Source organism: Nelumbo lutea, chromosome 3 (assembly GCF_056320005.1).
Source record: "Nelumbo lutea isolate HS-2025 chromosome 3, American lotus-T2T, whole genome shotgun sequence".
In the NCBI taxonomy this organism is placed as follows: Eukaryota; Viridiplantae; Streptophyta; class Magnoliopsida; order Proteales; family Nelumbonaceae; genus Nelumbo; species Nelumbo lutea.
The window spans coordinates 33144818-33288996 of NC_142686.1; the positions used below are offsets into that span (position 1 = coordinate 33144818).

Consider the following 144179-nt stretch of genomic DNA (forward strand, 5'->3'; position numbering starts at 1 on the left):
CAATTTCCAAATTTCATTCTTCTTTCTCTCTGACTCTTCTTTTCTTGGTCTGCCTCCCTAAGGCTCAATTCAAGCACTTTCATTATCTTAACTCTCAAGAATCAAGATTTTCAAATTTCAAGTTCATTGTTCAACATCACTCGAATCTCAACTTGGCTCTCCCATCTTCTCAAATCTTAACTCTCATTCTCTCAACTCATGAATGTTGAAACTTGGGGTCGGTTGAAACCGATCCAAACCGACCAGATCGGATCGATTGGAAAAAACACTAATAAACCAACCCAACCCGTGAAAAACCCTACTTTCCATATCATATCTTTTATGCATCATAGATTTTCTCAAACAATAAACCCTCATTCCTTTCTTTGTATTTTCCAATTTCCCTTTAAAAAGTGACCCAATGGGTAGCCCTCAACCCAACCCCATCATGATCTTTCTCCCCTGACCTTAATGAGTCATTCGACCTATATTGACCCGCCACTAGAATGGGTGGATACAGGTGGTTTCTAAGATGGGTGAATCACATAGATTGGGGTCAATATTGCCCGCCCCTATAGTTAGGTTTGAGTATTTCTCCCAAGAGCTTTGAACATCACGTTAGATGTCCTATTCAAGATTGGGGTCTTGGTAGAAATTAGGAAGGATCTACTAATAATAAATAATATACCGAGTGGATCTTATCATTATGTGGGGAATCCCCATTGGTGATGGCTCGCCCTGGGCCTGGGTGTGAAATAGGGGTGTCTTATTGTCTTTCTCTCCCTAAAAAGCTACTCACTACTGTGTTCGCTAACGAACACTATAGTTGGCTATCCGGTGAAGAAGACAAATACTATGGGTTGGTTTATTTACAACCCGATCCAAATTTGACCCATTACTTATTTCATGTTAATTGTAGTTTATTAAAGTTAATGACTTTTTTATTGTTATACAACAAATTGCTAATTACAATTATTAGTTAGATTTAATTAATTGCTTATTTTACAGTTAGTTAATAATATAGTAATTAATTACATTTAACTATGCATTAATAGTAATTAATTACAAGTACTTTAATAGCAATTTAATAGTAATTATGGATTTATTTAGTTTACTGATAACTAATATAAATTAATTTTCTATTGTTTAATAGTAATTAATTAATAATAAATGTTAACTATCTAATTTATAGTAATTAATTTAATTAAATTTATTAGATTTCTTAATAAAACTTAAATTGGTTTAAACTTACTTAAATTGATTAACAGTAATATTCTTGATTTTGTTAATTACCAATAACTCACTTTATTTAATTAATTAACAATAAAATAGCTAATTTACTTATCTAATTTAAAGGTAAAATAATTCTAACCAATAGTGAGAATTACAAGTGAAAATAATGTCAAATATTGTAAACCAAGTTGATTTTAATTATAAAAAAGATTTAAAAAAACAAGTGTTTTGAGCTCTCAATTGTTTGTCACCCTCTATTTCAAAATGATTTTGTTGTTTTATGATGTCAAGAAACTCTATATATCATGCTTTATTGGTTAATATAAATTGTATAGGTTAAGGTTGGGGGTTTACCATGATACTGATTTCAATATATTGGTAAGACAAATTAAGTTGAATGGTGAAGAAAATTAGACTATTTCTATTTTTCTATCCACTTTGCAGAGGTTGGCCACTCTTGTAAGAGGAAATTGCAGAAGGCTGTTTCTGTGCATTTTATTTGTTAATCAATTGGAACTAGGTAACTTTTGCAATTCTTCATTGATCTAGCAAATGTGTATTGCTTTATTTGGCCATTGTTTCTAATCGTTTAAGTGGAATATTGGTTTAGAATTGTTTGGTGTTTTCTTAGATTGGAAAGTAGGCTTTGATGTAGTTTTGCTTTTGATTGTTGCGATTTGTTTCTTGGAACTTATTTTTCCTCTTTATTTTTATTTTTTTTATTTTCCAGGTTTTGTCACTGTTACATGTAGGCTGCAAGTATCAATGGTTATATTCATCTTAAATTTTGTTACCTAAGAGTCTATTTGGTTTGTGATTGAAATCAAAATCAAAATCCCTTTGAATTGGAATTGGATTACTTATTCCATATTGGGTTTATATAGGAATCAAAATCGGAATTGGAATAAACTATAATGGGATTTCATTCCCAAGGGAGGAAACTCAAATGGGAGAATGCCATTCCAGCATAAATAAAAAATGGGATTTCGATTCCAAACCCCTATTCCTATAAATCAAATGGGCCCTAAGCCTTCTATCTCATTTCCCGTGCATCACACGGACCCTGTTAATAATATTTACAAATAGAGTAATATTCTTAATATAATAAGAGGGCATTTCATACATCTTTCCTGTGGCTTTTTGGGCTTCAACATTCTAAAGATTGCTTTTAAGGTATACAATATAAATATTGTTATCAACAGATTGGATTTGGATCAGGTTAGAATCGGAACCAGTCCAACAAGAAAGGAATCGGAATTGAACTATACCCTATAGGGTTTGTAATCTACACTCAAAGCTGAACCAATCGGTTCTCAGAACAATTGGGTCTGATCTGATGAACCTGATTATAATAAACATACTAAAATATTATATATTTAATATATATTATACATTTTAATATATAATTTAGTTAGTATGTTGTATATTTAATATATATAGTTCGGATTAGGTCCGAACAAATTTGAGACTAGGTAGAACTGGTTCTAGACCAATAATATTCAGGATAATAGATTAGAAATCATAACTGACCCATCGGTACATACCTTAGAACCAGAACAGATCCATTCAGTTTGGGTGCATCGGGTCAGAACCGACCCATTGACAGCACTAGGTGTAAATATATACAAAATAATATAAAATATAAATTTGTACATAATTTTAATTGATCTTTATAATGTATCCAAACATATACTAAAATGTCATTAAATTTCATAAAAAAAAGCTGTTATCGAGGTTTGAACAGTTAAAGTAATCAAGCAGTATGAAAAGCGTTTTTGACTGTGACAGTCCAGCTAACCATCATTGAGCTTAACAATTTACCTCTTTCCTCCTTTTCTTATTGCTAGATTGGATAATAACCCTAATGCGTTAGTTGTTCTAATAAAATCTATTGTCTAATCTAATTGTCTTTCGTGGGTTCTGGATTTGGAGTATTTCAACGCTTATGGTTTTATTATTCCAAACAAGTACTACTTCCAGATCAATAGAATCATATGATTTTATTGTATTTTATAGTAAACACGCATTGGCAAACACCCATTAGTTGAACCCCATGCCTCATTTCTAAAATTCTGGTGGGTCCAAATTTGCGAGGCTGAGTCTCTTGTTCACGTTTACTCACATAACATTGCAGCCACGCATGGAAAATATCTAATGAATTCAAATCTATCCCCCACAAAATGCGCTTCAAAATTGTTTCACATTACATCCTAAACCATGTATAGAGAACATGTCCCAATGACAAGTATGGGAGATGTTTTAAATGCATGATACAAAGTGCATGGGGGGCATTTTTGGAGTGCATTGGGCATATGTCAACTCACATCTCATTCCCTACATAGTATTATGTACAGGGAGATAATCCCGATGCACGGAGATAGTGTGTTGTGGGTAGACATGGATAGAATTCTTGTGGGTAAGAGATCTAGAGTCCAAATTTGCTGCCAATAAAGGCATGCTAACACCTTGATTATCATAGGAGATGTTTTGAATGAGCATCTGGATTATCATGTTGTTGGCATGTTAACATGCTTTTTTGTTGGTAGTAAATCCCCTCGACCTGAAGCATCTTAGTAGAAATTAAATATAGTACTCACAAACCGTTTTCACAGCCTCTTGCATCCATGCATTGGGAATATCTCTCCATGAATTAAAGCAAGTAGTTATAGAAATATTCACAATGGCTGCAAAAAGGTTACAAGGACAATGTGAGGAAGGTTCTGTGAGTACCAAATCCAAAATCATCCTAATAAGGTCTTGGAGTGGGATTTGCTCCTCACACAGAGGCGCCTCACAAGCACATCCACCGTGCATTGGGAACATCTCTCGTGAATAATAATTTATAAGCCTGAGAGATGTGCCAAATGCATGGGAGGGTATGCGTGTGAGGTCAGTGTGAGGAGCAGATCCAGTCTCTAAGGTCTTTCGTAGGGTTGGGGGGCATTTGGATCTCCTACCCAAAAGAACTCTACCCACAAGACATTTCAAATGTACATTAGGAACATCTCCCATGAATGTTCCCATTGCATGCTGAAATGTGTTGTGGGGCACATTTTGTCATTCATGGGGAAATCCTCCCAATGCACATTTGAGGGGGCATTCATTTTTTAGATTTTGAGAGGAGAGAAAGTTGGTCAATGAAATTCACAATCCCATTGACCAAGAAATCCATGTTCTTTTTTCATATTTATGTGGGAGCCAGGGAAAGTTTATTTTTCTAGGTATGGATAAATTACTTTTTCACCTGGGAGAAAGTTGCCAATACTTGCATGGGACAAAAATGCCCCTTATAATAATGAATTTCTATGGCTAAAACGATAATTTTCTTTTACATGAGAAATAGAATAACATGGGTAACATTTCTTATTTTAATGACTTATCTCCTTTTTGGGCATTTTAATTGCAAAAGGGATACAAGTCCTTAAAATAAGGAATGCCAAATGTAACCTAAATGTCTTTGTGGGTAGGATATATACTGGCAAGGGTTATGGTTAGGGGGTAGGATACACCCATAATATAAAATTGAGATTTGCTCCTCATGGAGCACACTTGATACCAACCTCATAGCACCTAACCATGTATGGGGAACATCCCCCATGAATAGTAACATATAAGTATAGGAGATGTTCCAGATGTGTGGCTAGAATGAATTGTGATTTGGTGTGAGGAATTGATTGGACTCCATGGAATAGTCATATGAAAAAAATAAAATAAAACAAATCTCTCAAATCATGTAATGCACATCATCAAATCAATCAACTTCATTAGATAGAAACCCCTCATCTCAAGGGGGTGTTTTACAAGGTGAATTGTTTTTTTTTTTTTTGTCTTCACTTGTTTCTTAAATGTTAAAATGTTGTTTTTTGTCTTCACTTGTCTTTGAATTTTTTTGTCTCAAGTTGTTAAAATGTTGCATCATGAAAAACAAATCAAACAAAACAAAAACATGCCCTTGTATTTATTTTTGTTTGTCTTGAGAAGCAAAAAACAAGTTGATTTTATTCAGAAAACAATTCATGTTTATGAAACCATCAAAATGATGGTTTCGAAAACAAAAAAAAAAAAATGATGTACATAATACATATATTATATGAATTATGAAAGATGATGAGATATAGTTGGTGTTCTACATTATGAATGTTTTTTGTTTTCACTTGTAATATTTGCATCAACAAAAAAAAAAAAAAAGCTTTTGAACTTTGTTTTTGTTTTGAAAGGTAATGATAAATTTGTTTTGTTTAAAAAAATAATAATACATATCTCTGAAACAATCAAAATAATGGTGTTTAAAAAAAAATTCTATAATGAAGAAATTATGGAATTGAATAACCAGATAAAAACATGCTTTTAAATACCTAACATTTAAGAACATGTTTTTGGTTTCATTGTTTGAGGAAAAAAAAACACAATACAAAGAACTTTTTTAATCTATGAGAACAAAGAGAAGTCACATTATAGGTCGTTAGAAATAAAGCTTTTGAAACCATAGTTATTTTTTGGTAAACTTTAATTCAGACTACAAATTCAACATCATGTATTTGGTTTTTCACTTGAAAGAAAAAAAAAAACGGAGTATAAATATAAATTTGTGGAGTAGAAAATCTTTTTGTATATATTTAAATTTGTACTTCTTTCAAACTGAGCTAAGAAACAAAAGGTTTTTTTAGAACTCACGACAAAAATAAATAAATTGAATAACACCCCCTTAATTAACTTAAAAACTCGTTTAATATTGCTAATGTGACCCCACAACTTGTCACCTAGAATCAAGATTATCCACTGAATGGGACAGGTGTCAATTTATGTTGACTCCAAATTCCAATCTTAAAACTATATTTAAAAACTCCACATCTACGAAAGCAGTTATCCTCAAATTTTCCCTTAATATTTTTAGGATTTTTAGACACCAATATCTTGGAGTTAAGAGTTAAAAAGCCCCCGGTCACTATTGGCCAATTGCATGTTGCCAGGTGTCAACCAAAAAAACCTATACAAGACGAATCACGCCGTCCATGCATCACCTGTCGCACACGTATGCAAAACGATATGTGCACGTGGATAGCGATCAAACGATGATGTAACCACCATCCGTGAAACGTGGAAAGCAAGGGTTCTCAATGAGACGCGTGACTTTATTGCTTCAAGTTTGACGGAGGACGGTTCTATTGACGCCACGTGTAGAGAAAGATAAGCATCCAAATTAGGTGGGCCCATCTACCTACCTGTCGTAGATTGTACATGTTGTTTTGTTGTATGGGAAATGGGAATGGAGAGGATTGCTGGTTCTGGCGTTCTGCAAGACTGCGAGCTACAAGTCTATGGCACGATCTCTTAGGTGGGACCGTCTGATAATGGGTCTCGTATCATGGGCTGGCTACATTTTTGGGCTTCAATAGACCTAAAGTGACTGTGGTGGGCTTGTTCTTCCATAGAGTTGCCGTGGCCCGTTAGTTTCATTAGTTCTCCAATCTCCAAACACACATACACACTCTCTCTCACACACACACACAATTCGTTATCTACTTCATGGGAAACCAAAGGCAGCCCAAGCTTCCACCGTGTTAACAGTGGTCATTCCTATTGGTTTAGCCATAGCTTTCAGGATTAAACCATAATCACTTCAAACAATACATCTAGAATAAATATCCATTTGATCTTCTCAATGCATCAAAGCTAATTTTAACAACATTACCAGTTTCAACACACAATTTCCTAATCGAGGCCAAAATCCAATTAACTGAAACATTGGGCGTAATTAAAAGCAATATCATTCTAAGCAGTCCAAACAAAATAAAAAAAACGAAAGCCGGACAACTTAGCACAGCTTTCACCTGGACATTTTGAATGAAGAGCACTCAAAATGTGTATTAAGAATTCGGAAAATAACTAAATTGATTCCCCAAAATTCTAATACCCCAGGTGAAACAAACAAAACAAATTCCAAGAACGGGAAAAAGGCAAATAAATGCATCACAAAAACTGGCTTTTTCTAAGCAGTCGCAGAAGCTAATCCAATACTACCGTTCTTCGATTGAATATACAGTAATATATATGGGACCCAGAGGGGCAAAATCAAACCTTCAAGGGGGCTCAGAAAAGAAGACCCCCTCTCCCCTTACATGTTTATCCTGGCGGCTCAAAATGCCTTCTCTTATGAGCAGTGCAAATTTGAACAGCAAATTGTGCCTTTTCATATGAAAAGAGAGTCCGCCGCTCTCTCATCTTTTTATGCGGATGACTGCTTGCTTTTTTGTCAGAGCAAACATTTAAAATGCAATTGAAGTTTCTAATGTGCTTTAGGCTTTTGTAATATATCAAGACAACTGATTAATTTTTTGAAATCATATGTGGTTTTCATCTCTAGTACCCCTTCAAGGTTCAAACGACTGTAGTGTGGAATTCTCAAGATGAAGGAGATCAATGGTAACGTCAAATATCTGGGGATTCCTATTTTTATTGGCCGGAATAAGCAAAGAACTTTTCAACAGGTCCAGGAAAACCAGTAAAAAAAGTTCAAGGTTGGAAGAAAAAATGTCTAACACAAGCGGGTCGAGAGATTTTGATAAAATTAGTAGCAATTAGGGGTGTCAATTGGACTGGATTTGGACCAATCCGGTCCAGTCTAATGTGAGTCCATTACAAATGGACTTGGTCCAATCCAGTCCAATGAATATTTTGGACCGGTCCAGAGACTATTCAATCTGTTCAAATTCCTATTAATTTAGATTGGTTTTAACTCAAACCTGGTCCATTGACACCTATGTTCTAACCTTCTTTCAATGGACCAGATATTGGCTCAATCCAATATAAATTCATTATTCATTATGGACGGACCAAGCCCAATCCAATATGTCACATTAGTCCGTTCAATCCGTCCAAACTCGATATATCTTATTGGTCCATCCAATCCGTCCAAATGAATTTTGATTTGGACGGAATTCAACCCAAAACCGGTCCATTGACACCAATAGTAGCAACTGCTATTCCCTCATTCTACATCAATCATTTTAAACTCCTGGCAAGCCTCTGTAGTCAACTTAATGCAGCCTTCTCTAGATTCTTTGGGGGGATAGAAGTGGGATGAGAACATGATGAAATGGATCAATTGGACAAAAATGTGTACTACTAAAGGCCGAGGAGGGCTTGGTTTCAAAGATAAAGCCTTTAACTGGGATCTATTAGGTAACTAAGCTCGTGTGGCGACTTTTGCAAAATTCAAATAGTTTATGGGTAAAAGTACAACAAGACTTTTATTTTCCTAACTCAAGTTTGCTTGATGGTAATATTGGCTCTAAGCCCTCATGTGACTGAAGGATCATCCATTATGATATCTCTCTAATTCCGAAAGGGCGTCTTATGGAGAGTTGGGGATGGAGCTTCCATTGACATTTGGAAAGACCCCTGGGTCCCTAACCTACAGGGCATAAAACCCAAACCCAGAAGCCGGTCATTTGCTCTTCTAGCTAAAGTGTATGAATTAATTCTTTTAAACCTGAAAAGGTGGGATGTGGCTAAGTTGATATCGGTTTTCTCTCCTGAGGAATGTATAGCTATTAAAGGCATTCCCTTTAGTATATTTCACCAAGAGGACAATATCATTTGGGGGCTGTCGAATTCATGGGAGTTTACAGTAAAGTTGGCTTATCACTTGGCTTTTTCTATTCTAAATGGAGAGTCTGCTAGACAGAGGATGATGCATCATCCGAATTCCAATCAAGAAAAGATTTGGATGCTAAAATCCCCCAACAAATAAAGTTTTTTTATGTGGCAGATATGTTCTAAAGTGGTCCTAGTTAATTAACTTATAGAGGCTTGGGGTATAACATGTTGTAATGACTGTCCAAGGTGTGAAAATTGCCCCGACAATGTATTGTCACTTCACTTGAGCTGTGTGGCTATGCAGCCTCATAGCATGGAGGTCAGGAGAAGCACTGAAGACTGGATCCTTCCATGGGGGTTTCGTTCCCCTCCAATGGTGGTGGTGAGGAAGAGTATTAAGCGTTGGCAGGAGTTGAAGGAGACTAATGCTCAAGTGTTGCAGGGTTGGTTTGTGCGGCTGGACCCAGTTTTGGTGCAGTTCTATCAGCAAATGGGGACAAAGCAGTATGCACTTCAAGTTTAAATGCAGAGCTTCGAGCCATCTGCCTAGCGTGTTTAGAAGCTCCTTAGACTCTCCAGCCTGAGGTTGTGATTGAGTCAGACTCAAAGCGAGCGATTGACTTGATCAATCAGTTGAAGGCCTCCGGTTTCTCTCATCACTTTAATACAATCTCAAACATTAAAATGTCTTGTGAGGAGAAAAAGCGCAGTCTCTTTCTCTTTTGTTCACCCTGATGCAAACCGGCCAGCTGGGACATGTGTCTATTATGTGTTTACTCATTGTTCTTATCCAACGTTCCTATCACATCCGAATCCTATTATTTCTAACAATTGTCATCATCATTAATAAAATGTCAAATTTGACCTTTATTTTGATTCAAATTTTTAAAATTGCCCTTTATTTTTCATGTATACGATACCTTTCTGCAACTGCCATTGATGCACTACAACCCAGGTGATGGACGATCTGTTCACCGGATCCTTGTCAGAGTCGCAGCAAATGTGCTAGTGCATGCTGTCTCAGAATGGGTTCAAGAAGTTAGATATATAAAGGAAAATTTTTCTTGTTTTTTCTCTCCACCATCGTTTATGCAAAAGAGGCTAAGTTCACTATTTATCTTGATTAGGGATAGACGATGGGTATCAGCACAAATATTTTTAACTCTGTAGCACCATTTCTTCATGACCAGATAACAGAGGTAATGAACTAATGAAGTCTATACCCATGAAAAACCATTGTTCCTTGGAACACAACGGTGGGATAATTGTAGGATGGGGTTGCAATTCGTACATGATTTTGGTCACTGGAACACAGCGGTGGGAACCCCATTGCCAGTCCGCATGAAACTGGTTTCAACGGTTGAAGCATATCCAGATGGCGAGTTTGATATAGAAGACATAGTAGATCGGCGACGGTAGCCAAGGCCAACGAGTATGACTTAATTAATCGGTACATTAAATGCACATTTCAACCGGACCCTAGACGAACATGCAGGCTATAAGGATTTCATGGTTTGTTGCGGCAACACCAAATTCGCCACAGAGATGGCCGCCGCTTTTGTTGCTGAGACCCATGATCTATTTGCCGCGACTCTGGCAAGGCTTCGGTGTTGCTGAGACCCATCGTCTGTTTGCTGCGACTGTTCAATGTTCTTCTAGAGTTTAAGTTGGTTGGTGTTATCGTATCCCTCGACGTCTTGCAGACCGACCTCTAAGATCTAACATAGTTTACTGCATAAGAACCCACCACGTAAGGATCCTCTCCTAGCGTCTCCGTGATTCTTTCTCAATTGGGTTTTCCTACTCTTTGTTTTGTTTTTTGTTTTTTTTTTCAATTTTCATAGCTAAGAGTATTTTGTGAAAGTGAGGTGGCCTTTGATTGTAGTTTTCCAAGATCATAAATTTATATTCACAAATAACTTTTGCTTATTTTATTTAGTAAATTCTTATGGCAAAAGTTGAAGAAGGTGTGAAGAGCTCGGTTTGGCACAATTGAAAGGAAGAAGAAGAAGAATAAGGGTAAAAATGGGTTTTAAAAAAAGTATACATTGGTGTTTGCTTATTTTATTTAATTCTTTTTATTTAGTATATTCTTATGGCAAAAGTTGAAGAATAAGGTGTGAAGAGCTCGGTTTGCCACTACTAAAAGGAATAAGAAGAAGAAGGAGGAGGAGGGGGATGGGTTTCAAAAAATTATACGCCACGTGGTGTCACATGTGTATGAGTTTTGACGAAACATCAAGGGAGCTAACGAAAGAGGTAGAGTTAGTCAATTGTTAAAAGCAATAGGGGTAGTTTAAGATAATAGTTAAACAGTAATGGTATAATTTGTTAATTAGCTAAATAATAGGGGTGGTTTAAAAAAAATTACTCAAAAAAAAAACATTAAGGCCATGTTTGGAAGTGCTTAAGTTATAAGTGCTAAAAAACATGTATTTATTTGAATAAACACTTATTTGCATTTAGCATCCAACTTTTTCAAGTGCTTATTTAAAATAAGCACTTATTTCATATTAAGTGTTTGGTAGCATTTTTTTTTCCAATGAGCACTTAAAATAAGCATTTGTGACTATTTTGTCCTTCATTTTCTTTCAAAATTTTAAAATATACCCTTATGGAAGTATTTTTATTAGATTACTTTTATAAAAACACTTTTATGAAAGTACTTTATGAAAACATTTTTCTAAAAGTACTTTTACAAAAACACTTTTACGAAAGTACTTATATAAATTTCAACTTGGTAATTTTATAAGTGGTATTTTAAAATTCAATTAGGGATAATTCTAGAAAAAAATTGAATAAGTGCTTATTGTATAAGCACTTAAAAAAGCCAGAAATTTGGTTTAAAAATAAGGCTTATTATTTTTAAAATAAACACTTATTTTGCGCTTATTTCCCAAATACCAATAAGAGCTTAATGACCCAAATAAACACTTGTTTTTAAGCACTCCCAAACATGGCATAAGCAATAAGCAAAGCAATACTTTTCCATAAACAATAGGAATTTTAGGATGCATCCTATTTGTCTATAGGGAGGTGGTTTTGTTTTTCCTTCTTTGCCATGTTTGGGAGTTTGCTTAATTAGGACTTTTATGGCTTTACAAAAGGGGGTTTGGGATATTTTGTATATGCTTGGCATAGATGATGTGGTGTTGTATATGTGTAGGTTGGAGGCATTATTTTCTTAGAAAGCAGTGTTATTTTTTTTTTTTTTGAAATATTGTTGCCAGGTAGGGCATTTCATAGGGTAACAACAACACATTCTATTTGGTACCAATGCTCCATATATGTTTTCATCACCAATACTCATTATAAGAAATCCATGTCACTGCCACATCATATCCTCGTTGGAAGCAACAAACTCCAATTTGAGAAAATGTTGAATTCGATGTTTCCCTAGATCATGCCTTCTCAATTTTCAAGGCGTGATTTGGAACATTGCTTTTTATAGAAAAATGGTTGTAAGCATGTTACCTTTTTCTTGAAGCACCGATATTTCCAATGTGGCATTTTGGGGGGGGGGCGGGGGAAATCAAGACAGTGAATTAGACAGGCCTTTATGTGAAATTTGAAAGAATTAAGGGATGTTTGGAACCTTGATCGTTTTTTTAAAAAATTGGTGCCACGTCGAACCCACATAGGCGTTTCAACAAACGCCCATATATTCATTATTTGGTTAAGGTGTTTTTTGAAAAAGCCCTTGAAAATCAGGTTTGTCTCATAAATCGGGACATGCATGAAACGTCAAATTTGACATTTCATGCATCGATGAACTGTTGCTCCCAACGGTTAACTGAGCTGGTGAATAGTGTTATCATACATAATATGAATTGGCATTAGTGGGAATGTTCCAGTGCTTCCGGCCCACGAGAACATTAAAGTTAGAATGAAAATCGGTCCTCTTCCTTCTTACCGCCGAACATTATCTTCTCTCACAGAGCCTCTATAATCTCTGCTCGCCGAAAGTTATCTTCGTCACTGCCGTCGTCGGAAGAGGTTGGTCGTCGCCCGAAGAGGTTTGTTTCTAGAATTATTTTTCTTTTTCTGTCTAAACTCGTTTTTTCTTTGAAACTCGTCTTTTTTTTTTTTTTCCTTTCACTTGCACTGGCATTGCTTGGATAGTATTTGGGTTTCGGATAGTTCTTTCCGGTGAGCAATCCGGTAACGCCTTCCTAAAAACCCGACCCTGCTCTTCATCATTTTTATCAAAGGGCTTATCAGGCCTAGCCGTCTGACTGAGTTTCTTCTTTGGTCGTTTTGTTAATGACTCTGAAGGCATCCTCTTCTGGGTTTACCCTTAGCCATTCACCAAAAAAACTCCCTTCTTTTCTTGGATCCATTGAACGGTTCATCATTCTCTCAGTTAGTTGGTCAACAAAACAAATTGTGCATCTGAGATCCTTGTACAGTTGAATTCACGATGGCCCAGATAACCACACCGATGATAGAAGACTAGTAGCTCATATTGGAATAAATACCAAACTTCCGTGCCATCTTCTTCACTGTCAAATGCCCAAGACTAAAGGGTTTATGACATCGAATAATACTCTGATTCTATAAGCTCTTTCCCAAATCGGTTCTTCTTCCTCCTCCTCTTTTGTATCGGCCGATACATATCGTTTTGGGACCCTTCTGATATGCCCATGCAGTGGATGTATCGGGGTCTGACCGATTCAGGGCATATCAATATTTTGAACTTTGGATATTCCTACCCCACTTACCATTTTAGCTCCCCACGCCCAGAATCTTTTCTCCATTGGGGCATCAAGTATTCTTACAAAAATCCTAAGATCCGTGAATTCGATGTTTCTCGTGATTGAGTTAGACTAAAGAATAACAAATAATCCTGAATCAGCCATGCTTACTGATTTAGGAACTACTCCACATACGCCCTTTTTACAGACTTCCTCTAGCTTCTGTTCATCTTCTTGTTGTTTGCTTTGCAGGTCCTCCATTGCGCCTTCGACTAATCTTCTGAGAACGGGATTGATTTACACTTGCAGAGAATAGGCTCTACCGAGCACTTCGCTTTGACGCACTATAAGTATTAAGTAGAGCGTGCATCACTCTCTTGACCTGACGAATTTTGGCCCAAATAATATCATGTGATGTGGCTAGTTTATCAAGACCGGGATCGACACATTACACTGAGTTGGGCTGGGCTGGGCTGGGTTGAGGAAAAAAAAAGGCCCAACAGCCCATCCAAAGCATCGTATTCGTATATACGATTAGCTTCTTGAATTTGCCACGTCATCCTTCAAGTGCCAAATGATAGTGCTATACGGTCTGTCTACTTGTTTAGAACTCTCTCCCTCTCTCTCTCTCAAAAAGAGCGGTCCTTTCCCCCCTCATATTATAAGTTTGAGGACTGGGCTGCCAAATAATAGTGTTATACCATTGGATTTAAATTTGTAGGCCAGATATTATAAAATAATCATCTAATTAATCTAGATATAATTTAGTATGATATTAGTGTGTATCATCTTATATGTGTATATACATGAAAAACTGTGATAAAAATCACTCTATCCAACAGTCAAACAGCTTAGTATTATTCACTGCTTATGTGGTAGAAATATTCCTAAACAAAAATAAAGCGAGTCTTAGGAACATGAGTTTTTTTATTAAAAAATCAGTCCCAAAAAATGCTCACGCCCAGAAAACACGTAGAGTTCGGTTGGTAACGGTAAATAAATGGTGCTCCGCATTAGTTGTTCTCACATCTCTACTCAAATGTAATGGGACCTTTCACAGGGAGATGCTTCTACATGGCGGTAATGTTCCGTGGGTATAGATGTGGGAATAAATAGTGGGTATGAGATCGGAGTGAAGTAAATGACCCTTGCTGTTAATGGTAACCTAAAAGGAAATAGGGCGGAAACTTGATGGCAAAACGGTCACATAATACATAATTTCTAAAAAGGAAAGAGGCGCGCTAAGAAGTGTTTCACCTGATAATTTGAGCGGAAGTAGAAAAATTCATGCTTAACATGATAAACTCGAAACCTTAATTGGTTCCTCATTCCTTCGATTTCTCGCTACCGCGCACGACCCAGGGAGCTCAAGGTGAACATTGGATCGACGACGAACGACGGTGAACACAGCAACCTCAGACGTCTATTTTTCCGACCACTGTCATTTACACAGGTATGGTTTCTTTTTCCCAACTTCCTTACTAGAAACCATACTCTGTTAATTCCATACTCTGTTTTGCGCCTATTTCTCCCGACCTGGGTTGCGAGAAATGAAACCAGTTTGGTTTTTGTTCCTCTGTTCTGCGTATCTGATTAGTTGGTGTGTAGTAAAAAACCAGGCTGTTTTTTTTGCGCCTCTGTTGTTTTGCGCATCCTCCATGACGGGTGATCGAAGTATACATTTAGGATTCCTTTTAGAACTACATGAGACTTGATTAATGAGTTTGTTTTGTATAAACTTCATGCATCGAAATTCCTTTCTAGCCCGGTATATGCACCGGACGACTCTGTAGCCCATACGTACTCTAGTCTCCTAAGAGTTGATTTCCTTGATCAGTTGTTGCCAGACCTCTTCTTTATCTGTTTCGTATCTGTTGCGGTATTTTTTCTCACTATTTCTTCTTTTATGCAGTACTTTTTTTAAGACCTTGAACCCATTCGACCTGAGCAATTATTTTATTTGGGAATAGGGGATGGTTTGCCGCGTCCACTTATCATGGCTAGTTCTTTCTTAGATGTTATGTTAGAGTTCCATAAGCATCCATGGATTATATTCGTGCATCTAATGCTGGTCTTTCAGATTTTAACTCTGTTATTTTGTTTTATTCATGCCTAATCATAAATGTAAATGCATGGCTGCTGGCATAAATTCTGGGGCCTACTTGGTCAGGTCAATGTTTCCTTGAGTCAGTAGGCATTATTCTAGTTCTTACACCAAGTAATCACAATTCAGATGGAATGAGTAGCCGATGACCTGATGTAAATTAAAGCATGCAAAGAGAAACAATGTCTTGAAAGTTCTGGACAGCAAAGCCAATTAGGGTGGGATTTTACTTAGTGATTCTTGTCTTGGTGGAAAGTTCTGGACAACAGATCCAATTACGGCGGGACCTTACTTAGTGATTATTGTCTTGGTGGAAAGTTCTGGGAATCTATATGCCTGTCCTAGTGCAACAGTTGATGCTAAGCACAGCCATAGGTTAAAACATGATCTTTGGGAGAGGTTCACTATTAGTTTGGTTGCACTACAAAGGATTCTCTCTTACCAACAAACATGATAAACAGTTATCATTGTTTAAAAATAAGTATAAGTGCTAATCATTTAGATTGTTTTGGGCTAAAATGTATGAGTTGTGGGATTGAATACTGGCTTTATTTTGATGTTTTCTTGGGTGTGGGTGATCTACCCACAGAAATGTAACCTGTAGTTTTAATAACTATTTAATAAATTCTACTCTTGCTGAACAAAAAAACCCTATAATCAATGTGTTGCTTTATTTGGTGCTGATGGAGTTTTGGATACTCAACGAAGGTTGAGACAAATACAGTGCTTCAGGGTTTAGGTATGATTCTGATTGATTGAAATAAACACAGAACTTCAGGGTTGAGAGAATCTCTGTATACTCCATGTATTGCTTTATTTTATATTTTCCTTTTATATTCTCCATTGGCAATTGACTTTATGTCTTGGATTTGTTATTCCTCAACAGAAACAAATAAAGTGTACGGAGTAGATAAGGTGTTTCACTGATATCTATCAACAGGAAACTAACATGTTAGTTTCTTGCGCATCCTCCATCACCTGCTGTTTTCTCACTTTTTTCATTCTTTGTTTTCTGCTTTTGAGAGTCAATTTTATCATCATTCAGGAGAGATTTCATATGCTTTTCATGTTCTTTAGTTTCCTTCAAAACTTCCTTACTTGTATGCACCCTTCTTTTATTGAAGAAAAAAACTTTGCTTCTTTTGCAGCTGGGCAGCTTCACTTTGCTTTTCAGACATTTCTCTTTGTAGGGCCTTCCTACTTTTACTTTTGTACTATCAACTATTCTTGCTGTTTTGATATTTCAAAATCTACTGGATTGACAATTATACTATTTGTGTTTTCCAGCTTGCTACTCTATTATTACTGCAGAACATGGAAGAGAAAATATGTGATGAAGGCATTAAAGATACCTTGGATTCCAAGTGTCAAAAAATTCCTGCTGTAGGGGAAAAATTAAGTGATTTATCTGTTGTTCACATGCAAAACAAACAACGTGTCGAGAACCACGATTCAGTAGATGATATTGGATCTTGGACACCAGTGAAGAGCACCCAGCCTTTGAAGAGAGAATTACTGAAAGATGAAGCATTTGAACTCTCAGATGAGTAGGTGCTTCAGAGGCTTCTGTCTTGCATTGTGTATCATTGGAGTTCATTCTAACCACTGGTTGTCTTCTGTCTTCAGATACAAGACCATGACAGGGTTCTTTGATTGTATGAACAGCTCCTTGAGGTTGCTCCATCTACGTAAAAAGTTGCCTACCTTTCAAAAAATTAGCAGTCAGGTGGAAGTACTGACAAAAAGGTACTTGGAAGGATGCAACTGAATTTATTCACATGTGATTTACTAATATTATCATCTCATTTTTATTGATTCCAATGAGCACCACACAATACAATATTATTTTCAGGAGAAATATTCAGTACTGCTTTTATAACTGTTGTATTATCTGGTTTATTTCAGACAGCTGGTGGAAAATCATTTTAAGCTGAACACCTGATGGTCCTGATCATAAAAAACTTTTGACATTGTGTAGGACAACGAAGCAGATTGATTGGATATGTTGAACCATCAAACAGATGGATATTTTCCAGGAATAGAATCCCAAAATCTCAGCAAACCTTACAACTTCCTTTTCTAAATTCTGGAATCTAGATTCAGCAATGCAGCTCTTACCCAAATTTACTTTCAAATCACTTGTGGTTGGGGTGCCTTGTGTGAAGAGAAAGAGGAGAATAAGAAGAGGAAAAGAAGTATTGTCATGAATGGGTTGAGAATCTATCTTGGATCTTATGTCCTTGTCATTGACTTAAATATAAGAATGATACCATTACAATGATGCCACTTAATAAGCTTCACGTAATCAGCCCAGCAACAAAGAGTAAAATACCCCTAGTATCACTCAATCATCTCATAACTCCCCTTCAAGCTGAGTGTAAATATGAAGAATTATGGGGCGTCAATCAGTTTGAAGATAATTGGTTGGGTTTTAATTATTCCAGAATTTGAAGGCCTCAGGAAAGAAGATTTTGGAGAAGATTTTTTTGCATACTCTGTTTTTTGTATCTTTGGATCAGTGATTTTTTTTTTATGTCATTTTTGTGGTGATGCTGTCACTAAGATGATGTATCTTACTCTTCTTTTCAATTAATTGTCTTCTTTATTTATCTTCAAAAAAAGCTGAGCATAAATATTAAACATGTCCACCTTTTCAAGCTTTTAAATATGCCTAGTATCTTATATTACTTTGGGATATATGCTGATCCTTCTGGTGATGAGAATGGACCTGAAGAGGTTGCTGCTGAGGATGAGAAGTAGGAATAGACAAGGGTAACTGAATCTACCTCTCATCACTGCAACATTTCTCCCCCTGAGAAGAGGCAGAGACTTAAAAAAGATTCTTCCAGGAAACATATAACATCCGAGACACAAGATCTAACACTTAATCCCTTTTTGAGTAGAAGAATAACCAAGGAAGATACATGGAATAGACTTAGCATCAAGTTACTTGTGAAGGAGAGGGGTCATAAACATTGCACTCAATCCCAAAGGTATGATGAGGAATAGAAAATAGAGGGGATTTATATGCCTCCAGACTAGCACCATCATCCACGACAGAGATATGTCCCCTACCAATTGTTTTCCTTGAAACCAAATCCTGAAAAACACAAGTAGGAAGAAAGGTTATATAACAATTTTGAGATTTAGTGATACTACTAATCTCAACAAAACTCTTGTAGGGGATCCATAAACAGGCCATAGAACCAGGCTGAGGGAGTTTGAGATCAAGAAAGCATCAATCAATAGAGGGAGAACTTCTCCAAATCCTTATACCTCTCCTCAGTGAAAGACACTGAAAACTATGAACCTTTTGGTACTATGACCAAAAGGAAAAAGAAAAAATAGGAGGGACTACCTTACCCAATCAACTCTAGTCCAGATGTAGTAAGTTCCACCCTTCTCAAAGGAAAACAGATTAAAGGAGGGAGAAGGAAAAGTCACACGAACTTCAAATCCTTGTCAAAACCTGCTCTGATACCATCTAATTTGAATAAGAATGAAAAGAAGAATACAGCAGTCAGCAGAGAAAAAACAAAAATTGGAGCAAAAAGATATCAGTGGTGGTGTCCACTCTAACTTCTATATTAGGGTGTCGTAAGGGGAGGTGAAAGTACAAGTATACCCCATTACATAACATAATAAAATAATACACATGTAAACACTCGTAACAACAGTCCCCTTGCTTACAAGATGAAGACTCCACCTGTAACTGATATTACCCTGGCATGATGTCTTTGTTCAGTATGCAGCCTTTGTTTGGTCCCTAATCTCCTTTGTCTTTTCAGTCCACATGAAGTTCTTTCTCAGAGAAGGCTGTATTGAGGTCAATAACCAGGGTATGATTATGTAATTTTCTTGTTCCCACTACCTGTCATGAAGAGGACCACTTTCTTGGGGTTCTACAATTGTTCCATTGAGGTACCTGAGTTTTCTTCTCTCTCTCTCTCTCTCTCTCTCTCTCAAACAACTTTATACCTTTAGACCACACCAGATAACTGAGACCATCTAGGGGTGTAATGTAGATAGGAACAAGCATGTTATCTGTACCTTGACTCCAATATGTTGTGTACCCGAAATGATAGACGTGGCTGAATCTTCAGTTGCCATATTTATCACTGCTACAAGGTCTTAGAGTAACCTAGATTAACCAATCACAACTCTGTTAAGTTACAGATCTGTTAACACAGATCGATCACCACATACAACTACTGAGAAACAAGTCATTTGAATAATCACAGAAGCCTATACACTCTTGTTGTTGAAATCAGTTAGTTGTTCTCAGTTTTTTATTTATATTCCTGTCATTTAGTGCCGCAGGGGGCACTCTTGTAATTCTACTTTTTTTTTTTATTATTAGTTGGGTCGCCCTAATATAAAAGCTAATAACTGGCGCTGCCAGCTATGTGATTTTGAATCCAAAAATTCTCTCTTCTCCCTTCCTCTTCTCTTCTTCTCCTTTGATATCTTTAACCTGGAAAAATGGTATCAGAGCGGGTTTTCTGAGGTTAGAAAGAGTGCGATAAGTCTTCTCAATCCTTCATTTTTTGACTTCACCTTGCTGTGGATCAAATCTGATCAAGAAGTAGATCAGACTGATCTGAAGGGGGTTCTACTAGTCCTCTTCTCTTCTTCCTTGGTTGTGTGCCAAGAAACCCTTAAAGGGAGGGAACTCTGATGCTGTGAAGACGGATCTTTCTTCTTCTGTGGGTTGTGTGATCCTCTCTTCTACCCAGGTAAGTGGGTTTTGGAGGTGTTGAAGATTAATTAGTTTTATGATGTTTTTCTGAGTAGATGTTTTATGTTAGTTGTTAGATAGGAGGTGGAGACTACAGTAGTTATGTGAGTCCAAATTTTATTATGTTTTTGTGTGTTATATATGCTATTTTATGTTTTGCCGCCCTATAACGGCATAGTTGTCTTTGTACTGGTCTATTATTTTAGTATAAATAATAAGTGAAGGGGGCAGCCAGATTATTGCTCTCTCTTCTTCCAAACTTCTCTTCTTCTCTTCTTCTCCTTCTCTCTTCCTTCTCTCTTCAAGAAACTACTTTCTTTCATATTTTTTAATTCAGCAGATTCCTACTTGGTATCATAGCATCGATTAGGGTTTCTTGAAACATTCTCATGCAGTCTTAGATCAGCCGACTGCATGAAGTAGTAAAGGACTGATCGATCTGCTATAGATTGCCCAGTTCTTGGAGTTTTTGGTGGGATCTAGACATCAGGAAGGTGATCTACTGTTCGACATCAAAATCAGGAAGAACTGGAGTCCCAGAAAAGTTGGACTCTTTGTTTTTGATCTGATCTTGGGCGCCTAGGTATTGTTAGTTTTCTTTTGATTTTCTGAAGAGGGTGGTTTGGTTTCTAGAATTTTCTAGGCCTCTCGGAGTGATCGATTCACTTTTCTCTCTACTGGGAGGAGAGAGATTTTCCTCCAGCTAGGGTTTTCTTCTTCTGGAAGGGTTGGTTTCTGTGTGTGATATTAAATTATTTTTTGAAGGTCTCCAATCTAATTTTTTCTTACTGTTGAACTGTTTGAAGTAAAATGGAGAGTTGGAATACGGAGATGAAATCTACCGGTACTGTGGGACTGGGTGTGGGAGGTAGTAGTGATATTTTTGGGTCTGGGATCATTACTACAGTAAAACTTGATGGTATAAATTATTTGGAGTGGGCACAATCAGCTAAGATGGCTATTGGTGCCTGTGGAAAATTAGGGTATCTCACTGGGGAGGAGAAGAAACCTGATACAGATTCTTCCCGATGGGTGCAAGAGAATTACATGGTAATGTCCTGGCTGTGTAATTCTATTTCAAAAAATTTCCTATGGGCTAATACTGCTAAGGAGATTTGGGATGGAGTGACTGGAACCTACTCTCAGAAGCAAAATGAAGCCAGAGCCTATCAGTTAAGAAATCAGGTGATAAGTATGAAACAGGGAGAAAAACCTCTTGTTGTGTATTTCTCCATGCTAAAAACCCTATGGCAGGAAATAGATCACTTAGAAACTGTGGTATGGGAAAGTGTAAATGATGCAACAACTTATCACAAACTGGTAGAGAAGAATAGGGTTTTTGAGTTCTTGTCAGGGCTGAACCTTGAATTTGACATTGCTAGGCAGCATATTCTTTCTAGGGAGGGTGTGACACTCTCTCAGGCCTATGTTTTTGTCTATGGAGAGGAGAGTAGGAGGAATGTAATGCTGAGACAGCCCGGGATTGACCGGTCGGCTATGGTTGGTACAACAAAACCTAAGCCGAATGGAGACAGGGGGAGTAGTGAGACTAGAAGGGAAGATAAGGACTTGGTGTGTGATTATTGCAAGAAGCCTAAGCATACCAGGGACACTTGTTGGAAGCTTCATCCAAATCTTATGCCTGCTCGGATAAGAAACAAGGAGGGGAATGCAAATGTAACCACTACAGGAGACTCTCCAGCCCCTCTCTCCCAAACTGATTGGGAATCCATTGTAGTAGCAGTAGTGAGAACAAAATTGGAGAGGTTTGGATAGCTTATGAGTAAGAAAGATTCACCCAGCTCTAGCCCTTTAGATGGACAGCAGAATGCAGGAGCCAACTACACCACTTCCTTTGCACATACAAGTAGTTCATATGTGTTTCTACTGTTGTTACAGTAGTCCGAACCAGTAAAGAGAAGAAGAAAGAGAAGGAGAAGAAGAAGAAGAAGAGAAGAAGAAGAAGAGAAGAAGAAGAAGATGAAAGAACTGCCGGACCTGATAGCTAAACCCTATCAATCGACCTCTTAATAGTGATTTGGCTTCTAATTAAATGTACAAGGACTAAACTGCCCCTACTTAAGTATGGGGCAGAGAACCTCTAATAAGACTGCCACATAAGCTCATAACTTAACCAAGTTTGTTGACTAATATACCCTTATTTGGCTAACTCTAACACTCCCCCTCAAGCTGGAGAATATATGTCATATAATATCAGCTTGTTACATATATAGTTCACTCTCCCTGAGCTTAAGGCTTTTGTAAACAAATCTGCCCATTGATCACCTGAGCTTACATGTTCTGTGCTTATCTCTCCAGTAAGAATCTTCTCCCTCACAAAGTGGCAATCAATCTCTATGTGCTTTGTTCTCTTATGAAAAACAGGGTTGGATGAGATATGGAGCGCAACTTTATTGTCACAGTACAACTTCATAGGTTTATCCATGTGGAACCCGATTTCTTGTAGGAGATTCCTCAACCACACTAATTTACATGTAGTGTGTGCCATGGTTCTGTACTCGGCTTCAGCACTGCTTCTGGCCACAACCGTCTGCTTTTTACTCTTCCACGTCACAAGATTTCCTCCAAGAAATGTGCAGTAATCTGTGGTAGATCTTCTATCAGACATAGAGCCCGCCCAATTTGCATCAGTGTACCCAACTATTTCAAGTTTTCCTCTTGGTTTATACAATAGTCCACGGCCTGGAGCTCCCTTCAAATATATTACAATTCTAAGAACTTCATCCCAGTGAAATATATGAGGGTTCTGCATAAATTGGCTCACCACACTGACTGCAAAGGAGATGTTTGGTCTCGTGATAGTCAAATAGTTCAGCTTCCCCACTAGTTGTCTATACCTCCGGGATCATCAAATATTTCCCCTGTATCACTGCTCAACTTAACATTTGGATCCATAGGAGTCTCAGCCGGTTTTGCACCTAACAGTCCTGTTTCGTCCAATAGATCGAGAACATATTTTCTTTGGCACATGTTTATACCTTGTCTTGATCTAGCAACTTCTATACCCAAGAAATACTTCAATGTCCCAAGGTCTTTTGTTTGAAAATGATTTTGCAGAAAGACCTTGAGTTTGTCGATCCCCAATTTGTCACTGCCAGTTATGACAATATCATCCACATAGACCACTAATAAAATCTTTCCAGCTTCTAAGTCATAGCTGAACACTAAGTGATCAACTTGGCATTGTTTTATTCCAAAATTCTTCACCACTTCACTAAACTTCCCGAACCAAGCACGGGGCGATTGTTTCAACCCATAAATTGCCTTTTTCAGTCTGCACACCTTACCATCCTCCCCCTGAGCAACAAACCCAGGTGAGGTCTCCATATATACCTCCTCTATAAGGTCACCATGAAGGAAGGCATTTTTTATGTCAAGTTGAAATAAGGGCCAATCATACATAACTGCCAGGGAAATTAACACACGGACAGAGCTAATCTTAGCCACTAGAGAGAAGGTCTCCATATAGTCCACTCCATACAACTGTGAATACCCTTTAGCAACAAATCTGGCTTTCAGATGCTCCACACTACCATCTGGCAAGTATTTAACAGTATACACCCATTTACAACCCACAACATGCTTATCAGGAGGAAGCGTAGTGAGCTCCCATGTGTGAGTATGCTGAAGAGCAGAGAGTTCCTCCTCCATTGCCTGCCTCCACCCAAGTGAACTAAGAGCTTCTTAGACATTGTTAGGTATGGAAATAGATGTCAATAGTGAAACAAACTGGCGATGTGAGGCGGAAAGGCGAGATACTGAAACAAAATTGGAAATGGGATGGAGAGTAGAACTACGTTTACCTTTCTGTAAGGCAATGGGTAGGTCAAGTCCTGAGGGTTCAGCAATAGGAGCAACGATAGGATCCGCGGACAAGGTAGAAGCTGGAGGAGGGGTCGGTGTCGTTTAATGTGTATACACTTGCCGAATTAGTGGTCGTTCAGTAGGGATCTGCACTGGATGAGGTGACGAGTCAACTCCAACAGGAACACCCGGAACGGGATCACTGACCGGAAGAGGAAGAGGAAGTAAAGGTGGAGACGAAGATGCTTCAGTTCTTGAGAAGAAGGGAACAAACTAAAAAAAGGTGACATCAGGACAGACATAGCACTTTCGAATAATGAGATTGTAACTCTTGTACCCTTTTTGAGTCCGAGTGTAGCCAAGAAAGACACACTTAATGGAGCGTGCATCCAACTTGTCTATTCCAGGACTCAGATTGTGAACAAAGCACACACAACCAAAGATACGAGGTGTTAATGGAAAGGGAGACAAGGTGGGGAACAAGATAGAGAAGGGAGACCGGCCATGAAGAATAAAGGAGGGCATCCGATTAATGAGGAAACACGCAATAAGTACAACATCACTCCAAAACCGTTTAGGAACACTCATATGATGAAGAATAGACCGAGCTGTTTCAAGGAGATGATGGTTCTTCCATTCAGCCACCCCATTTTGTTGAGGAGTGGATGCACAAGAAGTTTGATGAATGATGCCATGCTGTTTTAAATACTGTTGAAAGGAAGCTAGAAAATATTCACGATCATTATCTGAATGAACTTTGATTGGAACACCAAATTGTGTACGTATTTCAGCATGGAATTTTTGAAAAATGGAAAATAATTCACTCATTTCTTTCATTAAATAAATCTATGTCATTCTTGAACAATCATCAATAAAAGTGACAAAATACTTGTAACCATTATAAGACTCTATTTTGATTGGGCCCTAAACATCTGAATGAACCAAAGAAAAATGACTCAACATACGACTTTCAACTCTAGGACTGAAGGAAACATGACGATGTTTCCCAAACTGACACGACTCACACTGTAACACTGACAAATGACTCAAAGACGGAACTAGTATCTTGAGTGCCTTGAGGGAAGGATGTCCCAGTCGACAATGCCACTATAGATGAGTGAGTGAAGTCTGAAGTGCAACTGGCGATCCACCACCGTCAAGATAACACAATCCACCAGCTTCATGCCCCCCACCAATCTTCTTCCCTGTCCTGAAATCCTGAAAAACACAAGAGGAAGGGAAAAAAGTAACAGAACAATTAAGAGTCTTGGTTAATTTACTAACAGACATAAGATTGAATGGAAACTTAGGGACATATAGAACAGATGATAAAGAAAGAGAAGCCATGTCAACATTGCCAACACCACAGATGGGAGAGGAGGAACCATTGGCAAGGGTAACAGTTTGGGATGTGGAAGTTTCAAAGAGAGAAGAGAACACACCTGGAGTCCCGATCATGTGATTAGAGTCTCCAGAGTCAATAATCCAAGGAGAGGTTTTAGATGACAGGCAAGCTATACCTGAGTGGGAAAGAGTAGCAGTAGTGTGCTGTGAAGTGGACTGAAGGAACCGCTCATACTCATCACGCGGTACACTCATCATCTCCCTTCTGGAAACAGATGTAGATGTGGAAGGAGTTAGGTCTGCCTGTTGATTATCACTGACATCAACCCCACCAACAACAACATGATTGGCCCATTTAGAGGGAGGGCGGCCATGAAGATCATAACAGAAATTTATGGAATGTCCTTCCCTGCCATAGGGGGTACACTTCCTTGTAGAGCTGCCTTTTTCTTTGCCACGGCCTCCCCCTGAGTCACGACCACCACAACGGCCAAATATGGAACCACCACGACCTCCTCGGGAGGCATGTCCTCCCCCTTTTGTACCATGTCCACCTCCTCTGGCTGTCACAAAAGTTGATCTATCAAACTGTGTGGGATTCTCTGTCTGTCCCAAAGAAATCCTTCGAAGCCGAGCAAACACTTCCTCAAGTGTAGGAAGGGTAGAGCCCCCCAATATTTGGGCCCTAATTGAGCATCCTCCTGTTCCCAATCATCAAACCCTGGAGAGTCAGCCGGTGGTTTATCTTCTTTCACATGCTTCACTTTTCTCTTTGCCTTGAGAAAAACTTCCACTGACTTGGCCCATGGAACATAGTTCTCACCATTCAGTTTAATTGAGGTCATCTGTACACCTAGATAGTCAGAGGAAACCACCACACTAGGTTTCTGATCACTATAGCCATCTCCCATTGCTGCCATGATACTCTTTCAATGCTGCCTCTAATCTGAATTCCCAATCACCAACTAAGTGCTGCTGTCAAGAGTTTGATGTCCAGAACCTACAGTAGTCCCTAAACACAATGATAGATACACACGCCTTTGTTCTTATCCACACCACTACTGATTTCACAGAAAAACACAGACTACACCGACGTTAATTCAGCACTTACTAACCACATGCAAGCTCTCTTACAACTACTCAACAAAGTTTGTGCATCACAAGCACCACCACACAGCCATAGCTGTCACACACAATACAGACCTGCTTTAACGCTTTTAAGAGGGCACCACAAGACCAACAAAAACTCAACTAGTACCATTGCATTACACCTTGCACCATTCGGCCACCTATAGTAGCAACCCTTACACCATTTGGTCACTGTAAACACAACCTGTTCTTGGAATTTTTCCAAGAACCAGGGCAACAACCAACCTAGTTCTCTAGGTTCTGATCAGTCCTCTCAAGTTCTTGAAGATTTTCAACCCAGAAATACCAACAACACACAAATGAAAGATAACCAACCTTCATTTGAGAGCTTCAGCCAACCATTCACTACTAAAGTTGTTTTCTCAGGAAAGGAGGTTCTATGCACCAGAAAAAAGAAGAGCTGTGATGTTTCAGGCCTGGGACGAACCACTTTTCTCCAGTGACAGCCCAGAGAAGAAAAGGAGAGAACTGAAGCACGAACTGAAGTTGTCACGAACTGAAGTTGTCACGCTTTGATACCATGTTTCTACTGTTGCTACAGTAGTCCGAACCAGTAAGGAGAAGAAGAAAGAGAAGGAGAAGAAGAAGAAGAAGAAGAGAAGAAGAAGAAGATGAAAGAATTGTCGAACCTGATAGCTAAACTCTATCAGTCGACCTCTTAATAGTGATTAGGCTTCTAATTAAATGTACAAGGACTAAATTGCCCCTACTTAAGTATGGGATAGAGAACCTCTGTTAAGACTGCCACATAAGCTCATAACTTAACCAAGGTGAGTTGACTAATCTACCTTTATTCGGCTAACTCTAACAATATGCAGTTGCAAATCTTGCATCCAGTTCAGGTAAGGAGGGACCTCCCTGGATTATAGACTCAGGACCATCTGAGCATATGACTAATGCCCTTACCTTTTTTAGTTCTTATTAGTTGTGCTCTGGTAGAGACGAAGTCTCTACAGCAGATGGTTCAAATGTGCCAATTGCTGGGAAGGGGACAGTTAGAGTGGCCAATGATATAACTTTGTTTTCTGTTTTACATGTCCCTAGACTTCATACCAACCTATTGTCTGTTAGTTCTTTGACAAAAAAATTGAATTGTTCAGTGACCTTTCTTCCTGGTAATTGTGTTTTGCAGGATCTGGAGTCAAAGAAGATGATTGGGAGTGGTCGTGAGGTGAATGGAGTCTATCTTTTGGATGAGATTCTGAGACATCAGGGCCATCATGTTTGCAACAACAGTAGTAGTGGGTCAGAGTCAGTGAACCAAATTATGCTGTGGCACAAGCGCTTGAGACATCTTTCTTTTAGTTATTTGAAATGTTTTTTCCCAAAGTTGTTTGAGTCTGTTCAATTATCTACTTTGGAGTGTGAGAGTTGTCAGTTAGGAAAGCATTGTAGGCAGTCTTTTAAACCAAGTAATAAAAGAAGTACTTCTGCTTTTAATATAGTTAACACTGATGTATGGGGCCATATCAAATCCCTTCCATGGGAGGATTCTGTTACTTTCTCTTGTTTGTGGATGATTATACACGATATTCTTGGATATATTTGATGAAATCACGTGATGAGGTTCCTAACTTAGTATGACAATTCCACCAGATGGTTCTCACACAATTTGGAGTGAGAACTAAGGCTTTTAGATCAGATAATGCCAGAGAGTACTTTGAGAAGGACCTGACCACGTATCTATTAGAACATGATGTAGTTCATTAGAGCAGTTGTGCATATACACCGCAACAGAATGGAGTTGCTGAGAGGAAAAACAAACACATTGTGGGGGTGGCAAGGAGTCTTAGGGTGTGTGCTTCAGTTCTTGTGTAGTTCTGGGGAGATGCAATTCTTACAGTTGTGCATTTGATTAACTGTGTTCCTTCACGGTTTTTGGGGTTTAAGGTGCCATTTAGCCTTCTTTTTTCAGATGGAGAGATATTTTATATACCTCTGAGGGTTTTTGGTTGTGCTTCTTTTGTTTACATTCTTGGCCCTCATCGCAAGAAATTGGATCCTAAGGCCAAATAATGTATTTTTCTTGGGTATGCTCAGAACCAAAAGGGGTATTGCTGTTATGACCCAGTGTTGAGGAGAAGATTTGTCACTATGGATGTTACTTTTTTTGAATCCACATTCTTCTCGAGTGGTTCTCCTCAGGGGGAGAGTTTTGGGGAGAAGAACTCACAATCTGTTCCTCTTCTTGTTTCTGTGGTGCCTCCATCAGTTCAACCACCACCTACACCATTAGTTCAACTAGCATATGCACCTCTAGTTTTATTACCTGAGCCACTACGGGCAGCCTCACAGCAATATCAGTGCCGACAGATGCTGGTCGACTCAACACATCCTCAACCCACACCACTCTCAGTCAGTGCTTCTGAAACTCCAGATTCGGCATATATAGTTCCAGGTATTCCTCTTGAGCCTGAGCTTGTTATGTTTTCTGATGATAATGTTTCTGTCCCTAACACCATTGTTGCAGTTGATCCCACTGACCTTGATCTTCCCATTGCACTTTGTAAGGGGAAGAGAAAGTGTACAACCCATTGCATTTCACACCATCTTTCCTACAGTGCTTTATCACCCTCCTACCGTGCTTTTTTTCTTCCCTTGATTCTATGTCTATACCCAAGAATGTTACTGAGGCTCACTCCAAAGCTGAGTGGAAAACAGCCATGCAAGATGAGATGGATGCTTTGGTCAAAAACTAAACTTGGGAAATAGTTGATCTCCCCTAGAAAAGGAGACAGTTGGATGTCGATGGGTATTCACAGCGAAGTATAAGCCGATGGCAAGATAGAGAGGTACAAGGCAAGGTTGGTAGCAAAAGGGTATACTCAGACCTATGGTGTTGATTATCTGGAAACCTTTGCACCAGTAGCTAAGATGACTTCAATTCGTATCCTTTTATCTCTAGCAGCCACCTATTCATGGCCCTTGTTCCAGCTTGATGTCAAAAATGCTTTCCTCAATGGTGACTTACAGGAGGAGGTATATATGGACATTCCAACATGCTTTTATGAAAATGTTGGTAAAGAAAAGGTGTGCAGACTCAGAAAATCTCTGTATGGACTGAAACAGTCACGTAGGGCTTGATTTGACAAGTTCAGAGGGGCATTCATCCGTTTTGGATACACATAGACACAATCTGATCACACCCTCTTTGTGAAAAGGAGAGATGCTCTGGTGTTAATTCTGATTGTGTATGTGGATGATATAGTGGTAACAGGAAATGATATAGAGGAGATTGATGATCTCAAAAAATCATTGCAACAAGAATTTGAGATCAAAGATCTTGGTGAGCTCAAATACTTCTTAGGGATTGAAGTTGCAAGATCCAAGCATGGGATCTTCATTTCATAGAGAAAGTATGTACTTGACCTAGTGTGAGAGACCGGGAAGCTAGGGACCAAACCAACAGACACTCTTATTGATCCAAATCACAGAATTAATGGTGTGGATGGTGAATTGGTAAAAGATGTGGGGAGATATCCAAGAATGGTGGGCTTATTGTATTTTCTATATGACACAACTGGATATTTCTTATACTGTCAGTGTTGTGAATCAGTACATGCATGCACCTCGAGTTCAGCACTGGGAAACTATTGGGAGAGTACTTGCATATCTGAAAAAGCACTCTGGCAGAGGCATTCTCTTCTCAAATCATGAGAATCTGAAGCTGGAATCCTATACAAATGCAAACTAGGTAGGTTGCTTAGATGACATGAGGTCTACATTAGGAGTGTGTGCCTTTGTAGGTGGAAACTTGATCTCCTGAATGAGTAAGAAGCAAGCGGTTGTAGCAAGGTCAAGTGTAGAGGTTGAGTATAGATCCATGGCTCATGGTGTCTTGGAACTTCTTTGGGTTAGATCTCTTTTGGGTGAGATTGGGGTGAAAGCAGAGGAACCTATGATGTTATACTGTGACAATTAGACTGCAATCAATATTGCCCACAATCCAATTCAACATGATAGGACAAAATACATTGAAGTTGATAGACACTTTATAAGAGAAAGGGTAACAATCAGAGAAGTTTGTTTGCCTCTTGTCTCTTCAGAGTTATAGTCGGTTGATGTTCTCACTAAAGGGGTGGCAAAGAACAAGTTTGAACATGATCTATGCATGTTGGGAATGTGTGACATTTAGTTTCAACTTGAGGGGGAGTGTTGAAGATTAATTAGTTTTATGATGTTTTTCTGAGTAGACGTTTTATGTTAGTTGTTAGATAGGAGGTGGGGACCGCAGTAGTTATGTGAGTCCAAATTTTATTATGTTTTTGTGTGTTATATATGTTGTTTTATGTTTTGCCGCCCTATAAGGGCATAGTTGTCTTTGTACTGTTCTATTATTTTAGTATAAATAATAAGTGAAGGGGGTGGCCAGATTATTGCTCTCTTTTCTTTCAAACTTCTCTTCTTCTCTTATTCTCCTTGATAGTGTATGTTGATGACGTAGTGATCAGAGGCAACTGGAAGGTGGAAATTTATAGACTAAAGGGGTTTCTAGCCACTCAATTTAAGGTGAAGGATCTAGGTCCCTAGTATTTTCTTGGAATTGAAGTGGCTCGTTCGAAAAAGGGGATCTTCATTTCTCAAAGAAATTACATCCTAGATTTATTATAGGATAGAGGAAAAATTTAAGCCTGTTGACTCCCCCATTGATCAAAATCATAGATTAGGTGATTGTCAAGGTGAGCCTATCAAGGATGTAAATCAATTCCAAAGACTTGTGGGCAGACTTTTATGTTTGTCTATGACACGATCAGACATTGCTTATGCTGTGGGTGTTCATAGCCAATTCATGCATGCTCCTAAGACTACAAACATAGAGGTAGTTGATAGAATCCTCAGGTACCTAAAGAAGTTCCCAAGGGCTGGTTTACTTTTTCAGAAGACTGGTAACTTGAAGGTTGAGGTGTATACAGATGCTGATTGGGCCGGATTAGTTGATGATAGAAAGTCCATTAGTGGGTATTGTACCTTTGTGGGAGGGAACCTAGTCACGTGGAGAAGCAAGAAACAAAATGTTGTGGCGAGGTCTAATGCTGAAGCTATAGAGCAATGTCCTTTGGAGTGGTTGAAGTTATGTGGGTGAAGAACTTGTTGAACGAGTTGTGATTAACTATTGATGGCCCCATATCCTTGTACTGTGATAACAAAGCTGCTATCAACATTGCTGGCAACCTAGTGTTTCATGATAGAACTAAACTTATTGTGGTTGGCAGGCATTTTATTAGGGAAAAAATTATAAATGGCGAAGTGTGCATTCCATATATTAGTTCCACAGATCAACTTGCAAGCATCTTTACCAAGGGATTACATCATTTGCGACACAATGATTTATGTGACAAGTAGGGCATGATTGATATTTATGTCCCAACTTGAGGGGGAGTGTTGAAATCTGTTAGTTGTTCTCAGTTTTTTATTTATATTTCTGTCCTTTAGTGCTGTAGGGGGCACTTTTGTAATTCTACTTTTTTTATTATTAGTTGGGTCACCCTAATATAAAAGCTAATAGCTGGCGCCTCCAGCTTTGTGATTTTGAATCCAAAATTTCTCTCCTCTCTTCCTCTTCTCCCTTCTTCTTTTCCCTTCCTCTTCTCTTCTTCTCCTTTGATATTTTTAACCTGGAAAACACTTGTATATCTTCCTCAGTAAACATTACTACCAGTGCAAGAAAGGCAAACTGTAGGCCAACTGAACCATACTACCTCTACTTTTCAGATCTGTCAACATGTTTCGACACCAATAGGTTTGGAACACTATATGATAATCGATTCTTCAATGAAAGCTGGTTTGGTGAGATATTAACTAGCCTTTCAAAAATTTTTCTATGTTGCTGATCAACTGGAGTTTAGAAAAGAACTTGTCTTGAGTTTGTACACACAAAGCCACAACAATCACCAACAAGTGAAAACTACACTGCTGATCCACTATCAACCTTGTAGGTAATATCCATAAACCCAGATGATCTGGGTATACACCCTCGGCTGAGAATACAATTAATAAACTTCCAAAAACAGACTTCCTTAATTTCCGAGATCTATGTTCCCATCTGAAATGAATCCCCTTGGTATACAACCAAGGAAAAGGAAAGAATCTTCAATCAGTCTAGGTAGGATTCCAATTCAGTCTTCTACCAGTCACACAAACAAGAGAGAAAAAGGAACGAATAGAACTAAGAGGATAATTTGATCAGATCAGCTGCTCTGGTTGTTAGACAGTTTTTGTATGCCCTTAGCTTCAATCAGAATGATGTACACTATGGGTTTATTGTAAATGAATAAAAATATATATTTGATTCATGTTTTTGTGGTATGTTTCTGTGTAATACCCTTAAACTGGACACTTAATGAGACTCGTGTTAGTTTAGAATGTTCACAGCCAGTGGGTTAGTCTGGGGAGACCTATCTTGATAAGGCTGACACTGATGTGCCACCAAGTTAGTTGGGGTGGCCTGTCTCAGCCGCCAGGGTGAGATCCAAGGCACATGCAGTGTAGGATTAATTAAATCTCTGAATCGGATCAGATTTTCCAGTATTGCCCTGGACCTTGGAGATTAATGGGCAAAACTGGAAAGTTACACCCGACCCCTAGACTCGATTATGATACTGCACTAGGTGTCGGATTGGGTTGTCTTTGATGAACCAATCAGTGAGATCCTTAGCGGGGGTCAAAACCTGGGTATGTTGGGACAGTCTGAGAATTCATCTGAATGGGTGATCAAAGTGACAGGATCAGCCCTTTGTTGGACAAAGGTAATGATCGGAGGTTCATTCTCTCTGATGAAAACCAAGATTGCCGGCAACCGACTTCAATCGTTGAAATTTGTTTTGCAAAATATATTTTATATGAGATATAAAAGTATATACATATTATGGTTTCCGAATTGTTTGCAAAATGTTTTAATTCTCGGGATCCATATAAGCAGAGAGTGCAGCACTGTTCTTTACAGCCGAGGGAGAGGTCCTCTTTTGTCGGGCAGTGTTTGATTATTATGGGTTGAGAGGTTAAGTGTAAAACCATAGAAGGGAATACCTGATGGGCTAATCTTGCATATGCCCACAGTTCCTGGGTGTTACAAGGTGGCTTGGCCCAGGGACCACTTAGGGTAAGTGTCGGACCCATAGAGCCCATGTGATGGGTTTCAGGGGGTGCACTGTCCATAACAGTGTATTCGACCAGACCTTGTAACAAAGGCTGGGCTGAACCCATGTGGCTGATGTGTAGATCAATGTTTGGGTCCCACGCCATACAAGGAAGCCCAACTGGGCAGCAGTTAGGAAGGCTAAGTGAGCACATAACCTTAATGGGCCTAAAGGCCATTTCGAATTGGGCTAATTTAAGCAGTTAAATTAAAGGGGCGAATTCTAAAATTGGATTAGCAGATAGGATTGGGTCTTAACCCTATCCACTCAGAGAGTCTAGATCTGAATGTGATTCAGATCTGGAAACCTCCTAATGAGGTTAGGAGAAGGATGATCCAATCTATAGATAAGATAAGGGTTTACCCTTATCACTTAAAGGGAAGTCTAATCCAAATATGATTTGGATCAGCAACTCCTAATGGGATTAGGATGATCCCTTTAAGCTTATAAAAGGAGGAGGGGGCGACAACTTTTAGACATGACAGCAACATCACTACAAGTCTTCAGAGCTGAAATCACAGAAGAGAGAATTCAGCATACCTGCGAAGTAGATCCCAAAACTAAACTTTTGCAAGAGTTGCAGTTTACAAGACTCAAGGTGAGAAGCAAAGGGATCCATTCCATTCCTCACACTTTCCAGGTGTTAGACAATGACATTTAGTTCTTTGTGGTGGTCAAGGTGGAAAAAATGATCAAGTCTGTTGAGTCAACTTGCTACAACGATTTTTAGGCACATGGCATAATGTCACGGGGGTAATCTTTGGGGCCCCGTGCGGCACTCGAAATGGGCGAGTAAGCCTACGAAACAAAGCAAACACACACAGAAAGGCAACAAGAAGGCACACTAATTAGCAAAAGGCTACTTGTATTGCATTAATCAGTGTTAAGCACAAGCACACAGTACAGTGTCGAGGGGATCTCGTGCTTAACCTTTACACGCTTATGAGCTCACTCGACTACCTACCTCCCCTCAAAGAGTACGTTAAGCTTTTGGGGGAGTGACAATATGAAACATGAAAATAATGGAAAAGCATACTAAGTAATTACAATTACACCATCGGCAGTCCCCCTTACAAAATACAAGCAAAGCCCACCCATGACACACATGTTGGCTCCTTGAAAGCACGTGGCTGGCACTCGGATGGCTCACTGTAGGTGCTTGATGGCGCGATGAAGGAGTCACCCATGACATTCTCCCCCACTCAATTCGATCTACGTCCTCGGAGATCGGCTTCGGCTGGTCGCTTATAGTCATTGTTGCGGAAGGAGGGTTCTTCTGCTGCTCCCCAAACCTGCTGTCGTCCAAGGCCGAGGTGTAGATTTTGGTGGCATGGTCGGGTTGGCTCATTCTGTTGGGGTTTCTTATGGCTAAGTCCTTTCCTGGCAGCCTCAAGGTATGTTAGCGGTTGGTCCTGTTTGGCTAAGGGGTAGGTTTGGGCCAGGTAAGGATCAAAATGGTGTTTTGGATTATTAAGGTGTGGATTCCCATATATTTTTCCCCAAGGGTATCTCACAGGGCTGCTACGGGAACTAGCCTTAGGGATGATGTGAATGTGGTCCCTAGATGGCTTGAGTGGCACTCGCTCTCCCCGGTGGTTGTGGTAGTAGACGTGGGCAAGGTTTGACACGGCCTTGGGTCTTCTTCTGTTGGGCCCACCGATTGCGGGCACTTGCGGCTTCTGCTGTGAAGTCGACTTCTGCTGATGTGGTTGGCGTTGAAGCTGATGTCGCTGTTGGTGTTGACTTGGGCGCTGACACCAGTGTTGGCGCTGAAAATGGATTTGTCTTGGGGGTGCCTTCTTCTTGGTGACGACTTCCCAACCGGTTCCAGTGTCGATGTGAGGTACTTGACAGGGGTTCTTCCTTGTTGACGCCGATCTGTCTTCATGGTTGATAGTTTCTTGGTACAACTGCAAAGCTGAAAGCTGCTTCCCAAGTATCTGCAAGGCTGATGAGACAGGAACCATGCAAGGGGAGTGTTCATCCAGAATAAGCAAACTGTTGATGTGTGGCATAAGTGCTGCTTCCGCCTGCTTGAGGAACTCCACTCCAAGAACCACCTGAAAATCATCCAAGGGAACCACAGATAGATTGATGGGTCCTTTCCATGGTCCCACTCGGAGTTCTACTCCACGGGCAGTGCCCTCTACTGCCTTGGCCCCGGAGTTGACAGCCTTGACCCACCCAGTTTGTTTGGTGGTGGTCAAGCCGAGTCGCTTTGCCTCCGCAAGCGAAATGAAGTTGTGGGTGGCCCCAGTGTCCACCAAGGCTTGTGTCGGCCTCCCGCCGAGGGTGATGTCTACATAACTCAATCCTTTGTGGGCTTTGGTGGACCGCTTTGATGTGGTCTCTTTCTTGACCATGGCATTGATGAGTTGGAGGGCACCTACTCTGGTCGCCGGTGTGGGTTTCTCCTCATCGCTCTCTTCACTATCACTGAGTTTGGCGATGAGGGCAGTTATTTTCTTTCGGGTTGGACAGTCACTCGTCCAATGCTTCCCGTTGCAAAGGTAACACGGCGCAGGAGGAGGTCTCCTAGAGGATTGGTGGCCCTGGTAGCTTGGGCCTCCTTGTGGTTTCTTCCCTTGCTGGTAATTGTAGGGCTTGTCCACGGGCACTGGCTTCTCCTTTGTAGGGGTTGATTGTGGATCACCCTCACTCAAACTCCTGGTACCTGGGCTGGATGGTCTTTGCCCATCTTCCTTAGGTTTTCTCAGATCAACAAGCTGTTCAGCTATGGCCATGGCGGTGGCAAGGTCCTCAACCCCACGTCGCTGGAGTTCGAGCTCAGCCCATGGTCTGAGACCGTCCATAAAATTGAACAGAAGATCCTTGTCTGACATGTCAGTGATCTCCAGCGTCAAGGCCGAAAACTCCTTGACATAGTCATGTAGTGAATCTTGATGTCTGAGATTCTTCATTCTTCGGCGTGCCAAGTACTCCACATTTTCTGGGTAGAACTGCCGCTTGATCTCACGCTTGAATCCAGCCCAAGTGTCAATGGTGCGGATTCCACGTTCATTGTCTTGGCAACACCTACGCCACCATAACATCGCGATATCAGTCAAATACATAGCAGCTGTACGTACCTGAGTTTGGTTGTCAATGATGCCAATGGCAGAGAAATATTGCTCCAATTGCCACAAGAAGTTGTCAAGCTCCCTAGCATCCCGAGCACCCGAGTAAGGTGTTGGCTCTCGGATCTTGATGTTCATGGAAGCTAGGGTGGAGGGAGTGCTTGGTGTGTTGGCCACTGCCCTCTTTAGGAGAGTCATCTCATCTCTCATCTCATCCAATTGCGCTTGGAATCTGTCTAGCACGCCCTGTAGGCTGCTTTGGGAAGGCCCAGCTCCCGAATTCTGTATGGTGGTGTGCATGTCCCTGAAGGCGCCATTGAAGCGTCCTTCTAGTTCCACCACTGCATTCTCAACCGTCTCTAGGTTGAGGTGGAGTTCATCAACCCGATCTCGGGTTTCTCCCACTGTCACCTCGCAACGTAGGAGGCGCATGTCCACGGTAGCTAGTTGGTCGATTGATTTGTCGCGCTTGCTAGCTTTGGTTGTACGCCCCTTTGGGGCTTGTGTCTTGGTAGGTTCGTCAAGTGGCGCTTCGTCAGTGTCGTGGCCTTGAATCCGTCCATGTGGTGTGTCATCGGAAACGCCCCGATTGCTCTTCATTGGGTTATTGTAGGGACGCAGACGGTCCAGAGTATTTGTAGGAGCACCTGCTCTGATACCAACTGTCACGGGGGTAATCTTTGGGGCCCCGTGCGGCACTCGAAATGGGCGAGTAAGCCTACGAAACAAAGCAAACACACACAGAAAGGCAACAAGAAGGCACACTAATTAGCAAAAGGCTACTTGTATTGCATTAATCAGTGTTAAGCACAAGCACACAGTACAGTGTCGAGGGGATCTCGTGCTTAACCTTTACACGCTTATGAGCTCACTCGACTACCTACCTCCCCTCAAAGAGTACGTTAAGCTTTTGGGGGAGTGACAATATGAAACATGAAAATAATGGAAAAGCATACTAAGTAATTACAATTACACCATCGGCAGTCCCCCTTACAAAATACAAGCAAAGCCCACCCATGACACACATGTTGGCTCCTTGAAAGCACGTGGCTGGCACTCGGATGGCTCACTGTAGGTGCTTGATGGCGCGATGAAGGAGTCACCCGTGACAATAAGGCGAGAACTGTCAATTTTCCATTTGCTAACCAATGAATATTGTGTGAGAAGCAAGTTTCTGAATCGAAGATGCAAAAAGTTTCTTCAAAGATGTCCCTTAATAGCAAGTTGGAGAAAATGCACGCGGTTCAAAGCTCTTCTAAAGGGCCTCCTTTCAATAGACACTAACTGTGGTCTATCTTCTTCCTCAAGCCTTACAAATCAGGTTTCAGCCTCAACCCAGAATAGGAGCTCTTTACAGTGGATCTCGTCCAAGAAGCTACAAAATCTCTCATCTGACCGTTGCAATCCCCAAAGTGTCAGACGCAGTCAATTAGAAATGGAGGAAGACAACTCCAAGGAGGAGGATTTTTCTTCAGAGTCTAGCACAGACGACACAGTCAACCTTGGTAGTGTGGATTTGTAGCTGTCAAGGTCGATCTTAGAGAATGAAAGCTTTCACACAGACTTTCTTTTCTTAGAAAGTCTCAGGTCACCAAATTTGGTGGTAAATCCAGCATAACCTACAAAGGAAACAGAGGGGGCACTTAGCCCAGAGCCTATTCCCTTTTCAACAGAGCAACACACTCTCTTCATCGAATAAGAGGAACATGAATCTTTTTGTTCACAGAACATAGATCTAGCGGTTGGGGGACAAAATGCTAAGGTGGATATGGATGTTACAATTAACACAACTTTAATAGAACCAAATACACTTCAACTTTTTCGTCAGACACAAGGTTTGGCGGCAGCCCCCGATTACCTTTCTGGGACTTTAGAACCTTCATCCTCGCTCCATAGTGGTATAGGTATGTCTGTTCATTTGGCTTTTGGTACTGATCTGGGTTCTGTGCTTGAAACAAGTGTCTCAACTTTTCAACCGGAAAGAACAACTTTTAGAGGGGAAGGTTTGGGCATAGTTAATGGTTGTGTTGAAAAGGAGAGAGAGCTTCAGTTAAGAAAAAAACAAGAGGGGTTAGAGAGAATCTGGAATCTAATATGTGCTCTTCTTGAGGAATACACGCAAAGGGAGGGGTTGGGTGTGGTTTCTGAGAATGTTGACAAAAATTGTGAAAAGGAGGGGGGAGAGCTACTCTTGAAAAAATTGCAGGAGGAAGATTAGAGAGGATTTGGGGGCAAACCTATGAATTATTGGAGGAGTATAAGATCACATAGGATTATTTGGAGGAAAAGACATATGAGAATGGGAACCCAAAAAATGTCCAAGCACCTGGGGAGTGGGAAATAACAGAAAGAAAAAGAAAAGAACTGAGGTAGATAGGCTGATTTCAGATATAGAAGGGGACATTGAGTTTTGTGGCAGAAGGGGAAGAAGAAAGACTCCCAAGTAGGAACCTTTAACCTTAGTTGGGCTCTAAAATTTTGTTTCCCATGAAAATCATTAGTTGGAATGTGAGGGGCTTAGGGAGCGCAAGGAAAAGGAGGTTAATTAAAGACCTTCTCAGAAGGAATATGCTTGATATAGTGATGCTACAAGAGACCAAATTAGTCGAATTTGACAAAAGATGGGCTAGAAGTGTGTGGAAGTCAAGAGGAATAAGTTGGGCCTTTGCACCCTCTTGGGGGGCTTCTGGGGGTATTGTCACATTGTGGAGAGAGGATGTTGTAGAGGCAGAGCAGGAATTAATAGGAAACTTTTCGGTGTTTGTAAAGTTCAAGTCGGTGAATGATGGTTTCGTTTGGGTGTTGACCAATGTGTATGGCCTTATTATCCATAGAGGAATGATTTTTGGGAAGAGTCGAGGGATGAGGAATCGATTTCTGCCTCTGAGCTCTTACTTTTACTTGATTATGTTTGTTTGGACCCTCCTAAACTAGATAGAAGAATTTGGTCTTTGACCTCGAGTGGCTCGTTCTCTTTTTCTTCCTTCTTTAAGTCCCTTTGCTCTACTCCTTCCCCTTTGTTGTTCCCAGTTAAAGAAGTCTGGTCAAGGCCAATTCCACCTAAAATTGCTAGCTTTTGTTGGGAAGTGTATTATGGTAAAATTAATACTGTGGACAATGTACAAAAAAAGAGATCTTATTCATGCTTGTCTCCCAAGTGGTGCATTTTATGTAAAGTGCAGAATGAGGACTGTTATCACCTACTGATTTCTTGCTCTTTTATAGTAAATATTTGGAATTGGGTTTTTATGCTGTTTGGGTACAGGTGGAACCTGCCTCCTGAAGTAAATCTGCTTTTTGGTCCGTCTTTTTTTGGTTGGCCAACAAAGAGAGGGAAAGTAATGTGGAAATGTATTAGGGCAGCCCTCTTATGGACCATTTGGGAGGAAAGAAATGCTAGAATTTTTCCAGGAGAAGGAGAGAAGCATTGCTGAAATAAAGGATTGCATGCTGACAAGGGCAATCCTTTGGCTAAAAACTACTGATCACTTTGCGGATTACTCTAATGATGACCTTCGAAGGAGTTGAGCAGCAGCGGCCTCCACATCATCCAAGAAAAATAGAACACAAGCAAGTTGGTTACTCACTCCGGAAGGAGTTGTGAAGTTGAACTGTGATGGGAGCAGTCAAGGCAATCCAGGACCTTCGAGTATAGGAGGGATCTTGAGGAATAAGGATGGCAACATTCTGTCCTTATTGTCAGGTCCAGTGGGTTATGGAGCCTCTACAAGGGCTGAGATATTAGCTGTGGTACAAGGACTACAGATTTCCAACCAACTTGGAGTGACTAATATCATTGTTGAAGGAGACTCTAAGGTGATGGTGGGATGGATGTCGGACCCAGAAATTGTTGTTTGGGGATATAGGGGCATCATCAAAAAAGTCAAATGGCTTACAAGCACCATGTAGTTAGCTTTCAATGGGTTAGTATATCGGCAAATGCTTTGGCAGGAGAGGATTTGGTGCTCTTCTAAAGAAGAAAAAGGAAATTGGCTTCAAATTTAAAAAGTTCACACATGTAAGGAAAAGGCCCAAAATGTTTCAGGTTTTGTAAAGGGTCAAACCTCTAAGGCACTGGTGCTGGGAATCTCTAATACAAGTTTCCCACACAGGAGAGGATTTGGTGCTCTCACATTCCTCCTAGCCTAGAGTTTCCTTTTTTGTGTGGGAAGCTTGTTTGAAAAAAATCAACAATTGTGACTTGGTCCAGAAGAAGAACAAAGGCAGACTGTATATCTCTCCCCATGTTTGCTCTCTGTCTTGTGGATGGTGAATCTGCTGAACATCTCCTTCTTCACTGCTCAGAAACATGGAAGATTTGGTCCTACTTTCTCAACCTTATTGGGTACAGCTAGGTTGTTCCTGAACACATTATTGGTTTCATTTGGCAATGGTGTGGTACTGGTCTTGGTAGTAGGGGGAAAACTACCGGTGTATGATATCCCAAGCAGTGATGTGGTGTGTATGGGAAGAAAGAAACAATCACCTGTTGAAAACAGATCTAGATCTTTTGAAGATTTGCCTTCTCATATCTCTTTCTTGGGCAATCTGTGGAGTTCAAGGGATTTTGTTTGAACGATTTGCAAAGGAACTTGGTGGAAATCCTTTATTCTTCACCTGGATCTTTATCAGATCTAGTGCTTCCTTTACAAGTTTGGAGTTAGATTAAATTTTGATGGCAATGCCCCAGGTAACCCTAGAGCTGCGGGTATAGGTGGAGTGTTTAGTAGAAGGGACAGAAGCATTGAGTGGGCTTTCAGTTACCCAATTGGGGTTGCTGGTTCTACAAAAAAAACAGAAATCTTGGCTGCACTCACAGGTCTTCGAATAGCAAAAGATAAAGGCTGGTCTGCTCTAACCGTTGAAGGTGATTCTGCAAATACTGTAAAATGGTTAGGGGAGAAGGATGGAGGCCCTTATTTAGGCCTTGGAGGCCAGAGATATTTTGGACACCTCGGTTGTAAATCTAGCATGGGTTCCCAGAGAGTTAAACTCAACAGCTGATGGTTTGGATAAATCAGGCTTTAGGCTAAAATCAGTATAGTGAAAGGTTTCTGCCTATGTAATTTCTGAGTGTTGGTCCTTCCCTGCAGATTTTGCATCTTCTCATGTACTCTTTGTTTTTATAATATAATCAGTTACCTTTTTCTCAAAAAAATGATGATCCTCATATTGGCCTGTTGTTGTCATGTAGTTCAGAAGTTAAAAGATCTCTTTAGTGCAATTTTTTGGTTACCCATTCAAGATTTTTCATGTGTATGTAGTTCTATTTATCAGTTGAGGTGGATTTTGTGCAGCTGAGTAACAATCTTGTTTAATTTATTTACTTTTTTCCTGAGTTATTACTTTATTATTTATAGTGACTTCAGATGAGATGACTTTTATGTTTTATTTTTTTTCAGAAAGTTCTCATACAGTCATCTTGCTCAAATAAAATACATTCTTCCGGAAGCTGTTCAGGTTGAGAAGATTCTTGTACATGATGAGAAGACCCTTTGCATGAAGCTAGATATGAAAGTCAGACTACTACTGGATATTGTAGAAGCTCATCCAGACCAATCTCCATTCGTGGCACTGCGCCAACTCTTCCGTGCTAGGCTCTTAGATTTCTTTTACACCCATCCCAAGGTACTGCTTTTTGTTTATCCTATGTATCTACTTGGTACTGTGAAGTGTTTGGGACCATTTTGAAGTCACAAGGAGCGGATTCTTCAAGTTAACATTAGGTGAAGAGGGTGGGGGAGCAAATAATGTTTTTTTTTTTTAAATTTATTTTAAATATTTGAATTGTATAATGGGGCAGTCCTAATGGGCAGAAGCTCATAGCATAGATGGTGCAATATGAAAGGTAGCGCTTGGACCAGATATTGGTACATTCAAATGCTCCTTGACATGCTTGTGAACATTCCTTGTTATGTTATTTGTTATACTTGCTTGGGCCTTGATGCGGATATTTTCATTTTTGACTGAAAAATCAGTTCTATCTTGGCCAAAGCAAATTCTTTGACTAGTGATTAGATCTACAAATGGAATATTAGGATGCTTATTATGCATGATTCTATTGGATGAGAAAATGAGAGCTTCGACTCGGAGGGCACCATCTAGAGGATCTCCCCTAGGAATGGCAATTTCTACCCTATACGGTGGGTACCCGCCCCTACCCTCCCCAACGGGGCGGTTTTTTTTTTTTTTTCTTAAATGGCGGGTACAAGTTTTCAGATTCTACAACCTGTACGGGTACGGGTAGGGTACGGTATTAGGCTAAACCCAACCCACATATCGTTGGAAAGCATATAAAGTTTATGTACTAGGTGTTGAATTTAATAATATTTTGAATTTTATGTTAACAATAATTGATAATTTATGTGTTTTTTACATGTCTTAATCAAATGATTAGAAATCTTGATTTTTATTTGTGTTATGTTACTTATTTATTGCTTATATATGACAAGAAATAATAGGAAATTAGATGTGGGTTTTAAACCCAACCTGCCCCTACCCTTGAATGTGGGGAGGGTTTTGCACTTTCATGTGCAGGTAGGATTTGGATTCTCGAAATCCAACCCACTGCGGGTTTTGGGGCGTGTGCAGGTTGGGAGGTTTAGGGAGGTGGGTAGGGTCTAGAATTTACAAAACCCTCTCCGAACCCACCCCGTTGCCATTGGATTGTGTGACTCATTGGATTAATATTTGCAAAGTTGGTTAAGGAATGGGCTGTCATCTAAACAACTGGTTGTTGATAATTATGATCATTCAATCAGAAATTGACTTCTAGAATCCCCTAGGCGTGATCAGTTAAAAATGATTGGTCCCTGTTCCTTTCATCTGTTTCATGTTAACTTAAGCTATGTCAAATTTTTAACTAGAGGATCTCATAGGCATGACTGCATGAGCAGTCATTTGATTGGTTTTAAACCCCTGCATCAGTGCCATACTTCTTCTTTTTATAATTCTAGTTTATATTGTTTACCGTAATTGTATTTGTGTTTGTTCCTTTTTGGAATAAAATTATGATTGAATTGCTCCATGACTTTTTGATTTGGAGTGCAGGGTTATGACATCCCAAAAGCCATGCTACCAGAACCATTTATCCAAGGAAACCACACTGTTATTCCACAAAAGTTGCCTATGGAATCACCCAAAAAATGTCATTCTCTTTCTGAGCTGGAGTTGCCATCAAGCTCAGCCCATTTGTCTTCCTCGTTCAGCAAGCACTTCTCTCAGAAGAATATTGCTCCAGAAGAAGAAACGGCTCAATTGCTAGCATCCATATTTCCTCTATCATCTCTAATCTCTCATAATGAAAACAATCGATGTTTTGAACAAGATAAAGGAACTATTCCTTTAGCTTCCAAATCCTGTGGCATCAAGTCCAATGCCATGCTGATCTCAAGTCCTCAGTGTTCCTTAAATTCCAGTGCATGTGAAAGTCCTCTTGCAAATCTCATCTCAGCTGTAGATTATTGGATGGTAGAAACACCTGGTCAAAAAACACCAAAGAGATTAATTCCTGATTCTGACAGCAAGATAGATGCTGATGGCAGAGAGACTCAGTCTTCAACTCATTCAGCTGCAAAGAGGTCCCTGAACTTCTCACCTCTAAAAGGTGATGGAAGTACTGGCTCTCAAACGGCAACAACAAATAGGGTTTTGTTTGAAGATGTCACAAGATCTTGCCATTCTGTTGCTCAAAAGGTACATCTTTTCTATTCAATTATGTTTGTTCTTGGTTTTATTTTAAAAATGTGATGGTGGATTTGTCTTTTCACATTTTATTTTGTTATATAGTGTTCCTTGAGTGTCTCTATGCACAAAGTTATTATTCATTTATCTTTAATAACGCAAAATTCTAGTGGCACTAAGATTCAAAATAGCAAAAATAATGAGATGATAGTTATGGATATTCTGTTATGTACTGTTGTGGCAGTTCTAAGTTTCAAGATCATTTTATGTTGTTTATAAATATTAAATAAGAATGTTATTTTGTATCTTTTATTTCAGATTCTAAATAATTACACATGTTTTTATGTCGTGTTGCATCCAGCATTCGTTTTTGTTAATGTCGACTGTGTAGGGGTATTTTGGTCTTTATATTTATGTTTAAAGCTGCTGATGTGTAATGTTTTATTAGTGGTTGTGTCCCATACTTAAGTAGGGGCAAAGGAGTCCTTTTGTTTTTTAATAGAAACATATAAATTAAACCTGGTCAACTAGAGAGTAATTCTTCTCTCTTGTTTGAACCAGAATTCTTCTTATCTATTCTCTTCTCTTCTTCTACTTCTTCTAGTCTTTCTATTACTTCTTCAATCCTTATTCTAACATAATTCAAGTGCAGATTAGATTATAATATGGTATCAGAGCAATTGTGGCAAAATCAAATCTGCCCAGAATTCTGAATTTCACACATCCAGCCTAGGGTTTTTTAATTTCTTCTTCGTCATTAGTTGGAGATAAGGAAAGGGGCTGAAAAGGAGTGATCGCCCTCTTCCCTTGGAGGTTTCTATGTCTCTGGTCAGCATGTTCGTGGGTGTTTGCAGTGGTTTGTAGGAAGCCCCCCTAATCGATGGAGAGAAGAGGGCTGATTCGAGTGATGCAGTGGAGTGTCGAGTGCAGCTTATTTTTTGGTGATTAGGTAAGTGATTTTGCGATTTTGCGCATGTTTTTTTTTTTTTTTTTTTTTTTTTTTTTCAGTGTGAATCAAATGGTTGATGTGTTTCAAGTCGTGTGGTGAAAATTCAGGTTGTCGTGTGTTAGGGTTTGTGCAGATTTTAGTGTGGTTCTAAGGGTGTGTGAGTTTTGAGTAGTGTGGTGAGTTTTCAGGTAGTCGTGTAGTAGGGTTGTGGTGTGGAGAGTGAAGAATTCAGCAACAAGTGGCATTGAGTGCAGTGTGGTATAGTGTGCAGTGTGGTGAGAGGTGAAATAAGATTTTTTTTTTCTTTTTAACACCCATGGGAGACAACAATGAAAGTAAAACTAGTGTGATAGTTACCGCCGACTTCCTGAATGTTCAGATGACTTCTATCAAGTTGAATGGAGAAAACTATGTGCCTTGGGCAAAATCTGTAGAAGTCTTTCTTAAAGCAAAGAAGAAAGTGAAGCATATAAGGGAAGAAAAACCCTCTACTGAGTCTCATGAGTATGATGATTGGGAACAAGAGGATGCACAATTTATAACTTGGTTATGAAATAATATGGAACCCATGATTAGTATGAATTTCATGTTTCTTGATACATGCAAGGAAGTTTGAGACCATGCTAAGAAACTATATTTGGGACAAGACAACACAACTAGAGTATATCAGTTTTATCAGGAATACTTTAATCTGCAATAGGGTAATCTGAGTCTTGAGGAGTACTATGCTAGCATGAGAAACCTTCGCAATGAGTTGAATGTGTACCACCCCTTCACCTCTGGTGTTAAAATTTAGAAACTACAGAGGGAACAACTAGATGTGAGCAAATTTTTGGTAGGGCTGAAATCTGAATATGAACCAGTACAGGCACATATATTAGGAGGATTAGCTCTTGCTTCCTTAGAAGAGGTGTTTGCTCGGCTCGGAGGATTTCTATTGGATCTACCGAGAATTCTAGTATCTCTGATAGGTCAGTCTTTGCAGTCTCAAGAGGTTGTGGTGTTAGAGGTGGAGCTTGGGGAGCTCAATCTGGCCGTAGTAGTAGCAGTGGACCAGTGTATGGTTGTAGTGGTGGTGGTGGACCTATGTATAGTCCTGGTGGTGGATGTACTGGAGGTCGAGATTCAGGGGGAGTTCGTGGTAGAGGACGCAGTTCTGGTCCAAGAAGATGTACACACTGTGGTATGGATGGACATATCATCAATTATTGTTATGATTTGCATGGTCCATCTTCAACTTGGGCAAATCATGCGGTGGCCAGTGATAGTAGTTCTAGACAAGAGAGCTTTTCAGCTGATCAGATGCCCTCTATTTCCATAGATGTTCTCGGGAAGGAGATGATGAGTGTTCCGCATGATGAGTATGAGAGGTTTGTTCAGGCTATATCTCAATAGAACACAACCACTCTTGCACACTCAGGTATGACTTGTCTGGCATTTAAACCCAATCCCAGGATTATTGACTCTGGAGCCTCCGATGACATGACTGGAACTCCAGTTGTGTTTTCCTCCCTCTCTTAGTGTCTAACATCACACTTTGTTACCCTTGCTAATGGTTCCACATCTTCCATTTGTGGTGTTGGTATTATTAACATAAACCCTTTATCTTTATCCTCAGTTTTGTATGTCCCCAAGTTTCCTTTTAACCTTATGTCTGTTAGTAAGTTGACCAAGTCTCTTAATTTCTCTATCACTTTTTACCATTCTTCGTGTGTTTTTCAGGATCTTAAGACGGGGATGAAGATTGGTGGAGGGCATGAAGTTGGTGGACTGTATTACCTTAATGGTGGTGGAAGTGTGTCAACAGCTCTTCAAACATCTCTTTCTCTTCTCTAGTGGCACTGTTGGTTTGGTCATCCATCACTTAGAGTTTTGAGGTCTCTTTTTCTGTCATTGAGTTATCTTTCTGTTTTGGATTGTGAGTCATGTCAGTTGGGGAAACATCATCGTGTTCCCTTTAGTCCTAGGGTTGATAATCGTATGTCGAGTCCTTTTTCTTTAGTTCGTTCAGATGTTTGGGGTCCAAATAAAGTATTGTCATACAATGGTTATAGATACTTTGTTATTTTTGTTGATGATTATTCAAGGATGACGTGACTTTACTTAATGAAAAAAAGGAGTGAATTGTTTACTATTTTCCAAAAAATTTTATGCTGAAATTCACAACCAATTTGGTGTACAGATTAAAATTCTCTATTTCGATAATGGCCATGAATACTCTTATACACCATTTCAGGAGTATTTGGAACATGGCATTATCCATCAAACTTCATGTACCTAGACCCCACAACAAAATGGGGTAGTTGAGAGAAAGAACTATCACCTTTTAGAAACTGCTCGGTCTCTTATGCATCATATGAATGTACCCAATCCCTTTTGGAGTGATGCTGTGTTTACATCTTGTTTTCTGATTAATTGGATGCCACATCCATCCTTGAAGGTCACTCTCCTTTCACCACTTTGTTTCCTACATTGTCTTCGTTTCCCCTTTCACCTCAGGTTTTTGGGTGTGTCTGTTTTGTTCATAATATAGGACTGGGAAGGGACAAGTTAGATGCACGATCCATTAAGTGTATTTTCCTAACTCTCGACGGTGATGTTGCTTTCTTTGAGTCCACTCCGTTTTTCTTGTGGTCAGGTGATGTTTCTTCTTCCTCACCACCTCTTCCTCTTCCAGTTCCAGTTGTTGATCCCATTCCACTTGTTCCAGCTATGACCAAGTCTTTGCCTTTGGTGCCACCTCTTGTTGAACGATCACCTATTCATCAAGTGTATACACATTGCCAACATGTATCGACTCCTCCTCCAGCTCCATCATCGTCGACAAATTCGACAGTTGTTCCCACACTAGCTCTAACCTCGTTTCTGAACTTGATCTTCCCATTGCCTTGCAGAAAGGTAAATGCAGTTGCACTCTTCATCCTATTTCTAATTATGTTTCTCTCACTCACCTTTTTGCTTCCCATCGCCAGTTTATCTCCTTGTTATTCTCTATTGTTGTACCCACGGATGTCCAGGAAGCCCTTGCCTCTCCAGGGTGGTGCCATGCAATGGAAGAAGAACTCTCTGCCTTAACTTATAATCATACGTGGGACCTCACCACACTTCCTCCTAGTAAGCAAACTGTTGGTTGTAAGAGGGTATACACTGTTAAGTATTTACCTGATGGTAGTGTAGAGCGGTTAAAAGCTAGATTGGTTGCCAAAGGGTATTCCCAAACATATGGTATTGACTACACAGAGACCTCTCCTTTTGTTAAGATTGGTTTAGTTCGTGTTGTGATATCTCTAGATGCTATGTATGATTGGTCTCTCTTTCAACTTGACATCGAGAATGCTTTCTTACATGGTGATCTATTTGAGCAAGTCTATATGGAGCAACCACCGGGGTTTGTTGCTCAAGGGGAGGATCGTAAGGTGTGCAGACTAAAGAAGGCCATTTATGGACTTAAATGGTCTCCCCCTACGTGGTTTGGTAGGTTCAGTGAGGTGGTAAATAAGTTTGGCATAAATAGTGTTAGGTTGACCACTCAGTCTTCAATCATGACTCTCAGGCTGGAAAGATCTTATTGGTGGTATATGTAGATGATATTGTCATTGCTGGGAGTGATAGATTGGGAATTGATAGGTCGAAGATCTTTCTGCAGAAATACTTTCAGACAAAGGACCTTGGTAAACTAAAGTACTTATTGTGGATAGAAGTAGCAATGTTTAAGCATGGTGTTAATTTGTGCCAGAGGAAATGTGTTCTTGATTTGTTGGAAGAAATCGGGTTATTAAGTGCCAAACTAGCTGAAACACCTATGGAATCAAATACTAAGCTGAGCAGTGATATGGGTGAAGAGTTTGAAGATCCTGAAAGGTACAAGCGGTTGGTGGGTAAACTAAACTACCTAACCATTACTCGGCTAGATATTTCATTTGCAGTTAGTGTGGTGAGTCAGTTCATGCAAAAACCTTGGGTTCCACATTGGGATGTAGTTCTAAGGATTATAAGGTATTTAAAGGGGGCTCCTGGTCGTGACTTGATATATAGAAATGGAGGAAAACTTGAAATAGAGGGATATATTGGTGTTGATTGGGCTGGCTCTATATTTCACAGGAGATCCACTATAGGCTATTGTACTTTCCTTGGGGTAATCTAGTGACATGGAAAAGTAAGAAACAAACAGTTGTGGCAAGTAGTGTAGAGGTAGAATATAGAGCTATGACACATACTACTTGTGAATTAGTGTGGTTGAGAAACCCTCTACAGGAGATGGGATATTCCATTGACACTCCAATGAAGCTCTATTGTGACAATCAGGCTGCGGTCCACATCTCTTCTAATCTGGTGTTTCATGAGAGAACCAAGCATATAGAAGTTGACTGTCACTTTATGAGAGAGAAGGTGTTGAGTGGAGGATAGATACTGCACATGTTAACATAGGAAACCAATGGGCGGGCCTGTTCACCAAAGGGTTGAGTTGGTGATGAGGCAAGAAAAAACAGAAAAAAAAGAAAAAAAAGAAATGTGTATGTATTCTGTTTTGCATGATTTTCTTGTAGTAGGATCCAAATTGTTGTTTTTGGGTAGCTTTGTTGATAGTTTGGGACCAGGGGTATTTTCGTCACTATATAAGTCAGATTTTTTGGTCGGGGGCAGTTGGGTGCATTTCTGTTGGGTTTTGGTCTCTAGGGTCTTTTTGTAACAAAAGTAATCTTTTAGGGGTTCATATGAAGTTAGTTTTGTTCTTAAGGAATTGTTGGTGAGAGGGAAAGATTCTAGGGGCTTATGTGTAAATATATTGACTAGCTTGTCCAGTAAGCCAGTGGGTCTTATAAAAGAGAAAGGGGTTGTTTCTGTAGGGGTCTTTTTGGTTCTTTCTCTCTTGTTTGAGCTATAGCTCAGCACCAACTAGGGTTTCCAAGCATCAGGAGCTTGAGTTTTGAGGAGTCGACCCATTCTGGCACCTTCCAATCCCTCCATTGCTGCGTGTCCGTGCGGGGGGCCAGCTTGTTGCCATTTGTTACTGTAGCGGAACTGTTCCAGGAAGAGTTTTACTTCAGGTTTAGGTTCGAAACCCATAAAAATCCAACTTATTTTGTTGTTTTCAGCTTGTTATTTCTTGTGCTTATTGCTGCATACTTGAGGTACTGCAATAAGCACAAGATGATGCTTATTGCTGTAAACTTGAGGATGTGTCTTAGAACTTGAGGTTCAGCTAGCACCTGCACCTCCGGTTTCATTACTTGAGCCACTACGGGTAGCCTCACAGCAATATTAGTGCCGACAGATGCTGGTCGACTCCACACATCCTCAACCCACACCACTCTCTGTCAGTCTTTCTGAAACTCCAGATTCGGTAGATATAGTTCCAGGTATTCCTCTTGAGCCTGAGCCTGTTATGTTTTCTGATGATAATGTTTCTATCCCTAACATCATTGTTGCAGCTGATCCCACTGACCTTGATCTTCCCATTGCACTTCGTAAGGGGAAGAGAAAGTGTACAACCCATTGCATTTCACACCATCTTTCCTACAGTGCTTTATCACCCTCCTACCGTGCTTTTCTTTCTTCCCTGGATTCTATGTCTATACCCAGGAATGTTACTGAGACTCTCTCCAAACCTGAGTGGAAAACGGCCGTGCAAGATGAGATGGATGCTTTGGTCAGAAACCAATTTTGGGAAATAGTTGATCTCCCCCCAGACAAGGAGACAGTCGGATGTCGATGGGTATTCACAGTGAAGTATAAGGCCGACGGCAAGATAGAGAGGTACAAGGCAAGGTTGGTAGCAAAAGGGTATACTCAGACCTATGGTGTTGATTATCTGGAAACCTTTGCACCAGTAGCTAAGATGAATTCAGTTTGTATCCTTTTATCTCTAGCAGCCACCTATTCATGGCCCTTGTTCCAGCTTGATGTCAAAAATGCTTTCCTCAATGGTGACTTACAGGAGGAGGTATATATGGACATTCCAACATGCTTTTATGAAAATGTTGGTAAAGGAAAGGTGTGCAGACTCAGAAAATCTCTATATGGACTGAAACAGTCACGTAGGGTTTGGTTTGATAGGTTCAGAGGGGCATTCATCCGTTTTGGATACACATAGACTCAATCTGATCACACCCTCTTTGTGAAGAGAAGAGATGCTTTGGTGTTAATTCTGATTGTGTATGTGGTTAATATAGTGGTGACAGGAAATGATCTGGAGGAGATTGATGATCTCAAAAAATCATTGCAACAAGAATTTGAGATCAAAGATCTTGGTGAGATCAAATACTTCTTAGGGATTGAAGTTGCAAGATCCAAGCATGGGATCTTCATTTCATAGAGAAAGTATGTACTTGACCTAGTGTGAGAGACCGGGAAGCTGGGGACCAAACCAACAGACACTCTTATTGATCCAAATCACAGAATTAATGGTGTGGATTGTGAATTGGTAAAGGATGTGGGGAGATATCAAAGAATGTTGGGCCGACTGTTGTATTTTTGTATGACAAGACTAGATATTTCTTATGCTGTCAGTGTTGTGAGTCAGTACATGCATGCACCTCGAGTTCAGCACTGGGGAACTATTGGGAGAGTACTTGCATATCTGAAAAAGCACCCTGGCAGAGGCATTCTCTTCTCAAATCATGAGAATCTGAAGCTGGAATCCTATACAAATGCAAACTAGGTAGGTTGCTTAGATGACATGAGGTCTACATTAGGAGTGTGTGCCTTTGTAGGTGGAAACTTGATCTCCTGAAAGAGTAAGAAGCAAGCTGTTGTGGCAAGGTCAAGTGTAGAGGCTGAGTATAGATCCATGGCTCATGGTGTCTTGGAACTTCTTTGGGTTAGATCTCTTTTGGGTGAGATTGGGGTGAAAGCAGAGGAACCTATGATGTTATACTGTGACAATCAGGCTGCAATCAATATTGCCCACAATCCAATTCAGCATGATAGGACAAAACACATTGAAGTTGATAGATACTTTATAAGAGAAAGGGTAACAATCAGAGAAGTTTGTTTGCCTTATGTCTCTTCAGAGTTGTAGTTGGCTGATGTTCTTACTAAAGGGGTGGCAAAGAACAAGTTTGAACATGATCTATGCATGTTGGGAATGTGTGACATTTAGTCCCACAGTAGTTATGTGAGTCCAAATTTTATTATGTTTTTATGTGTTATATATGCTGTTTTATGTTTTGCCGCCCTATAAGGGCATAGTTGTCTTTGTACTGTTCTATTATTTTAGTATAAATAATAAGTAAAGGGGGCGGCCAGATGATTGCTCTCTTTTCTTTTAAATTTCTCTTCTTCTCTTCTTCTCCTTCTCTGTTCCTTCTCTCTTCAAGAAACTACTTTCTTTCATATTTCTTAATTCAGCAGATTCTTATTGACATGTTAGACATATTGGCTGGATCATAAGTCTTTTCAAAGATAGATCTGAAGAGTGGATACCATCAAATTCGTATCCGAGAGGGGGATGAGTGGAAGACTGCATTCAAGACTAAGGAAGGTCTTTATGAATGGCTGGTTATGCCATTTGGGTTGTCTAATGCTCCTAGCACCTTTATGAGGTTCATGAGCCATGTTTTAAGGCCGTTCATGGGGAAGTTTGTGGTAGTTTATTTTGATGACATACTCATCCACAACAAAGATCATGACAGCCACTTAGAACACTTGAGAGCAATCCTAGAAGTCTTGATACAAAATCAACTATATATAAATTTGAAGAAGTGTAATTTTATGATAGATCAATTGGTGTTTTTGGGGTATTTTGTTTTAGCCAAGGAGATTGAAGTGGATAAAGAAAAAGTACAAGCGTTTCAAGAGTGTTCAACACCAAAGACTTTAACTAAAATTTGTAGTTTCCATGGGCTAGCAACATTTTGTCGTTGGTTTATAAAGAATTTCAGTACTATTGTGGCACCTATTACTGAATATTTGAAAGGAGGTGAGTTTATTTGGACTCCCGCAGCTGAGAAAAGCTTTCAAGAGCTAAAGATGAGGATGACGAAGGCTCCGATATTGGCTTTACCTGATTTTAACAAGCTCTTTAAAGTTGAATGTGATGCATCCCTTGTTGGGATTGGAGCTGTCCTTAGCCAAGAAGGCCGCCCAGTTGCTTACTTTAGTGAGAAACTCAATGATGCTAGGAAGTTTTCCACTTATGATGTTGAGTTTTATGCCATTGTGCAAGCGTTGAAGTTTTGGAGGCATTATCTTATCAAATGGGAGTTTGTGTTGTACTCAGACCAAGAAGCATTGAAACACCTTAACTCCCAACAGAAGATAAGGGGAAGACATGCTAAATGGGTTGACTTTTTACAAAAATATAATTTTGTTTTGAAGCATAAGGCTGGACAGCAAAACTGGGTAGCTGATGCTCTTAGTAGGAGAGTTGACTTGGTGTCAACAATGTTTACAAATGTTGTGGGATTCAACTCCATCGAAGACCAATACCAAGATGACCATTATTTTGGTCTATTTGTAGAAGCTATACAACAGGTGACAAGGATATTCCAGCCAAGTTTGTGTGGAATGATGGTTACTTATTCATGGGCAATAGGTTATGTATTCCATTAGTATCCTTGAGGGCATTACTCATTGTTGATTTGCATTGTGTTAAAGTTTGACCTGCCCTAGAATTCTGTCTTGTTCGTTGACTGTAAAGTAAAGTAAAGTAAAGTAGGAGAAGAAAGAAGAAGAGAGAAAGATGAGGAAAGAGAGAAAGGCTGGTTCGAATTAGAGAAAGATCATACTCTCTAGATTCGGCCAGACCTGTTATTATATTATTAACTAAATGGAAAAGACTTAAGTGCCCTTCCTTAAGTAAGAAGCACTCGAACTAACATAACAGTACACATCAACCTTCTCAACAAGTACAAAGACCGAAATACCCCCTTCACTAACACCACTAACACTCCCCCTCAAGCTGGTGAGTATATATCATATAATCCTAGCTTGTTACATATGTAGTCCACTCTCCCCCGACTCAAACCTTTTGTAAACAAGTCTGCCCACTGGTTTCCCGTACTAACATATGCAGTTTCTATCACCCCATTCAACACCTTCTCTCTCACAAAATGACAGTCAACTTCGATGTGCTTGGTTCTTTCATGAAACACTGGATTGGAAGAGATATGAACTGCTGCCTAATTGTCACAATAGAGCTTCATTGGGGTATTGATGTCATATCCTATCTCCTGTAGAAGGTTCCTCAGCCACACTAATTCACAATCAGCATCGGTGTATCCTTCTACTACCAGTTTTCCACCACTCCTGTACAGCAAACCACGACCAGGAGCTCCTTTCAGATACCTCACAATCCTTAGCACTGCATTCCAATGTGGGACCAAATGTTTCTGCATGAACTGACTCACCACACTAACCACGAATGAAATATCTGGCCGAGTAATGGTTAGATAGTTTAGTTTGCCTACAAGCTGTCGATATCTGCCAGGGTCTTCAAATACTTCACCTATATCACTGCTCAGCCTCGTATTTGTTTCCATAGGTGTCTCAGCCGGTTTTGTACCCAACAACCCCGTTTCTTCCAATAAATCAAGCACATATTTCCTTTGACACAAATTAATGCCATGCTTAGATCTTGCTACCTCTATGCCCAAAAAGTATTTCAACTTGCCAAGGTCCTTTGTCTGAAAGTGTTCCTGTAGGAATGCCTTCAATCTGTCAATGCCCATTTTGTCATTCCCAGTCACAACGATATCATCCACATACACCACCAATATTATTTTGCCTACTCAAGAGTCAAAACTGAAGACAAAGTGATCGACTTGGCACTGTTTCATACCAAACTTCTTGACCACCTCACTGAACCTACAAAACCATGCTCGAGGGGACTGTTTAAGTCCATAAATAGCCTTCTTAAGTCTGCATATCTTACCATCCTCTCCCTGAGCAACAAACCCTGGTGGTTGCTCCATGTAGACCTCCTCGAGCAAATCACCATGCAAAAAGGCATTTTTGATATCTAGCTGATGGAGAGGCCAATCATACATAGCTGCAAGAGAGATGACGACACGAACTGATCCTATCTTAGCAACCGGGGAGAATGTCTCTGTGTAGTCAATGCCATAGGTTTGGGAGTACCCTTTGGCAACCAGTCGCGCCTTCAGGCGCTCAACACGACCATCTAGCAAGTACTTAACACTACACCCACTTACAACTGACAGCCTACTTCCCATGAGGAAGAGTGGTGAGATCCCAAGTGTGATTATGATGCAGAGCAGAGAGCTCTTCTTCCATAGCACGACACCACTCTGGAGAGGTAAGGGCTTCCTGGACATCCTTAGGAACAACCACAGAGGATAACAAAGAGATGAACTGGCGATGGGAGGCGGAGAGGTGGGTAAGTGAAAAAAATTGGAAATAGGGTGAAGGGTGCAAGTACGTTTACCTTTTCGGAAGGCAATAGGGAGATCTAGGTCGGAGGCTGGTGTCGGAGCCGGAGCTGGATCTGTCGACGGTGATGAAGCTGGAGGAGCTGCAGCCGGTACATGCGGGCGATGTGTATACATGTGACGGATGGGTGGACGGTCAACCGACGGTGGCACCGGAGGCAAGGACGTAGGCATGATTGGAACCAGAGGAGGTGGATCAGCCACGGGAAGAGGAAGAGGAGGTGGTGATGAAGAGGAAGCAGCAGCACCGGACCCGACGAAGAACGGAGTAGACTCGAAGAATGTAACATCAGCACATACCAAGGAACGACGAGAATTGGGATGATAACACTTTTACCCTTTCTGAGTTCGGGAATAGCCAAGGAAGATACATTTCAGGGAACGTGCATCTAACTTGTCAGTCCCGGGACCCAGATTATGAACGAAGCAGACACACCCAAATACCCGAGGAGGAAGCGGAAACGGAGACATGTTGGGGAATAAGTCACTAAAAGGAGAACGACCATCAAGGATAGACGTGGGCATCCGATTAATTAAGAAACAAGAGGTGAGCATTGCATCGCTTCAAAAGGTTTTGGGAACATTCATGTGGTGCATGAGGGAGCGTGCCGTTTCTACAAGATGACGGTTCTTTCTCTCAGCCACCCCATTTTGTTGCGGAGTGTTGTAAGTACATGAAGTTTGGTGTATAATGCCATGGTGGTCCAAGTATTCTTGAAAAGATGAAGACAAGTATTCACATCAATGAAGGGACTAAGGACTGCAATACTTTCAACGAAGGGTGACCAAATCTACAATGCCACTGGAGAGGAGAAATGGATGATTGAAGGGCCATCGACGTTCGTCCACCACCATCAAGATAATACAGTCCACCGGCTTCATGCCCTCCACCAATCTTCATCCCCGTTTTGAGATCCTGAAAAACACACATAGAAGGGTAAAATGTGATGGAGCACTTAAGGGACTTAGTCAGCTTACTAACAGACATAAGATTAAATGGAAACTTAGGTACATATAAAACAGATGATAAGGATACAGGGTCTAGGTCAACATTACCAACACCATAGATAGATGATGTGCAAAGGAAGCTGTGTTCTACTGCGACTTGGATTGAACAAACCTCTCATACTCATCCCGAGGAACACTCACCATCTCTTTGCCTGGGCCATCTGAGGGAGTAGAAGGCAACGGGTCAGCTGACCGGTTCTCCTGTCTAGAGCTGAAACTGGTGTCACTAGTCATGGCATGGTTGGCCCACGTCGAGGGAGGACCATGTAAGTCGTAGCAGTAGTTAATGGTATGTCCATCCAATCCACAATGAGTACACTTCCGTGGACCCAAGCCACGTTCTCTACCACGAGCTCCCCCTGAATCTCTGCCTCCAGTACGACCACCACCATGGGTATGTGTAGATCCACCACTACCACTTCTGCCAGGCTGGGCTCCTCGAGCCCCACTTCTGCCACCTCAACCTCTCGACACTGCAAATGCTGATTTGTCGGAGACATTAGAACCCATAGATCCAATGGAAGCCCTCCGAAGACGGTCAAACACCTCCTCTAAAGATGGAAGAGCAGATCCCCCTAGTATCTGAGCTCGTACTGGTTCATACTCTGACTTCAGCCCCACCAGAAACCGTGTCACATCAAGCTGCTCTCGCTGTTGCTGTTGAACTTTGACATCAGAAGTGAGAGGATGATAGACATTTAACTCATTACGGATATTCCTCACACTGGCATAGTACTCCTCAAGGCTCTGGCTTCCCTGTTGCAGATTGAAGTATTCCTGATATAGTTGATATACCCTAGTGGTATTATCCTGACCTGAATATAGTTTCTTAGCATGATCCCACACCTCTTTGGCTGTGTCAAGAAACATGAAGTTCACACTGATTTTTGGTTCCATACTGTTCCACAACCATGTAATGATCTGTGCATCTTTCTATTCCCACTCTTCATGCTCTTGAGAATTAGCAGGGGGTTTTTCCTCTCTTATATGCTTTACTTTCTTCTTTGCCTTCAGAAAAACCTCTATAGACTTGGCCCAAGGAACATAATTCTCTCCATTCAGTTTAATGAAGGTCATTTGGACATTCAGGTAGTCAATAGAGATCATGACACTAGGTTTACTATCACTGTTATCTGCCATTGCCGAACTCCTTATCACTGAATTCTGAGCACTGATTTCAACAGTAATAAATGATGAGAACTGCAACACCACAAACCGTACTCACCGAAATCTGCACACTGATTTTAGCAGTATTAAGTGCTGAAAACTGCAACACCACAACCCTTACTCACCGAAGTCTACACACTGATTTCAGCGATATCAAATGCTGAAAACCACACTTGTAACACCACAAACCCTAATCCACAGTTATAGGGAGTTTCACCATTAAGTAGACACTATTGCCCTTCGATTCACACACAAACCAGCATAAACCCTAGCATAAACCCTAGCATACTGCAATCTGAAAACTCATCATGCGAACTGTACTACACCTCTCATGTATTCCATAACAGATAATAAAAAACTTTACCTCATTGCCTGAAGGCCAACCACACGAAGGGCTGAGACACCATTGCACCACACGTACCAGCCCTAACTAGGGCTTAGAAACCACAGCAACCAATCACCAATGACACAATTGGAGGCATAGGAACCTCCTAGGGAAGAGGGCGATCACTCCTTTTCAGCCCTTTTCCCAGTCTCCAACTCACAGCTGAGAAACCCTAATTCGAATGCGCAAAAGACAGAATTTTAGCAAGTCTGATTTGTTGAACCTCACTCTGATACCATGTTAAAGTTTGACCTGCCCTAGAATTTTGTCTTGTTCGTTGATTGTAAAGTAAAGTAAAGTAGGAGAAGAAAGAAGAAGAGAGAAAGATGAGGAAAGAGAGAAAGGCTGGTTCGAATTAGAGAAAGATCATACTCTCTAGATTCGGCCAGACCTGTTATTATATTATTAACTAAATGGAAAAGACTTAAGTGCCCTTCTTTAAGTAAGAAGCACTTGAATTAACATAACGGTACACATCAACCTTCTCAACAAGTACAAAGACTGAAATACCCCTTCACTAACACCACTAACACATTGCAAGGGACATTTTGGTCGCAAGAAGACACTTGAAATGGTCTTAAAAGGTACTTTTGGCCAAGGTTACAAAAGGATGTGTTCTATTATGTTGATAGATGTCACAAGTGCCAAACATCTAAGGGGCAACATCAAAATACAGGTTTGTATCTTCCCTTACCCATACCAGAAGAACCGTGCACTGATATTACTGTGGATTTTGTGTTGGGGTTGCCAAGAACAACTAGGGGTAATGACTCTATTTTTGTTGTGGTTGATCGTTTCTCTAAAATGACCCACTTTATTAGTTGCCAAAAGACTTCTGATGCTTCTCATGTAGCTAACTTGTTTTTCAAAGAAGTTGTTCGGTTGCATGGATTGCCAAGATCTATCACATCAGATCGTGACACAAGATTCCTTAGCCACTTCTGGAGATCTTCATGGAAGCATATGGGTACTGCCCTATAGTATAGTAGTACATTTCACCCACAAACTGAAGTGGTTAATCGAAGCCTAGGCAACTTGTCGAGGTGCCTAGTTGGAGACTACTTAAAGCAATGGGATCTCATCCTACCCCAAGCTGAATTTGCCTTAAATGATTCAGTTAATAGATCTATAGGGAAGACTCCTATTGAGGTGGTGTACGGTCGGTCACCTAAAAGTGTTGTTGATCTAGCTCTTATAATAGGGTTGCGGCGAGTGAGCGATGATGCCAAAACTTTAGCTAAATCCATTCGAGAGATTCAAGAGAATGTATGACAGAAGCTGAAAGAAAGCAACCAAAGAGTTTCATGAGGGCAGTCTAGTCATGGTTTATTTTCAGCCTGAGAGGCTTCCTATTGGGACCTACCATAAGTTGAAGTAGAAAAAGATTGGTCCATGTCATGTGCTAAGACAGTTTGGTGACAATGCATATGAAATTGAGCTACCAACTGATTTGTCCATTTTACCCATTTTTAATATAGCAGATTGCTTTGATTACCATGGGGACCTAGAACCAGCAACAAAGGATGGGCGAGGACAAGCACAAAGGGCCAGAAGTTCTAATGAGTTTGAACAAGTAGAGGGTGTAGATGATGTCCGGGTCACCAACACTCGAAATGGGACCTATTTTAGGTTCTTGGTCAAGTGGAAAGGGAAACCATCAATTGAGAACTCTTGGATTAGTGAATAGGAGTTTGTGAAGCTAGATGGAAACGTGTGCAAGGCTGCTAAAATTGCTGCTCGCACGGGGTCAAACTCTTTTAAACCCAACAGGAATGATGAGGCAAGAAATAAAAAGAAAAAAAAGTGTGAATGTATTCTGTTTTGCATGTTTTTTGTAGTGGGATGCCAAATTATTGTCTTTGGGTAGCTTTGTTGACAGTTTGGTACCAGGGGTATTTTCGTCATTTATGTCAGATTTTTGGTCAGGGGCTGTTGGGTGCATTTCTGTTGGGTTTTGGTCTCTTGGGTCTTTTTGTAACAAAAGTTATCTTTTAGGGGTTCATTTGAAGTTAGTTTTGTTTCTAAGGGCTTATGTGTAAATATTTTAAGTAGCTTGTCCGGCAAGCCAGTGAGTCTTATAAAAGAGAAGGGGGTTGTTTCTGTAGGGGTCTTTTTGGTTCTTTCTCTCTTGTTTGAGCTGTAGCTCGACCCCAGCTAGAGTTTTCAAGTATTGGGGTCTTGGGTTTTGAGGAGTCGACCCATTTTGGCACCTTCCAATCCCTCCATCGCTGTGTGTCCATGCGGGAGGCCAGCTTGCTGCCATTGTTACTGTAGCGGAACTGTTCCAGGAGGAGTTTTACTTCAGGTTTAGGTCTGAAGCCGATAAAAATCCAACTTATTTTGCTATATACTTGAGGTACTACATGTAACTTGTCTTATTGTCCACATAAGTTGGGGGAGAGTGGGCTACATATGTAACAAGCTGGGACTTAATGATATATACTCACCAGCTTGAGGGGGAGTGTTAATGTCGACTATGTAGGGGTATTTTGGTCTTTATATTTATGTTTAAAGCTGCTGATGTGTAATGTTTTACTAGTGGTTGTGTCCCATACTTAAGTAGGGGCAAAGGAGTTGTTTTGTTTTTGAATAGAAACATATAAATTAAACCTGGCTGACTAGAGAGTAATTCTTCTGTCTTGTTCGAACCAGTATTCTTCTCTATTCTCTTCTCTTCTTCTACTTTTTCTAGTCTTTCTATTACTTCTCTAATCCTTATTCTAACAGAATTCAAGTGCAGATTAGATTATAATAGATTTTTACAAAAAAAAAATGATAATTGTTTTGATTTGTAAAAACAAAGATGCAGTGCCTTGTATTACAAAAAGTACATGGTATGTTTATGATGCATGTACAATCATGTAACTGTAATTTATATATAGAGTGGACAGTACATGGTATGTCTATGATGCATGTACAATCATGTAATGTACAATCTATGAGCCTGTAGACACCTTCGCTTTAGAAGGGCTCTTAGAGACTCTGAATTGGGCTCCATTTCTAATTTGCTCAAGATTCTGGATGAGGTAGTTATTGACCCCTCTAGAGTGGACAGTAGGATTTGGGCTCCTATTCCCTCGGCCCTTGATTTTCTTGCTCTTCTTTTTTCAAAGAATTAACCCATTCCCACTCGGCCCTTGATTTTCCTTTCCCAGTATTGGAAGTTTGGGGTAGACCAATTTCTCCCAGAGTAGGTGCTTTTTGCTGGGAAGCTATCCTAGGAAGGTGTAACACTTGTGATTTATTTCAAAAGAAAAGGCCAAATTGGTGTTTATCCTCGCACTGGTGCATCTTATGCAAGAAGAATGGTGAGAGCTGTTATCACTTATTACTTTCCTGTCCTTTTGTATCAGAAATCTGGTGTTGGTTTTTCTCTCTTTTTGGTTGCATGTGGCCCACCCCCTAAGTGTGCACAGCTTGTTTAATTCTACTTCAGTGAGGGGTTTGAAAAAGAGAGGTAAAATTTTGTGGAGATGTGTGAGAGCAGCTGTATTTTGGACAGTATGGGAGGAAAGGAATCAACAAACTTTCCATGAAAAAGAAAAGAGCAAGGAAACCATCATTGATTTAATCTGTGTTAGGGTGGTTCATTGGGTGAAGACTATGAAGCTCTTTGAAGGCAATTCAGTAGGAGATATCATCAGAAAGTGGAAAGAAGTAGCCTAGTCTTTTCGGTTGATTAATTCCCCTGTTCCAACTTGGACTCCTCCAACTTTGGGGTTCACTAAATTGAATTTTGACGGCAGTACCAAAGGAAACCAGGCCCTTCAGGTATAGGTGGAGTGTTCAGGGATGAATGTTGAATTATGGCCAAGTTTTCAGGCTTTATAGGTTGGGGGATTCTCTGAGAGCTGAAATTTTGGCAGTTTTGGAAGGGACAAAAAGAGCTCAACAGCTGAATATTAGAAAGTTGCTGGTGGAGGGCGACTCTAGGTAGGCTATTAACTGGCTGCAGAAGAAAGATGTTAGTTTGTCGAAGTTCTCGAATGAAAAAAAGAAAATTAACCAGCTCACTCAAAACATGCAATTTCAGTTTCAGTGGTCCCAAGAGGAGTGCCAATTCTTTGGCAGACTATTTGGCCGAGTGCGAAGAGCTAGTTTCTTTTGGGCTTTGCTGTAATTTGATGTTTGCTTTTAGGGGGGGTTAAGAAGAGATTTTACACCCCCCTCCTGTTGTATCTTCTTCCATCTCTTTTTCTTATTAAAATTTTCTGTTATTGATAAAAAAATATATATATAAGTCTCATAATGTTTTGCAGACAATACTATCAGAGAACCAATTTTGGTTTTATGTCAGGGAGATTAACCATGGAAAGTATCTTTGAAGATTGATAGAAAAATTTAGAGAGAAAAAGAGTGATCTCCATATGGTGTTCATTGCTCTAGAGAAAGCATACAATAGAGTTTCTAGAGGGATAATATGGTGGGTCTTGGAAAAAAGGTGTTCAAAATAGGTATATAAACCTAAATAAGGAATGTATGATGGTGCAACAACCAATGTTAGAACACCTGTGTGAGAAGCGTCAGATTTTACAGTAATCATGGACCTTCACCAAGGTTCAGCATTTAGCCCTTATTTATTTGCATTGGTCATGGATGAATTGACTAAACATATTCAGGAGGTCCCATGGTGCATGTTGTTTGCTGATGCCATTTCTTTAACCGATGAAACTAACGAAGAATTAAATCTAAAATTAAGCTTATGGACAAATGCCTTAGAAACAAGAGCTTTTAAAGTAGGCCTAAAACATATTCAGGAGGTTTGTATTCAATGGGTAAAAAGGGATGCTAATTCCTTTGCTGATACGTTGGCTAAACAAGGGGTGGGAAGAAGCCATCTGTTCTGAGCAGTTTTGTAAGTTTTTTCTTTCTTTCTTTCGGGAGAGATGAGAGTGTTTATCTCTCCCTGTTGTAAGTCTGATGCTTAATTTTCTTCCATATCATTGAATATGTTTCAGTTATTGATAAAAAAAGTAGGCCTAAAACATAATATCATCACCATCATCTAAGTCTTGTCCCAACTATGTGGCACGCAAATTTAATATCAATGGGAGTGCAAATCAGGGTGCACTTAGGTTGGACCAAGAGATGACTCAATGTGACATTTTTTGGTACCTTGGTTTAATAATTCATAACAAGGGAGAGATTGAGGAGGATGTCGCCCATAGAATTAGAACAGGATGGGCAAAATGGAGGGGTGCATAGAAGACCGTTCTAAGAAACAACATTTCCAGAAAACGAGTGTGGCAGAAAAGATAGGGTTAGAAAAAAAACCCTTCGTAGGAACTCAGGAGTAAGATGGTTTGGTTATAAAATGAGAGAAAGTGGACTAAGATGGTTTGATCATGTGCATAGAAGACCATCAATAGCACCCATAAGAGGAAGTGATTTGTTAAAAGTTGAAGGGGCTAGAAGGGTAAGGGGTAGATCAAAAAGGATATGGATAGAAGTAGTAAGAAATGATTTAAGCACCAATAATTTAACAGTGGATATGGCATTAAATGGAATGGAAGGATTCATGTAGCCAATCCCATATTGTTGGGATAAGGCTTGGATGATGATGACGACTTTGCTGATACTTATACTTAACATCAATATAATACTATGCCACATTGTCCATATTTATCTATTACAGTAAAATACAGTGACATTACAAAAAATGCTGAACTTCCATGATACAGGTTTCCCTACTTTCTCTTTCAAACCAAACACAGCCTTAAGTTTTGTAGAAAAGAATGATGTTTATTGCTGTTTACTCTTTTTTCGTTTGTTTGTTTATCAGTCATGGAATTTCCTTTATAGGCAGGTCTATTTTCTTATATGTTTATCATAGTTATAACTTCTGCCACCTTAGGAAGGGCAGTCTTGAAATTCTGCCTGTTAAATCTATATATGTATATATAAAGAAGAGGTTGGTTTTCCCCAGCCGACATGGGGAATGGGGGACCTGGGGGAGGACTTTGCATGTGCGGTTCCTCGGGTACATGTAGTGACCTCAAATGTGTGACTATTGGTCTGTCTGGTAAGCTCACATGTGCTTTGGAACTATTGGTGTCCATCCCATTTTCTTATGTTATAGTTATCACTGCTGCTGCCTTATAATTCTACCTATTCTTTCTTAAAGTATAAAAGAAATTGGGGACTCTATTGAGTTCAAATGTCTTTTCTCTTCAATCCCTCTTCCTCTCCTCTTCTTCACACTTTCTTCTCTTCTTTCTTCTACTGCAACCCTTCCCTCAGATAAGATTACTGAATTTGAGCATATTTTCGGATTCATGCAGTCTTAGTCCAGCCAACTACATGAGATAATCAAGTGCTGGAGTTCTTGAAGTTTTCTAGCCTGGTTTAGTGACTTTTGGAAAGATTACTTCTTATGCCCAAACATATCATTCAAGCAGTTCAGTCTTTTGTTATCTTTTTTGACAATCATAAAACTATATCTGGTGGTCTTATGAAAAAGTGGATTAGATGCTTAGACTGTCAAAATTGGTTTTTAATTCCTTTAGTAGAAAAGTGTAGAAGATCTGTTTTGATATAAAATCTGTGTAAGAAAGGGAAAAAGAAAGAGAAGGTCTGGCCGTCCCTTTCATTAGCTTATATACTCACAAATAAAAACTGAATACAAAGACAAGTTTGCCCTTAGTAAGTCGGCTACTTGTAAAATCTAAATAAACACTCTTAACTTAACATAAAGTAATGGGCCTTGGGCCCAATAACTCCTTAACTATGCTATGTAAATAAAAAACAAGTGATGTACTGAAGTCAGCCCAAAACTCAACACCTTTTAATGTTAGATATATATTTGAAGAAATCTGTATAAATGGTACATTTTGGCTTTTATTTGCACCACTTGCTTCCCTCATCTACTTGTATATTTGCTCTTTGTCTTGTTTGTCATAATAACTATTACAATTATTGCTTTGCAGGACAAGGAAAATAACAGCTTCATTATGAAGGATCAGAATATGAGTCAAAAAAGTTGTGATACACAGAATATTTCACTGCGTGATTTATTTGATCTGATACACAGAATATTTCACTCTGCCAGCAGTTGTTCAATCACAAAAGAGGAGCTTGTGCACAAAATAATCTTGAATAATTTTGATATTGTTGAAAGAAGTATGTACAGGTTTGATTGCGATTAAATAGGTGTTTTATTTATACTATAATATGGGTAATGGATGAACTTTGCTGGTTCTACTTTATAGGTGAAGTTGAAGAACAACTTGAGCTGTTGGAAAAGTTGGCTCCAGATTGGATTTGCAAGAAGTTGGTTCCTAGTGGGGATCTTCTCTACAGGTAAGTGATTCATTCTTTTATTTATGAAAAATTGTTTCTATAACCTAGCCATATGGATTACAAGTACAACAATTTTGTGGTTCCTTGTCAACTTGGACTATGCCAGCCTAAACCCAACCTGTCCTGGTTCAAAGTAGGGGCCCATACAGCCTGAGGTTTCACTGGACCAAATAGTCATGGCTCAACTTTAGCAGTAGAGTTAAAGCCTCATTTGGACTGTGGGGTTGGATGAATATTCCTGCATGTGAAAATTATGTACATACATAATTAGCAATATGTTCCACATACATGAATTGTCTTTGCATGGGTAAACAGAAGGAGCATAGTAACTTTTAAACGTTCAGAAGATTTTAGGCGTAGGAGATCGAGCAAAGTTTGTTTGGATAAGGATCGAAGGGGAATAGAAATGAGTTGGGAATGGGCGATCTTCAGATTTGATAGAGGCAAGGAGGTCTTTGTGAAGTCTGCAGAGGGACGTACTAATCGTGATGTTGTTCGAACCCTTGGTAATAGCAATGATGCTGCTGTTTGCTGTGTTTGAAATAGGGTTGAATCTGTGGAGGAATTTGAAGCTGTGACAGTAGAGGAGAACAGTGGTATGTCGTCTACAGTCTCTACTTCTATTGTGAAAGAAGTTTTGTTTAATGTTACTAGTGAGATCCACAAAGAAGATGAGACTGGGTTGAAGGAGAGGAGGACTCGAGAGGGGCTGTTGTTGCTGAAATAGGAGGAGATCGTAGTGTTGGTGATGTAGGAAGTGGAAACTTTGTTTTGAACCATTGTGTCCTGCCCGAAACCAAGGGCGCTGTTGTTGATCACTGGTTATTTGAGGAGGTGGTGATTGGAAGGATAGGTGTGGATTTGGGCAGGAGGGGGAGGCTAAGAAAGATTTAGATGTGGCTGAAATGGTGACATCCAAAAAATCTCATAGAGTTACTGGAATAAGATAGTCACATATTGTTCACGTCACCAGTTTAAATCTCACCTGCAATAATATGAATTAAAAGAAAAGAAATAGAAGAAAAGAAGGAGATTGAAGAGAGAGAAGTGATGGCGGAAGAAGATGGAAGAAAAGGAAGAATAAGAAAGTAGTGGGAAGGGTCTAGAGTAAGGTTCAATGTAGGGGAAGGGATGGGAGCCAAGGGAGGGCTGGAAGGTATAATGAGGTTTAACCAGGACTTAAGAATTTGATAAGATTCAATGTAGGTGAAGGGTCTGGAGTAAGGTTCTGGGAAGATGATTGGTGTGGAGTGGGGAAATTATGTGACAGCTGTCCATGACTTTACAAGTTGGCTGATCAATAGGTTTTGATTGTGTTGAAGATTAATTAGTTTTATGGTGTTTTTCTGAGTAGATGTTTTATGTTAGTTGTTAGATAGGAGGTGGAGACCACAATAGTTATGTGAGTCCAAATTTTATTATGTTTTTGTGTGTTATATATGCTATTTTATGTTTTGTTGCCCTATAACGGCATAGTTGTCTTTGTACTGGTCTATTATTTTAGTATAAATAATAAGTGAAGGGGGCGGCCAGATTATTTTTCTCTCTTCCAAACTTCTCTTCTTCTCCTTCTCTCTTCCTTCTCTCTTCAAGAAACTACTTTCTTTCATATTTTATAAATCAACAGATTCCTACTTGGTATCAGAGCATCGACTAGGGTTTCTTGAAGCATTCTCATGCAGTCTTAGATCAACCGACTGCATGAAGTAGTAAAGGGCTGATCGATCTGTTATAGATTGCCCAGTTCTTGGAGTTTTTGGGGGGATCTAGACATCAGGAAGGTGATCTACTGTTCGACATCAAAATCAGGAAGAACTGGAGTCCCAAAAAAGTTGGACTCTTTGTTTTTGATCTGATCTTGGGTGCCCAGGTATTGTTAGTTTTCTTTTGATTTTTTGAAGAAGGCGGTTTGGTTTCTAGAATTTTCTAGGCCTCCCGGAGTGATCGATTCACTTTTCTCTCTGTTGGGAGGCGTGGGGAGGAGAGAGATTTTCCTCCAGCTAGGGTTTTCTTCTTCTAGAAGGGTTGGTTTTTGTGTGTGATATTAAATTATTTTTTGAAGGTCTCCAATCTATTTTTTTTTTTACTGTTGAACTGTTTAAAGTAAAATGGAGAGTTGGAACATTGAGATGAAATCTATCGGTACTGTGGGACTGGGTGTGGGAGGTAGTAGTGATATTTTTGGGTCTGGGATCATTACTACAGTAAAACTTGATGGTACAAATTATTTGGAGTAGGCACAATCAGCTAAGATGACTATTGGTGCCTGTGGAAAATTAGGGTATCTCACTGGGGAGGAGAAGATACCTGATACAGATTCTTCCCAATGGGTGCAAGAGAATTACATGGTAATGTCCTGGCTGTGTAATTCTATTGTAAAAAATTTCCTATGGGCTAATACTGCTAAGGAGATTTGGGATGGAGTGACTGGAACCTACTCTCAGAAGCAAAATGAAGCCAGAGCCTATCAATTAAGAAATCAGGTGATAAGTATGAAACAGGGAGAAAAACTTCTTGTTGTGTATTTCTCCATGCTAAAAACCCTATGGCAGGAAATAGATCACTTAGAAACTGTGGTATGGGAAAGTGTAAATGATGCAGCAACTTATCACAGACTGGTAGAGAGGAATAGGGTTTTTGAGTTCTTGGCAGGGCTGAACCCTGAATTTGACATTGCTAGGCAGCATATTCTTTCTAGGGAGGGTGTGACACTCTCTCAAGCCTATGTTTTTGCCTATGGAGAGGAGAGTAGGAGGAATGTAATGCTGAGATAGCCTGGAATTGACCAGTCGGCTATGGTTGGTACAACAAAACCTAAGTCGAATGGAGACAGGGGGAGTAGTGAGAATAGAAGGGAAGATAAGAAGGACTTGGTGTGTGATTATTGCAAGAAGCCTAAGCATACCAGTGACACTTGTTGGAAGCTTCATCCAAATCTCATGCCTGCTCGGATAAGAAACAAGAAGGGGAATGCAAATGCAGCCACTACAGGAGACTCTCCAGCCCCTCTCTCCCAAACTGATTGGGAATCCATTGTAGTAGCAGTAGTGAGAACAGAATTGGAGAGGTTTGGACAGCTTATGAGTAAGAAAGATTCACCCAGCTCTAGCCTTCCAGATGGACAACAGAATGCAAGAGCCAACTACACCACTTTGCACATACAAGTAGTTCATATGCAACTACAAATCTTGCATCCACTTCAGGTATGGAGGGACCTCCCTGGATTATAGACTCAGGACCATCTGAGCTTATGACTAATGCCCCTACCTTTTTCAATTCCTATTAGTTGTGCTCTGGTAGAGACGAAGTCTCTACAGCAGATGGTTCACATGTGCCCATTGTTGGGAAGGGGATAGTTAGAGTGGCCAATGATATAACTTTGTCTTCTGCTTTACATGTCCCTAGACTTCATACCAACCTACAGTCTGTTAGTTCTTTGACAAAAAATTTGAATTGTTCAGTGACCTTTCTTCCTGGTAATTGTGTTTTGTAGGATCTGGAGTCAAAGAAGATGATTGGGAGTGGTCGTGAGGTGAATGGAGTCTACCTTCTGTGTTTTGTAGGATCTGTCAGTGTTGTGAGTCAGTACATGCATGCACCTCGGGTTCAGCACTGAGAAGCTATTGAGAGAGTACTTGCATATCTGAAAAAGCACCCTGGCAGAGGCATTCTCTTCTCAAATCATGAGAATTTGAAGCTGCAATCCTATACAAATGCAGACTGGTAGGATGCTTAGATGACATGAGGTCTACATCAGGAGTGTGTACCTTTGTAGGTGGAAACTTGATCTCCTGGAAGAGTAAGAAGCAAGCGGTTGTGGCAAGGTCAAGTGCAAAGGCTGAATATAGATCTCCTGGAAGAGTAAGAAGCAAGCGGTTGGGGTGAAAGCAGAGGAACCTATGATGTTATACTGTGACAATCAGGCTGCAATCAATATTGCCCACAATCCAATTCAGCATGATAGGACAAAACACATTGAAGTTGATAGATACTTTATAAGAGAAAGGGTAACAATCAGAGAAGTTTGTTTGCCTTATGTCTCTTCAGAGTTGCAGCTGGCTGATGTTCTCACTAAAGGGGTGGCAAAGAACAAGCTTGAACATGATCTATGCAAGTTGGGAATGTGTGACATTAAGTCCCAACTTGAGGGGGAGTGTTGAAGATTAATTAGTTTTATGATGTTTTTCTGAGTAGATGTTTTATGTTAGTTGTTAGATAGGAGGTGGGGACCACAGTAGTTATGTGAGTCCAAATTTTATTATGTTTTTGTGTGTTATATATGCTGTTTTATGTTTTGCCACCCTATAAGGGCATAGTTGTCTTTGTACTGTTCTATTATTTTAGTATAAATAATAAGTGAAGGGGGTGGCCAGATTATTGCTCTCTTTTCTTTTAAACTTCTCTTCTTCTCTTCTTCTCCTTCTCTCTTCCTTCTCTCTTCAAGAAACTACTTTCTTTCATATTTTTTAATTCAGCAGATTCCTACTAATTGGCCACTGCTATGAATTCAGAGGTCAACAGGTAGTTTGGAGCCCCCAAGTTTAGAAGGTCTCTGCTTGATCGAGAGGTGGAGTTTATACTGCTGTTGGACAAGTTAGAGAAAACAAAAATCTGTTCGACGAATGAGGATGGTCTGTGGTGGAAAGAATGCAGGAATAGAAAGTTTTCAGTGAACCTTTCTACTTGGCTCTCATCAAAGAAGACATGGCGAGTGATCAAGTAAGAGGGGTGTGGGGGAATCCAGTCCCTCCGAGAGTTTAAGCTTTTGCTTGGATGATTGCTTTGGATAGTATTCTCACATCAGAATACTTGAAGAGCAGAGGTTTCAGCATGTCTTGCTACTGTTACATGTGTAAGTTGGAGGAAGAATCTGCTTTCCACTTGTTCTTCTCTTGCAAATGGGCAAACCTTATGTGGAGATACTACTCTTTTCCTTTTGGAGTTCCCACATTCCATTCTTCCTCAGCAGCATAGATTTTCTCTTTTTGGCCAAGGTTTAGTGGTAGCAAGAAAGCCAAAATTGTATGGAGCTGCATTCCATTTGCAGTGTGCTGGACTCTGAGGTGTGAGAGGAACAGGAGACTCTTTGACGTTAAAGAAAAGAATCTTGAAGCTGTGGTAGCCTTAGTTGGAAAACTTGTCACAGGCTGGGTCCACTCTATTAAAGAATTTGAGTAAACAAGAAATTCAGACTTCACGGAGAATTTCTGGGATCTTCTTGAGATCCAAGCTTGTATTGCAAATCTTTTTAATTTGGACTGATGTACTAGTGTGTCGCCTTGACACCTGATCTGATTGTACTTTTTTTCTTTTTAACCAAATCTTTTTATCCTTACTCTTTAAAAAAAAAGTCTGTATTATGAAGTCAATATGACTTTTGATTGCCTTTTCCAAAAGAGAATTCTACAGCTTAATGCCCAAATGTTGAGCAAAATGAAAAATCCTTAGTAGTTGAGTTCGTTGGATTTCGTGAGTGTATGACTAGTTTAGTGCTTGAAGATTGCTGTACTTCTAGGAAATGAGATTTCATCTGGAACCATTTTAGTAATTTTTGTGAGGTCCTTTGATCTCTGACCATAGTTGTCAAGGTGCAAGGCAAAGCTAGGCTGCAATGCAGCATTTTGTTGCCTATGCAAATAGGCACCTGCCTAGGCGATCATTTGTTTATAAAATGTACTTATTGTGTTAGCTTGTTTTCCTATTATTTTTATGAGTTTGCTTCTTCTTGGTTAAAATAGCTACTAACAATCATCAAGAATTATCTAATATGAAGGAACTAAACACTAAAAGTAGAAATAAACCAACATTACGAAAGTCAAGGGGTTATTCCCTTCTGCTAATGTGAGATGAAGATGGAAATGGAAATAATGTCCATTTATGTGTATATAAATCAGAAAATGTAAATAAAATAAGCAAACTAACAAAATGATACAACCACTATTATTTTGAATGCAAGGATGGAGAAAGAGTGTTTTGTGTATGTTTGTGCATGCACATGTTAATTGCAGAGAAAAGGTGGAAAAAAGATAGGAAGAGCAGTGATGCAACCTCACCCAACAACCCAAAATATGCAACTTGAGAATGATGGATATGTGATAGGATGCTGAGAAGAGAGTAGCGGGCTGAGTTGCAGAACCTTGAAATAGAGTCTTTGGTATCTCACCTTAAAACTCTAATTCCAGATTGGAGTTTACACCAATTAGTTAGGGAAGCCACACCACTAATAAAGTGACCAAGGAACAAAATGCCTAAAGAAACTACTCAAATAGATTCTCCATCATTAGTTAGAGGAGCCTCCCCTAGCTAGGGAGTTGAGAAAGAACTGCCAAAGACTTCTGGCCACAGTACAGTTAATAAAAAAGGTGTCCAATAGATTCTCCATCATTATAACACATCAGGCAAATAGGAGAGATATAGCGATGTTTTGGAGGTTGTCACAGGTATTCAGCTTTGAGCAAGAGGCCTCCCAAACCATGAAGGAAACTCAGGGGATTGTGGGGAGCCAAATCTTTTTGCCCAGAAAAGGAGGGGGATGGGTTGGTGGTTAGATGCCTATTCAATTCATTCACTGCTGAAACAGATTAGTACATTCCTTTATATAGGCAAGCTTTCTTGCTAGGGAAGGAGACTAGCATTAAATCTAAATTACAATTACTATCCTCTATTTAATTCTCCTAAAAACTACGATGATGTTTGGTATCGATGGCGTTTCTCGTAGCAACAATGCCAGTTCAGCATCAAGTAGGCATTTAAGAGAACAATGCCCCATTTATTTTTTGGTTGAGCCATTTAACTGATAAACATTTATCTTGGGTTATGTGAGAGTTGTTTATCATAAAAGTGCCAAAAATGTCATTTTCAGATCTTTGGGTGGTTTTTTACTGTTTGACATATGCGGTGCCTAGTGGCGCTATGTTGTAAGAAAATGTTTAAAGGCGATTTTTTTTCTCATTTTTCAAGGCAACTTCGTACAGAACACTTGTCAGTTTTGTTTGAAAATGTTTAATTCTAGACCTGGCAATTGGGTTGTGTGGGTCGGGTTCGGGTTGGGTCATGACCCTACGGGGTGTTTTTGGGTCGGGTTGGGCTTTCAAATGCTGGACCCTAACCTTAAACATTCGAGTTAGGGTTGACCCATGGGTCAATTTGGGTCATCCCAAAAAATAACTGAAATTTAAAAAAAATAAAGAAAAACTACATAAAAAATGCCAAAATTAAAAGAATTAACCTTAAAATTCCAAATATAAAATAAAAAAACTTGAACATTTAACAATTTAAAGAGTAAAGACTAAATAGAAAAAATTAAAGAGTGGAAACTTCTAACAATGCATAAATAGTTCCAATTAGACTTGACAATCGGGTCAGCAGGTTGACCCATGACCAACCCGACCCGACCCAGTTTTCCGGGTCGGTTGGTCGGGTTGGGTAATTCTCACATTCAGGTAGCTAAATATGAGACCCTAACCCTGTTTTTTTCGGGTTGGGTTCACGGGTTGGGTCAACTTTTTGCCAGGTCTTTAATTCCCAATTCGTGCTCCAATTTAATGGATTGGCTAGCCATTGACTTGGATTTTGGGTATGCTATGGGCTAGAAACATACATGTGGATATAATTATTGGGTATGGATTAAAAACTTGGGTTTGGATATGGGTATGGATCTAAAATGGGCTTGGTCTTGGGCTTTGGTATGGTTTTTCTTTTCTTGCTGTTGTATACTTTCAGCCCATCAAATGCTTCAGTATCAAGCCGTTGTTTGTTCTGAAATTCTCATCATAGATAAAAAGATTAGAGATCAGTGATTACAAAGAGAAACATTAAAAAATAGCGGGGCAAAGTTCCCTTTCTACCAAAGATGGTTGTATAAACATATCATTCTAAAGCCTAGTGGTGACATATCACTCTTCCATTTCTGTGTTAGTGATGCCTTTTGTCTTCTTGCGTCAAACCCATTTTATATAAGCTCATTGAGTTGAAAACCAGTCATTTACAATTCCTCTTTACTATTCTTATTCATTTGTGAGAATGATAAGATGTAATCGTGCAATACCTAAAATTGGTAGACACCTTGTATTAAGGTACCAAGGTGAGGCACAAGGTGACCATGAAGAAAACACCCTAATTGGGTTGTAAGTCCTGCTATGTATTTTTCAGAAAATTGCTTAAAAGGTAAAATTGTGGGAAAGTCCATTAGGCATTTTGGGAAATTCCTTGGTGGCTTTCCCATAAGTTCCCATTTCTCGTTTATTTCCCAAGGAATAAAGCACAGCATAAAGGTTTCATTCTCTTTCTGCCTTGTTTTCTTATTGCTTCCTTCATATTCTTTATTCGGTAGGGTTTCAAAGTTAAGATGGGGGTGAAGAACTCTATTTCTACATTTAATAGAAGTAGATGGTCTGAAACAATTTTATTGAGTTGCCTGTTTTATTTTATTTCTATATTCTTTTTAGATGTCTTGAAGATAATGTTTTTATTTTATGGTGGCATTTACAGACTGAGAAAAATTCCAGATCTGGAGTCAGTTCGTGCAAGGCTTGCTGAGGCTTTGTGAACAGCTATTGGCATTTGAAAAGAAAAGGTGAAAAGTCGCCATGATGTTGTAATGTCTTTCTTTTGTTGGTTGCACTGGGAATCAGAACACACTCGACTCACAACGAGGCATACTGAGTTTAACTTGGATTTTAGGGTTTTACAACTCTGAATTGGTTCATGGAGAATTCTTGTAATCCCTACATATGCACAGGTTTCAACCTGTGACTTTGCTGCTTGTACTCTTTCACAAAAACTCTGGGTGTAAATTTCTTGGACCAACCATGGATCCCATGTTTGGAATTTCGATCAATGAACTCCAGTGAAAATTATGGTTTCATTTTATTTGTTAATTGTTTGCTTGGAAACAAACAATGGTTGCTTCAGTATTGCTGTTCATACAGGTATTAATATATTGTGTCCTATTTGTTTGGAAGGTTCAAAATAGAATCATGATCTGCTCTCAACCTTGCAGCACTTCCAGCCGTGCATTGGAAACATCTCCCCTGAATGACAACTGACAACATACTAAGTACAGGAGGTGTTCCCAATGTCTAACTGGAGACCAATAAGATAAGAAACATAAAAGTATTTCAGTATGCTTTGGATATGCATGAAAATGGTGGAAGATCTTGGTATGCATCGAAGCATTAAGAAACTCTTATAAATCCACAGAAAAATTATGTCATTTTAATGTTTTAATTACAATCAAATGAAGCCTAGGTCTATCCCACCGCCCATTGAAATTTGATTTTTTAAATTAAAACTAGACACAAGCTTGGGCTTGGATTTGGAAAAAAATCCAGTGTATGACCCAAAACCGATCAGGGTATGAAAAAAGAGTCCGGATTCAGTGGATCCTTCAGTTTATGGGGCGCGTGAACCCTCTAATAGGAGGCGTGTACGTGGCCCTCATTGGGTCTTGCTATTCCGTTAACGTGTCAACCCGGTTCAACCGGTTCGGTAAAAACAAAACCTGAGCCTTATCTTTCCCCCTCATTCGTTTGAACTCTCTCTTTCCCCATTTTCATTTTCACCTGAGCCCTAGCTCAAGAGCAAGGGGACCACTCTCACCAGTGGCGATTTCAATGAGTCTGGCGGTGTGGAGCCAACCGGTGACAAGAATCAATCAGCGGTAAGCATCCATTCTTCTCATTTTTCTTCCATTCCAATCTGATATTCTTCCTTTCTATAGATCACTGGTGGCAATTTCTTTGTATAACCGAGCTTTGACAGCGTGGAATCAACTAGTTGACAACTGTTAAGTCTAAACCGGCAATTGGGTTGGGGCCTCCACGCCGGTTTACCGCCGACTATCCAACATCACGAGCTCTGACCCAATTGCATCCTTGTTCGGATCAAGCAACAGTCATACACAATATAAATTCAACCTTCATGGGTGTGCTCAAGATATCTCTGTCTTCGTAGTAGAACGAGTTCAGCCTTCTAAAGACTCTCACCTATGCGTTTGTTAGTTGACCATACAAACGATAGGTCCTTGAGCGTGGTGGGTCGGAACCTGATCATGAATGAAGAGAGATGCCAATTGTCGGAGGCACAGGAGTTTTCTGGCTTGCACGTGGTTATTGCTTGGCAAATACACACTCCATGGCGGGATTTGATGTAGTAATCAGATATAATGCGATTCTGATACATTAATTAATGGAGTTCTTATTTTTGTATTCACATTTTATTTGTAATCAGACTTTCTATTATAAATAAATAAAGAAGAGTTTATTTTCATTACCCATGCAGTAGTTTAGATGGATTCTCTCTCTCTGGATCGGGAAACAACAATATAGTTCAGTTGCTTTTCCTGTGTAAGTTAAAATTTTGAAGTCTATGATCATGTCAACGTTTCCAACTGTGTTAAGATGTTCTTGCAATTTTAGTTCAAAGTTCCAACATGCAGATTGCACTCGGACAAGAGTAAAAGTCTTGTGAGTTGTGAAGACACCAGAATCAAATGACCCTCATCTTGGGAAGAACAAGGTCTGGTTTATGGATCTTCACATTGTCATATATTGATCAAAAGCTTGAAATGTTCAACCTGTCTAGCAAAACAAGTATTCCCATCCGATAATAGCTTGATCTCTCTGTTTTTTATCAAACATTTTATCTTGGTGTTAAGGAAATACTGTTGAGACAAAAATTGTTAGATTTTCAATGTTAGAACTTAGAACAATTAAGACCCCCAACTCAACTGCCGGTTTACACATGTTGCCTGTTGATTTCATGCTGTCGGAGTTCGATGAAACAGAGAAATCGCCGCTGGTGGTTTATAGAAGGGAAGAATATCAGATTGGAGAGTAATAACAGGTTTGGAAGGAAAATGAGGAGAATGGATGCTTACTGCCGGTTGATTCTTGTCACCGATTGAGTCCATGCCGTTGGACTCGCTGAAATCGCCGCCCGGTGAGGGTGGCCTCTTCCTCGAGATAGGGCTCGGGTTTTGTTTTTTACCTAACCAGTTGAACGGGCTGACAACATTGGAATAGCAAGCTCCAAAGGGGATGACGTTTACGCCTTCTATTGGAGGGTTCACGCGCCCCGTGAACCGAAAGGTCCACTGAATCCATACTCGAAAAAATAAAAACCTTACACTCAGGTTCTATTAGTCCTAACTCTAGTTCAAAAATGTTGATTTCTGGTTTTGGCCTCTCTCTCTCTCTCTCTCTCGACCCATTCAATCCAGTATTGGTGGGTCCTCATCTTCTCGACGTTGAAATGAGGCCTATCTCAACTACCGATTCTGTCCAAGCTTCCGTTTCGATACCTTGTCTTTTCCACGGATGTATTTTGGGAAAAAATTTCACCCGTCTAATTTAATTGGGTCTGACGTGTAACCTGTTAACGAAAATTGTTACCAAGTATACAATCGGGTCTTTTCGGGCCAGACCTGATAATCCCAATTAAGAATTGGATCGGATCTAGGCCTGTAATAGATGGGGGAATTCGGGTCGATTCGGTCTAAACTGAGTTTGAGCCCAATTTATAATTTTATTTGTCAATCGATAATGAGATCGAATATATATAAAAATAAAAATATTATATATATATATATAACAAATTTTATATGTATAATAATAACTGATTTTTACAATTTTTTATTTTTATATGTAAGATGAAAAATAATTTATATATACATTAGCGACCTTACCAACCAACCAACCTGTTGGCACCTTATTAGCGATTGCCAACATTGACATATACATAAACCACCTATGCAATTCAAAAAACATCTAAGTTTGATTATAGAATAAAAACCTAAGTTTGATTGTATGTGATATTCTATATTGTATACTGATGGAGTGAAAGTGACCTCCGATAAGATCAAGACACGTGAACCTTGGTCAGCATATCCTCACCTTACATAACTAACGCCCACCTTAGACAACCTGATATAGTGATATTCACTTTGCTTAAGCTCGGCTTACGAGCTGAGAGAAAGAGAAAGAGAGAGATTTGCCAGATCTCAGATATGAGGTTACATCTGCTGCTGTTGGTTCACTGTGCTGCTCAATACCATCATTGCCGTCACCACCACCACTGCTGTTGTCATCAATGTGGGTGAAGCACCACCACCTCCTCCTCCTTTCATTTCTCTTTTTTCTTTCCTTTCCTATTCGACATACCTCCTCTCTGTTTATATTTTTTCCTAAACTAACCTAATATGCTAAATCAATGGTCAAGATGCAAAAATTACCTTGACCGTTTCAACTCTAACAGAACCGCTGACCTAGAAATCGATGGCTAAAGGAATTCCATATCTGGGTTGATTTATTACTTAATAGTTAATACACCTTGAACAATTCGACCGATTATTGACTTGCTTAACTTGCAGGTACCCTGCCCTACCTCCCTCAGACCTGTTCTCTGGTCCCTCTATGAGACATTTTTACCTTCTTCTAGGGGTGTACACAGTTAAATTAATCGAACTATAGACAGCTTTTGTAAATCAAACCACTACCACCAGTTTTTTATTTCTCAAACCAAAACTGAACCGGTACTATCGGTAACCGGTCCATCAATTTCAATTTTTAACCGGTTTGATTCTTTGGTTTTTTTATTTTTATATTTATAATATATATTATATAAATATATGTATAATATTATATTATAAATAATAAATGATATATAATATATTATAAATATTATAAAAATATATAATATTTATAAATAGATTATTTTAAATATAATATATGTATATATTTATATATAATATATAGAAAATATGTGACATATATTAAAAATATATATAAAATATTCATATAAATATATATAACGGCTGATTCGTTTAACTGCCAATTTTTTTGTAGGTTAACTGAAAACCAAACCGGTCTTTCGGTTTTTCAAAAGCATCAAATCAAAATCAAACCGATCGATTTGATTAACTGCATTTTTCGGTTTAATTTTCTCGATTCGATTCGATTTTTCGGTATTTTGGTTTTTTATGGACACCCCTACCTTCGTCATATACATTCTTTATACATTTACAAATTAAAAAATAGTCAATCTTATCTTATTTGATGTCGGATTTGGGTTGGATTTTGAGAAGTAGAACAATGAGATCGGATCCCGATTAGTCTTACCCTTTCCACTTCCACCTGTGTAAATGTGGCTATAGCCCTCGCCAGTTGCCCACCTCATTAGTCATTTTCTTGTAGAAGATTCCTGGCTTTATATATTATCTAGTATCTTGTTCTTACGTAGATTACACGTCTGACATCTAGACACCTTATCTCGCTAGAGACGAACAGAGAGAGAGTCACTCAGCCCCAGATAAGATTTCCAACGAATCCGGGCTCCTTATCTTCATCAACGTAACTCTTCGACGTTAGCCTGCGTCTTGCTCTGCTGCTTCTTTGTCAATTAGATTCGCTGCTGGATCCCAATGAGACATTGACAGGTGTTCACAGAATGTGTGAAGAGGCTTCTCCCTCTCCCCTCCTCTTCCCATTAGCAGTTCAGTTTTGCCGGAATCCACCGGATAGTTTGCCAAGTCGACCATCCTCGATGTTCTCCGGCAATACAATGGAACGTCATGTGCCCGGTGAACATGGAGACAATGGAAGAAGAGAAGGTGGTTAAGGTGATGGTGAGGGACTGAGGGAGATCGATCGATCGGAAACGAAAACCAGAGACAGAGAGGGTAGAGGCGTAGAGCTTGACCAACATGTTAGACACCCCACACGTTTGGACACCTTCACACGCATGCAGGCTGGACTCCTCTTCAGTCTTCAACTCTTCATGCCTCGTGCCTGCATACTTCTTCCAAACTTCAAAGTTTAAACAAACACGTCTCTTGCTCTTTCTCTCTATCCCTTTATTTATTTTATTGGTCATCCATTAGTTTTGGATTTTAATAAAACCTACCCTATAATTTATTCAAGGGGTTTTAACCGTTCGAGCTACTTATCCCTTTATTTTATTTATTTATTCAATTGACCTATAAAAGTGAAAAATGACAGTTTTGACCTTAATATCCATTCAAGCAAATTTAATCTAAAAATTACATTCTTGTCAATAAAACATGGACAATAACTTTATTCGTTAAAATTTGTTGTCTATTTGAAGAAGGTGTAAGGTTAGTGGATGTCGTGGCCTAAGCCCTAAAATCTGAGAAATTGGACTAATCAAGAGGTAATGGATTAATGGTGATGCATGGGTGAGTAATGGGTTCAAAAATCCCCTCCAAATGGGTATGGCGACCCTATTTATAAGTTTTGGGTGAATTGGATTTTACTTTTTTTTAGAATTTTAGAATGTTTCTGTTTAATTCTTTAAATCACATGTTTATTTCCATTTTAGAACGTGTTGTTGTGCTTATCCTGATACACCTTTGCTTTCGGGCCCTATTCACTTTTTGGATGGTTATTTACCCGGATAGGGGTGGATTCGAGCTGAGCCAAATATCTGACTATTCGAGCTCGGCTTGGTCATAAATTATCAGGTTTGAGCTCAGTTCGAATTAATAACTTGAGCTAAGGCTCGACTTGACTAAAAAGCTCAGAAGTTCGAGCTCGGTTGCCTCTAATTACAAGTCTCCTTAGCAGCTGAGGTGTTGAACCGTGTTGCCAGGCCGAGGTCTCCCTTAGCCAAGGTGTTGAACCGAGTTTCCAGGTTGAGGTCTCCCTCAGCCAAGGTGTTGAGCCAAGCTACCAGGTTGAGGTCTCCCTCAGTCGTGGTGTTAAACCAAGCTGCCAAGTTGAAGTCTCCCTTAGCTTATGAGGTGCCGAGCCGAGGTCTCCCTAATTGCCAAGGTGCCGAACCGAGGTCTCCCTTAATAGTCGAGGTGTCGAGCCGAGGTTTCCTTTAGTTGCCGAGGTACCGAGCCGAGGTCCCCCTAGTTGCCAAGGTGTCAAACCAAGGTCTCCCTTAGGAGCCAAGGTGCCGAGCCGAGGTCTCCTTTAGTAGCCGAACCGATGTGACACCTTATGTATATGCACTCGATTAGGCTCGCGAGCCTTACGAGCCAAGCTATATTAAGCTCGAGCTCGACTTGATTAATAAACAAGCCCCATATGTTAGGCTCGAATTCGGATCATGACCACCCCTATACCCGAATAAATGCAGTTACTTGGGAAACACTTATCCGGGTAAATGCATTTACCCATATTCTTTAATTTCTCATGTAAATAAGGTAATTACCATTTTAGTCATAAAAATTCATTATTAAAATGGGCATTTTTGCCCATTCAAGTGTTGACAAATTCCCCTAGGTTGGAAAGTTATTTACTCACCCAGGAGATCATACCTAAGAAAATAAAAATTTCCTTGTCCCCATATAAATCTGAAAAATTAACATGAAATTCTTAATCAATGAAAGACAAATTCTATTGACCAACTTTCCCCCTCTCAAAATCCAAAAAGCAAACACTCGATTAGAATGTTCACTTCTTTAATTGGACACATGATGATTTGTTGTTGTACTGGTATGTCCAGCACTTAAAAATTTCATCTCGACTCAACTCTGGGCCGGCCGAGTCCACATATTATGCACAGAAGGAAGACAAAACCATTGCTAACGAAGAACCCACGACGCCATCGTTCTTTCTTCTTCGTTTTACTAGATCCAAACATTTTTTTGATAGATTTGAAAATCAAACCTTATTTATTGTTAAAAACTTGATATGAAGTTTAAGGATACTTTTGGGATAAAAAAAAATAAACTTATGACATCATTTTTCACTATAATATTATAATTATATGCCATCATATTAACATCTTTAAACAAAATATAAAGAAGGTCGATTAAGTAAATTAGTTGCAAACTATATGGGTGTATTAGTAAAATAAAAAATATAGAATAGGTTTTAGGAAATTCGTAGAAGTAGGAAGGGTGTTTTAATAAATGACCCTTCTTTTAGTTTCTCCAACTCTAATTTCTCTCTCATTCTACTCTCGTGATTCGTGAAAATCATCCGGTCTGCAAATATGCCGTCGTCTTCTGTTGTTTCCTTTCCGCCTTCTCAGCAGCATCTCCAGACCCTCTTGGGATCCGCCCGTCCTTTCCTCCGAGGGGAGCTCGAGTCTGTTGATCCAAAACTCCCGGCTCTTGTTGCCGTCCTCCGCTCCGTCGGTGCCGGTGAGTGCTGGCACAAGCACGGCAGCTTCCTCGAGCACCTCGTCGACATGTACAAGATTCTTAAGCTGTGGAATGCGCCTGACTGTGTTGCCCTTTGTGGCCTCTTTCACTCCGCCTACTCCAACTCTTACGTCAACCTCGCCATCTTCGACCCTTCTACCGGCCGGGACACCGTCTGTGATCTCGTCGGTGAAGCCGCTGAGCGCCTCATTCACCTCTTCTGCATCGTTCCCCGGCAACCGCTCATCCACGACGACCTCCTCTTCCATTACACCGATCAGGAACTCGTCGAACACCTTAAGCACTCCGAGAATTCGCTGAGAAACGCAAAGGAGAAGGGTGTCTTCAATCGAGATGAATGTTGGAGGAAGAAACTACAATCCCTTGTCCCTGCAGAAGGGATAGTAGTCAAGCACATAAAGACCGGCGAAGATGTCCTCGTCTCGAGGCGGGTTGTAGCTACCTTCCTCCTAATGACGATTGCAGATTTCAGTGACCAGCTTTTCGGCTTTCAGGACACCTTGTTTGATAATTCAGATGGTCGGCTGGAGTTCTCAGGCAACAATTATGCGTTGGGTCTTTGGCCAGGTGATGGAAAGCCAGGCCTTTGGATGAACTCACTGTCGAGGATGGGTGCTCTATATTCTCTGATTGTGAGAGAAGAAGAGATTTTCATGGAAGAGAGGAAAAGGGTTGGGGTTGGTGGCAATTTGTCAAAGGGAGATGATCGGGACGAAGAGATTGAGCTTGTGATCCCTCCTGTTTTTGAGAACTGCACCAAGGTGTTGGATGCAGAGGAGCAGATAGTTGCAAGAGATTTGTATTGGGAAGCTGTTTGTGAAGGGTCCAAGGTAGGACTGGAGAGGGTGGAGGAGTTGTTACTGAGGTGTGTTGAGAAGAACCCATTTATTGGAGAGCCCCATCTGGTGCTGGGTCAGGTTTACTTGGCAAAAGGGAGGTTTCATGAGGCTGAAACAGAGGCTGAGAAGGGGCTGAGGCTGATGCTGGAATGGGGGAGCCCTTGGGATAAGAGAATGTCTTGGGAGGGCTGGATTGCTTGGGCCAGAGTTCTGTTGATGAAAGCCAAGGAGAGTTCATGGCCTCAGACATCTTGGGGTATACTCAACCTGGGGCTTGTCAGGTAATTTACTTAGTTAAATGCTTTTAGCCTTTTACAATATATGGTGATCCAACTCTTTGAAAGTGAAAAGAAGAAACAAAAGTTGGTGCATGGTTTAGTAGTTTGATGAGTGAATCAAACTATCATAGACCATTTCTCTGTAGCTTTTTTCCTGTTTAGTTTAAATAAATTAATATGTTTACATAAAAACAGCTCCAATTTGATCTCCTGTTGTATGGAGCTAAATTGTAATTGGTCTTCCAAATCTAAATTAATTCTGAGGTAATTAGTCAATAAGATATGCATGTAGGTTTGGACTGAAGACTAGAAGTTCAAGAACACCTCACAATATGATGGGTTGTTGAATTAATTGATGTATATGAAGGATGCTGGTATGATAAAGGATTGTAAATTACTGAATAATCAATTGACCAGTGATTGTTAAATATGCCAAATTAATCGAGATACATAGACTAATTAAATGTCTGATATGTATAAGACCATACTAATTAAGCATCCCATCCTACTTTAGCTACGGGAGAAAAAGCTTTTTCATGCCGTCCATGTCGATTTCTTTTGAATGTGTGATTAGAATTGCATTAACGATTCTAGATATTTTGAACACCATAGGAGAGGAAACCTAGAGATATTTTCTTAATGTGATTCTTTTCAGGCAAAACTCTATTGGCTTTGTTGCACTGCAATTTTATTTGGATTAGTACAAATGTATGAGAGAGCAAATGACAAGAATGAAAATTTTGGTTTAATTTTGTTTTGGGTTTTAGTTTATAATGTTTTTAGGTCTTATTTAACTTCATTTATAATGCAATCAAACAAAATAAGGTAAAATTTGAAACAAAAATTAATCCGAATTTGTACCCAAAATATTTGCACTACCATAATTTTGCATCAATATAAATAAATTTGTACTGTAACCAAGTCACGGTAAATAAACCAAAAATAATTTTCATTTACCATGCAACAGCAATCCACTTGCAATTCAAACTCTTTAGTTTGATATATACTTATCTTTTAGAATAATTTACAAGTTATCTTCCTTTTCCGGTTTGATGAGCTTGACCAATCAAAACCCATGTGAATTTTGATGAATACCACATTATTGATATTATCACTACCATTGGTTATATATTTTTTTTTCCTTTTTCTTTTTCGTATCACAGTCAAATTCTTATCAGACTAGAGCTTCATTATGAGACAAGTGATTATTCTCACCTAGAAAAAATTGTTTATTCTTATAACAGTTTTATTGTACATAGGTAAGAGTAAGACCAAAAAAAAATCAAAATGGTGTATAAAGTATTCAGAAATAAAATTGGATTTAATCTTTTAAATCAAATAAAAATGTCATTTAATCTCTTAATTAAAATAAATAAAAATCTATATATCAAAAAATCAACTAAAAATTTAACCTAAATTTACAATAGTTCAAAATAGTGGCCCTGTACTTTGTGTACGTTGATTATTACCTTACGATGGAAATTGGAAAGCCTGTAATTCAAATTAAATGAACATCTCCGTCACTTGGTCATTGGCTATTTACAAGGTACACTGAATGGGCATATGCAATTAAAATCTATCCTATCATATTATTATTACTTATCACCGTGTAAAGTCACGGTAAAGATATAAGTTGATATTTGATCTTAAATTTAATTAACTTTTATTACTTGCATCAAAATAAAAAAAGGCAAGTATATGGGTAAAATATAAAAACCTCCCGTTCAAGACGGAAAACATATAGAATTACATTTTTATCCTTAGATATCTTTTGAGTTATTTGTGAAATACCATTTTTGCTCTTACTCGAGCAATTCATTACTCCCTATACTATTGAGAAAACACTCGAACCCTAAACCCTAACAGTTGCAACAGCCGCAATACTCGGAATATTTCGTACATCTTCCAGTGATGATTCTTCACCGGATGACGACCATGCTTCATCTTGTTGGCCAATTTCTTCATTGGAGCTCATTTTTTTTTTCACCGGATGGCATTTGTATCTTTATCCCTTTCGTTTAATTTGCAGCGGTTGTAGTGTTTGGTATATTCTTCACCGGAATTTTTTAGCGACTATTCTTCACCAGACAACAACCGGTGCTTCATCCTATTGGTCGATTTCTTTGACTGTCGATCAAAAGGTCCGGATGTAGTATGCACGTTAGGTTAGCACTATGAGTGAGCACCTAATAGCTGAGCAACACCTATCCCAGTTAATGCTCCTTTCATCTTAACATTTTTGTGTCGTTTAGGAATAACTATTATTTTATTATTTGTATCAAAATAATTAAAAACAAAAAAGGAAAACATGTTTCAGCGCCTTTCTCTCCAACAAAAAGGAAAACCTGTCCCAGTGCCTTTCTCTCCAACTTTCTACCGTTTAGGGTTCTCCCACCTCTGTATCTTCAACCGTTGCAACTGGTTGGTTGGGGCAGCAGTTCTTGAAGCCCTCACTTACGATTTCATCTCAAGAAATCCATTCATCCAAATTCAGGTGACTACGGTCTATCATTGGTATATATGCTTTACGGTTTCAATTTATCTCCCACTTACGGTTTTCAATTTAAAATTAAAAAAAAAAAAACTTAAAATTTTAATTTTATATGAATTTTGATGTATACAATTATTTATATATAATAATTAAATAAATTAGTATAATAAAATTGAAATTAATTATATATTTTATTAATATATTATTATATAATTGTAATTTATATAATATATTATATTTTATATATATAAATAATATATATATATATGGGTCGTGCTGGGTAGGGTGGCGGGTTGGGCCATGCTAGCACGCGGGCTGCAGAAGGCACGGCCTGCTCGGTCATGCCATGTCAGCCCAGCCCGTAGACCTAAAACCCCAACCTAGCACAGTATGGACCATTGTGTTGGGCTTGGCACGACCCACATGCCATTGTGTCGTGTCGTGCCAAGCCAGTCCAAACTTGGCCCGATTTACACCTCTACGTTGGCAAATTAGAGAATTCAGTCTAGGTATAAAAAATATTCTCTAAAATTATAACATGTAATGCTTTTATTATATATTAATTTAGGGTTGTTCACGGGTCGGGTTGGGTCGCTTTACTGAGGTTTTTCCAACCGACTTGACTTAGTCGGGTTACCTTAACTTGAAATCGAAACCGACCCAGTGTTAAGCAAAACTGACCTGGTCGGTTTGAGTCGGGTTGGGTCGGTTTCAGCTCTAAGTTCAACCATGCCCCCCATGTGCCTGTGTGGTGCAAGTTTGGGTTGTCAGTTTGAGAATTTATTCTTGCTAGAAGTGAAGACGGCAAAAAGAAGACAAATTGATAAGCATTTGGGATTAGATATTAGTTTCACCACGAAAACTGAAATCATGAATTTGAAACATTATATCAACTTGTATGCACTTCACAAAGGATTATGAACAATTAAACAAAGTATACAATAACATGCTTTTTTAGCTAAGTTGGTTCGGTTCGGGTCAGTTTTGGTTTTCACACAAGAAAACCAAAACCAACCCAAACCATCGGTTTATGATGTTTTACAACCTGAAACCGACCGGTGCTGAAGATAACCCGACTGACTCGGGTTGGGTTGGTCTGGATTGGTCAGTTTGGTCGGGTTGTGCCTTCTTATGAACAATCCTATATTAATTTTCTAAAATTAGAACATTCACCAAAAATAAAAAGCTTTTAAGTAAATTATTAGTTTTTGCATAATTTTTTTTTATTTTATGATATAGTTAGTATAGAAGAATTTTAATGCGTATGGTATATTTGTCTCGTCGTTTTTGTTTATTGAGAAAGACAAAGTATTATAGTTCCGGCAAAAAGCGAATGAAAAAGATGAATTCAATGAAAGATAAACCCTCTTTATGATTGAAAGCCGAATTCGGAAAAAGAAACGGGCAGAAATAATTATTAAACAGCTAGTAGGTGTTCAGACTCACTCATAATTACCTAACGTGCCAACTACATCCGCGCCCTTTGGAGAAGCTCCCTAACATGATTATTGATCCTTAAATCAATGTTAATATACGAAAGTGAAAAAGTCATATATACGAAAGCTATCAACATTGATCTCTTAAATCAATGTTAATAATGTGGAGACCGACGCTGCTGGGAGAAAAGGACGTATCGAAGGTGGGGGGTTATTCCAGCACATGCTCTGGGTCGAACAGAATACGTCGTTGCTCACTTTTTATCTCCATTTTCAGATTTTTCGATTTTTTTTACTTCATGTCCTTGCCCGCTTTTAAATTCTAACAGACGTCCACCTCAGCTGGGTCGTTAGTTTAATATCACTGTAGAGAGTCTAGCCACTATAGATCAATTGAAAGCTGAGAATGGAAGCAGTGGGAAGAAGAGAAAGAGCATTGTAAAGCTCAATCTTGTTGTAGAGAAACTACAGAAGAGCTTTTCCCTGTCGAGGAGAGGTGATTGTGAGAAACTACAGAAGCTCAAAGGTTCGTCGTTCCTCTGTTCGCTTCTCACCAATAGGACCGAAACCCTTCTTTTTTCTTAGGTTCGTCGTTCCTCTCCGGTGGGACCGAAATCGTTCTTCCTGGGTTCGTCAATTTTCTCCATCAGAGAGGACCGAAATCGTTCCTCTCCGGTGATTGTGAGAAACTACAGAAGCTCATAGGTTTAACGTTTTTCGTCCTGCTCATTGATGAAAGAGAGGTTTTTGTTGATTTTTTTTTTCAAATAGAAGAGTGGTTTTTATTAAAGTTAAACAGGAGAGGTTTTTATAATTGTAAGAAACTTAAGGGGAGGTTTTTTATTTTACCCTAACAATATTGATATCGAGTAAAAGACTTAAACCTGTCCTAAGATTTCTTGTAAACATTGAAACATCCCCTCACTTTTGATATTTCCCCTATCGAATTATGTAAGCGAATATAAACCTCCCCTCCAGTGGCATTCTATTCAGCTATGTTGGCATGTGAAAAAAAAAAAAAAAACGGTGATACGCCCAAATCCCCCGTAGGGGCAGTTTTGAATAGTTCCACACCACAATCCTCCAAAAAGTTAGAGGTATAAATCAGGTCATGTCACCTGACCCATGGCATGACACAGGTCAACCCCCCAAAATATCCCAAAGGAGGGAGACATGGCCTAGGATGACCCACGAATCAACACAGCACAACCTGCACTTTGCACGACAGCACACAGACCGCGCTGACCCGTTTTACAGCTCTACCCAAAGTCAGTGGTTGTGAGAATTGAATCTACTGGAACAAACCAGCTGATGTACCATCTAAGTCACCCTTCACTTGGCAGAAATAAAAAAGATTTCAAGGGATAAAAAAATCTGTTAGAGTTATACTATCATCTAGAATGCATGAAAAATAGTGCTTCATCAGCATCATGTCTGAAATCCATTTTTCAGACTATGCCTGGTATTTGGGTTTACATTAAAAAAAAAAAAAAAAAAAAAAAATTCTCACACCATACATTGGAAATCGGAAAATGTATAGTATGAAAAAATGTACTGTTTTTGTATTTCTTCATTTTTTTACTGTTCTTACTTACAATATGCTGACGTGGCATTGGAAAACGCTTCTATGGCATCACCCATCAATTGTCCCAAACAAAAGAAAAAAAATAGCATACCAATACAGCATTATTTTCTCAAAAAAACATTTCTCAAAAAGGGCATTGGTTCCAAACAAATGGCCTCAAACAGTTACAATTTTGAATTCTTCGTTATCCACGGAATTAATGGCGTTTTTTTTTTTTTTTTGAGTTTAAGAAACATTTAGCGCTAAAATTTACAAGTTATGATAAAACATGATTTGTTCTTGGTTAATGGAAGAGATATTTGTGATGGGAACCCCTTCAACAATGGATTTCATTTTAGTGAGGGTCGATTCAAATCTCAGATGAATGAAGCAATCACCGTGGATTTGATTAGTCAACTTGATTCCTATAAAAGAAATAAAAAAAAAAAAAACTACGCTGGGTTATTCTTTTCTTTATCATGTTGCTCCTAATTGCAACTCAAATTCTTTAGTTTTGAAGCTAATCTAAGTTACCTTTCTTTTTTGGTTTGATGAATACCACCTGATTAGTTATTACTTCTATGACACCACTTAATTGGTTATAAGATTTATTTATTTATTTTTGGGTATCATAGTCAAATTCCTATAAGATTAGAAAACTTCTTTATAAGACAAGTGACCATCTCTCCCAGAAAAAAAAAAAAAAAAATTGTTTGTTATATATTATAGCAGTTTTATTGTGCATAAGTAAGACCTCTGCTCTCAGAAAAAAATCAAATTGGTGTATAAAATATGTTGTTCACAAATAAAATTAGATTTAATCTCTTAAAATAAACAAGTTTATATATGAAACAATCAACTAAAAAATTAACCTAAATTTACAATATAAATTATGGGTTTCAAACAAAGTTGGTCAAAATAGTAGCCCTATACTATTTTTCTTCTTCAAACAAAGTTGGGAACATCACACCATTTTTTCATAAAAACAGTACTAGACATGTGGAGTTGTAAGCACTGTTCTCTTATTTTTTGTTTGGAACCGTTGCTCTCACATATGTATTTTTTCAGAAAACAACACTGTTTTTATTTGGTACTATTGTTGGTAACAATGTTTTCAATATTGATCTATATTATCTAACATCCAAGATAATGCCACATCATTACATCGGTGGCAGGAACACGTCATTTACTCAGAAAACACTGAATTTGGCATTGCTCTAGATTACACTTTCCCGATTTCCAAGATGGAGTTTGAAGCAACGTTTTTTCTGCAAAAACGATACCAAACAAGAGGGCATTGTTTGAAGCACCGCTTTCTTTGAAGAAGAAAAAGAAGAGGAAGAAGAAGCAGCAGTCGAACTAGAGAGTCTAAAATCCTACTAGTCGATCATAATGTGTATTATATTGTAGTTAGTGTACAAGAACAAAACTGCCCCCACTTAAGTATGAGACAAGAGAACTACAAAATTAATACCAGAATTGCCACATCAGTAGATAACTTAAACATGATGAAAAGACTAATCTATCCTTACTTGACCAACTCTAACATCTATCTTGTTATATTATTATTAGCGATTAAGGCTCAGTTTGGAAGGAGTACAAATACAAATATATACAGTGCAAATGCATACAAAATATAAGGTTTTGTGCACTCTACAAATTTGCATTTGTACTCCTTCCAAACTGAGCCTAAAGGGTGTGCTATGCATATATGCAAATAAATGATAAAGCTATAAGTCAACATTGTACGTTAAATTTAATTTTTATGACTTGCACCAAAATAAAGACAAACTAGCGGGAAAGCCCCTGCTTCGCAAGGGCAAGATAGAAAAATGCCATTCAAAAGATATAATAATAAGTTAGACTATTTTTGTTAAATAAAATAACTATAACTATATTATTTATTCAATAATAATTTATTCCAATAATAACTTAAAATTTTAATTTTGATACTATAATCTTAATAAAAACAATAGAAAATATTAATTTATTTATATGTTAATAAGTCAAACATTTTTAATTGTTGTACTCTACATGTACATATTTGTATTTATATTCCTTCCAAACTGAGCCTTAATTTTTTTTGTCGCGTGCAACCATTATGAGCAAAATTGTCAAAGTGTCTCACATTTCATGCTCTGTAGGTAGGACTATCAATGGGTCAGGTCCGACCTGACAAACCCAAGTTGATTGGGCCAGTTCTGGTTCCAAGAATTAGACCCAATGAATCAATTTTAGATCTTGATATAGTGTCCCGATTATAATTGGTTCAAACCGGTTCCATCCAAACTAATTCAGAAATTTAAATAAATATGAAAGCATTGTTTAAATAAATTGTTCAAATAAATATGAAAGCATAGTTTGAGATTTCAAAAAATTTAAATAGCTAGATGAGGAAGGCTAATGACAGGACTCTAACAAAGGGGTATTTATCACAACCCTGGTGGGGACGTACGGGACTATGTCCCGGGCCTCTGCATCAGGTACCAAATACCAACTGGGCCACCAACCAGTTGGTAGAGAAAACATCATTTCGATGTTTCCTTTTTAAGGGAACCATTTTGGCCTACGTACTTATGTGTAAATCTTGCATTCAACTTTGTGCATAATGGGATTTCATTTCTATTCCAGCAGAAATGGGATTGGAATTCCAATTCCGTCTAACCAAATAGTTGAAATCGGAATAACCCATTCCAATTCTGATTTCAAACCTCTATTCTTATAAACCAAAGAAGCCTAAGAATCTATACATTTGAAAGGCTCAATATTGAAAATTTCAATCACGAGATACTTTAAACCTTGCTTCTACATTTCCTCGGTCTTAGATTTTGGAATTAGATTATTTTTAAGGTCTGATTTGGATTAGGCTGCAAATTGAAACGAGCATTGATTTTGAACAGGTAATACTCAAATTCAATTTCAAAACAAATTTAGGATATTCTTTATATCATAGGATTTGATATTCAATGGATTTCTAAAAATCCAAGTCGATTTCTTATTCAATTTTTTAACCCAAAACTTTACTCCAACACTCAATCTTATGATCCAAACTTTACCCCAAACTATTCCTACTGTCTGTTTGCTTGAACAGAGGAATTGATTTGGTTATGATCCAATAGGTCTGAGATAGGATCTCAAATTCTTAATGCTCCTCTGTTTTAATGAGGAATGTGCAATTACCAGAAAACTTAAGGGTATCACAAGATAATATCTAACAGTAAGGGTATAATTTATTAATTTCATGAACAATAGGAATAGTTTAAGAGATTTACCCTATTTAATAATATAGCTACAATAATTTATAGTTCCACTTGCTACATCCCAAAGTGGTGAGTTGTGAAGCCATATTCTTCCTTTTTTTTTAAGAAACAATGTGCTTTCCGATGAGATGATATTGATTTTATAATGAAACTCGCGCCAAGAAAAACAATTCACATTAGAGAACATCCCTAAATTAATTCTAGGAGTATGTAATTCCTGCATGGAGCTTCAGCTTTTTAGTGGTCTTTGCCATCAAACCTACAATTTTCTTAGCAGCCTGGTGAGTTAGACTCATAAACTGCTAAAGGCTCATTCATTGCCAAATAAACCCTTCCTGGATCCATTCTATGGGACTCATTTCATACCAAAGAAAACATGTGTGAAGAATGGTAGTTTTGAAACCCCCCCCCCCCATCTAGCTCCTCCAAACTGGGGCTGAACCCTAAACCAGAGCCCAACATAGTTGAAGTTCTTCAATTCAGGCAGCCCAACTTGCACCCCCAAAATAGATTCAAAAGCTGATACACGATATGCACTAGACCTGGCAATTGGGTTGGATGGATTGGGTTCGGGTTGGGTCAAGACACTTCAGGTTGATTTCGGGTCGGGTTGAATTTTGAGTTGGGTTATCAAATGCTAGACCCTAACCTTAAATATTCGGGTTAGGGTTGACCCATGGGTCAATTCAGGTTATCCCCAAAAATAATTGAAATTAAAACAAAATAAAGAAAAACTACATGAAAAATGTCAAAATTAAAGGAATTAACCTTAAAATTTCAAATATAAAATAAAAAAACTTGAACATTTAACAATTTAAAGAATAAACAATAAAGAGTAAAGAGTAAATAGAAAAAAAAATTAAAGAGTGGAAACTTCTAATAATGCATAAATAATCCCAATTAGACTTGACAATCGGGTCAACGGATTGATCCATGACCCAACCCAATCTAGTTTTTTCTGGGTTAGGTCGGATCAGGTCATTCTCACATTCAGGTATCTAAATATGAGGCCCTAACCCTGTTTTTTTGGATTGGATCAACTTTTTACCAGGTCTAATATGCACCATACATTGCGATATTTTGAACCTTGGTTTAATTCTCATCGGACTCCTTTGCCTAACGGAAGAGACAAAAAAAATCTTTAGATTCTTTTAACATTTATCCAGAAATGCATTAAGAATTCTCTAAATTGTTATGAGCATAAGAAAATGGCACAAACTCCTTGCTTCTAAATGTCTTGATAACCAAGAATATGACCTAACATAACTAATCAAAATCTAATTTCCCTTGCATAAATTCCATGAGACCAAAAAAAATTGTTAATCGAGTAAAGATAAAAACCCAAAAGGAAGAAAAAAAAGATTAAAGAGTATCAATCCTTTCAGCATCATTCAGTAATTGGCCCCCAACATTGTCCAATCCCACCATTCTTGCCGGTTCTTCATGATTCAAAAAGCTTGCTCTAAGTTTATATATACAAAGCAGTCCAGACAAACTCTCTTCTTGTATTAATTAGTTCACCTAAACACCAATTAGAGAAGATGATGATATGGAGAAGAAATTGAAGGGAGAAAAAGGCTGGTGGTCTCTGTCTTTGAGTGGGGTGGGTAATTAGTGGGTGTCGTATGAGTTGTCACAAAAGTACATTATCATGTGCAGCTATAACCTATAATTAAGAATTGTCTCCATCATTAAGTTTCTAATTAGGGCGATGCTTCCTGTAGACCACCCAGTTTTGTCATATTGGTGATGTGAGAAACTTTTATCTACCTAGCCCCCTTCATCATTGTGTGGTGACCCACAATTGATGTGGATATTGTACACCCTGATAACCACTCTTATAGGGGTCAGCATACATATATACTACTACTAGTGGGTCATTAGATTTCTCTTGGTTTAGAGCCCATTTGGGCCCTTAATTTTTAATTTTTATGATTCAATTGGTAGACTACTTAAGTAATTGTGGTTGTAGCTTAGAAGGTCCAGAACTCCAGATAGCTCCAAAGCACTCTGATCCTAGTCAAAAGACAGGAATCTATTGGCTTATAACCTACAAAACAATTTATTTGTTTGGGAGTGAGGGAGGAAAATGATGTGGTCCCCACTTTATCTACAAGAAAATTGAGGTAGGAGGAAGATAGCACACATTTTGCATTAGTCCTTTGGTGCAAAATTTATGCTGCCAAAGTTTGCAAATGAGATAATAAGACAACAAAACAGTATAAAGTTTTGCATCAAGAAGGAATGCAAATCATAATTATAAACAAACAAATGTAAAACTGAAAATTTTTATCTGGCTCAGTGATTTTCCCAACCCCGTCAAAATTTTTTAGCTCCACTGTATAAGGGGATGAATCCTGATCGTGAATTGATGTTAAATGCGATTTATAGGGAGGGGGGCTACTGATAAACTATGGAGGACTGTCATTTAGAAATCTGCATTGGGTTTACAGTGTACTTAACCCAAAATAAATATTACTGAGTCTAAATGGTTTTGATATACTGTCCTCCCATTTTATTGGCAGTTCCAAGAATTTGCTGAGAGCCTGAGACCATGGCTATGGCCCATGACTGATGCTAGCTCATCTTCATGTCGACCACATTTCTCTCTCTCTCTCTCACACACACCTCGCGCTATCATGAACAACATTCCAATTGCACAGAAATTCTAGCTGTTCCATTCACTTTCTTTCAGGTTTCTCTTTAGGGGTGCAACTGGGGTGGGAAATCAGGTTGAGCATTTGTAAAATTTTGAAAGAGCTCCGGTCCAAAGCAGTGGAAGAAAATCATCAAATTAGGTACTCGAATTGCACCCCCCACACCCCTTCAATGAATGTACTATTACTTTTTCAGAGACAAAAAAAGAGCTTTTGTTAGCCTTTTGCATTGGCAATTTGGCCATGGGTCTCGCTGGCTCACTGCTAGTTGTTCTTCATGGACAGTGACGGCAACTGTGAAGTGTGAACCCGTGTGGCTTCAATTGGCGGAAGGCTCAATTAGAGCTCGGCCAATCACAGGGTACCTCGTAGGCGTGCAACGGTGACAGACCGAGCGAGCACAGGAGTCAAACTTGCCCAAAAGACTGTCGGTAGACGGTGCAAATCAATCACACCATACGCCCAGCCTCTCTCTCTCTCTCTCTCCACAGCTTTATAATTGTCCGCGATTAGCGCAGGAGACCTCAGAAACAACAAAAAGAAGAGCAAACTGGAATAGAGGGGGGGGGGGGGGGAGTCTTATTTAAATGCACCACCAATCAAGGAAAGGAAATGCAGAGCCTTGAGATGAGATGTTGACCAATTGATTAGAAGGGCCAAGAGATGATGGCTCTCCTGCTTCCACAGAATCCTCACTTTGTACTTCACGCGGTTTCTTATATACATATAATTTGCTGGCTTTGAGAGAAAATTAGTTTTGCAAGAGGAGAATAATAAGCTAAATTGCTTTGCTATTGCCAAATGCCAAGGCTGTAGAGGATAGAAAATCATTTCTTTTATACAATTCTTTAAACCCCTCATTGATTTACCCTAGATCGAGGGCAACCACTTCCAAGTAGGGTTTGATAAAAGGGGCAGATCAAAAAAGACCTAGTGGAAGTACTATAAATGATTTAAGCACCTATAATTTAATGATGGATATGATAATGAATAAAATCGAATGGTCAAACGGGATTTATGTACCTAACCCCATATATTTGGAATAAGACCTAGATGATGATGTATATAGGGTCAGACATTCAATTAAGGGCCCATATGGTTTGTAGTCAGAATCGGAATGAAATTTGTAAGAATTGCAATTGAAATGGTCTATTCCTCTAGCTGTTTGGTTCATATGAGAATTGAAATCAGTTAAAATAGATTTTCACTCCCAAGGGTGGGGGTGAGAATGGCCATTCCATGAAATGGGGGAATGTCATTCTACTAGAAATGGGAATGGGATTCCAATTCTGCCCAATCAAATGGTTGGAATCTGAATAGACCACTCTGATTCCAATTCCATATCCCTATTCCTATGAACCAAATAGACCCTAAAATGTTTCATGCAGATTATTGAATTTTTTCACACATTTTTAAGGAAAACTTTTGTTTCTTTCATTTTAGGTGCAACAAATTTACCAAAGGCAGCCTGAAATAAATGGACCCTAAATAGCGAAAATGCTTATAAGTATTTTTGTTTCAAGAATTAAAAAAAAAATGAGGCCAAAAATTTCAACCAATGAAATATGAAGTTCTGCAATTCATTTTTCATTTAATACTCGATATTTGAAGCCAAAACTTTTATTATTAATATGCTTATCATATATTAAATAGATGAAAAACTAATGGCCTATGTTGCTTTAGACATTAAAATTGAACACCTTGTACCACTGGGGATTATTAGATAGTGTGAAGACTAATATTATAATTCTCTGAAGATAAATTGCATAATTCTTGAAGTTCTTTTTACCATATTTGGCATAGCTTACCTGCTTTTAGTAAGCTTACTAGAAAGTTAAAAGTTGCTTATATCATTGAATGGCAGTGCCCCCTTGTATTTTGTTTATCTAAGATGGAATTGATTGAATAAATCCTAATTGAGCAGTTTGGGTTCTTGAGATTTTAAAATTATCCAAATTTCCATGATGCTACCCATATCTAGAATTCAAAATTTTTGTTTTATTTATAAATAAGTAAATAACTGCCCAATCACTAAAATCACATATTCTTGTTGATGTGACAGTTAATTTTGTTTGGACAAACAAAATTCTACTACACCTATTAGTGAACAACCCCCTAAATTAACAGGCTTATAATTTGACTCTCAATCTACATGCCCTGTATAGGGATGTCAATTGGATTGGATTTGACCCAATTAGATCCAATGCAATGCAAGTCCATTACAAATGGACTAGGTCCAATTCAATCCAATGAATATTTTAGATTATTTTGATCTGGCTCAGTTCAATGTCTGGAACATCCAATATGTTTAAAGTTGCTTTAATTTATATTAATTTTAACTCAAACCTAGTCCATCGACACCTATATTCCTATCTTTTATCAAAAGATCAGATATTGACTCAATCCAACCCAATCCAATATAAATTCATTATGAATGGATGGGGTCCAATCCAATCCAATAAATACTTTGAACAATTAAGTCCAAACTGGTCTAATTGAATATATCTTATTGGTCTGTCCAATCCATTCAAATTGATTTTGGTTTGGACAGGGTCCGATCCAAAACCAGTCCATTAACACCTCTACCCCTGGCTTTGTTTTTTTATAGAGCTGTAAGTGATATCTGATCGTCTGAATTCAAATTTGAATTCATGATTGGACCGAATATGGATCCACCCCTATTCGATCTAATATAATTCAATTCAGTTTAAATATAATGTGCTCATATATACTTAATATTTATTTTAAATATCTACTAGTAAAGTTAATTTAAATGTTGTGTTTTTGCTAAATTTTATTTATGTTCAAGTTTCATACAAGTAATTTTCAATTAGTTTTGCTTATAACATATAATATATCAGTCATTTTAGTTCATTTTATCAATACTATATAATATCTTGATCATTTTTAGTTTATTTTATTTATACTCTTCAATATCTGATTGCAATTCAAATTTGATTTGAATCTGACACAAAACCGATGGATAATATGCAATTCAATTTCGAATATCAACGAACCAAATTGGATCTACCTCTATCCGATTGATTTGCAGCCCTAATAGAATACTCTGTTCTATTAGCTGGTTTTATCCAAAATAGAGTATTAGAGTATGGATTTGGCTTGGTGGGCCAGGAATCCCCCCATTTATCAATTTGTCCATGAACTAGTAGAGGATAAGAATGCTTTTTTTTCCTCTAATGAATGGCTTTCTGTTTCCCATTAGCTCAGACAACCTTGTATAACAAAAATAATTTATACAAATATAGCATCTTTTGCCCCCAAACAAGAGATTCCTTTTTGCTACATTGACCTCTCACCAAAGCCAAGCAAAGTGGAGTGTAGTGTGAGATGGTCTGGGTTTAAACCACTAGCTGATGTCCCCCAAATCATAGCTGGAAAGTGATTTCTAATGCACCCATTTCTGCTAATAGGCCTCCTTGCTATATCTAACCCATTTAGACCTACTATACTATATATGTACTAAAGAAAGAAAGATTTGTAGGTAGAGAGGCTAGCCCTAACATAGTGGCCGACATTCTGACCAACCCAAAAGCATCTGACAAGGAGTCTGGTCCCTTAGATTAGAAATGTTTCCTTCTTTTCCCCCCTTTTTTTTATGGTGTTGTTAGAACTCAGAACTCAGAAGAGAGAAGAGGTCTCTCCCCCTCTTCCAGGAATGTTCCCCATGTGCTTTTGAAGCTTTTGAGTATGAATTCTTCTTTTTTTTTTCCTCTACCCAAGACAACACTGAAGAAATGGAACAGTTTGGAACAGTTGGATCTATTGCACAGAGAATGTTAATTAAGGGCTTTTGGATCAAATCTAATCTATGAAGGTTCTTCAGTATCAAAGGACATTGCTATGTTAAGATTGCTCAAAATAACCTGTGAAGTATGGATGGAGCCTGGAAGAGTTAATGAAATGTTGCTCTACTGTCTACACCTCTTTTAAATTTTTAATCCATTGCAGGCAGCCCAGATGCTCATCCAACGCGCCACAGCCCACAGACAAGGTGGGACCTGTAAAAAGGCATGCTTTAGAGCAAACCCTTCATATCTTTGGAAGAGAAAATGGGGTTACATAAATCAAAAAAAGGGCACATTCTATTTTGTCAGCTTTTGACAAAAATGTGTTTTATCTGTTTGGGACCTTCTATCCTAGACAACCGTTTTTCTGTTTTCTTCGTTTCATCTTGTCAGCCAGTAAAGCTGTGGATTGGATAACATTTTTTAGATTCGGCAAAGGTAGGATTACGTAGACAAAATCCAACAATTAGATTGATTTCCGTTTGAGGATCAGGACTCTGGAAATACAGATAAAAGACAGATCAGATGGTCATGATCGCTGAGAAACATGGAGGAAATCAGAAATGATGGTAACTGGTTCAGAGTCAAACAAAACCAATGGAATTCACGTTTACTGAGGATTGTAAAGAGAATGAATTTTGAATCCCAAGCGCTCCAACGTTCAAAAATAATTGGAGTCCTCGTGATTCATCAAACGGTCACAAAATTACCTGTGAACAAAATTAAAAAAGAACACAAGAAGCAGGTAATTCGGCTTCAGTTTCTTTTTTTCCTTTCTTATAAATAGCAGACCTCGTTCAAACCTCCAACCATATTATGATTCTTCACCTTTTCTTCACTCGGTTTTCATCATTGTACCTTCCACCCTACGTGAAGGAAGAAACCCAAATCAGCTTTTGAGCTTTTGAGCTTTTCCTTTTTTTTCTTTTTTTGGGTCTTAACTTTCCAGGCAGCATAGTTCTCAGTGGACAAAACCCAGCTCCCTCCTCAAAAATCTCATACATTTTCCAGTGGTCTCCTCAAACCGATCGAAACCCACCTCCCAAGATGCAGAAACAGAAATGGGTCTTCAATCTCGTCTTCGCCTTTTCATTCTGTGCTGTTCTCTCAGAAACCCTAGCTGAAACAGGTGCACAAACCATAGCTTGCTCGGAAGCAGATAGAGCTGCACTTCTTGGCTTCAAATCCAGAATCTGGAAGGACACAACAGATATTCTAGCGTCATGGGTTGGTAAGGATTGCTGTGGAGGAGACTGGGAAGGTGTTCAGTGTAACACAGCAGGAAGAGTGATTGGGTTGCAGTTGCAGAGACCCTCAGATAGAGAGAGTGGCCTTTACATGAAGGGAACGCTGTCCCCTTCTCTGGCTGGCCTACAGTTCCTGGAGGTGATGGTGATAAGTGGGATGAAGCAAATAGGAGGGCCCATTCCAGAGAGCCTCTCAAAGCTTACCCGTCTCACCCAACTTGTCCTTGATTACAACGCATTGCAAGGGTCTGTACCTTCATTTCTCGGTCAGTTGCCTCTTCTCCAGACTGTATCATTAAATGGAAACCATCTGAATGGACAGATTCCTCCGAGTCTAGGAAACCTCAGAAACCTCATCCAGATGAATTTAGCCAAGAATTCCCTAGCAGGTCCAATACCACCCACCTTCAGAAACCTTCATAATTTGCAGTATTTTGATCTTAGTTACAACAATTTATCTGGGTCAATCCCAGATTTTATGGGACAGATTCAGAACTTGACATTCATTGACTTCTCCAATAACCAATTCTCAGGCCAGATACCCAGCTCCCTCTGTAACTTGACCAATCTTTTGGACGTCTCTTTGAGCCATAACCAACTTACAGGAAGAATCCCTGACAACATTGGCAACCTAAACGCACTTAGCAGCCTTTCTCTGAGTGGAAATCGCCTTTCTGGTCAAATACCAGCCTCCATTCCAAGGTTACAGAGGCTTTGGTACCTTAATTTGTCCAGAAATGCTCTCTCAGATCCTTTACCAGCCCTTACAAAGGGGCTCCCGTCTCTGCTGTCTATAGACCTGTCCTATAACAACCTCCATTTAGGGAACGTTCCCGATTGGATCAGTAGAAGAGAATTTACAGACGTGCACCTGGCTGGCTGTGGCCTCAACGGAACTCTCCCAAGCTTTGCAAAGCGAGATTCTTTTAACTCCATTGACCTCTCTGACAACTTTCTTCAAGGTGGGTTTTCAAATTTCTTCACAAACATGTCAAGTTTACAGAAGATCAAGCTCGCAAACAACCAGTTGAGGTCGAACATTTCGGAGATTGCATTACCAGATGCGCTTTCCTCTATTGATCTCCACTCAAATCAACTCTATGGGCCAATATCAACGCTTTTAGACACTAACAAGATCGGATTTCTGGAGCTTGTAGACATCTCAAACAATCAAATCACGGGTGAGATTTCAGAGTTCAGTGAAGGTTCAGGTTTGAAACTGCTGAACTTGGCAAGCAACAGAATTTCAGGTCAAATCCCAGATTCAATCTCAAACTTGGTTGAACTAGAAATGTTTGATGTTTCAAGGAACCAGATTAAGGGCATCATCCCTGCAAGCTTAGGCCAGCTACCAAAGTTGCAATGGCTCGACCTGTCCATCAATGCACTCAGTGGGAAGATCCCAGACAGCTTTCTAAGCTTACAGAGCCTCAAACATGCAAGCTTCAGGGCAAACAGACTGTGTGGAAGGATACCACAAGGGAGACCATTCAACATTTTTCCTGTGGCTGCTTACGCCCACAACCAATGCTTATGTGACAAACCCATGCCACCTTGCAAGATAAGCAACCTACAAGAGTAGGGTCAGTGAAATGCTGACCCAACTACCAATGGGCATTTTTCATGCCCTATCAACATTGTTAAATCAGATTAGAGTTCTATTTCATAATAACTGAAATCCTTTATTTTTTTTACTGAATACACTACTACACTTATTGTTTGCTTGTTTTTGAAGGGAAGCAGTCCGTTGGATTTGATAGGGAATTTAGTTAACTCTGTACTCAATACTATTGACGCTATTCACAAATAAGAATTACATAAACCCTTGTATTAGTAGCCAATCGTTACATTTGAATTGCGAAGAGCCCATCTATGGGCATGTTCAACGGAATCATTGCAGAGAGAGAGAGAGGATGTGGAATTGAAATCGGATTGCTATTATGAAATGGATTCCACTAACAAAACCCAATGATCACAACTGGTTTAAGCATTTACAGATGGCACTCAACCCATACATTTAAGGTTACTCAAAATGGCCCCTATGAATGTATCTTCCTTATAATCTACTCTTCTGCTTCCGCTTCTTCCTCTTCCCTCTCTGAGCCTCCTTGTTCCTGGCATGGAAATAAACGGGCATTTACAATAAGCTATTAATATAATGACTTCAAAATGAGAAAAATCATAAGCAAATAATTCAGAGTATGTTAATAGGGAAAAGAAATACATCTTCCTTTCCAGCATTGTAGGCTTCCATGGCCTTCTCATACTCCGCCTTAAGCTCTGCAACTCTATCCAAGTAAGACTTCTTCTCCTGAGCCAAATACAAAATTCAAATCAATTTTCCATAAACCTTAAAAAGAAGATACTACACAGAAGATAAAATAAAAGTGACAAGCAATGATCCACTCACTTCATCTGACATTGATTTCCATTTCTCTCCAGCTTCTTTAGAAACCTATTTATTATTTTACATCAAGATTTTAAAATGAATTCAAAACACCCAAAAGAAAACAAATGCAGATAAAACATTGAGGCTAAAGGCATGCCACAATCATACCACTGAAACATTCTTGTTGTCTGTGTGCTCCTCTTTGTATGCCTTTCTAAATTCCTCCCTGCAATCAGAACCATGCAATTAGGAAAGAGACTCAAATAAAGCCAGTAATAAGCATCTCCTGAAAAACAAGTATGCGAGAGAGAGAGAGAGAGAGAGAGAGAGAGTCCTTTACATGAAGACGAAGAATGCAGTTGGAGGACGCTTAGGCATGTTGGGATCCTTCACTTTCTTTTCCTTTTTACTTTTCTTTGTCTTTGGCTCTGATGCTACTGCTTTCCTCTTCCTGTTAAAAACCAGAAAGTCAGAAACAACTCAAATCCCAGATTAAATCTAAAGAAATGGCATCCTTATTAAAACAAGGATAAAATAAAATAAAACAGAAACGAGCAAAAATCATACTTTTCTGTAGGTTTATTAACTTCAGTAACTCTTTCCACAACTTGAGCGTCTACAACGAAAACGAAACTGGTTAATAAATAAAAGAAAACAAGGACTCCCATTTAGATGATTTAGATGTTCAACAAGAAGAGCAAAAGAAATATGCGCGGAAGTACCCAAATTCATCTTGATCTTAGAATCAAGGCTACAACTATGCATGTCGATAAGCACCACGGGGACATCTTTATTACATTCTTCACTGTAAATCAACAGAAACCCAACTCTCATCATTCACCAGTAAAAATTAAGAAGCTGCCGCATGCTCTGTACTTGAATAGTGCTAGTAACAATGTAGTGACATAAAAAACAGATCTGCATGTTATCAAAACACTACATTGACTTTCTCCCAGAAACCGAGAAACAATAGATGAAGATGTACAGAAACAAACCGCAAGGCCTCCGAAACAGACATTCTGAAAACCCAAAAAAACCCAGACGAACAGAACAACTAAATCATAGATGAACTACTGATTAAAAAGGTGAACCCCACCATCTAGTGAAAGCGCTCCCATCCTTGGCACGTTTCAGAGTACTTTTCTCCACTTCGACTCTCTTTCTTGCTCTCGGAGTAGACTTAGACGAAGCTCCCGCCATGTTTTGTTCAGAGAGACCAAGCTAGCGAACGAGAGAGAGAGAGAGAGAGAGAGAGACGACGGATTTACCAGCAACCCTTTTTTGGGATTCGATTGTTCGAATATTGTGGCAATTTAAAAGCAGAACAAGGAAACGAAATTTTTTTATTGGCGCCACGAAACCGCGGGAAGATTTGAAGAATTCGACATGGATCGATGAGCTGGCTTGTTAGAGACCGTCCATTTCTGTTCATTTCTACGGCAAAGATTTGTTTTATCGGCTTTTAATTTTTCTCTCTTTTCCCGCTTAACCAATTGCTATACCACGGGAAAGAATTGAAATTTTTGGCGCCGGTTCATGTTTAATTGAACGACAAACCGACCGGTTTCATTGATTACGCGGAGGCGGGCCAACCGTCCAAGTTATGGGGTTGGACCGGTTGTAGTGGGTTTGGATGGCCCAATAGGTTTTAGACCCAGAATACTATAGACTCTAAAGAAATATTAAATATATGGACTGAGCTGAATAGACCATTCCACCAGAGTGGGGAATAAAATCATGGACCAGGACCGAGCCTTAGGGGTGAGCAAGAAAAACCGAACTAACCAAATAAACTGATAAAACTGAATCAAAATTTTGGTTATCAAACCGGTTGGTTCAGTTTCGATTTGATATTTTATAAAAATCAAAGGTACCAGTTCGGTTCCAGTTAACCAAAATATAAAACCGGTGGTTAACCGAATTGACCAGTATACACATATTTATAAATTAATAAATATGCATTATATATATAAATCTATGTATATAAATCTCTCTCTCTCTCTCTCTCTCTCTCTCTCTCTCTATATATATATATATATATATATAATATTTTATATATTTTATTAATATTTTATTATATTTATATATCTTTTTATAATATAATGTAAATTATAAAAAACCGACGAACCAAATTGATGATTAACCAAACAGTTAACCGATTGATTTTGTTTCAATTTCGATTACCGGTTTCCAAAAACCAATAACCCTGGCTCAGTTTCAAAAATAAGCCCACGGTTCGATTAACCGAACCATGAGCCCCTCGGCGAGCCTTGCGATTTACGAAGTTGGGCTTGGGCCAATCTTGCCACTTAAAAAATTGGTGGACTTAATGATTTTGTGGGCCCCCGAAACCATAGAATCTACACAATTTGGTGGATTCCATATTCCTACCAAAGACATTTCTTAATTAATAATAATAATAATTGGCATTACTAGGGGTTCAAGCTGGGCCGGGTTAGATGGATTGAGGTCCATCCTAAGACAATAATACTAACCCAACCAAAAGTATCTCAGGCTGGGCTTGCGTTGGGCCTACTTCTCTACCTTCCTTCGTCAAATATTTTTATTTCCTAAATTCAAGGGTTGGGATCGATTCAATTTTAACATTATTATATGTATAAGAATACATTATCATGATTCGGAATAATAAAATTCCTTGTCTTTAAACTTAAAATTGTTGAAATATATAATGATATATAGATACATATATAAATACATAAATACATAAATACAAACATACGTGGATGAATATGTACAAGAATATTTGCATGAATAAATACATGTTTATATAATATTTATACATACAAATAAAAAATTAAGTCGGGTTCGATTGGCCGAGGCTTCAACCCTAAACAACCCAAAATTAAGTTGGGTCCATGCTTTTCAACCTTGTCCTTAATCCACACTTCAACCTAACCTATATTCTTTGGGTTGGGCTTGGATTAACCAGACCAAGTTGCAGAATATCAGGCCCAATCGTGTCCAATTCAAAGCCCATATGCTAAAACTTGAATTGGAATCTGGTCCAAGTTGGTCAGCTGGATTGACAGGTTCTCCAAAAATAAAATAGCTCATCATTTTGGGTTTTTCTTTCAAATAGAAGCCTCTGCTATAGTGAAAATAAGTGAGAATGGTTAATTCCCCTCATAAAAAGTGCAAATTTTAGACACATGGGTACTTACAAATTAAAAGAAAAAAACCTACTTCAAAAAATATGGGGCCTATATTAATGGTTCTAATTCAGTTTCCTAATTCAGTTTCCTAATTATCCAGTCTGATCGAAATCTAATCCTATTTTTTGTTTAGATTTGAATATCCCTCTGTCGGATCCTATTTTGAAAGACCTTTGACCTTACACCTCACCCACCCACCACCCATGAATTTTAATAAATATCACATGATTGGTTACCACATTTTTAATACCAGTTCATTTGTTACAACTTTTCCAAATATGATGTTTTTTTTTTTTTTGGTATTTTAGTCCTACCCATCAAATAAAAGGCTCCATAAAAAACTTAATGGTGTGAATCCCATTTTTTAAGGGAGAATGATGGTTCAGCCCAGGGTCATAATTTTTAGGCCCAAAATACAATTGAAGTGGGTAGGGCAAGCAATCTTAACCCCAACCCATTTGACCCACCCAATCTATTGATGGGTTAATATGGGTCGAGCAACCCATTAGGGTCAGTGGAAAAGGGTTAGGGTGATGGGTTGGATTGAGGGTACTCATTAGGGTCAGGATGGGTTGGGGCGCACGGGTCAACAAGGGTTGGGTCAAAGTCAATTCTACCTAAACACACCAAATCTCAAAAATTTTAAAAATAGTGATTCAAACTCAAACCTCCTAGCATGCAAACATTGCATTACACTTCCAAACCACTATGCCAATTTTCATTTTGTTAATGAAAATGAAATAAAATGGATTTTAATACCTTTTGTGTTCACATGCAATTTTATACAATAACACTTTTACGAAAAAAAATTTATAAAGTAATTTTATGAAAATAACTTTTATGAAATCACTTTTACATAAGTACTTATGAAAGTACTTTTATAAAAGTACTTACAAAAATATTTTTATAAAAGTACTTTTACAAAAGCACTTTATGAAATTGCTTTTATGAAAACACTTTTATGAAAGCATAAAAGCACTTATAAAAGTACTCTTATTAAAGCACTCTTACAAAAGTACTTTTACTAAATTACTTTTATGAAAACACTTTTATGAAAGCATAAAACTACTTTTACACAAAGGTACTTTAATGAAAGCATAAAAACACTTTTACATTTTTACACGAAAGCAATTTTATGAAAGCATAAAGGCACTTTTATAAAAATACTTTTACACAAAAGCGCTTTTATAAAAGTTCTTTTATGAAAGTACATTTATGAAAGCACTTGAAAGTACTTTTATAAAAGTTTTGCATTTTTTGTATTTTTTTGGTAATTTCTGCATTTTTTCAAAATTTTTGCTATTTTTCTACATTTTATGGTATTTTTATGCAATTTATACAATATTTTGGTGTTTTTTTTGCATTTTCATGCATTTCCTATAATTTCTGGTATTGTTTTGCATATTTTCTGATTTTTTCTCCAAAAGTTTTGAATTTTCTATAGTTTTGTTGTATTTTTCATATTTTTTTTTTGTATTTTTTACAGTTTTTTGATATATATATATATATATATATTTGCATTTTCTGCAAATTTTCTTCAATTGTCTGTATTTATCTACAATTTTTCTTTTTTCGGGTATACGGGTTGACCCAACTCATTTTTTGTCACATGACAGCCTTGAGAGAGATTATTCTCTCAAAATTTATTATTTTGTGTATACGGGCCATCCCTAACCATTTTTGTATTTATAAGTAAGGGTAGGTGGGTTAGTACGGGTGAAGGTGGTTAAAGGTTAATATGATGGGTCAAATGTGGGTGGGTTAGTACGGGTGAAGGTGGTTAAAGGTTAACATGATGGGACAAATGTGGGTGGGTTAAGGTGGGTTATGACCCGTTAACTAGGATTGGTGATGGATCATGGTGGGTTAGTGGGTCAATATGGGTGGGTTGATATTCAACCCTTACTCAATCCACTCATTTGCCACCCATAGAGGTGGGTGCCAGCTTGGAATTGATGTCAATTCATGGGCGAACATTGGTGTATAGAATGGGGTTTTTGACATTTTAAATGTTTATAGTTCTGTAGTGAAAAAAAAAATCTGCATTGGGTCTGTCCGTACTTCTCCGTATTTTTTAAATGAAATAGATTGTCGATTATAAATTAACCTTTTAAATTAAATGAAAAACTCAAAATATATATACTGAATAAACAGTGAATCTCAAGAAAAATGATATGTAGGTATAACTGCCCTGTATACATTACGGTGACATTCTAATTCTCAGATAAAACTAAACACCTCATTCTAAAAAAATAAAAAATAAAAAAGTAGCTGCAACCATGTCTGACCCATAACAAGCCCAATGCTAATCTAGCCCAAAGTCTTTCCCTGCCGGGTAGATATTTTGTTGGCTGCGATCAACCATATCTGACCCATAACAAGCCCAATACTAATCTGACCAATCAGGTGGTATTCATCAAAATCCAGGGGGTGTTTTGATTGGTTCATGCTCTTCCAGTATCATGTCTTTCCAGTATCCATAGATTTTCCCTAAGGCTGTGTTAGGGTGTTGCATTAGAACAAATGGATAGAAGTATAAATGAAAAAAAATACAATTTCTGGTTTAATTTTATTTTAGGTTTTACTTTATTTTGCTTCATGTCTTAATGTACTTCATTCGCCCACCGCAAATAAACAAAAAAAGCTAAAATTTGAAACAAAATAAATGAGAATTTATACTCAAATCATTTGCTCTGCCATAGTTTTGCATTAGTGCAAAATTATTTGCATTTCAACCAAACACAGCCTAAAGTATATAGGCCCCATTTGATTAATGGGAATAGGAATTTGGAATCGGAATCAGAATGGACTATTCCGATTCCAACTATTTGGTTGAGTAGAATCAGAATCCCATTCCCATTTCTGTCTGAACTAGCATTTTACACTACTTTGGGTTTGGGCCTTCAGTTCGGGCCCATCAATTTTTGACAGATTCCCAACCTGAGCCCGCCCAAATTGCATCCCTAGTTGTGTTGTGCTTGTGACCAAGGTTTCTATACTTGCATTGCTTGTGTGTCCACATATTATTCTGGACCTCTGGTCCTTTTGGGTTCAACATTGATAATGGAAGGATGGATTATGGAATGTGAATCAATGGCTAATCAGCAGCTTCATCGATGACGACCTTGCATTGGTGCCTTCTTTATCACCTTGTTCTCAGTTTTCCACCAATTTTATAGTTCATACAGCTTAACCAAAATAATAAACCATTCTGGAACATCCTCTATACCAGATTACCAACTGATATAACGATGAAACAAACAGAAAGGGTTCTGAGCAAAATCCTTCTATCAAAAATGAAAAAGAAAGGATTTTCCAAGCCCAGCCACTTCATACTAAGCAGATTAAATAATAGTGGTGCAATTTGGGCAGGCCCAACCCAACCTGCAATTTTTACACAGATCCAATGGGCTTGGATTGTTGGGCCTCCGGCTGGGTTTGGGTCCAAAACACTGGCGTTTTCCATTTTTGGATAGGCCCAGGCCTAGCCTTTGGGTAGCCTAAGCCTGAGCCCATCCTAACTACATATGTGCATACAGCATACATATACACATGCAAATACACGCATGTATGCATATTTAAAGTCTTGACTTTATAGCTGGCCGACCTAGCCGGGTGGGCCTAATAGGCCCTAGGCCCACCTATCCCAATTGACCAAGTTAGATAGATCAGGCTTGACCTCAGGCTTAGGCCTTAAGCCTGATGTTTAGGTTTGAGCTTAGATTTCACTTTAAACCCCGCCCAATCCGCCGGACTTGCAACCCTAAAGATTATAGCCAAACGACTAAACCTAAACAAAGTGAACCTATATAGTGATTGTGCAATATGGGCAGGCTTGCGTTGGGCTTTCGTTAAATTTTGAATGGGCCCGACCCAAATGCCAAAGCTCAAAAAAATGCCAATTTGGGCAACCCGAGTTGCACCCCTTGTACTGACCCAGAGGGCCCTTTAGCTCTAATTCATCTTAATCTGAAAAAAAAAAAAACTTTTAACTTGCTTGGTCCACTTTTCAGCCATATTAATTGATCAATAAAAGAAATGATCTTAGAAAGATTGTCATCTATATTCTATGAAACAACTAAATAATAGTCTAAATGATGAACATGTAAATTAGGTTTACATCAAGTAATTGCTTAAAAAGCAAAAACAAAGAAAGAGAGATGTGTCAGTGTATCAGAGCATGGGTGGTCTCAAACTCAGTGCCTCCAATATTTGTTAGGTGGGGGTGTTGGTAAATAAAACCCCAAAAAAACTAATAAATGTCTATGAAATGGACTAACTCTAAACTTATCTATTTATTATTTATTCTATATTTTGAAATAAAACAAAGGGTCATTTACTAAGGCCTCGTTTAGTTCGCTGGAATAGGGATTTGAAATTGGAATCCTATTCCCATTCCAGTAGGTATTTTCCCATTTGAGGGAATGGTCATTCCCTTTCTCTATCTTAAAAGGAATTTTCATTTATGCTAATTCTAATTAATTCTCATTCCCATTCCTGTCTGAATCAAATAGACTGTTCCGATTCCTATTCCAATTCTGACTATGAACCAAATGGACCCTGTCACCCTATATCGTTCGTTTACCGCAAATACTAAGACCTACCCTGTAGTTTGCATATTATTAAAACAGCCCCAACTTTGCAATTGCTTTGCTTAATGCACCTTTTGTTAGAGCGGTTTGTATATCTGTTTGGGAATGATTTTTTATTCTGAAAACACCCATCTAATTTCTCATATTGCCCTGTTAAAAGCAAAACTCCCCCCCCCCCCCCCCCTTCCTTTATTTTGAAAATAAAACAGAAAGTAATTAATAAACAAAATTAGAAAAAATAAACGAAGGAAACAAAAATAAAAAAAGTAGAAGTAAACAGACAATAATAGAAGAATATTTCTTATTGTCAATTTTATTTTTGTCTTTATTTTCTGTTACTTACGTTTATTTTTTTTATTATAATTTGTTAATTTTCTGTTACTTTATTATTTCCTGTTTCATTTTTATTTTTAATTTTTCTTATTTCAAATTATTTATTTTCTCTTGATTGTTTTTATCGAATAAACCTAAAACTGGCCTTAAGTTCAAAAATCATTTTACACTGAACTAGCAACAAGTAAAGCAGTTTTCAAAGTAGAGGGGGGTCTTACTATTTAAGTGAAAGTATAAGATTGACTTAGTAACTGACCCTAAGGCTGCGTTTAGTTGTAGTGCAATTTTATCTGCACTAGTATAGATGCATATGAGTGCAAATGAAAAAAAAAAATGCTAATTCACGTTTAATTTTGTTTTAGATTTTACTTCATTTTGCTTCAAGTCTTCTTTGTACTACAATCAAACAAAATAAGGTAAAATTTGAAATAAAAATGAATCATAATTTACACCAAAGTTATTTGTACTATCATAGTTTTGCATCAGTGCAGAAAAATTTACATTACAACCAAACACAGCCTAAGGCTCAATTTGAAAAAAATACAAATTATAGTATAAATACATACAAAATACAAGATTTTGCATATATTTATATTTGTACTCCTTCCGAACTGAGCCTAAACTTTTAGTTTGATTGGCCTTCTCCTTGGGCCCATGTAGGGATGAATACTTTATACTTGGCTCCTGCCATCTGACTATTTCACGATTTTCAGATATATACCCTAAACCCTAAATTTTTAAATCCTTCATACTTAAACCTTAAATCTTAAAATTTTAAATTCAAACCTTAAACCCTAAATCCTAAACCTAAAATTAGAATAAAATGGCTTTGGTAGGATGTATGCCCTCCAACCGGATAGAGGCAAATATTTTGCCCACGTAGGCTCTTCCCAAAGAGCGATGGATAAACAAATCAGAGGGCGCACATCCACCTTATTTTTGCCCTAATTCAAAGATCAGCTAAAAATACCCTTTTGCTTGAAAAATGGGAACAAATTCCTGATTCCCGAAACAAAGTCTCACACTTTATATTTCAAATGGAAACTCAAGAAAATGACCCTCTGAGACCGGATCCGCTCTCACATATGGCGCTTCATACGCGCCTCACATACACATCTCACTATGCATTAAGAATATCTTCCGTATTTGTAAGTTTTTTTTCACGGGAGATGATTCGAATGCACGGTTGATGACTGAATGTGCATGTGAGGCGCCGTGAGGAGCAGATCCCGTTTCCCTCTTCTTCCTTCTTTCTACTGGGCTTCTTCTGTCGTTTGTATCCGACGGCTGCCAGAAAATGGGCCCATAAAGCTAATGACGTAAGATTGATGCACACGTGATAATTCTCAGAACGGGCCATACAGTGGTGGGCCCACCCCAATGGGACGTCGTTTTTTCTGAAGCCGGATGCTCTCTCTCTCTATCCCTCTCAGATGGCGACAATGACGACACTGACGGGCCGTAGCCCATAGGCGCTAAAGACACAAACCTACGACACACAGATCCAAATGACCAAACTGGCCTTCTAGTGTCGTGTCTCTCTTCGTACTGTAGTTCCTTGGATTTTTTCTAATCATGGACGACATTTTCGTAATTTTAGACTGGCCGTGTGAGTTCAAACGAGTCTCGTCCGGGTGGAAAACAGCGATGGGCTGTGGAGGAGAGATCCCCCCAATCTTGGCAACCAGCCAAGATCCAACCATCTCTCACTGTTGAGTCGACTCTCGCTGTCTCGCAGTTCACACACACCATTCTATGACCAGAATAACCTCGAGGTAAACGCTTCCAACAAAACATGCGTGGAGGGCATTTTGGTCATTTAAATGTGGAACGGAGCTCGGCTTAGTTGGTGATGGCAGTGAGCTAGTCATCGAGGAGAGTGATAGGTACAACCACCGCGAAAGCACAAAGACGTTGGAGAAATAAGAGAGAAAAAAAACCACAAGTGTGATGAAATGAACCCAAAAAACAGAAAACAGAGCAATTTTAAGAAGCTTGAAATCTTACACAAAATCTCATTATCCGCCTCTACAAAACACAGAAACAGGTTTAGGCAAGAAAGATCAAATCTCTCTCTCTTCTTCTTCTTCTTCTTCGACTTCTTCGTGTCTTCATCAGCAGATAAACCGAATAACCTCCAATGTGTGATTGTGAAGCGGAGTAAAAGGGAAGCCTCAGTCTGTCTCTGCTAGTTTCTGAGCAAGCTAGAATTTGTGTCTTGTGAGAAGAGAACAAGGAAGGTAAAAGACAAGGAAAAGCTTGAAAACCCACCTTCGACTCTGCAATTCGGAAGTGGGGTTTCAATCTGTTCGGTAGGATTGCCGCAGAAGATAAGAGTTCAGACAAGACTCTTCAGGTGAGCTGGGTTTCTAAATACTTCAACAGAAAAGTGAACACAGAAAGAAAAAGCAGTAAAGTGTAATTGTTGTTCCGGTACGTAGAGGCTTTAACAGAAGAACCCAGAATTGCCATTATCGAAATTGAGAGCATAACTGAAAGGGTCGTAGTGGAAGCTGAACCTCTGCTTGGACCGGCCCTTAACTTGTCTCCGAATCTCTGCTCTCACCCTCCAAAACAAACTCCGGAACCTCCTCTTCCCACAGTCGAGGACGATGCTTGGATCAAAGTACACGCCATACACGCCAATGATCGCCATTTTCTTTTTGTTTTTTGAATCCCAAAGGAAGAAGAGGAGAAGAAACGAGCAGAAAAAATCAAACACAGCGTGGTACAGAAGCGGGGACAAGGAAGAAGCTTGGAAAGAAAGACTCAAGACAGACAGCGAGGGGCAGGAGTGGGGCAATATGGGTTTAAAAAGGGGCAGGCCTTTGAGCACTTTAGCTTGCTGGAGAAGTCCATACGATGCTTTTGCTGCTGCAGCTGCTATTGCTGTCAAAACTGTCTACGGCGCTGTGGAAAGTTGAAACGAGGCGAGTGGGGTCACATGGATGGGTCAAGACTCAAGAGGATTAGAGGAGTGGTGGGGTGGGGGTTTCATAGGATAGGTTTTGAACTTTGGATTATTTGCTTGATGGATTGGATTATTTGATCTCTAGTGGGTCCTACTCCTACTAGATGATCGATCATCTAATCATCTTTATTGGGGATTCATGATTGGGTCATCTCAACCATCCATTCTCCATGAATTGGGGTGGTCTTGATCTCATGGATTGGTGATATCTCTTACATGTAATGGAAGATGTAGAAAGAGCATAAAAGAAGGAAAGGTCACTGCTTGCTTTCTCAAATTCTTATTCCTGGTCTGATTTGAAAGGAAGAAAGAGAAAAAGAAGGTACTTGACCAATCCTACTCTCAGATCTCAACCAAGGGGTGCTGAACCCAAAGTCCTGATAAGAGTCAGATCAACATCAGGAAATTTGGGATTGATAGGAATCTGATTGGATAAAGCTTACAGATCAATTTGCAAGTGTGGAGCACATTATCAAGGGATAAGGGTGCCCCATTTCCTGTTGAAAGATTCCAATCAACATTCAAGAGGGGCATTTTGAACCAGGGGTCCCACATGATCCTTACTCCTTTAAAGTTTAAACCCTTTACTTGGGGTAGAGAACAGTATATTGAAGAGGAATGTGCATGGTTGTAGGCCAGATGGGCCAGCTGGACCCCCCCCCCCCCCAATCCCCATATACACACTGGCCTAACCATTATGGTGTGGCCCTAATTGACTTAAAGAGGAACCCTGTAGCATTGAGTTCACTTTGGTTGTAGCCTTTGATTTTAAGACCAAATCATATTTGGTCATGATTGGGGGGTTTCTTTGGTCCATTGTAGCTTAGACTACGACCGTCGTAGTCAATTTAATGAGATATCTATAATTCTATACCGTATCTGTTGCAACAACCATAACAATTAACAAATTACTTTAACCCTTTTTCCTCTTTGTCTCTTGTTAGGATTTTAAAGGGTTGTTTTATGTCACTCACCCTACCCATTCTTTTAAGTTTACTTTGGCCTGTTTCACTATAAGCCCATATATTGCAAAACCTATCCAATTGCGCAATTAGGCATCACTAAACCCTAGACTCACTACACCAATGGCCCACACAAAGAAATTGAGAAGACCCATTAGTCTCTCTCTGTTAAGTCTGCTGATTATTTTGAGTGCAAAAGCTGTGATGTTAAGAATTGGGTCAACAATGTTAGGCACAAGTCCAACCCAATACGGATTGGGCTTAAGGCCTATCAAATGCAGCTCGGCAGACTGGCTCATTGATTGATCATTTGATCTACAAGACTACAATCGGAAATTGATAAGAGTAATTCATGTAACCAAACAGTTACACTGCTCCCCGAAAGGTTGAAAACTTGAAATCAAATCCGAAGCCTAATTATTGAAGAGAAGGTTCCGACTTCCGAGCAATTGGTGTAGTAAATGGCGAGGAGAGGAGGAGTAGAGAGAGAGGGAGTCTTGGGGAGCTCAAATTCTCTGCATTAAATGAGTCGGGTCAGAACATGGATGGGCGAGCCGTTGTTTTCTTTTTGTTGCGGCCTTACGGGTGGGGAGAGAGATATGTCCGGCCTCGGTCGACGAGATCGCCGGTCCAACGCCAGCGGCAATTGGTAAATGATTCGAGACGTCGTTTTCGAGAGCCAACCCTTCCGTCTTTCTCTGTTTTGCCAAATTTGCCCTCTAACCTTCTGCTGCTGCTGCTCATCTGTTTGACGCCGATGACACATCTACATGCAGTCAACGGTTTCCCTCATTAAATTCAACCTCTCCCCTTTTGTTCACGTGACTTCTATCCAACTCAAGAATCCTGCCAAACCCACAACATTGGATACGGTTCATAATGGGGTTTCAGGGTTTGTCTATGAACCGGGATAGTCCGATTGTCCGTTAAACCCGAACCGATTCCACTATTACACATTTACGTTATTTGGGATTTTTTTATTGGATAAATTATTCACACCTAACATACTTTAGGGTTTTCTTGGATAAATTATTTCCAGTGCAAGGCTGAAAAGACTGTTCGAACGGTGTTGGAAATGGACTTGCAGTTACCGAAGCCGAAGGCTATATAAAGGTATTTATGTTTACTTATTTATCTATCATACTGAATATACATGCTCACTTAGAGGTGTAAATGGGTGGGGTCATTCGTGGGCTTGCACGGCTCTTACAGCCTTCCAACTATAGTGATGGACCTTGCTAAGCATGGTACGACCCCTAGGGCCAAACTAGCTTGAGATTTTTTTTGCATGCGGGTCTTGCCCTGTTGCCGTGTGGGCTTGTGACGGAATGGCCCAAGTATGTCTCACGACGCAGACATTAATTATTTTCATCTTGGACACTTGTAGTTAATGTTGGGAAATGAGATCACTGAAATTTGGAGGAAAACTTTGAGGCACGTCTGAAAATATTGTTTATAGAATGTTATTTGGGTTACAAGTAAATACATTCGTAGAATACAATAAAGCCTTGGACAAGACTTTACAACCAATAAAGTTGAAGAGTCTCTGAATGAATCTTTTTTGAGACAGTATTGAAAAAGACATGGATGAATTTGAAAATTTGTATGTATAAATGCTTGATTTACGCTCCTTAAATAATTTATGAAGAGTCATGGAGCAGAGAAAAGTACTGGTTCGGAAAATGCTCATTGACCAGTCACAATTTCAAATATTGTGATTGTTAAAAAGGTAGTTAACAATTAATGATTGTTAAATTTGAATTGTACATCTTAATCACACATGATCGAATCATGGTTGTTGAAAACATCAACGATTAGTTTCTCACCAAAAGTCAAAGCCGCTCTTTTGCGAGCAAAGTGCGCCTCTAAAGCACCTCATTGGGCCGCACACACGTGCGCACACATTGCACAATAGCAAGCCTCCATACCCTCTCTTCTAATTTTAAATAAGAGTGTAAATAAGCTCCTGTTTAAAAACGTAAAACAAGTTTTATAATTTTTCAATGTGGGAAAAGTTAAAATTGGTTATAATAAGAGAAAAAAACTATTTTTTAAGACATGTGTGCAGGTATATTTTTCATGTAATTGATCAATTAAATCCCATTGAATTTAATCTCTAATGAGATTAAAATCCAATATTTTTTTTTTAGATTTATCTAACTTGACAATCACAATCCTTACCCTGAGATATTACTTTGGGGCCTCTTATTATTATTTTTTTAACAGAACAAAAGCAACTTAATCTCAATTCCCAAATTAATAGGTAAAATAGGTCTTAGAGTTTCACCAAAACCTCATTAAAAGTAATTTTTTATCCCATTAAGAATTTTGTTGCTTAATTATCTAGAAAAAAACAATTAAGACTGAAAATATTATTCATATATGCACATGAGAAAGGTATCCTAAATGTTATGCATGTTTTTTCATAGTTTACTTGTAATAACTTCATGTAAGATTCCTAAAGTTGACTCTGAGTCTTACAACATTGGTCTGAAATTGAATGTGAATCACATATATCCTTTTTAATAAAAAAAAAGCAATTCCAAAATGAAATAAACTTAGAGCTGTAATGTGGATCATGTTAGGCTGGGTCACCGGATGGCACGATTTTTTTTCTTTTTTCTTTCAAGAAGAATTAAAAAAAAAACAAGATAAATAATAAATTGGAAAAAAACTTAAAAAAATGTTCCATATGAATTTTAATTCTTACGATAGTTCATATATAAAATAATAAAATGAAATTAAAAAATTACAATTAAATTGGAATAAAACGCATATATTCTTATCTACTTTGATGGTTAGATGGAGCAGGAAAATGAGCTTTGGGTCAATAAAAGAAAAATGAGCTAATTACTTCTCAATTTAATGGAGCTTGATCAAATTATTTAAGGCATGGTAGACTTAAAATAGGAATTCACAAAAATGGAGCTTGAGACTCTGCTCTGACTTTATCCGTCTAGAGTAGGCATTTACTAACTGGGAATTGGAATCCTTTTTAATTATAGCGATATAATTAGCTGTAGAAGCAAGAAATTAGGTTACTTACAGGCCAATAAATTTGTTGATAACAGTGTACTTTCAAAATCTATCATCGGCAGTTCATTCAATGCAAACAAACAGGAGAGAAGAAATCAATAGCTGCAACCATCTATTTGTTATGTAATATAACGACCCATTAATGAAAGATGACAGAGCAAACAAATGAAGAACCCACAACAACAAAAGTGAGAAGAATAAAGAAGGGATTATTGAACTAGAAATCTGGCTACCAATGATATATTGATGATACATCAAATACAGTTTTCAATATTTGACTAGGCTCATAGGCTGGCTAATTAGGGTTCTCTAAGGCTGTGTTTGGTTTGGTATAAAATAAGAGAACTTTTTCTGCCCTTTTATTTCCTATCAAAACCAAACACAGCTAGAGTTCATTAATAAATTATATATGGCCCATTACTCAAATCAACATCTAGGCCATTTACATAGCCAGAGCCTATAGTTTTTTTTGGTATTTACTAAAACCTACCTTATGGCTTGTATTTATTGAGACATTCCCTATAATTTGCAATTATTTATGTTTTTGACCCAAACATCCACTTCCATTCAATCAAATTAATTAAATAGGAAATAAACAAATGATGTTAATTTTCCTCCTCCCACAGGTTTTAGAAAGTCATATGTAATGAAACCAATTATTAATTGAAATATTCAGGTCCAACCCAATTAGATCTAATTATACTTGACATCTATATTAATTACCATTGTCATCCTCGTCGTTATCATCATCATTTAAGCCTTATTTGAATCTTGATTACCATATCCATTGTTAAATTATTTGTCTTTAAATAATTTCTTATTCCTTCTATCCATTATTTAATGCCTATTTCATTTTACGATAATAAAAATGACAATAAAATAGTAAAATATTTATATATTGATAAAACAAGTGTTTTTTAATCAAAATTATCTTATATGCTGTTCATGAAATTTACTCTTTTAACATAGAATATAACAAAAATTGGTTCAGATTTTAATCACTAAACAGTAAAAACCGGTCCCAACCCAATTATTAATAGATACACACCACAGAACCAAAACTGGCATAATTGTTTCGGTTCGGTTCTGTTGGATGGACCCGACCCACTGATAAGTTTGAAAGTGAAAAGGAAAGGAATTCCAAAGCCTAAGAATAAGCTGAAACCTGAAAGTAGAACACCAAAATTAATTTAAAAAAAATATGGGGAGGTCTTTATGAACACCCAGTTGCCACTTCTTGTTTGAATAATTAAATGCAAAAATAAATAAACAACTGAAACTCTTTTAACATATTCTACCTTTCACCTTTGCAGAATTTAAGGGTGTGGATCAAAATAATAAACAAATGATTACTCATTTAAAAGGGAACAGGGGCGGAGGCAGGGTGTTTTCCTTTGGGGCGAAAGCTTATAAATATGGATGGAGAGAGAAATATATAAAATATTATAAAAATGGGGATCATATTGTGGTTGTGGGGACTGGGGCGGGGATTTTTAAGGGAAGGACTCTTTTTGACAGAAATACCCTCGTCATATTCGCCAAGAATCTAATGATGGCATCTGTTCAGATTTATATGAATATATTCAGTCCGAAATTTTCTAACGTTCACACGGGGGTGGAGTTAACACATTCTCAGTAGAGGTTGCAAACATCCCGGCGTAGGCACAGGGAGATGGTAATGATGATGAGAGAACTGAGAAAGCATACATGATGGACGATAGATACTACATATATACAGACACGAGTTGACAAATACGCAAAACCCGTGGGACGAGGGACGACTCTGTAATTTCAGCTCCCCCCTTCATCCTTCGTCTCTTCAGACTTGAGCTTCAAGTAACATCGGTTCAGAGCAGAGCTTGAGGTGTCTGTCTTTTTGTGAGGCACGAGGTCGAAAACGTGTGGGTGTGGCTGAGAGCCTGAGAACCTGAGAGTTTGATATTTTTTTTTTGTAAAGTCAATTGGCTGTAGGGGGTAGAAACGTCATTTCAATCAGCCACGAAGAAGCTGGCCGCCGGCGAAGCGGCCAATGGCTGTATCCATATGGGGACAGATATAACTGGAAAAGACTGCAATTGTCGATATCGAAGGTGAAGCCCAAGCCCTTTGACAAAAAGGGTAAAGTGGTGAACCCTGAACACATGGCTGGATGGACGCAAGGTGTTTGTTTTTGGTAAAATTTTAGAGAGAGATGATAAAGTTTCACGTTTGAACTTGAAAACATGAGAGAGAATCAGAGAAGAGAGAGTTGCTTTTTTGCCGTGAGACGAGTGGCTGAGTTTTCACTGTCAATAGTTGGAGGTTGTGAGCAGAGGGAGAGAGGGGAGAGACACCTTTTTAGTTGTTTATTTTAATAATCAGTACGTGGTGACAGTGATGACTGGGCGATTTTGGAATGTTATTACAGTCTACTCTAGCCTTAGCTTTTATTGTTGTGCTGCTTTCCGGCTGCCCCTATCCTATCCTATCCTAGGCTTTTAGGGCTAACAGTAACAGCCACAGCAACAGCGATAGAAGAGAAGAGAACCCACAACTCAGGTCAGATGTAATTAATTTGCTTTTCATACTAAAAACAACTTCTGCGTCACCAAACTATATAATATATAATACAAAGTCATGCATTTCAGGTCAATTTGGTATGTAGCGACAAACCACCTATTGGTCAATTTGTAGGGTTGATCGTTTTGGTCAAATGCAAAGAGAGAGAGAGAGTATTTTCTGATACTTTGGTGAGGGAGAGTTGGCAGGAGTGTCCATGAAAAATTGAAAAAAAAAGAGAAATCGAATCGAAATGAGAAAATTGAACTACAAAATGTAGTTAATGGAATTGATTGGTTTGATTTTTAGTTAATTTACAAAAAATCGACGGTTAATCGAATCGACCTATATATATATATATTTTATATCTATATTTAATATGTCACATATTTTTTATGTATTATATATAAATATATATATTCATTATATATATAAATATATACTTATATTATATTTATAATGATCTATTTATAAATATATTATATATATTGTATATTTTTTAAATATTTGTAATATATTATATATCATTTATCATTTATAATATTATACATATATTTATGTAATATATATTATAAATATAAAAAACTGAAAAACCGAATGATGGTATCAGTTCAGTTTTGGTTTGACGAAATGGAAAAACTGATACCACTGGTTCAGTTTACAAAAAGGGGCTATGGTTTGGTTAATCGAACTGTGGACACCCCTAGGGTTTGGTATAGAATAATCAAGGTTTTTAAAATCAAATCTGAATAGAATATCGTTTTGACCTTTTGGGGAATAGTTCTTGGATCGAATGAATGACTCATTTTGACAAAAAAAAAAAAAAACAACTGTTACTTAGGCCAATGGTTTGATGATCAACAATTCACTGACAAAATCAACAATTTTTTTTTTTTTTTGTGAAAAAGTGATTTTAGGATGAAACGAAAGATGACCGATTCCCGAATTTTCTGGTCCAACGTTCAATACAATCCGGTTTTGAAAACACTGAGAATAATATATAGAACATCCATTGCACATCTGCATAGTAAATGGCCTACACTAGTGGTAAAGATAAAAACAATTGTGATGCAAATAAAAATATAAAATAAAATCATATATATTTATTTTTGTCCCAACCCATTCTAGAAATTTCTAGGCTCAATGCAAGCAGTTTTTTTTTTTTTTTTTTTTAAGTTTTCGTTGAAGACTGATCACATCAGAGGCTCAGGCACATTTTCTATAATTAATTTTAGATATATAGTTAGGTTCACATGTTATATTTTTAGAAAACATAATTTTATTAAATTAAGTGCACAAGACTAGATGCCTGGACAGCTAGACTGGCCCAAACCTGGGTCAGACATATATTATTAGGCCTGTCTTGTGAAGGTGCCAGCTAGATTTGGTGGTAATGTTTCTAGCCACTTGTGTGGACACTTGGGATTGATATTGTATTCACAGACGTAAGGTTAATATTATTAGGTTTGGATCTGTTGGACAGTTGACCGCTGACTCAGTGACCCAATGATCTTTTCAGTTTATTGTTTTATTTTGATCAATGATGGTTTTCACAAATGAATCAGTTGACCAACCAATTAAAGGGTCAAATTGTGACCCGTCGATGAACATGGTTTGAATTTGACAGCAGCATTGGTTTGGGTAGGGTTACCCCCATTGTGTAGCCCATTTCTCTATAAAAAGTCAAGAATTTTGAGATTGGTAGATGTCAACTTTTAGAAAGGGATTGGCTTCGTTTGATCATTAGTACTCTATCCATCCAATTTATACCCCCTATTTAATTTAGATAAATTTAATGGGGGATGGGAGAGATTACAAACATTAATTATTAGAGAAAGAGAGAGTTAATAAGGATTTTATTAGAGGTAATTAAATAAAACCTAAGATGGGTTCCATGTATTTCAATAGTGTTTAAACTCTTGTTGAGGATCTAAAGTTGATTGGTCAAAAGTGGATCTTAGAGAAAGAGAGGTATTGATGTAAAGGTCAAAACCTTCACATAAATGTTCTTTTAAAGAGGACATTTATATGGAACAACCCAATGGATTTATATTTGTTGCTAGGCTGTGTTTGGTTGTAATGTAAATAAATTTACACCCATGCAAAATCATGACAGTGTAAATAATTTGAGTGTAAATTTTGACTTATTTTTGTTTCAAATTTTAGCTCATTTTGTTTGATTTCAATACAAATGAAATCAATTAAGACATGAAGCAGAATAAAAGTAAAATCTAAAACAAAACTAAACAAGAATTTGTTTTTTTTTTTTACATCCGCACTCCCATGCATCTGTACTATGCAAATAAATCTATACTGCAACCAAACATCTAGGAGTTGGAACATTAGATTTAATTAGCCAATTAAATCATTTGACTTTGATCAAAATTACAGATGACCCTCTGATGAGGAGGAGAGCAAGAACGGAATCCCCTATGCCTTGCCCTTGGCTATGGGGAATCTCATTTATGCCATGCTTTACAATTTACACTATACTAGATAAGCAGATGTCGAAGACTCAACGTGACCTTTAGGAGTCTTTTGCAGATCCCAAAGTACCTTTGGGGAGGAATTCTAGATATTCTTACGGTAGGGAAAGGAATTCTAGATATTCTTAAGGACTAAGGACTATATGTTGGTGTATTAAGGTTATGTTTGGTTTGAAGGAAAAAGTAGGGAAAGGAAAGGAAATGTAAGGAAACCTTTCCCTTCCTTTCCCTACCTTTTCCTTCAAACCAAACATAGCCTAGGAGAATAATTTTAATGTTTCTGGGTTAAATAGTCTCAGATTTTCAGTCCAATCTAAATTCTAGGGAATCAACCTGTAGGTATATCTTCACCTTGAGAGGATGAGCTATCAGTTGGAGTGTAAAGCGACAATGTATTGTTGACTACTTACCACTAGATCTGGCAATCGGGTCGGGTTTGGTTTGGGTCAAGACAATTTTGGATCATTTCAGATCAGGTTAACAAAAGGGTGGACTCTAACCCTAAATATTCATGTTAAGGTTGACCCATAGATCAAATAAGTCAATGGTTAAACCACATGGTCAGCTGATCTTTGATCAAATCAATGGTTTTTTTTTTTTACATGAAAAATACATGTTTAGCTATCTAGTTCAATGGTTCGAATGGTTCAATTGTCCGGGTCAACATTAATTTGATAGGTGACCCATACTGTCTTCTGGCTCGTGTCACTAGATATGGGAACTTAACCCGCTTTTTCAGGTTGGGTCAGGTAAGGTTTAAAATGAAAGTTTCGGATGAAGAATTTACTACAGGGTTTGGGCTGGTGACCAGTATGTAGTCACCACTAACAATCTATTGCAACTACAGTGGAGTAATTGCAAATTGCAATGAAGCAAGACCAAACCAGCCCCCCACAACGTCCCACAGCACATCCCTGCCATGTATTAGAAATATCTCCCAATGATGACATCATCATTTCTAGGATTATCATTGAGAGATGTTCCCAATACATGGCAGGGATATGCTGTGGGACGTTGTGAGGGGCAATTTTGTGGGGGGCTGATTTGGTCTGCAAGATGTCATGAGAGGGGCAAATACATTGAGGAAAAGTATCATGCAGTTTGTGGGTTTCTACAAAAAGAAGATTTATTAGTAGTAGCCAAGATTGCATTTATGGAAAACCTTGTATAAAGGCAAAGTCTCTCTCTCTCTTAGGCTGTATTTGGTTTGAAGGAAAAAGTAGGCAAACGAAGGAAAAAGTAGGAAAACCTTTACAAACCTTGTATAGGCTGGTTTGTAAAGGTTTCTCTACCTTTCCCTGCTTTTTCCTTCAAACCAAGCATAGCCTTAAGTTATTCGGTCGGCATGTAGATATCATGGAAAGAACTCAAGGTCTTCTGTTTAAAATGAAACAATGAAACTAAAAGAACAAAGGAAACTAATAATAACATGGGAAAAGACTAAATAATCAGGCAGTCAATGTGTGGAGTTGATTATTACAGGGTATTTATTGCTCTTTTACATCTTAAATGTTAGCTTATAATTAAACTGCCAATTGCCAAAACCAAATCACTCGCTACATTCTTTCAAACCCATTACTTTGCTGTGCTTGTAGCGTTTTCAATTCCCTGAATCCAACAGTTAGAATGTGGACAAAATTATTATTTAATAGTTATTAGTTGAGGAGCTGCACAAGCTTCCATGCTGTTACTGCAATTATGTCACAGATTCTCCTTGACAACTTATTTCTTCTTATCTGATAACAAGGGAGCAATAGTCCGTATATGTATGGTTTGTTGTTTGTTTGTTTCTTTCTTTCCTTGATGGCAATCCTTTAGGCTATTCTGAATTTCTGATTACTTATACCAGATGCTTTTGCAGGACCCATGCCACCAGAGCAATATCAGAGTACTGAATGTTTATCGGGTGATACCAACTTGTCTCCTCTTGAATGCAAACTAATACCTTGGTAGTTATCCCAAAACTGCTTCTGAAGTTGGGGAGAAATCTCCACCTCTATAGAATCCGCATCTTCCAAAACCAGAGCTGTTCTTGGTATTCTGCAATCTCACAGCAAATTACTTAACAAAGCTTTGGTATCTTCGGAAACCAAATTCATGCTGAGACCATGCTGCAAAGCAGAGGGAGATAGGCTCGAAGTCTCAAGGATGCTGGCCTTACTTGAGATTTCACTGAACCACTCTTGTATAGTTGTATACAGTACAGGAGTCTTGATGGGACATTTGACAAGTTTTTAATTTTCTGCACCTGGGAAACGAACTGAGCACAGGTTTTATGTTTCTGTTATTCTTGGTAGTGATTGTTTAATTATGTATAGAGACAAACAACTGATTGATACTTCTTCTCCTGTCTATTCCAGGCCACTGTTATGCTGATGTAACTAACTCAAAGCTGGAAATCTTGGCCTATGTAAACATAGTTGTTGCTTGTAATGTCATTCTTCAGCAGAATCTTTCGTGGAATCTGACCACAGAAGACCAAGCTGTCCAGTGGGCACATAGAACGTAACTCAGCAGATTTATTATCTTATTTGTTGATGTTTCATGCACGTTTAACCATTAGTTGTAAATTTGGTTTCTTCTTCTTCTTCACTGTTCATTTTCTATATGATATGAAATGAACTATGAACCACACGACCATTTTTTTGTTTCATTTCTTTTGCTTGAAAAAGAGAGGCTATTTGTGTAAAGACTGAGAAAACACAGAGATTGCATTTATTGATTATCTTGATTATCAACCATTGATTATTACAAGAGATTAACAAGAGATAGCAATATCTTATCCTACCAAATCTTATCTCATCAAATTCAGAAATTAAATCTTATATGCTCTTAATCTTGATAATGACGAGATGAACTGATAGACTCATATGCCCTATTACAATAATCAATAAAGCTGAGAGTGTTTTCTGTGCAAACTTCACTTGCAATGGTTGTAAATGGATTGGAATGCCAAAAGGTTGAGTGTAAATTCTGGTCTATTTTTGCTTTATATTTGACTTTATCTTATTGTTCATGAGAAGCATAGTAGAAAGTAAAATGCTAAAAATCAAGTGACCACTTTTATATGAAAGAGGATGGAAGTAGCTAGGAGGAGGGTTATCTGTTTAGGAGTGAGGTAATGTGGTCCCCACTTTATGCGAGGGAGAATTTGCATTGCCGATGAGTACAAAAGAGTTAAAAAGTGCGAATCATAATTGAAAGTTTTGTATCCAATTCAAATTTGCACCTCAATCAAGCAGAGCCTAATAATTTGGTGGTTGTTCTCAATTTCTAGTTGGTTTGTTATGAAGGAAGATTTGGCCCGACCTCGTGATTATGCAGCACGTGGCAAAGGCAACAGTTCGGCGCAACAGTGCGCCCAAGGCGCGAGCACCATAGGGAGGAACCAGCGGTCCAAACTCCCTACTAGAAGCCCGAACTCCCTACTAGGAGCCCGAACTCCCTACTAAGAGCTCGAACTCCCTACAAGGAGCCCGAACTCTCCCTTAGGCCCTGAGCCAAACACAAAGGGCAATAACCCGAACTGGCCTGCCCCATGGCAGTTTGGAACACACCTCTGTCCGAAATCAAGACTTCACCTCGCTCACCACTCCAGCACTTTGCCCCCAGGACGTTGAACTGAACAACCGTACCATGCCTGACACCGAGGAAGTTCGTATCCAGGGGCGGTGCACCTGACTGACTTGGGATCTGACGCTTGACAGCCGCACTTCAAACGGCCACCTGCCACCTGCCACCGCCATCTCCAGTTATAGAGATGGCTCCGACAAGAAGCAGTGGCGGTTCTGTCCCAGCAGAAGGGATGACACCCGAACTGGCAGAAGCACAGAAGTAGTCATACCCGACCTGACAGAAGCCTCAGAGTGAGTGCGCGAAGTGGTTATAAAAGGTCCCCTACCCCCAACAACAAGGTATGTGAACTTTGCGCCATCTGGTTTTATCTTGCATTTGAGAGAATACTAACTTGAGCTTCGGAGCAATCTCATCGGGTTCCCCCCGGAGTTCCATCATCTTCTCTATTTCAGGCTCCCCATTGCTCCAATCAGAGGCAAGGTCGTTGACAGTTAGGACCGGTCGGATTTCGCACCATCAATTGGCGCCGTCTGTGGGAACGCTTCTAAAAGCCTCCCTCTAAAACTCTCATAACCACCGGAGAACAACTCCAAGTCCCCATGGTGTGCATCGAACAGTTCACCATCCCCCTTCCGGTGGATGGGATCCCCAGTTTGAATGCGCCACAAGCAGTGGCGCCCCTAAACCTTCCTGCCCTGAACATCACTCTTCCACTCCCTATCAAAAGAACTTTTGCTGAACCAACTACTGTCCCACTGGCGACCCGCCAGAACCAATTGGACGACCTGATGCAATGCATGCGGGCATTGCAAGCCCAAATGCAACAATTCCAGCAACATCAACTCCAACAGCACCAAGTACTACACCACCTCTCTCAACACCATTATCAGCAACAGTTCCCTCAGCTACCCTCGAACCAGTCACTGCTTTCACCTTGGCACCCTGCTCCGAAGCCGGTTAAGGCCTCCCCTCAGGGTGGACGCCCTCATCGAGGAGAAGCCTCCCAACTCTAGAACCCCCCTAATAGGCAGGCCTCATCCCCAGGCTGAAAGGAAAGGAAAATCACCCCCACCTCGCAGCTCGCAGGCGGGTCGGGAACCTCGCCCACAAAGTCAGCACCTCGGCGCTCCAAGCCTGAGTTCCCGCTCACAGAGAACTGGTTCAGTGCCCTAGCAGTAGACTACCAACATTCCAGGCCAATCAAGCTCGACAACACAGAGGCTAGCAGCGCTAGTACCAGGCCCGCTCAGCAATGAAGGCGTCGACGAAGTCGTCGAACTGCCACCCGTGTCCTGCCCGAGCTCAGAGGAAAGGAAGAGACGAGCTCGGACAAGGTAAAAGCTGCCCCAATTCTCTCAGTTCCTTCCCCCCTCGCATCAAAACTTCTAGCAGTCCCCAGGCGAAGAGACTTCAAGCTCCCACAAGTATAATGGGTCCTTTGAACCCAACGACCACGCCGATGCTTTCCAGTCCCAAATGCACCTCACTAAGGCCAGTGAATCATGCATGTGCGTGGCCTTCACCACCACCTTCAGGGGGGTGGCCCGCACCTGGTACAGGAACCTAGCCCCTGGGTCAGTAAGAAGCTAGACCCAGTTCGTGCAGGTCTTCACTGCACACTTCATTACCAGCAAGCGGTGCCCCAGAACCGAGGAAAGCATCTTCGGAGTAGTCCAAAGGGAAGGAGAATCCATCCGGGGCTACATCAAGTGGTTTAATGAAGAATGTTTGAGATACCACGATTAGACCCTACAGTACAGCTCGCGGCGGCCATGAGAGGAGTAACGCACAAGGAGTTCAAATGGCACATGGTGGCCAGCCAGCCCGCGATCGTGGCCGATTTCCTTAAGCTTGCGGACAAGTTCATGAGAACAGAGGAAGAAATCAACCAAAGAACTGAAGGCGGGGTGGAGAAAAGAAAAAGAGAAGGTGAGCCCTCCAACCCAGGCGACGGAAGAAACCAGGCCCGGGAGGCGAAGCCAAGCCAGCCATCCCGAGCTCCCTTAGCAGTTTGGATGGATTATACGCCGTTAAACACAAGGCGAACTGAGATCTTGATGACAATCAAGGACGCCCCATACGTAAAGTGGCCACTCGCCTAAAGAATAATCCAAATGAGAGAAATAAAAATTTGTACTGTAGTTTTCATAGAGATCACGGTCATAGTACCGAACAGTGCAATAATCTCCGGGACGAGATAGAGGATTTATCCATTGCGGATACTTGAGAAATTTTGTATAGCATAATGATAATAATAATAAGGCAGGTCGGCCAGGGGAGCACGGAAAGGATGCCCCCGAATCCAGCAGCAGACCGACCGAAGCTTTGCAACGACAGCCTCCAGAAGAGAGGCCGGTTCGGGGAACCATCCTTGTGATAGTGGGAGATTCGGTGGTAGGGTGCACTCCGGCAGCAGCACGGACGTCAGTTCGCGAGGCAACCCGAGAAGAATAGAACCCTCCAAAGAGGCCGAAAATAGAAGAACTGATCTTTTTCACGGAAGACGACGCGCGAGGTGTCCACTACCCCCACGATGACGCGTTCGTCATAAAACTAAGGATCAACGACTTCAAAGTCCAACGCGCGAGGTGTCTACTACCCCCATGATGACTTAGGTAGTTCGGCGGACATCCTTTTCAAGTTGGCATTTGACCAACTACAGTTGCAGAGAAGCGAGCTAAAGCCCGCAAACACTCCTCTGGTGGGCTTCAGCGGAGAGGAAGTCAAGCCCCTCGGGAAGATAACAGTACCTGTGGAAGTCGGCACATGGCCTTGTGCGGTCAGACTCAACAACGATTTCCTGGTGGTCGCGACCACCTCCCCATACAATGCCATAATAGGGCGGCCAATTATGCATATTCTGCGGGCAGTGGTCTCCACCTTCTATCTGGCAATGAAGTTCCCCACAGACTTCAGTGTGGGGGTAGCGCGGGGCGACCAACTCGAGTCCCGCAAGTGTTATGTTGCCGCCTTGAAGGGAAAAACCAAGGCAGCCGACGACCTCAAACTGGAGCAGCCTCTGGAGCATGGCGAGGAATGAGCTTCGCCCATAGAGGAAATGATCGCGATCTCGACCTCGGCTACAGATCCAGCTCGAGCGCTACAGATCGGTGCTTCCGCCAAAGAGCCTCTACGAACCGAACTAGTGAGTTTCTTACTTCAAAATCTAGATATTTTTGCATGGTCCGTGGCTGATATGCCCGGTATTGACCCTGGCCTTATAACTCACAAACTTAACACTGACCCCATAGTCAGACCCATTAAACAGAAGAAACGCAACTTAGCCCCAGAGCACTGGAGGGCGGTCAACGAGGAGGTCGAAAAGCTCATCGCAGTGGACTTTATAAGGGAAGTTCATTACTCGAGCTGGGTAGCCAACCCAGTGCTGGTGAGAAAAGCAAACGACAAGTGGTGCATGTGCGTCGACTACACTGACCTGAACCGAGTTTGCCCAAAAGATTGCTTCCCCCTCCCCAGAATTGACTGCCTAGTGGACCCGACCTCGGGACATGAGTTGCTAAGCTTCTTGGACGCCTACTCAAGCTACAACCAAATCAGGATGGATCAGTCTGATGAGGAAAAGACCAGCTTCATTACCGAGTTCGGCCTGTACTGCTACAAGGTCATGCCCTTCGGATTGGAGAATGTTGGGGCGACCTTCCAAAAACTTGTAAATAAGCTGTTTCGGCCCTTAATTGGCACGAAAATAGAATGTTATGTAGACGACATGGTCGTCAAAACGCAGTTCTCACAGGAATTAATACAAGACTTAGATTTTGTCTTCCAAATTCTGCGTCAATTTAGCATGAAACTGAACCCTAACAAATTTGTCTTCGGTGTCACCTCGGGTAAGTTCGTAGGGTACATTGTCAACAAGCGAGGTATTGAGGCCAACCCGGACAAGATAAAGGCCATCCTAGATATGAGATCACCCCGAAAAGTAAAAGAGGTTTAGAGGGAAAATGGCCGCATAGCCACTCTGAACCGCTTCATGTCCAAATTAGCAGATCGCTCTCCCTTTCTTTAAGGCAATCTAAGGCAAAGGGTTTGAATGGACCCGGGACTGCCAGCTTGTGTTTGACGAGCTAAAGAGCTACCTCGCCACTGTGCCAACCTTAGCCTGGCCCAAGAAGGGCGAGGTCTTGGAACTGTACCTCTCGGCGAGCGACGGGGTGGTCAGTTCGATACTAATAAAAGAAGTAGATCGGGTCCAGCGGCCCGTCTATTATGTTAGTAAAATTCTGTAGGGAGCAGAGACGAGATACCCGCAGATAGAAAAGCTAGCATAGCACTGATAATTGCGGCTCGAAAACTCCGCCCATACTTCCAGGCTCACACCGTCATCGTCTTGACTGACAAACCTCTGAGGCAAGTCTTACTCAAGTCCGAGGTTTTCGGTCGGCTGACGAAGTAGGCCATTGAGCTCAGTGAGTACGACCTTCAGTACAAGCCACGAACTGCCATTAAGGCCCAAGCCTTAGTAGATTTTATCGCCGAGTGCACATTCAGCCTTGAAGCCCCTGGGCCGGTTGAGCCCGAGATCTCCAGTTTGGGTGAACCCAGAGCTCTCAAGCCAATAGAGTCTAAACCCCGTGAAGTAGCAGCCAGTGTGGCATCTCTCCTGGTTAGGCCAAGCGCGAATTGGGATGAGGAGCTTTGGATCCTTCACGTAGATGGCTCATCGAACCAGTAGGGCAGCGGGGCTGGAATAGTCCTATGTGGCCCGGGTGGCACGAAATTGGAACATGCACTACGCTTTGAGTTCACGGCATCCAACAACGAGGTAGAGTACGGGGCACTGATAGCCAGGCTGAACCTAGCTTAAAAGGTAAGGGCAAAGCACATAATTGTCTGTAGTGATTCCCAGCTCGTAAATGAGGCTCTGCTCAATTTCCAGTCACACTTCATCAGGCAAATCCCGAGGTCAGAGAACACTGAGGCCGACACCCTGTCCCGGTTAGCCAGCACGAGTCACAACACCATGAGAACCATGTACATAGAGGATATACTTTGGCCTAGCATTCTCGGTGGGGCAGAGGAGGTCACTCCCGTCCTTGAAGCAGAGTCGAGCTGGATCGACCCACTCGCGAGCTTCTTGCTAGATGGAACCCTCCTTGCGGACCGCAATGCAGCCAAGAGGGTGCAGCGCCAGGCAGCCAAATACATCATAATAGACGAATGGTTGTACCGACAGCCCTAGACGAATGGTTGTACCGACGGTCCTACATGCTCCCCTACCTGCGTTGCTTGTGACCTGCCGAAGCCGAGCTCGTACTCCACGACACTCATGAAGGACTGTGCGGTGGACACCTAGAGGGCAGAGCCCTCGCCCAAAAGGCACTTCGACAAGGATACTACTGGCCAACGATGAAGGCATAAGCCGTCGAGCTCGTCAGAAAATGCGACAAGTGTCAAAAGCATGCCAATATCCACCATTAGCTTGTTTCTGACCTTAAATACCTCACTAGCCCATGGCCCTTTGCGCAATGGGGCATCGACCTCCTAGGGCCATTCCCGCCAGCAACAGGTGGGAGAAAGTTCATAGTGGTGGCAGTAGATTACTTTACAAAATGGATAGAAGCTGAACCTCTAGCAACAGTTACAACCCAAAACATATAGAACTTCTTTTGGAAGAGCATAGTATGTTGCTTCGGGCTACCTCGGGTACTGATCTCCGACAACGGCAAACAGTTCAAGGGTATCAAGTTCCAAGAATGGTGCCAAAATATGGGAATTCGTCAAAACTTCACATCGGTCGCACACCCGTAGGCAAACGGTCAGACATAAGTAATGAACAGAGCCATCCTCCGTGGACTGAAAGCATGACTAGACCGAGCTGAAGGGTTGTGGGCGGACGAGCTACCAAGTGTTCTATGGGCTCACCGAACTACAAAAAAAACCGCCAAGGGAGAGACCCCATTTAACCTCACCTACGACATTGAAGCAGTAATCCCAGTGGAAACCGAAATACCTACACTACGACTAGAAGCATAAGACGATCAGACAAACGGAGATGAGTTATGTACCAACCTTGACCTACTGGATGAGGTAAGAGACCTCGCGCACATCCGGACAGCGGCCTACCAGCAGAAAGTAGCTCGGTATTACAATGCCAGAGTAAAGAATTGGAGATTCCGAGTCGGCAACCTGGTTCTCCATAAGATTATGGTGCCCGAACCCGACGTGGACAAATTTGGACCAAATTGGGAAGGGCCCTACAGAGTAAAGAGAACACTCGAAGGGGCATATGAGCTCGAAACCTTAGAAGGAAAACAAGTACCCCGAGCGTGGAACATCGTCAACTTAAGGCGATACTACCTATAGACCGCTAAGCGAAGTGGACGAAATCGCTACCAGAGCCTAAGGGCCAGGATGCCGAGCTAACGAAGGAACCTCGGCATAGGCAAGGAAAGAAAAGTCAGCCAAAGACTCAAGCGAAGCAGAGAAGTATTAAACATCAAAACAGGTCGCGTGAGTGCAGTAACCCGGGCAAGAAACAGATTGGGCATACGGTCAGTTCGGGAGAAAAAACAACCAACACTTAACCAAAAGAAAAGTCATTCCATTACAAGATAAGGAAGCGTACATTTGATAAAAAAATTGCATTTTCACAGGCCTGGAGCTACTTCTTCATTATCAGAAGGCACTTCAACGACACCCGAAGGTCCTACCTCACCCTCAGAATCTGGCTCACCATCGACAGCGTTGGCCATCTCTTGAGTTATGCGCGAAGTGGATATGGCACTGATATCGAGCTCGGGGTACGTGTTCTGGATCATCCACTGGCTCAGTTTAAATCCCCTTCTGTACGAGTACACTATCAGGTCATCAAAGCATGGCGAGGCAATGTACTCATCAACGACCTTCTTCTTGGCATCTTCGATGCCTTGAGAAATGATCTGTGCCCTATCCCTAATGTCCTCCTGAAGGTATTAAACCTGATGCTGCAGATCTAGCCTCAGGTCCGTTATGTGCTTCACAACAACCCCCATGGCTTCGGCATCCCTCTGAGACCTTGCTTGCCTAGCCATAGCAGTGCGAGCAGCCGCCTCAACAGCTCGGGTAATCGCCTCGGCAACATAGAAAGCCTCTTCGGTAGCTCGTGCCTGCCTCGAGCTCCTCTCCACCTGGGCCGCCAAGGCATGAATAGAAGAGTTCACCTACCAAAAGGAAAGAACAAGTGATGAAGAAAACGACAGCAAGAGGGATAAAAAAACAAAGAAGCCTGACAAGAAATCTGATTCACCACCATAGCATGAGTAGCAGCACGATAGGCGACCTGGTTCAAAGGAAGATCGGTCCACATCGCGATCTCCTCGGGGATGGTGGCCTTCCTACTCTTCTGAAGAGCGTAGCTCGGTGACAGCACGCTCCTGAATTCCCCTTGGGCTCCCGAGCCTGAGGGCCCAGCTTGCGCATAAGTGGACCCAGAGTAAGCGGGAGCACTAGAGTAGGTTTAGCCCCCGTGTGAGTAGTCTCGGCATAAGGGGCCCCTACCGCTTCTTGCATTGAAGGAGCCACCTCGGGCTCCCTAGGAGGATCCTCTGACGGGTAGTCTGGTACATGAAGCTTCGCATCCTGAGGCAGCTCGGCACGAGTTCGCTTGGCGACTCGCTTCCTCCTCTTCATGCCTTGGAACAGGTGCCCACTGCGAGTCTTTTCTGAGTCTATCACACATGCAAAAAAGAGTTTGACATCAGAAAAAATGAAAGAACAAAGCAAAACAAGAAACCTCTGAGCAAGGAACCTACCCGAACTCAGGCCGACCACAATGAGCTTAGCCTCCGTTAGGTATTGATGGCATTTTAGCCCTAGCCATGCCCATTGTCGAAGGCCCTTTACCGTCTCTTTATCAAGCGTAACACCGGAGTCAGGGGCGGCCATCCCCCTCTCGGTCTGAAAAGGCCACCCTAGTACACTTCGCACCCCGAAGTAATCCCGCTTCGATGCTGGGACCTTGTTGGGTAGTTCGTGCAAAAACTTAAAACCCGGGCGAGGAGACAGGTAATACGCCCGCCTACGCCTAGGAAGGGGACCCGCTTGTTTCTTAAGCATTAAGATAGAAGAAATATCTCCAAGTCTAAAGGAAAACCCTATTCCCAAAATAGGGAGATTGTCGCCACTAAGTTACGAATGGAGTTCGGGTGAAGCTAGCCGACAGTAACGCCAAAGTGATTCATAACCTCGACAAAGAAGGGGGTGGAAAGGCAGTCGCAGCCCCGCAGCGAGCTGCTCCTGGAATATCATAATCTCCTTAGGACCGTGTTCCCAAGGAAAGCTACCCGAAGGAATGAAATAGGCGTACTCCCCATGCAAGTTGTAATAGGTAATAAGGGATTGGAGCCCCTCAGGTGTCATGGTCGAAGGACCAAACCTGTATAACATCCGACCTCGACGAGAGGTAGATGCCTAACTGCCCGAAGCGGCTCGGCCTACGAGCTCAAATTCTTCCTCAAGTTCTACCTCAGGTGTGCTAAGGCCATCAGGGGATGCAACTCGTTTCGTAGAACCTACATCAGATCCACTTGAACAACCGTCTGAGCTATCCAAGCTAGACATCAAGGAGAAAAGGTGGATTCTAGGAAAGTACTCACCCGAAAAAAGGTTTGTACAGACTTCGGAAACTGGAACAAGCAAAAAACCTTGAAGGCGATCTAAAAGCCTGGACATGAGCTGAAACTAGGACGTGAGCTCAAGAAGCAAAACGCAGAAGTGACAAAGCAACTGGGGTCCCCCACTATTTATACCCATAGTAACTGAGAACCAACAACGCAGATCAGAGCCAATCTGATGGCTCGGATTCGCGCTAACCGCACGTCCCCTGAGACTGAGATGTGATTGGCGCACGTCTTTCTGAAACTGACAAAACACCGATGCACGTATTTCTAAAACTAACAAGACGACAACGCACGCCTTTCTAAAACTGACAGAACGCCAGTGCACGTCTCCTCGCCTTTCAAATGACAGCGGTGCACTTTTCCAAATTTGAAAAGACCCGCTGTCACGTCTCCCAGTGGCGCGCTTTTTTGAAATTTGAAATAAGCGCGCGCCACCACGTCTGTTAGCATTTGTAAGCAGGTAGGCACATCTCCCGCCTTTTTGGCGCTCGAGAAACCCAAAGAACCCTGACAACGCACCTTGCGCTATCAAAATTCGAAGTACGGGACAAATCCATCTGCCACCTCGCGAACTCCCCGCGCCAGGGCAGGACCCTTAGCACAAGGAGTGGGGGGCAATTGATGAAGGAGGATTTGGCCCGATCTCGTAATTACGCAACACGTGGCAAAGGCAACAGCTTGGCACAACAGTGCGCCCAAGGCGCGAGCACCATAGGGAGGAACCAACGGTCCAAACTCCCTACTAGTAGCCCGAACTCCCTACTAAGAGCCTGAACTCCCTACAAGGAGCCCGAACTCTCCCTTAGGTCCTGAGCCAAACACAAATGGTAGTAACCCGAACTGGCCTGCCCCATGGCAGTTTGGGACACACCTCTATTCGAACTCAAGACTTCACCTCGCTCATCACTCTAGTACTTCGCCCCCAGGATGCCGAACTGGACAATCGTACCATGCCTGGCTCTGAGGAAGTTCGTATCTAGGTGCGGCGCACCTGACTGACTTGGGATCTGACGTTAGACAGCTGCACTTCAAACGGCCGCCTGCCATCGTCACCTGCCACCACCATCTCCAGTTATAGAGACGGCTCCGACAAGGAGCAGTGGTGGTTCTGTCCCAGCAGAAGGGATGACACCCGAATTGGCAGAAGCACAGAAGTAGTCATACCCGACCTGACAGAAGCCTCGGAGTGAGTGCGCGAAGTGGTTATGAAAGACCCCTACCCCCAACAACAAGATATGTAAACTTTGCGTCATCTGGTTTTATCTTGCCTTCGAGAGAATACTAACTTGAGCTTCGGAGCAATCTCATCGGGTTCCCCCCCGGAGTCCCCTCATCTTCTCTGTTTTAGGCTCCCCGTTGCTCCAGTCAGAGGCAAGGTCGTTGATAGTTAGGACTGGCCGAATTGCGCACCATCAGTTTGTATTTTATTTTTAAAGAATTTCATTGGTGGACTGCCACATCAAACGAGATCCTATAACAATTACTCATTTGCAGGAACCTAGACAATTGTTGTAGTGCCTTGCAGCCTTTGTGGGATAGAGGACGAAAGTTCAGTTTCAAACATTTCATCTCACTTACTCATCCCTGCTATTCGAATGAAACTGTGTGACTCTCAGAAACCTTCTTGTGGTCACCGCTCATCTTTGTCTTGGCTTGTTACCTAGAGAGTATAGAAGCCAGCAGTAACAGCAAGACAGAGCCCCATGAAATCTCCTTGTGTTTTGATTTCTGCTGGAGCATATGGAGGGATAAAAGCTGCTATGTCTTCGAGACGGTGAAAACTCATCGAGAGGTTGATTGGAAAAATAGAGAGGGATTTCAACAGTTGGGTTCTGTGGTTCTGAAGGGTCTTTCTGGTATTGAAGTATGGACACATCATTTCACTGAGTTAAGTACTTAAGTCATTTAATCCACAGCCCATTCACAATTACTATATCTCTAGGTAGTAATTGTGATTGCCTGTTAGAGATAAACATATGCACTCAGCCAGCCCACAAGAGGCACAACCAAGAGCCAACTTTATCATACGTAGATTAGTCGTACTACCAGTTTTATAGATTGTAGTTTGAATTTTAAAATTTGTGCGTAACTTGGATGGGATGGGCTGGGTTTAAGGTCAAAGCAGGCCTAACCCTAGTAATTGGGCCTAAGGCTTGAGTTTGGACTAAGCCCAAGTTCAAACTCGATTTATCTTACCCAGGCCGAACGCGAATTGAGATTTGACACACTTGAGTTGGGCTCAGGATCAGGTTGGGTTCGGGTGGGCTTAGGAATCGGCTAGGGTTGGGTTGGTCAATTGGATTCAAGCAGGTCCATTAATCCCAATGTATGGAAAGAATGAAAGTTTCCATAGACCTATTTAGCATCAACAATTTAAACTAGGAAAATTTATGATATTAGAAAGACATGACACCGGAAGAACTTTGACCAATCAAAGCACCCCTATGAATTTTGATGAATACCACTGCCTCTTTTATGATATTGGTTGATTGGCTATAAGTTTTCTGGTATCATAGTTGAACCAATTTAAACCATTATGTACGCATGTCTGTGTGTGTGTGGGAGGGTAGGCTCAGGTTTGGCTAAGAATTGGTTAGGCCTGAGGTATCTAACAGTTAAACAAATAAGAAAACACAGGGTTTTGGGTCCAGACACAGTCCAAGGACTGCAAATCCAAGCCCATGCTATCTAAAATTGCAGATTGGGTCAATTGAAACTGGTGTTGGGATTTCCCAAATTGCAACCTATTGCTTATGGGGTATTTCTAATTCTAAGGGTTCGTTTGATTCACAGTTGGAATTGGAATGGGAATGAGAATTAGAATCAACAGGAATGAGATTTCATTCCCAAGGGAGGGATAATAGCAGGAATGAGAATGAGATTCCAGTTCTGCCCAACCAAACAGTTGGAATCGAAATAATCTGTTCCGATTCCGATTCCAGACCCCTATTCCCATGAACCAAACGGGGCCTAAGTGATTGCCACTCCTAGTACTTCTAAAGATGGACTTGAATGCTTACAAATTCCTAGAATTTGATGGTTGTTGAGCACTACTGTAGAACCAGAAAAATGGTTTATACATCTAATGATTTTTCCTTTGGATTTATACCCTAATTCTGCTGCCTAAAGTGGGGCTCTAATCGAGTTTGATTGAGAATAACTCACATATATAATAAATTTTTATGAATAATAAAATTAAGTATAGTACCTGAGGATTTTATTATCAAATTGAAATGGCTAAAAAGATATAAAAGAAATAAATAAAGAAGAGCAAAAAAGGGATTTAGTGTCTAACATGTGATCGATTGACTGTTTCAAAAGGTTTAATGGTTCAATCAGATGGTTTACTAGGTAACTCGCTGAACATGTTTTAATGGTTATTCATATCTAATAGTCAAATCTAATTATATAGTTGGAATAAGGCATGGATGAGGATATTGATGTTCAAATTTAATTAATCTTAATTTTTTAAAAAATGTTATACATTATCAATTAACTAGTTTTTTTTAGAAATAAGTTGGAGAAATTTGATAACTTATCGGAGGGCTATTTTCAACATGGAAAGACCAAAAGCTTCATTTAAAATTTCCTTATTTTCATATTTTTCAGTCTTCTCGTATACTTTCTTTCATGTCTTTCAATCTACGTGATACCAAACAGAAAAGACCATTTTTTAGTCCTTATATCTTCCCTTAGACCAAAAGCGCACCAAACACCACCTTAGTATTTTCTATTTGAAGTTCTGAACATTAAAAAATAAAAAATAAAAAACTTTGAAATGTCACAAACTGGTTTGATAATTTTGTTAAAGAAAACCCATGGTCCCAACTAGCAATTTCTTAAGCCGAACTATACATAAAACATCCATGTAGAATGCTTATGAGAGTTGGCTGCAGATTGGTGAATTAATGACAGAATTAATCCCATATAATAATTAAGTTGCAGAAACAGTAAATTGGTTTGATTTTTGGAGCACACGCGTGGGTCACTTACTTCCAGAGAGATGAGATGACTGGCTGCAGTTCTTTGTTATATTCATCGACTATATATGTTGACCAATGACCATACACAAAACCATCTAAGAAATCACCTTTTCTTAGAATTCAGACAATTCTCCACTTTGGCGGGAAGCCAGGAAACTGCACAAAGGTATAGACTGACAAAGGATTGAGATATTCTCAATACACGGTAGAATGTGATTGTGAGGAGCAGATCTCATCACAAACAAAGAGAGGGATTTCTCAAAGGCTGAGGAAGTGGGCCGACCGGATTGACCTCCACTTTTGAGTTTTGATCATACACACTTGTAAATGGGGACATGACATGGCCCTGCCAAGCTCAAAGCGTCCTTTACTTTTTTTAATGACTAAAATGCCCACCATCTGTTGGCTATAGATAACTGAAAAAATTCGACCACCAAGAATGGGGGGACTCTGAAAGTGGGGGCAATGGGTCATTTAGAGGATCCAAACCCGATCACCAAGAATGCGGACCCGAGCTGGGATATATAATTAGGGAGGGGAAGGTGTATAAATAAGTTCAAATTTGTTCTTTGTCAAGCTGTGTGTTGAAATGTAATTACAAGTACCCATTGAGTTATCTACATGGGTTAAAGTACCATGATATACGGATAGCACTACTAGGATAAGGAGTGTTAAATGCAAAATCAATTTATGAAAAAGTATGGTAGAAATAGGAGGTTTTAAACTAAATAGGTGTGGGACCAAAGCAAAATATATGCTATGTACGTTTAATAATATAAGGAGTGCAAAATAGGGTATACTTAGGATTGGAGACAAAGAGAGAACCAATGTGACCTTTTTAATTGCCTTAATTGGACAATTCAAAATGATGAATGTTGTCAATGGGTCGGGCTCGATCTGATCGATCCGAATCGATTGGGCTGATTTTGGTTCCAGGAATTGGAACTGACGGGTCGGTTTTGGGTCCATTGGGTCATACCCAATTGTCCTGAGAACCTATCGATTCGATTTTGGGTCCTCAATATTTCATGTCAGGTTGACTTTGGTTCTAGCTGGTCCCGGATCAGACCCGATTCATTGACAACCCTAAGAACAATATGGGCAAAATAGAAAGATGCATCAAGAGTCTTATGTGATAGAAAAATACCACTCAAGCTAAAAGCAAAACTTAAGAAATTATTTAAGTCCATAATGAATATATCCAAAAATGAGTATGGCATAAATGCATAAACAAAAGAGATTGACTGAAGTAGTAAAAAATTATTTTCACAATTTAACACTGGATCTATGTCCCAAATACAAAACCTTATATTTTGTATGCATTTACATTATATATATTTGTATTTGTACTTTTTCTAAATTGAGAGTAAACAGAACAGTAGGATGAAACAGGATTAAATGATGATGATGATGATTACAAGCTAAGGACACTTATAATCACAAAGCATGGACTATTGTGAAAAAGAGTCTCCAAGCTTTTTGAATCTCTATATCTCATAATTAATGATTTGTCAAGTGTTTTGACAAGCATTTATAGGGCTTTTAGTGTTTTAAGTGCAAAAGAAGATGAGTACATATCTGTAGATATTCTAATTCCTAAGCATACTATCCTCTTTACTTTCTTGGATTCCTCCTCTTTCCAATCTCACCAAACTTTACCTTTTGTGGGCCTCTAAAAGAGTAAAAGACTAAAAGGTTTTATATGAACCCAGAGGAATATTTCCTTGGACAAATAGCTAGGTACCCACCGAAAAAATCCCACCACAATTCAATTCAAAAGAGAAAAAAAAAATAAAGGTTTCAACTAGGAGATGTAGTCTTCTTCCGTGCATCATGCATCATGCATGCACCGTAATTCAACAGATAAAGAATCGGAGTCCTAGCTCTATCTTCAAACTTCAAAGAGATGCGAAAGCAAATTCCTCGGTAAAAGTGATTGTTCGAATGATTCGAATGATCCCAACTTTGGCACCGCTGAAGGTGGACCGAAACTCCATTGGCTTCACTTTCACTTCACATGTCCACCAACCTTCTGCCTCTCTCTCTCTTTCTCTCTCCCTCTCTCTCTCTCATATGTGAGAGACTGAGAAGACGAGGCATTGGGCAATGAGCATTGAAAACGATGCACAAAAATGAAAAACCCAACCAAGTAGGGCAGGGGTAAAGTGATCTATTGGGTGCTCTTTATGTTACATGTCCAAGCTTCAAAGTACTGCTCTACGTCCCAAAATGGACCTTTTATATTTCTTTTCCTTTGAGAATTTTGACCGTCAGCTTCATTTACACATTTACCCTCATCCCCCCCTCTCTCTCTCCTCTCTCTCCGGCAGTTGTTGGTCAGTGGACATCTCTTCAAAGTAGGAATGGGGAACTGCAGTGGGTCTCTTTTTGTCTATACCCCTAATGCTAATTATGTAATCATCATCTTCTAAGCCTTCTCCCAATTATATGAAGTCTTGTTTTATTATTTGGTTCTATTTACAAACACAAAAAAACAAATCAAGATTCATGATCAAGAGAATTTGGCAGAAATTTCAGTATTAATGGAGTACAAAGACAGATTCATAATACGAATTTTGTAATACTGATCAGTAGTTAAATACCCAGAACACAATACAAGAGAACATAAATATATCAGTACACTTAATAGCCTCATTTTTCACTAACATCTACCATTACTCACAACTCCCAGCCATCTAAAAAATTTACTATTCCTAGCTAACAGGTGCTGGGACCGAACCCTACATATCCATTTGCTCCATCAATGGATATCTGGATCCCTTCTTGCTGAATGTTCCCAATGATGGAAAGCCCTGTTGAGGCTGCAAAGGCAAAGCAGAACGTCCCCACTTCATCCACCGGAATCAGAAAGTTCCTCGCCGGAAGTGTCAGTATCGGCCCACCCGACAAGTAAAACGACACTGTTGGCACTCGTACTGTCTGGAACCCCGAAAGATCGTAACATGTGTCAAAGATGGAGACTCCAGACGCCCTCGGAAGGCCTGCCGTTCCGGCGATAAACGAGTCACGTAACGCCTCGTAAGCTGCTCTTGGCAACCTGGTCACTGCAGTCCCCGTGTCTATGATGGCGCCTCCCTCTCCATACCCCGACGACGGCCCAAACACATCCTCCGGCAGTGGCACAGGGATGCCTGCCACTCCTAGACCAGCAAGCCCAACAAAGTAGAAGCTTGGGGCCCGTGGGTTTCGTAGCAGTGGGACCCATGCAGCACCCACTGGCATCTCTCCACGTCCGAACGCCACTGATCCAAATGAGTCTGTGCCACGGCTCACTAGGCAGTAGCCGAAGGCACCACCCGTCTGACCTCCGAGCTGCCCAACGAATGACATTGAGCCTCCGCCAAGGCCCAACAGCCCCGCAGCCCCAACGAACATGCCACGGTTCCTGTGCCCACAGCCGATGGCTACGTTCTGGACTACAGTGCGGCCAAAGGTGAGCGTCTCCAGCGCAAGGGTCCCTTTTGTGTATGACCCATCACCATAGGACACCTCGTAGTGGCAACGGCCGGCACGGCAGCCGGTGTTCTCAAGGCGCCCGCACACGGTGGAGCTGCAAGCTACACCTGCGAAGGTGGCCGAGGCAGCAGGGTCGAAAACTGGATCCAACTGGCGATAGCACTGACTACAAGGCTGACATTGCACCCAGACTATGTCACTCCCAGAATCAAGTACCATGTATTGATTCCTTGGAGGACTCCCAACTCCTATCCGCACAAAGTATTCTCCACTGCCCTGCTCCATGCCTGAAATTACCTCTGATCCGAAGTCTTCCACCTCGTAGCCAACACCACCACCGCCGCTCAGGCGGCGGGTCAGGCTGGCGACCCTTTTGACATCTCTTTTGATGCGTTCGTCGAGACGCTGGCGGTGAGTGGAGTAATTCCCCATAAAGATCGTGTCTCTGTGAACTAACTTCAGCTTCCACCTCCCCTCAGCTTCACCTCTGTCATTGCTTTCTAAGAATTCTTGATAACTTTTCATCTCAGAACGCTGGACCTTTGTGGTCGCTATCGTTTCTCGGACGTTCAAGTGTTGATAATCAACATCCTGAAGGGTGAAGAGAGCTTGGGTGGTAGCACCACCTAGTAGCACCACTACCATGAGTAGAGCTTTTATGACTACCATCGTTCTTTTGATTTTTTCTTCTTTTGGTTCAGACAGAACTTGTTGTATATGCAGGGGTTGAATTGAGGGCTGATTTATTTGAGTTGTTGGGCTTGAAAAGAGTGGAGAGGACTGGAGGGAAATAATTGAGTGATGGGGCTGTTTTTGTTCTTTATAGTTTATACGTACTATAGTTTTGATTGATTGGGGGGAAGTGTCATCTGTTGATTTTCTTTTCTTTTTCCTTCCTTAATTTCTCTTTTCTTAATTAAGGGTTATGTTTAATTTTCCAAACTCTTGGTCTGCATCCTAGGAAAGACAAACACTCTCTTACACTTTCATTAGTTCCTCCACTTAAGTGGAGATTCAATGGCTGAAGAGAATGTTCATATAAAATATAATTTAGTTTTAACTTTTCCACTCAAAAAAGTTCTTTTTCATTTTGAATATTTTTATCAGTAGGAATTAGTTTAATATTAGATACTGAGATGTTAGATAAAAGTAATCTTTCCCTTTAATCAATCCAAAAGATTCAGCTTTTCTTTACCTAATTAAGAAGGCATACCTGGTGTTCCGGTACTAATTTGACACTACCCCCAAACTTCAGAATACTAAAGTGGAATTTTTCCTAAAAAATAATGCAGGTATGTATGTGTATGCCTATATTTTCCTATGTGTTTTTGCTAGGCCTCAGTTTGTTTGCACTGATAATTAATTTCATTTGCATCAGTGTAACTAATGCATGGGAGTTAAATAGGCTGTGAAAATTTCGCTTCACTTTTACTTTGTGAGAAGTAACTAATGATGTTTTCCCATCTAATATGAAAGAAAATGGAGGTAATAAGATGATGATTAGTTGTTTAGGAATGGGGTAGGAACAGGATGATGTGGTCTCTCCACTTTATAGGAGAGGATTGAGGTAGGAACTAGATGGTGCAAATTTTGCATCCGATTGGTTTTCAGGATTTAAAATGTTGACTATCAGTGAATGCAAATAAAAAAGAGGTACACTTTTGTATCACGTAGAAGTGCAAGTCATAGTTACAAACAAATGGATGGAAAATCAAGCGCAAAATTTGCATCCAGTTTAATTTTTCACTGCATTTTTTTTTTCTTTTCGTTAGTTCTGCAAACAAGCAGTGGGTTTGATATAGGCATCTTTTCGTTAGGCATATTTCAAAAATAGGGGTTTTGTTCTTTCTAGACCATTGTGTTGTAAAATAAACCAGCATCATGTTTGGTAAATAATGCTAAAGGGATCTACAAAATGGATGAATGGATTGGCTCAATGTATGGTCAATGAGGTGGATAACCAGGCATGATCAAAACCATCAAACCCCACAAAAAAGTTCAACTGGGGTAAGTTGAATTTGCCGAATCTGTAAAAGAAACACACAAACACTCACAAAACACAAAGAGAGAGAGAGAGAGAGAGCCCCTATTTTCTCTTTGTGTGCATCATCAAACATTATATAGTGGTAACTTTAATGAAATATAATATGATATGGATGGTTTATGTCAGAGAAAGGCATGTTTCTTTTGTTTATTGCATCAGAAACTCATGCTCTTGAAAATAAAACAATAAAGAAGGTCACCTTTTTCTCTTAATGAGTACAGAAGGATTAGTTAAAAAGTTGGAGATTGCCAAATCTTATTTATATACATGTTAGTGGTGGCTACTTCTTAGTGCTAATCAAAGTTTGAACAATTGGGTGTGAGTGATATTTACGATTTTAATTAGGGGAAGAAACTCAAAACCCAATATAGCATTTAGAGTTTGTTTGTAGCTAGCGATTAATGATATCGATGCATTTGTATCTAAATTATTTTCATTAACTCCATCTAACCTTAAGCACTGTTCCATATCTAATATTTAGTTTCTACCCAGACATGGTCTGCTGGTGCTTAAAGAAATACTGATACA

The 144179-nt window shown here is 39.6% G+C and overlaps 5 protein-coding genes and 1 long non-coding RNA gene across 12 annotated transcripts; 3 read left to right on the forward strand and 3 right to left on the reverse strand.

The window, feature by feature from the left end:
• The first annotated feature begins 12598 nt into the window (after positions 1-12598).
• On the forward strand, positions 12599-76032 carry LOC148864106 (CDT1-like protein a, chloroplastic). Of its 6 annotated transcripts, XM_088974482.1 has the most exons (12): positions 12659-12827; positions 13758-14958; positions 16496-16560; positions 16758-16795; positions 16897-17156; positions 17236-17355; positions 42281-42506; positions 43929-44573; positions 65388-65580; positions 65670-65760; positions 74093-74144; positions 74251-76032. In XM_088974482.1, the coding sequence occupies exons 5-11, from the start codon at positions 16924-16926 to the stop codon at positions 74115-74117; spliced, it is 1533 nt and encodes a 510-aa protein (XP_088830608.1). In that variant the 5' UTR covers positions 12659-12827; positions 13758-14958; positions 16496-16560; positions 16758-16795; positions 16897-16923; the 3' UTR covers positions 74118-74144; positions 74251-76032. The 6 variants fall into 6 exon arrangements, with proteins under 6 accessions (XP_088830606.1, XP_088830608.1, XP_088830609.1 ...); XM_088974483.1 differs by lacking the exon at positions 16496-16560; XM_088974479.1 differs by lacking the exon at positions 74093-74144 and having other exon boundaries at positions 74251-74626.
• A 5494-nt stretch (positions 76033-81526) lies between these two features.
• Positions 81527-83316, forward strand: LOC148864107 (E3 ubiquitin-protein ligase). Its single transcript, XM_088980043.1, has one exon. The coding sequence runs from the start codon at positions 81724-81726 to the stop codon at positions 83017-83019; it is 1296 nt and encodes a 431-aa protein (XP_088836169.1). The 5' UTR covers positions 81527-81723; the 3' UTR covers positions 83020-83316.
• A 15663-nt stretch (positions 83317-98979) lies between these two features.
• LOC148864108 (uncharacterized) lies at positions 98980-101295 on the forward strand. Its single transcript, XM_088977428.1, has one exon. It carries the CDS (start codon positions 99274-99276, stop codon positions 101053-101055), a length of 1782 nt encoding a protein of 593 aa, XP_088833554.1. The 5' UTR covers positions 98980-99273; the 3' UTR covers positions 101056-101295.
• Positions 101296-101389: 94 nt separating this feature from the next.
• On the reverse strand, positions 101390-103177 carry LOC148864109 (high mobility group B protein 7-like). 2 transcript variants are annotated; one of them, XM_088977429.1, is made up of 8 exons: positions 102959-103177; positions 102585-102667; positions 102430-102478; positions 102203-102313; positions 102031-102088; positions 101884-101928; positions 101698-101784; positions 101390-101587 (listed from the first exon to the last, which is right to left on the reverse strand). In XM_088977429.1, the coding sequence occupies exons 1-8, from the start codon at positions 103060-103062 to the stop codon at positions 101537-101539; spliced, it is 588 nt and encodes a 195-aa protein (XP_088833555.1). In that variant the 5' UTR covers positions 103063-103177; the 3' UTR covers positions 101390-101536. The 2 variants fall into 2 exon arrangements, with proteins under 2 accessions (XP_088833555.1, XP_088833557.1); XM_088977431.1 differs by having other exon boundaries at positions 102585-102780; positions 102959-103150.
• Positions 103178-111916: 8739 nt separating this feature from the next.
• On the reverse strand, positions 111917-112888 carry LOC148864110 (uncharacterized). Its single transcript, XR_016109070.1, has 2 exons — positions 112232-112888; positions 111917-112155 (listed from the first exon to the last, which is right to left on the reverse strand). It is a non-coding gene; the product is annotated as an uncharacterized LOC148864110 (long non-coding RNA).
• A 27750-nt stretch (positions 112889-140638) lies between these two features.
• LOC148864111 (Eukaryotic aspartyl protease family protein) lies at positions 140639-142395 on the reverse strand. Its single transcript, XM_088979879.1, has one exon. It carries the CDS (start codon positions 142274-142276, stop codon positions 140849-140851), a length of 1428 nt encoding a protein of 475 aa, XP_088836005.1. The 5' UTR covers positions 142277-142395; the 3' UTR covers positions 140639-140848.
• Positions 142396-144179: the final 1784 nt, after the last annotated feature.

Coding starts and splice junctions, on each gene's coding strand:
- LOC148864106 (XM_088974480.1), top strand. CDS start 16,924: ATGGAAGAGAAAATATGTGATGAAGGCATTAAAGATACCTTGGATTCC. Junction 42,507..43,928: donor TCTTTTACACCCATCCCAAG/GTACTGCTTTTT, acceptor TTTGGAGTGCAG/GGTTATGACATCCCAAAAGC. Junction 65,761..74,250: donor AGTGGGGATCTTCTCTACAG/GTAAGTGATTCA, acceptor TGGCATTTACAG/ACTGAGAAAAATTCCAGATC.
- LOC148864107 (XM_088980043.1), top strand. CDS start 81,724: ATGCCGTCGTCTTCTGTTGTTTCCTTTCCGCCTTCTCAGCAGCATCTC.
- LOC148864108 (XM_088977428.1), top strand. CDS start 99,274: ATGCAGAAACAGAAATGGGTCTTCAATCTCGTCTTCGCCTTTTCATTC.
- LOC148864109 (XM_088977429.1), bottom strand. CDS start 103,062: ATGGCGGGAGCTTCGTCTAAGTCTACTCCGAGAGCAAGAAAGAGAGTC. Junction 102,479..102,584: donor TAAGATCAAGATGAATTTGG/GTACTTCCGCGC, acceptor TTTTCGTTGTAG/ACGCTCAAGTTGTGGAAAGA. Junction 102,089..102,202: donor ACTGCATTCTTCGTCTTCAT/GTAAAGGACTCT, acceptor TTCTGATTGCAG/GGAGGAATTTAGAAAGGCAT.
- LOC148864111 (XM_088979879.1), bottom strand. CDS start 142,276: ATGGTAGTCATAAAAGCTCTACTCATGGTAGTGGTGCTACTAGGTGGT.